This window comes from Entelurus aequoreus, linkage group LG05 (assembly GCF_033978785.1).
Source record: "Entelurus aequoreus isolate RoL-2023_Sb linkage group LG05, RoL_Eaeq_v1.1, whole genome shotgun sequence".
Lineage (NCBI taxonomy): Eukaryota > Metazoa > Chordata > Actinopteri > Syngnathiformes > Syngnathidae > Entelurus > Entelurus aequoreus.
The window spans coordinates 31,667,186-31,811,364 of NC_084735.1; the positions used below are offsets into that span (position 1 = coordinate 31,667,186).

At 40.9% G+C, this 144,179-nt stretch overlaps 5 protein-coding genes and 1 long non-coding RNA gene across 12 annotated transcripts; 4 read left to right on the top strand and 2 right to left on the bottom strand.

Annotated features, from left to right (window-relative positions):
* Window positions 1-395: 395 nt before the first annotated feature.
* atf5a (activating transcription factor 5a) lies at window positions 396-4,478 on the top strand. The gene is made up of 4 exons (XM_062047794.1): window positions 396-812; window positions 1,425-1,676; window positions 1,862-3,014; window positions 3,089-4,478. Exons 2-4 carry the CDS (start codon window positions 1,532-1,534, stop codon window positions 3,273-3,275), a joined length of 1,485 nt encoding a protein of 494 aa, XP_061903778.1. The 5' UTR covers window positions 396-812; window positions 1,425-1,531; the 3' UTR covers window positions 3,276-4,478.
* stk36 (serine/threonine kinase 36 (fused homolog, Drosophila)) lies at window positions 3,365-14,845 on the bottom strand. 2 transcript variants are annotated; one of them, XM_062047786.1, is made up of 20 exons: window positions 14,602-14,845; window positions 14,258-14,398; window positions 13,980-14,057; window positions 11,804-11,934; window positions 11,471-11,720; window positions 11,306-11,399; window positions 11,057-11,238; window positions 10,830-10,978; window positions 10,657-10,759; window positions 10,445-10,576; window positions 10,209-10,376; window positions 10,042-10,133; window positions 9,895-9,958; window positions 9,716-9,826; window positions 9,543-9,614; window positions 8,173-8,284; window positions 7,663-7,789; window positions 7,396-7,576; window positions 6,043-6,954; window positions 3,365-5,075 (listed from the first exon to the last, which is right to left on the bottom strand). In XM_062047786.1, the coding sequence occupies exons 1-20, from the start codon at window positions 14,683-14,685 to the stop codon at window positions 5,007-5,009; spliced, it is 3,252 nt and encodes a 1,083-aa protein (XP_061903770.1). In that variant the 5' UTR covers window positions 14,686-14,845; the 3' UTR covers window positions 3,365-5,006. The 2 variants fall into 2 exon arrangements, with proteins under 2 accessions (XP_061903770.1, XP_061903769.1); XM_062047785.1 differs by having other exon boundaries at window positions 9,543-9,617.
* A 93-nt stretch (window positions 14,846-14,938) lies between these two features.
* LOC133650487 (serine/threonine-protein kinase 36-like) lies at window positions 14,939-88,348 on the bottom strand. Of its 3 annotated transcripts, none has more exons than XM_062047790.1 (20): window positions 88,329-88,348; window positions 26,082-26,205; window positions 25,867-26,007; window positions 25,708-25,785; window positions 25,505-25,635; window positions 24,588-24,837; window positions 24,428-24,521; window positions 24,197-24,363; window positions 23,957-24,123; window positions 21,541-21,658; window positions 21,307-21,438; window positions 21,064-21,243; window positions 20,898-20,989; window positions 20,744-20,807; window positions 20,565-20,675; window positions 20,400-20,474; window positions 18,830-18,947; window positions 18,634-18,760; window positions 18,377-18,557; window positions 14,939-18,225 (listed from the first exon to the last, which is right to left on the bottom strand). In XM_062047790.1, the coding sequence occupies exons 2-20, from the start codon at window positions 26,163-26,165 to the stop codon at window positions 17,290-17,292; spliced, it is 3,246 nt and encodes a 1,081-aa protein (XP_061903774.1). In that variant the 5' UTR covers window positions 26,166-26,205; window positions 88,329-88,348; the 3' UTR covers window positions 14,939-17,289. The 3 variants fall into 3 exon arrangements, with proteins under 3 accessions (XP_061903774.1, XP_061903773.1, XP_061903772.1); XM_062047789.1 differs by lacking the exon at window positions 88,329-88,348 and adding an exon at window positions 26,467-26,587; XM_062047788.1 differs by lacking the exon at window positions 88,329-88,348 and having other exon boundaries at window positions 26,082-26,268.
* On the top strand, window positions 33,221-68,867 carry LOC133650488 (A disintegrin and metalloproteinase with thrombospondin motifs 15-like). The gene is made up of 8 exons (XM_062047791.1): window positions 33,221-34,335; window positions 45,952-46,084; window positions 46,190-46,357; window positions 55,698-55,981; window positions 59,612-59,789; window positions 59,898-60,070; window positions 63,726-63,901; window positions 63,973-68,867. Exons 1-8 carry the CDS (start codon window positions 33,382-33,384, stop codon window positions 64,763-64,765), a joined length of 2,859 nt encoding a protein of 952 aa, XP_061903775.1. The 5' UTR covers window positions 33,221-33,381; the 3' UTR covers window positions 64,766-68,867.
* Window positions 88,349-133,082: 44,734 nt separating the features above from the next.
* LOC133650494 (uncharacterized) lies at window positions 133,083-135,176 on the top strand. The gene is made up of 3 exons (XR_009826235.1): window positions 133,083-133,528; window positions 133,791-133,867; window positions 135,099-135,176. It is a non-coding gene; the product is annotated as an uncharacterized LOC133650494 (long non-coding RNA).
* LOC133650492 (uncharacterized) lies at window positions 135,172-138,004 on the top strand. 4 transcript variants are annotated; one of them, XM_062047798.1, is made up of 10 exons: window positions 135,172-135,340; window positions 135,446-135,472; window positions 135,591-135,781; window positions 135,984-136,101; window positions 136,255-136,346; window positions 136,462-136,539; window positions 136,629-136,703; window positions 136,803-136,943; window positions 137,147-137,217; window positions 137,895-138,004. In XM_062047798.1, exons 3-10 carry the CDS (start codon window positions 135,619-135,621, stop codon window positions 137,901-137,903), a joined length of 747 nt encoding a protein of 248 aa, XP_061903782.1. In that variant the 5' UTR covers window positions 135,172-135,340; window positions 135,446-135,472; window positions 135,591-135,618; the 3' UTR covers window positions 137,904-138,004. The 4 variants fall into 4 exon arrangements, with proteins under 4 accessions (XP_061903782.1, XP_061903781.1, XP_061903784.1 ...); XM_062047797.1 differs by lacking the exon at window positions 135,172-135,340 and having other exon boundaries at window positions 135,450-135,781; XM_062047800.1 differs by lacking the exons at window positions 135,172-135,340; window positions 135,446-135,472 and having other exon boundaries at window positions 135,647-135,781; window positions 136,275-136,346.
* The last annotated feature ends 6,175 nt before the right edge of the window (window positions 138,005-144,179 follow it).

Below are 144,179 nucleotides of genomic sequence, written 5' to 3' on the forward strand. Positions count from 1 at the left end.
GATGGTTTGTTTACGATGGTGCACACGTTGCACCATCAGCAGCAACGCAGCCTTTCTTCTTCCCCTTGCCGACCAGCGACCAATTACAATTCGCGCCCGGCGAGTGTCCGACCAATCAGAGGGCAGCTACTTGGGCGAGGGCAGCCAATAGGCGGCGAGTTCGGCCCACTGATGCAAGAGCGATGCAACAGCTCTCACACTTCGACTAAAGTGTTGTTTCGCCTGTGAATGGAAAAGATGGCTACGTTGAAACAATAATATCACGTTTTTACACAAAGTCAAATGTGATACCCGCGGCTTGTATCCCCGGGGGTGACCATGCACAAGACGTGTTGTTACTTAGCGTAACAATGCGGACTGATGACATTATAATCAAATAGGTCCGAGACACGCGAAAGTAACTTCCGCCTTCTCCAAAAACACCAAGTTTGATTGTATCGACCTGCAATATAAATGTTAATAGTTTTGTTTGTTTTAATACTTTACCCACTACCGTTATTTTGGAGTAAAAATCCACAAGTAGCTGAGTTTATGTGGGACGTCCTTACTGAGGCGGAGGAGGCGGAGGGATTCACAGCCCGGCAGCGGTGACGCGACTGGTTGCTAGGCGAAAGCGACCTGACGCTCCAGCTGCGAGTGTGTTGCTCAGTTTACTACACGACCACCACGCCGACACGACCCACTCTGCCGTCCAAAGCTGACGTGATGGCTTTCTAAATTCCACAACAAGCTGCGCCTTCTACCACAAGTCGTGCTTTGCTTTTGGCAACGCACCCCCAACAAGCTCTCTACCGTTTCTCTGCAAGAATGGAGTAAGTAAACACGCACTTTAACCTGCCTTGTTTTTGTTTGTGTACTCTAACGCCTTGTGCCCCACGAGTGGAATACTCTCTTGACACTTTTTTATGTTGTTTTTGAATCATTTTGGTTGAAATGGATACTCCTAATATTGTTGTGTATATATTTATATAAATATATATTTATATATTTAGTTGTTTATTTATTACTGGATATATTGTACACCACCTGTAGCTTTAATTATACCTGATTTTAGCTGCTTTTGTCACATTTTTTGTAAATTATAATTGAGTTACATGTACAAAGTTTAAGTGGTGCAAGACATGTGATTAATTTAAAATGACTAATAGTCTTTAATCCAATTAAAAGATCACTGTCTCTGTGGTTCACTGGCAGGGTGTTACTTGGCAACCATTAGGCCCTTGACAGCCTCATAGAGAGATCCCAAGTGGTTTTGGGATGTCATGTATCAAGTTCACGTTGGTTAAACAAACCCAAGGGATGGCTCTCTTGTTGCTATCATTGACCTTTTAGTGTGAATTTTAGTACGTCGCCGTATCCGCGATTCTTTTTGTGTCGGCGCCCGTGCATTTTAATACCTGTTTTGGGTTCCGACCCTCCTCCAGGTTTCACTATGCCCGCCCAGCATTGCTCTCTGTGGCCCAGCTGTCAGAACCTCCCTGCGCTCATCATATGCACCGACTTGGACTGAACCGACTCGCGGACAGACAGAATGACGATGGCTCCGCCAGCTACTGCTTGGAAGACTTTACGTGTGTGCCCGGCAGACCCCCTCGCTCTCTCTCACCCACAGGCTAACCCCAGCCAATCGCAGGGGTGCAGGGGGGAGGTGTCAGAGGGGAGTCAGCACTTAATTGGTGAGTCGCAGTAAGTGGAATTTTTTTTATATTTTTCCGCATCTCAGGTGGGCTCGGCACTGCAGCACATTCCTTTTTCCCGGACAGTAAGTAACATCGATAAGACGACTTTAACATGCGCTTTACGTCACTCGGGTATTATTAGTGATGGATATTTGTATGATGACGCTATTCTTCGCCAACAGGTGATGGTCTCACCGACTGGATGACGGAAGAAGTGGACTTCTCCTCATACCTCCCAAACCCTCCCTCCCCTCCTTCCTCCACCAATGCCTCCTTTCCCCCGTCACCCCTTCACAACGATATCCAGGTGCCCTCTGACTTGGAGGTCATGACCTCCCTGCTGCAAGAGGAACTAGCCCAACTGGAAGACTACTTCCTGTCAGAGCCACTGCCAGAGAAGTGTCCAAGGCTGGGAAAATGTGAAAGGGCTCCGCAGCTGGCGGGTCCTCAGCAGTTCAGCCAGACACCGTACACGTCGTACGCCGCGCCCAACCCGTCGGAATCCAGTCCGTTTCTTCTCACCCTGGCAACTGGAGAACTGGACTTGGCGGGCGTGTGTGGCGGGCCCGTCGGGCGATCCAAGATTCCCAGGCACGCCCCGTACAGCTGCGGTCGCCCCAGCACATGCGTTAGGAAAAGAATTCCAGATGGTGTGAGGTTCAGTGAAGGCTACGATAACAGTTTAAGTTCCAAAGTGAGCAACTCAGGTAATTCGGTGTTTAATTACTGCTGTGTGGAAGACGATCAGCTGGTTGAGAAAGGTTACTGTCTGGGCAGCGCAGTGGAGCTCAGGAAATGTGCTGCCTTGCTAGCAAAAGAAGACAAAAACTGCTGCTTCGGTCACAATGGCATCGGGGAGGCAAAGGTTGCCGGTAGCGGATTTGGTTTCGGGGCGTCTGTGGAAGAGCCGCCAAAGAAAGAAGATCTATTGATGTATAGCATGAGAGAAGTGAGCGGCGGCACAAGTAGCAGCGAGGTGCTGACCAGCATCAAGACCGGCTTGGAGGTGACAAAAGCGACAGTTACTTGGAAAGCCCAGAGCAGTGAGGGTTGTTATCTGTCGGGAACACCCCAGTCTGAGGCCTATCATAGCTTCTTCACTGAGCAGGTCAAAGCAGAGAGCCTGCAGATAGGGCAGCATGACTTGCACTGTAACTTCCTGGAGAATCCAAGTCCGGAGTGTCTGTTGATGGCCAGGGACAGTCTGAACTTGGAGTCTTGCAGGTTGATAGAAGACCAATGTGCTGTGAAATACGAATTGGACATCATCCCCGCAGAAGGCGGAGGAGAGCGCAAACAGAAGAAGAGAGATCAGAACAAAACAGCCGCTCACAGGTGAGACAAGTCCTTCGTCACTTAAACTTTGCCGGTCAAGTTCTTCATCCAATCTTTCTTTTTGCGTGACGCAGGTATCGCCAAAGAAAAAGGGCGGAGCTGGATTCTTTGGAAGAGCAGCTGCATTGCCTGGAAGGGAGGAACCGTGAGCTGCGGGACAAGGCAGAGTCCGTGGAGCGTGAAATCCAGTACGTCAAAGACCTCCTGATCGAAGTTTACAAGGCCAGAAGCCAAAGACTCAAGCAGGACACAAAAGCGTAGCCCCAAATCCGCAGCAAGAAGACAGGGAAGTTGTCATGTTGATTGTCCACAATTGATTCCTTTTATTTTTAATTTGGAATAATGCATGCTTTGGTAATGTGACTTTTTTCCCCCTCTATAGTCCAAATCACCACAAAATGAAATGCTTCCATCGCTTTCCCTGCACTTGTCCTGAGGCTCACGACAATCACTTTAACACTGTGTCAATCTAATAATTGTAATTTAGAAATGTTTGATTGATTCTGCAGGTTTAATATTTGATGGGCCTTACGTAAGAATTTATGTCACAGCAAACCTTTTTCCCCCCTTGTTTAAAATTGTTGTATGTAAAATTTGAATGTTGTCAACATACATTTCTTCATTCTTACCATTTTAAACTTCATACATTCCTATTGACCGTTCTTTTAAAATGGACTAATTGATTTTCCAATATGTATCCACTTCTTGAGCTGCTACAAATAAGAAATAAGCATACAAATGTGTAGCCTACAATCAATGTTATGAATAATATTGATTTTGTATTAATTTAAATTATATTGTTTGGAAATTCGAGCTTTGACTGACTTCAGGTTTAATGCAGAACTACTGAATGAGATTTGGAATGTTAAAAGCAGGTGTTTTTTTTCTTTTATCTGCCTTTCTTCTACTTTGATTTAATTTAAGTCTTATTTTAGTTATTTTATTTTAGCCTGCTGTGCTGGCTTTGATGGGAACACATACTCTCCTCAGGATGCTCGATTTGCCCTCTAATCAAGCAGGAAAAAAAAAAGTCCTGCATATTTTGAAAATATTGCACACATATTGTTTTAGTTAAATTAACTACATTTTTACACGTCTTCAAGCTCCTGGAATATAAATTGTATATTTGGGAATGAATCGGCGTTATTACTGCAATATGTCTCATAGCCTCAGGCTGATCTGCACTAATTTGTAGCAACTTTTATAATATGCGAATAGAGTGTGATAACTCTTTGCTTTGTAGAGAATTTAGTGAAACAATGCGCCTCGTTAGATTGTTTGTTAAAGACGCTGCTGCCTAAGAATTTCGGGAATATTTTTTCTATGCATTTATTTTACGAAAATCTTGAAAATAAGCGCTGGCAATATTTATTTAATTAAAAAAATGTAACGGCAGCACATTTCATCATCATTTTAGCGTATTTGTGTGTTAGCGACCCTTTTCTGTTGAAAATAAACGTGTGGCTTTCAAATGGTGTTGTCTGTGATCTTTGTACACTCTTTACGTAACAACATGAGACAATTATTAGAATGCAACAAAGTAAAGACGAATGTTGTGCATTTCAAGAAAAACAGCAAGACCATCGATACAATCTTAAATTGGACTTTTCTGGTTATATGTAACAAGGCCGGGTACGACTAAAATCTGCGTTTTTGCGGACCTAATTAACTTGGCGTTTTGTCAAAATGATGCCAGGTCACATTTTTTACTTATATTATTTATCTAACATAAAATACTTTACTTTTCATGTTTGATTAAAATGCTGTAAAAAAAAAAGAGGAACAGTTGCGAGCCTTTTTGTCAATAGTACAGAATAATGAGATTTTAAAAAATTTGATCACATTTATTCGTATGTTCATGTAAAATCGGAGGACGCTTAATTAGTAATATAATCCTAAACGGAAAATGAGTTATATTATTATTACACATTGACAAAAACCGCATTTGAATAAATATAATTATTTCGAGTCATTCTTATCTGAAAGGAAGAGTCACTTTGCTTTGATGCATGCTGGGAAGCCTGGAGACGTTTTTTTTCTGGCATCCAGGGATCTAAGGACCTGCAAAGAAAATGTACAAAAAAATACTGTACAATTGTTTATCAGATACTTTTAGAACAGGGGTCACCAACCTTTTTGAAACCAAGAGCTACTTCTTGGGTACTGATTAATGCGAAGGGCTACCAGTACTTAAATAAATTGACAGAAATAGCCAATTTGCTCATTTTACCTTTAACTCTGTTATTAATAATTAATGATATTTATCTTTGTGGAAACACTGATCATCTTAATGATTTCTCACAATAAATATATATATAGAAACAGATAAATATCAATATGCAACACTTTATGCACATTTTTCAAATTGAACATTTTCAAATGATCACTTCTAAGACAGTCTTGTGAAATCACAATATCCCATTTTAACTAGCTAGCCACTAACATTTTTGAACAAATCATGATTTACTTTGCACCATGTTTGTACAAATAATAACTCATGTAAAATACAAAAGTCAACTTTCAAATTTTTAAATAAATCATGTCACACATTGAACTGGACACCAAATCTGTTATCTGTTTCTTTGTCAGTTAGTGAAGACCAAGTCTTTAAAATATTTTCTCAGATTTTCAAATTCTATTTGAGTTTTGTCTCTCTTAGATTTAAAAATGTCGAGCAAAGCGAGACCAGCTTGCTAGTAAATAAATACAATTTAAAAAATAGAGGCAGCTCACTGGTAAGTGCTGCTATTTGAGCTATTTTTAGAACAGGCCAGCGGGCTACTCATCTGGTCCTTACGGGCTACCTGGTGCCCGCGGGCACCGCGTTGGTGACCCCTGTTTTAGAAAAATATAACAAATTACACAAACTAATGATTCAATAAATCAGGTTCTTTCAAAGCTTTAAAAAAAAAGAAGGAAAAACATCCTTTTCAAACCTGCTAAGCTAAATGATGTCAAATGTAATACAATATTTTCGTAAGGGGCCACATTTGAAAGACTCCCAACTATTGTCCAGTTAGGCCATTACCTGTCTTATAGCATCCTGCTGGCTGTACAAGCTTAGCGTGGCCGTGGCAGCTTCTCTCACGGCATGGTGGGTGTCAGTGCAATCGGCCCTCAGGAGTAACCTGCACACATTCTCCTCCATCAGAGTGGGTACAGCACCATGAACATGCACCAGGTTTCCGAGTGCTGCACAAGCGTGGACACGAGTGTGGGCATCAGTGTCAGAGGTCAGCGATGCCAGTCTGGCTCCTGTCATTCTTGCTTCTTCTAACCATTTTCTAATCTCTTCATCATCTGATTCATTCTTTGACACAATGGCAACTCCTGCTTCGCTGCTTGAATCCTGGTGTGCATCATTGCCCTTTACGTTTACCCACTTTTTAGTGTTGCCTACATTTCCACTGTGCCTGCTGGTGCTGAACCCAGCTTCCATTGCAATATAACCCAACCATTTACCAACTGCCAAGCAAGCTGCACGCCGCACATGCACGCTAGCATCCTCAAGAAGGTCTACCATGCTTTTAAAAATGTTTGGTTGTAAATTGGGCAGTGTGGGAGACCTGAACGGGAACACATTTCCTAAAACTTTACATGTGCCAGCCCTGATTGGATCGTAAGCGTGTGCCAGTGCCCGGTGCAGCACTAAAGGTTCTAGGTGCAGCTGACCAGGACAAAAACACGTGATGAGGTATAACAGAGACAGGAGCTCTACCGCAGAGTCCCCCAGTTCGTCCAGCAGCAGCAAATCAGAGAGCAGAGAACTGGCGGTTCTGGTCGGAGTCTGCTGGCCCGATGTAGTGACGGCTGGTGTGGAGAAAAAGCCACAGGAAGCTTTACAGAGGCGGGAAACACAACGTTGACGATCGCACAGCAACAGGCGGCGTAGTAGTGAGAGTGGCGCCTCTACTGATGAGGGAGGAAGAGTTTCAATCACCTGACAAAAAATACAAACAAGAACACGACATCATCAACACTAATAAAAGAAGACTACAAAGAAACAGAGACAATATGCATCATGCTGTTTTTTTTTGTGCAAGTGTTGCTCTTTGTTGCATCACTGAATTATGTTTGCTCTCACAGAGTCTTGCCTCTATTACCTTACTTCTAAAGGCAGTGGGAACAAAATAGACCTCATGTCCCCAATTGTCTATAGAGTTCTTGGACATTACAGTCCAAATATGGCAAATGTTCAACATTCTCACATTACAATTGTCTTTGTCTCCTGACACTTAAACTTGTTTTGCTTTAGTCAAAACCACAACCTCTAAGGGTTTGTTTTATTGTTTTTACTAGAACTCTCTTTACGGCAAATAATACGGATTCTTAACTTCATCTTTAATCGTTTCCAGACCGTATTTTGATAGAGCAAACTAACCTGCAGGAGCCTTTTAACAACATCACAGCTGTCGTACACATGCAGTACAATGGAACAGGTGTGTGAATTCAGGTTGAGGGCGAATGGAAGGCACAGGAAGTGGGAGCTCAACTCTATAAAGAGCTCAGGACTTAAGACCCCTTCTGATGTACCTGAACAGCCTTCAGCAAATAAAGCATGACTGTTGGGAAATAAAATAAATTATTTTTAGAAAAAGTGGACTCAAATCTTTTAATGATAGTGAGGAAGCTGGATACTATAACTAACCATTCAGTGCTCAACAGCCAGCCAAGAGTGTACACAAATGTTGATTTGCCCTCACAAAACAATGAAATATATGAATATGGATCCTTGCAGAGAACCAACATTGTGGCAGACATGAGAACATGCAATCCTGAAAGAAGAACATGGAAACTATTAATGTCAGTTTTTCCCATAAATTCATGCAATTGTTTTACTTGGTGATACCTGTTGGCCTCACTCATAAACACATTATAATGGGACTGTGTGTGTGAATGTAGATTGTTGTTTCTATATCATTGTAACTCTGCTTGAATACACCTCATACGCATTTGCAATTTTAAAAAAAGCAACTAGCGACTAATTTTCTGGTCAAAATTACATGCACCTACGTCATGGTTTCTTATGCTAATTATACAATGACATCATCAACTGCTTCTACTCCCTTCCCAACCCCACAAATAGACTGCAGTCATGCGGGATACACTGAACAGTTTCATTTGTTGCGTTTTAGTAACAATGTAATGTATTGTTTACCATTGGTTGAGCAGAAGTCCATGTCTGGCATCGTCTTTGCTAATGAGGTGCCGATCTCTTCCCAAACGTGATGAATCACGAGTGGATCCAAACATGAGGAACCATCGCATTGCTGTAAGGAAGACAAAAGTGACAAAGAATTTAGTTAATCTGAAAATATTTACCAATGTCACCTTATATCTGTTATAAACAATAGGTGTATGTGATATCCTTCAAAATTATATGTAAAAGACTACTTAAGCCTAACAGGGATCTTCTACCTTCATCACTATTAGAACTAATTTGACCAGCAACATTAATAATACTTTAGAAACTCAGCTTACAACTTTAATTTGTTCTGTGACAGAGCTCTTAAGTCAAAACACTTGTATCTCAAATCAACGACTCCCACTGAATTCAAATTTCATAGGTGCTTGGCTCCCCCAAAACAGCACAATTTTAACATGTAACATGCCTTTTAAAAAGAAAAACTAACTTCTAGATAATACATATTATATGAAAAACAATGCAATAGACCGTGCTACAAACAACTACAGTAGTTTTATGAAGAGATGTATTAACAATGTACAAAATCTATTTTGGAGAGTGGACATCTACAGTATCTCCTTCTATCTGCTTCTGTTTATTTCCATGGATAAATGTTCACCATTTGGATGTTATTTTCACGCCGTTGGCTGCTGTTGACTCATTCTGCTTTCGTATGGTGCATGCAGACTAGCAGTAACACGCTCCAAAGTTAGGTAAATACACGCTAACCGCACGTTGTCATGTTTTTGATGATTTCCTTCTTTAATTAAATTAAAATTCTCCACTCCATCTCAGCACTGTCCTTCGCAATTACTTTCTTCATTGACATGGTTGAAAAACAAAGATATATCCATCTCTAGCTAAAAGCTAATGCTAGCGAGTAAGACCAGATGTTTTGGGTGGATCTTACAGGGTTCACTGTGGCGTGGCGAAGTTGATAGAGTGGCTGTGCCAGCAATCGGAGTGTTGCTGGTTACTGGGGTTCAATTCCCCCACCTTCTACCTTCCTAGTCACGTCCGTTGTGTCCTTGGGCAAGACACTTCACCTTTTGCCTCTGATGGCTGCTGGTTAGCGCCTTGCATGGCAGCTCCCGCCATCAGTGTGTGAATGGGTAAATGTGGAAATACTGTCAAAGCGCTTTGAGTACCTTGAAGGTAGAAAAGCGCTATACAAGTACAACCCATTTATCATTTATTTATTTACTACACCAACTAATGGCAGGGATGCTTGTAACTCAAATTTCTGCTTGCAACTTAAAGCATAACAACATAGTTGTCGAGAAGCTACAGGTAGCTCACAAACTACCTGGTAAAGACCCCTGAAATTGTATTTACTGACTGACCTCAGAGAGAGTGTGCAGAAGTAAAGATAGGAGGCCGTCACAGAGTCCCCATCCAGGCGGGAGAGAAAGCTCCTGCTTTCAAAGCAAGGGTCAACGACAGACAAATAGAACAAATAATAAATGAACTCAAATAAATGAGATGTCCAATTATCACATCAAAACCAATTGTGTACCTGATGAGAGCCACAGACAAGTTCTTTCAGCAAGAAGCTGAGCCTGTCCACATCAATATTGACAGCAACCTTGTCTCGAGTAAAGAGAGATAAAACACAGCCAGCCAGAGGCTAAAGGAAAAGAAACAACACAGTCAAATGTGTCCAATAGCAAACTAATTCTATGTATTTGTACTGACAGCTAAAGGATTGAGGTCTGCTTGGTTAAGGATTGTTAAGAAGGGCTTGATGAACTCTTCAGGTCTACGAGCAGAGTCACATGATGGAGGACAAGTCATATGTACATATTTATTATACAATACTTAATATTTAATGAATAATCAAACCTGTTTTCTCCTTTCAACCAGTCATGGTTCTTCTGCCAGTAGATCAGTAGAACAACAATCATTTCCCCAAGTGCTTGCAGACTCCCCGGTTGCTGCTCAGTATAATGGTGCAAATTGATTACAGAATTCAGACGTTCAAAATTAGCAGCATTTGTGTGAAGTCCAACCTGAATGAAATGGGAGTTTCCAACAGAGTTGTGAACTAAGCTAATGATAAGATGTGGCAGTCCTAGTTGGTTAATATTGTCATTTGGGTCAGAGGTCAGAATCAGGTTCCGCAGGACTTTCAGCGGATGGCGAATGCGCCACACGTCCTCAAAGACACCACCACTTAACTGACCAAGCAAATAAGTAAGTAAGTGTGATTATTACACTAAAATGACATTCCAAACTGGACAATTACCTGTTTTTCAAACAGCAAAATACTGGATTTCAGTAGAGCTACAATGTTACTGCAGTTGAACGGATGTTTTTCTAGTCTGCTTAGGTCGGATTCTTCAACAAGCTTCTCCCAGAATTCCTCACTCTCGACTGTCTGAGCAGTTGGCAAAGTTTATGCATGCAACAAATCTTAATTACCAGACGTCCAAATGAGTAATAACAAATTAGGCTTACTGTGAAACTTGACACATTTTTAGTGACGTCACATCTTCTCTCTTGTCGTGGCCCAACTTCTACTGAGGGGAACTCTCGTTCATAGTCTTGGCTGATTAGACCTCTGCTGAGGCAACACACATTGTAGTGAAAACACACACTGGTAAAACATTATCTTGTGCAATAATAAAGACCTATTTGAAGAACCAGATGTATGGTTCTTTTGATATGAAATTTGAGGAGCTTTCAGAGTTGAATAAACTGGGGTGATGGATTTGTCCCTAAGGCCCACTGATGTTACTAAAGAATTGGCTTTCTCACTTTCCACTCCATCCTTCATTTCCTGTAAACGGAGAAAGTTCAGGTTCATGACTCCTGTGATAAATATTTTTAAATTGGTGATTATTACCAACCAACATACTTTAGCACTGCCGACTGATGTCTTTGGGTCACTTTTGCTTCTCTGCTCTTTGACCTTTCGCACTATTTTGCTCTCCCCAGATTTTACTGGTGTCTTTTCTGCTATTTGTTTAAGTTTCAGTGCCAGCATGTCAGGGTCTGGGGTGACTGTCAGAGGACTGGAAACATCTGTATCTGGCAGCACTGCTAACACACCACCTTGTTAGTAAGCATTACACAAATAAGTGCTGAAACAGTCCCATGCCATCACCTTGAACACCATCTGCAACAAAAGGATGATGCAGGAGGTCCGGCCATGACAGTCGCATCTGAGGGTCTTTGGTCAACAAACCTTTTAGGAAACTCTGAAAAATAAATCTATTCTGAATATGCATTGTGATTTGACATAATAAATAACACAATAGCCGCAACGTACCGTGCATGTGCTGCTCATAGTGTCTGGCCACTTGATGGGGTCTTTCACAATGAGCTGCACTAAATGGAAGATGGAGTTAGTGTAGAAAGGAGGCGCCCCCGTGTGGAGCTCATACAGAATGCAGCCAAGTGACCAGAGATCAGCAGTGTGATCGTAAGGCTTCTCTGCCACTAATTCAGGGGACATGTATAAGGGTGTTCCCTTGATAGAGGTCAGCACCATAGTGGACACACTCATTGCCCTCGCAAACCTAGAAAAGAATGGCATCAATTGAATGGAATGCAGACATGTGACAAAAAATGTTTGTGCCACCGTGATAATAAAAGTACCTACCCAAAGTCACACAGTTTCACCACTCCATTTTTATCAAAGAGGATATTTTGTGGTTTCATGTCTCGGTGAAGAATCCGACGAGAGTGCAAATAATACAGAGCTGACACCAGTTGGCAGGCAATCTCACGAACCTTGGATTAAAGAAGTGCTTCTCAATTATCTAAATTAATATATTTTCTATTATACACTATTGACAACCTGATAAGATCTATTTATTTGTCTGTACAAACCACTGTATGAGTTTCAGGCACCATTCACCTGCATCCAATCACCTGATTATCAAAATAGATTAATAACATGAGCGGAGGTCAAATCTACAACAACTTTAACTAAGTTTACTCACTCAATTTGTATAATTTAAACAAGATTGCTTAAGCTGCCTGATATATATTCCAATAAAAATTCCTACTGTACATTAAATTGAAGTTGAAATGTGCATCCCCCTGTCAGTTTCCAACTAATTGTAAAAAATAAGTAATCAAACATTCTGACATAGTAACAACAACATGACTGCAAATTGTTAGTTGCTTCTCTGGGAATGCTTTTGTGTATGTGCATGCACTCTAGGCGTGCACGTGGGTATGAGACGGGCGTGAGTGACAGCCTGAACACCGGCCTTTTTTCTTGGGCCGATGAACAATTATTATTCAATATAATTAGTAATTGTGAAAAATAGACTTAAAATAATAAAAACATATTGCTTTAAACCACCAATGGTAAAATAAGCTACATAAGTGTTTCTTGTTATATTATTTTAAATGTAAATTTTAACATGTTGCAAACAGTCACTTTTAATGCTGTAACGCAAAATGAGCAAGGAGCATGGATAGGAAACACATCTTTGGGCCTGCCTATTGTATATGTGATATTATAGGTGAAAACCAATCACAAATGGAATTTCTTGCTCAAATTCAGGCTAACAACTATGTCGAAGTAGTTATTAGCTAATAACAATCCAAACGACAGGTGTCAAACTCAAGGCCTATTCTCGCCGCCCACATCATTTTGCCATGTGGCCCTCAATGAAAACGAGTTTAACACGCCTGAAACTACAGCTTTCTCTTTACACTCATTAAGGGTTACAATTGTTTTGTTAAATCCCCGCTGTGTAAAAGGCCAGAAGACAAATATTTAGGAGATGAATATTTACAATTTGACATGACAAACACAACAAGTAATTTCCTCTTACTCTACAGATCAGTATATCTCAAATACTGAATGGCGAGTAAAATGGGAGATTTTCATTTTTTGTCTTTCGTATTTATGTTACATCGATATAAAAACCTTGAGCTGGGTGGCAGCAGTGCTCGATCTAATCCAGGGGTGTGAAACACATTTTAGATCGGGGGCCACATGGAGAAAAATCTACTCCCAAGTTGGCCGGACTGGTAAAATCACGGCACGATAACTTAAAAATAAAAAAAAATTCAAATAGTTTTACCCCGCCTTCCGCCCGATTGTAGCTGAGATAGGCTCCGGCGACCCCAAAAGGGACAAGCGGTAGAAAATGGATTGATGGATGGATATTTAAAAATAGAACAAGCACAAATATACAAATCATAATGTTGTTGTGGGTTTTTTTACACTTGTTGCGGTTAATAATTTATTTGTCGTTATTTATATTTTCTGAATAAATTATGTGATAATGTTCCTCAGTCAACTTATTGGTGTTAATTTTCAACCTATTAAGATAAACATTTTTATTAATATCAAATTACAGGATGTTATTTATGTAGTTTGATCATTTTCCTCGACTGATGTACTAACATCATGTGGTTTATTTTGTACATATGTAGCATCATCTTCAAAGATACAAAGAATTACTATTGCGACATCCAGTGGACACATTTAGAACAGCTGTTTCATTGATTCAAAAATTTCAGGTACATTTTTATACTTAGCAAACTCATCCCGCAGGCCGGATAAATCCCGTTCTCGGGCCTGATCCGGCCCTCGGGCAGTACGTTTGACACCCCTGATCTAATCTGTTCTACCCAGTAGAAGTAGTAAGTAAATGTGTACAGAGCTAATGGAGGAGAATAAATGGATCAGAGGCATATATAAAGAATGTAACTCACACAGTCAATGTACAGATAAATATTAAATATGATCAAATTAGCCTCTATACCCTTGCCATGCCCTCGGTGGGCCCATGAGCCCCACTTTTTGAGGTTACCTGACTTTCTGGTAAGCTGCCATCATCCTCAATGATCTGGAACAACTGACCCTCAGCATACTCGGTCACAACCACCACCTATTACAACAGGTTACCATGAATTGATTAACGTGGACCCCGACTTAAACAAGTTGAAAAACGTATTCGGGTGTTACCATTTAGTGGTCAATTGTACGGAATATGTACTGTACTGTGCAATCTACTAATAAAAGTTTCAATCAATCAATGAAAGGTAAGGCTCGTGTATGCGTAGTCTATTTTAATCACGAAAACCATACCTCTGTTTCGGTTTCAAAGCTGTCGAAAAGTTTCACAATGTTTGGATGTTGAAGGTTTGTCATGATCTCGATTTCTTTTTTTAGACTTTGCAGCTCTTTCTTCGAGCGTCCCATTTTAGGCATGAACTTCAGAGCCACCACCTGAAATTATATATATATATGATTTTATATTATATATATATATATATATATATATATATATATATATATATATATATATATATATATATATATATATATATATATATATATATATATATATATATATATATATATATATATATATATATATATATATATATATATATATATATTCAGTTTATTTTTAATAAAGAGAAACTTACTTGTCCTAAAAACTTCTTCATTCCTTTATGGACTCGACCAAAAGAGCCTTCTCCAACCAATTCTAACACATGATAAGAATCCATGACTCGGCAGGTGACCTCTAATTTAGGAATGAGCCGTGACTGAACAGTTTTCTTTCTCAAATTAGAAAAAATAAATGAAATGCAATCAATTCCACTACTTATTTAGAAATAGTTGTAAATAGTGACGTTAAATCAGCGCGGAAATGTTTTGTGTGTTCTGTCAACTTCAACAGGGTAAGAAAAAATGCGGGGGTACAGGTCTAACTGCCTTATCACAAAAGCACCAAACACACACAAAAAGTGTCAGTAAGTCAAAAAAAATGATAGGAGGTTACAATTGTTTATTAAAATGTCGCAGTTAGATTACATTCAGAGTGAAATATCACGGAGAACATTTAATTATATCGTCGAGACCAACTGGCTTTCCTATGGGCAGCTATATTACGGGGTCCTGAGATTAGCAACAACTGGCGCGTTCCCAGCAACAGGCAAGCAACCCCAAACAAACAAGGTTGCGAGCTGGACCTACCTACTTTCTGGACTTTCTGGATGTAGCAACATTTTATTTAGAAAATGTTAAATGTGTTATCTGCGCAAGTGCATGCATCTATCTGAATATGATATGTTACAGCAAATTAAAGTTTTATCATGTTGTGTTATATAGACAAGGGATGTCCAAAGTGCAGACCGGGGGCCAATTTCTCAGCTCCTTTTTTATTGGCCCTCAGGTGATCGCAAAAATAAATAAATAAAATAAATATAATATCGAGATGTTATTAATCATGTCAAACCATAAAATTATTAATCACACTTTTGTGTTTGGATTAATTAATCATGATACAAGGCTTATTAGTTATATAACTCGCTTGCGTAATTTCAATCACCTTAAACATCCATCCATTTCCTGCACATTTTAATTATAAAACAACCCCAATACTTAGTCATAATGCAATTGTATTGCTACTGTAACAAAATTGTGTGATTGATCCGTGTATATACGTGATTAATTCAACATTTTTTTTGTCATTAATCGCATGCGTTAACCCGTTATTTTTGACAGCCCTAGTTATTACACTGATTTCCTTGTCACCTATAGCACAAAGCTAACATGGACGTTTTGTACAGCTAGCTTGGCATATATTGACATACAAAACCAGTGAAGTTGGCACGTTGTGTAAATCGTAAATAAAAACAGAATACAATTATTTGCAAATCCTTTTCAACTTGTATTCAATTCAATAGACTGCAAAGACAAGATATTTAATGTTCGAACTGAGAACGTTTTTTTGCAAATAATCATTAACTTAGAATTTAATGGCAGCAACACATTGCAAAAACGTTGGCACAGTGGCATTTTTACCACTGTGTTACATGGCCTTTCCTTTTAACAACACTCAGTAAACGTTTGGGAACACACCAATTTTTGAAGCTTTTCAGGTGGAATTCTTTCTCTCATTCTTGCTTGATGTACAGCTTAAGTTGTTCAACAGTCCGGTGTCTCCGTTGTCGTATTTTACGCTTCATAATGCGCCACACATTTTCAATGGGAGATAGGTCTGGAATACAGGCAGGCCAGTCTAGTACCCGCACTCTTTTACTACGAAGCCACGCTGTTGTAACACGTGCAGAATGTGGGTTGGCATTGTCTTGTTGAAATAAGCAGGGGCGTCCATGAAAAAGACGTTCCCTGGATGGCAACATGTTGCTCTAAAACCTGTAGGTACCTTTCAGCATTAAGTTACCCATGCCTTGGGCACTAATACACACCCATACCATCACAGTAGCGACAAACTGTAGTTACTGACAGTGGTTTTTTGAAGTGTTCCTGAGCCCTCGTGGTGATATCTTTTCTTTTGCCACTTGTGCCAGCTTTTTTGAAACATGTTGCAGGCATCAAATTCCAAATGAGCTAATATTTTCAAAAAATAACAGTTTACCAGTTTGAATGTTAAGTATCTTGTCTTTGCAGTGTAGTCAATTGAATATAGGTTGAAAAGGATTTGCAAATCATTGTACTGTTTTTATTTACGATTTACCCAACGTGCCAACTTCACTGGTTTTGGTTTATGTACATTTTGCTTTTAGCAACTTTAATGTACAAATACATAAAGGTGGCCTCCGCATCCTATTTTACCAAATGCGGCCCTTGCTGTGTTTGTACACCCCTGGTGTAGACTAATTGCTTATATTGTTTTAAATATGGACAAACTATAGGCTCCTATAGCTGGAGGTGCCTACTTCATGGATACACCAAAATACATTATATATTAAATGTGTCACTGTGTGCCTCTGTCCATCAATTATGTCAAAAATATAATCTGTTACAATTAAGGTCTATTGTGTTAGTGTTTATTGCTTATATTGTCCACTATAAATTGTAGGCTAATTAAGATATGGCACGGTACAAAATATATTGCCAAGTTTTTGATTTTTATAAAAACAGATGTCACAATGCAGCAAACAATACTTGTGCAGCGAGTGTGCATGATAGAAATGGAAAGCCTGAATATTTTCTTGCTTGCATTGAGGGATCATCAAATACTTTAAAATGTAAGCAATCATCCAGAAAGAAATAATAGTAAGTGATGTATCATAACAGAGAACCTAAGATAAACTGAACCATTTACTTGCAGCTTTTGTGACCAAAGACGACTACCGCTTGGTTTAATTCACTACCTGTGGAATGGCATCCTGCTGACTGCACAAGCTTAAAGTGTTTATGGCAGCTTCTCTCACTGCATTGTGGGTATCTGTGCTTGCAGCTCTGTGAAGTAATCTAGACACATTCTCTTCCATCAGCTCTGGCACAGCGCCATGAACATGCACCAGGTTTCTCAGTGCTGCACAGGCATTGAAACGAGTGTGGACATCAGGGTCGGAGGTCAGTGATGCCAGTTTGGCCCCCGTCATTCTGGCTTCTTTTAGCCATTTTCTCATCTTGCCATCATCTGATCCATTCCTTGTCACCATGGCAACCTCTGTTTCATTGCTTAAATCTTTGTTTGCATCATTGTCCTTGACTTTTAACGGCTTTTTAGTGTTGCCTACATTTCCATTTTGTGTACTGGTGCTGAACCCAGCCTCCATTGCAATATAACCCAACCATTTACCAACTGCCAAGCAAGCTGCACGCCGCACATGCACGCTAACATCTTCAAGAAGGTCTACCATGCTTTTAAAAATGTTCGGTTGCAAATTGGGCAGTGTGGAAGACCGGAATGGGAACACATTTCCTAAAACTTTGCATACGGCAGCCCTGATCGGATCGTAAGCGTGAGCTAGGGCCCGGTGCAGCACGGTGGGTTCTAGGTGAAGCTTGAAGCGATCGGGACGAGGGCAGAAACGCGTGATGAGGTATAAGAGAGACAGGAGCTCTACTGCAGAGCCCCCCAGCTCATCCAGCAGCAGCAAATCAGAGAGCAGAGAACTTGCGGTTCTGGTCGGCATCTGCTGACCAGATGTAGTGACTGCTGGTGTGGAGAAAAAGCCACAGGAAGTTTTACAGAGGCGGGAAACACAACGTTGACGATCGCACAGCAGCAGGCGGCGTAGTAGTGTAAGTGGCACCTCTACTGATGAGAGAGGAAGAGTTTCAATCACCTGACGAACAATACAAGAAAGGAAAACACATCAAAATAAAACTGATCAGGAAACAATGTTGTCCATGAGATAAATTGCAAGAGTTGTATGTTGGATTGCGTTGCTATGCCTGGCAGAGAAATCCAAACTAGAGCATGTGGTGGATCCTAACCTGCAAGAGCCCTTTAACAACTCCACAGCTGTCATATAACTGCAGTATCCTGGAACTGATGAGTGAATTCAGGTCCAAAGCAAATGGAAGGCAAAGAAACTGGCAACCCAGCTCAATAAAACTCTTGTGACTCAAAACCTCCTTGAATTTCACAGGATTGCCTTCAGCAAACAAAGGAAGACTGCAGAAAAAACAAGATAAAATATTACATAATGGTGTTAGAGTAAATGTAACAAACCAACATCATTAAAACCAACCATTCAGAGCTCAGCAGCCAGCCGAGAGTGTATACAAATGTTGATCTGCTCTCAGAAAACAGAATTATATATGAGTATGGATCCTTGCAGAAGAAGAAGAGTGTGGCAGACATGAGAAAGTACAACCCTGAAAGAAGAACACAGTAAATGTTACATTTTCATTTGTAAAGTGCATAAACAACAGTCAATTTTTTACCGTTTGTGGAACAGAAGTCCGTGTCTGGCGTCGTCCAGGCTAATGAGGTGCCAGTCCTTTTCCAGAGATAATAGAATGTACATGGATCCAAACATGAGGACCCCCAGTCGTCTCCATGCTGTAACAATAAATGAAGGACTAGCTGCAAATTAAATTATAAAACCTTTGCAGCCATATATATTATCTTTATATGAGCCCAAGTTAACAGATCTTTTTGAGTGCAAGCTATTATAATGGACACCAGCGAGTGTGGCTGCGCGACAGTATATTTTGGTAACCTCACTGCTGACGCCTTAGGAGCTGCGCTTGACAATGCATTGACAGCTCATTGGCTAGCGCTCCTGGACCTAACTCATTTGGTGAGGATTTGTGGTCGCTGGTTCAAGTCCACGGCTGGACTAAATGGATGACCTTTGTTTATTTTATTTTATTTTTCAACAGCAAATAGAACTTGTACAAATCTGCATCGAATAAGAAAAAACAACCAAAAAAAAAACAAGTTTTGGAAACTAAAAGATGACCACTGTTTTAATGGTGCCGTGACCCAGATGGGGGTGAGGTTTTAGAGCGTAAGACCATTGGCTCCCACTGCTCTTCAGCGATGAGTAACTTTCCCATTTGAATCAATATGGTGCCAATTATTGCTACTTTTGTGTGTTGAAATGTGTTATTAAATGTTACTTGATATTTAATTAATTGATCATTTAACACTGAGCTGTGTGGTCCATTTGTTTTCCTAAACTTCTGTGTCTCATTTACAAGTACTGTATTATATAGTAGACTTTGCATGCAGTTGCCATTTCAAAACGTTAGATGGCAATAGTTTATAGACTACTGTGTGTTGCCTTAGCCAGGAAGTAGTTTTTGCCATTGAGTCGAATGTGCCAGTTTTGTTGAGCTCTACAAAGTGTTTAAAATGCAAGTGTTGTATTTATAATACACCAGCTGATTATAACGCAATGTGCATCTTAGTTTTAGTTTGGATGACCAAATTTGGAGGTGTTGAAATTGTCATGTAAAATCACTAATGCAAATTGTTAGCATGTCTTTGGCAAATCCAATGTGAATTAGCATCAAGCTAGCGCATTTTGAAAAGTGGAGCCTTGCTTGTACGTTTGAGCGCTTTCGTCTTGCTTTGTTGGCATGGAAAATTGTAACATTACCTAGAGGCAGTCCGGCTAAGGGGGCTGGTGTCGAGTTTGCAACCGAATGTGACGTCACACGCAAGCAAAGGTGTCAAAATATGGCACCATTTGATTTCATGGGAATCGACATTGATACCGACGGACTTCTGTGTGTATGTAAATGTACAGAGTTCAGTACCCATCCCCGATCCACTGATACACTATTCAGAGTGCACTAGGTTGTTCTGACAAAGAAATGCATTTAATGATAAACTGGTCATCTAATTAAACTAATGTCAACAGATTTGACTTCTGACCCTGCTTCACTTAACTTGCATATTCCTACAATGAACAAGTCGTTTAGCAGCAAAATATGGTGGAATCCAACATGCTTTGCGCTGTAAATGACTGTCTAAGGCGCTAAACAAACAGTAATAATGACTCACCTTAGAGAGTGTGTGCAGAAGTAGAGATAGGAGGCCATCACAGAGTCCCCATCCAGGTGGGAGAGAAAGCAGGAGCTGTCACGCCAACAGTCGACATCAGACAAATACAACAAATAATAAACTTAAATGAGATGGACGATAATCACATCAAAACCGATTGTGTACCTGATGAGAGCCACAGACAAGTTCTTTCAGCAAGAAGCTGAGCCTGTCCACATCAATGTTGACAACAACCTTGTGTCGAGTAAAGAGAGATAAAACGCAGCCAGCCAGAGGCTAAAGGAGAAGAAACAACACTGTCAAATGTGTCCAATAGCAAACTAATTCTATGTATTTGTACTTACGGCTAAAGGATTGAGGTCTGCTTGATTAAGGATCATTAAGAAGGGCTTGATGAACTCTTCAGGTCTACGAGCAGAGCACAGACACATGATGGAGTACAAGTCATATCTATCTCTATTTATTATACAAGACTGAATATTTAATGAATAGTCCAACCTCTTTTCTCCTTTCAACCAGTCATGGTTCTTCTGCCAGTAGATCAGTAGAACAACAATCATTTCCCCAAGTGCTTGCAGACTCCACGGTTGCTGCTCAGTATAATGGTGCAAATTGATTACAGAATTCAGACGTACAAATTAGCAGCATGTGTTTGAGTTCCAACCTGAATGAAACGGGAGTTTCCCACAGAGTCTTGAATTAAATCAAAGAGGAGATGAGGCAGTCCAAGTTCACGGTAAAGGTGGTTCCTCTCGTCGTTAAAGTCAGAGGTCAGAATCATGTTCTGCAAGACCTTCAGCGGATGGCGAATGTACCATACGTTTTTTTGCTCACCTTCACTCGGCTGACGAAACAAGAAGAGATAATGGCATGATTGTTCAAGTAGATGTACCATTAAAAACTGTACCTGCTGCTTAAACGCCATGATGCTGTATTTTAATTCAGCTACAATGCTGCTGTAGTTTAACACTTCTTTGTGTTTTCCGCTCGGATCTGATTCTTGAACAAGTGTCTCCAAGAAAACCTCACTGTCAACCGTCTGAAAGAGTGGAAAAAAATCTGATTAGGCACATTTTTGTGTTCAGATTACTTCCTTACTAATGCGAAGTGCAGGTTCAATGACAAACTTTAACATGCTCACTATGGAGGTCAGTGTATTCTCGCTGACTTCAGTGTCCTTTTTGCTTCTCCTTCGCTGAAGTCGTGGCCCAACCTCCACTGAAGGAAACTCTCGTTCATAATCTTGGCTGATCACTCCTCTGCAGGGTTATTGAACATAATTATCATACAGGCACATATAGGTACAAATACTTCAATTTTAAGACAGAACTACAAAAATGACCACTAATATGACCATGGCCAATCTAATGCAACTTCCGGATTGGTTATTGGATGTTTTTATTTATAAATTTTTGCAAGATTATAAAAGGACAATAACCTTTTATAATCTTGCAATATTAGAGTTGTATTGTTGTTCTTTATTGGATCCTACCATATGTAGGATCCAATAAAGAACAACAATACAACTCTAATATTTTGCACAGTCTCTGTCGCCAAGGACATGTGATTATAATATAATATAAATATGAATGAATGATGGGTTCCCACTTCTCTGTGAGCGCTTTGAGTATCTAACAATAGAAAAGCGCGATATAAATCGAATCCATTATTATTATTATTATTATCTTCTGAGGATTTTATTGCAACAACAAGAATTATTTACGATGGGTGTCACAATACATGTTTCTTTTTTTTACTTCCGATACGATACCAATTATTGGAGCCTTAAGTATTGGCCGATATCGATATTGATCCAATACAATATCCGCATGACTCACAGATACTTTTATTTTGTAGTGTGGAATGTTAGAAGAGGTTTGATCAAGTGAATCTAGTCAAACGGAGAACAATGATAGGTATGAAACATACTGACTTATTTATCAACTGTCTAGAACGGGTCTTTAAGTTGAAGTTGAATAGTACATTTTTTTTGGCTACATCCAAAGGCTACAATTAATTAAATTAAGCCCATGACCGTAAATTGAATGATGCGGACGCGTTTGTTACTGGATACTTTCTAATCCGCTTCTGCCTTGGAGACTGTGTATGAGTAAGTAATATACAACTATAATTATTCAATACTTGTTTATATTGACACATGCTGTATTTTGGACTGCAATATTTTTCAATTAAGGACACTTATTATGTATGTCGAGCTTGTGTGCTATTGTGTGCTTAGCTGCTCGTGTAGCTGCTAGTGTTGCTACTTTTGTAAATGACTTGACTAAAATACAAAAAAGACTAGCCTTATGTGTTCTTATTAGGACATTTAACTGGCTGCCCAGATATACACATGAAAACACGCTGCATATGTATAATCTGATACTTGCTTTTTTGCCTATATTTTTGCAGATATTTGATATCAATCAAATCGAATTGGGACACCCTTATTAACTGTATAGAAACTAGCTCTCTGACAACATTTTGTCAGTGTTCAGTGTTCACTTGCAATTCCTTTTTGAGCAACAATCTCATTTAGCAGTGTTCTTGCACTGAGGAAAACATATTAATCCCTAGGATATGAGAATCATTGGCCTAACATAACTTTGGCGTACTTATCCTAAACATGGTTGTTCATTGTCATATAAAATGGCAAAATTGGCTGAAATCCCTACATTTATGAACATTTTCAAGCAAAATTCTGTTGAGCTGTCGAAGAAATTATTGAATGCATCTATAGAAAAAACTACAAGCTGCATTCTATCATTATCACTAACAAGTTAATAAACTTTTTCAACTGGTTTAAAGACATTCTAGAGCCTTCAACAATACCTATTTAAAGTTGTTTGGGTTATTCCACCGAAGCTGTGGCATTTTGTTGTTGTACACTTTTTCAATTGCAAAATTTTCTCAATTGCAAAAATTTTTTATGATATAATGATAATGAACATATTGAACGAGTCAAAATGTGTACTGATCCATCTTAGGCAAAAACAAAAAAAATACAAGGTTCGTATAGCGACAGGACAGAAAATAACAGTGTGAGTTTTTGGCACAGACTCAGCAAATAAATTCAAACCTTTGTTAGCGGCCACCTTTCTGTGGCGGCTACTTGCCGATAGCCGCCACAAAATAAAAATAATGTATTTAGCAAGTCTGATTTTAGGATTTTAAAGACTACATTTCTTAAGGATTTAAAATGATTTTACAGTATTTCATTGTAAAAATCAAATTTTGGGAAGCCGTAGACAAAAAACAAAATACATTTTTTCAATGTTCAGGTTAGTTTGACTGAATTTTTTAAATTGTATATATTAAAAAAGGCAATCAGATCCATGTGCAGGACAGTTTGCAAAATAAAAATATGTATTTTACACTAAATTTGAACATGCATTTATGCATTGTACTTCCTGTGTGCACATAAATAAAATACATGTGTGCTTCCATTTTTTGCTTTTAAAAGTCATTGAAAATGTTTCACTCTGGATAAACAAATCATTAAGGGCCCAAACTTACTATGAGGTTCATGACCATGGTGTATATTATTGTAGACGTACCTCTCTTGCTGACTTGATGTAACTACTGTGTGGTTCATTGGCTCACAGCTTAGAGGAGCTGATGTCAAAGGTGAATATGCAGAGAAAAAATCTATAGGAAAGGACGTATCTTTAATAAGCACTACTTCCTCTCCACGGATACGTTCAGATAACCTTTCATTCTTTTCCTGTAAGAGTAGACAGACTAAATTGATTATGCTTCTATTTTTCTAATTGATGACAAATCAACGTTGGACTTACTTTCTTCATTTTGCTTTTGTTTCGTTGCTCTCTGATTTTTCGAAATATTCTGCGCTCTCCTGAATCTGTTGGTGTCTTTTCTGCCATTTGTTTCAGTTTCAGTGCCAGCATCTCGGGGTCGAGCGTGACTGTCAGAGGACTGGAAATGTCGCTCGTGTCTGGCATCACTGCTAACACACCACCTTGTTAGTAAGCATCACGCAAAAGTGCTGAAACATTCCATGCAATCACCTTGAACACCATCAGCAACAAAAGGATGATGCAGGAGGTCCGGCCATGACAGTCGCTTCTGAGGGTCCTTGGTCAACAAACCTTTCAGGAAACTCTAGCAAAGGATTGCAATAACTCAAAAATACACTGTGAGTTGACATTATGGCCGCATCATCCGTACCATGCATGAGCAGCTCATCTTGTCTGGCCACATGATTGGGCGTCTCACAATAAGCTGCCCCAAGTGGAAGATGGAATCGGCACAAAATGGAGGCGTCCCTGTGTGGATTTCATAGAGAATGCAGCCTAGTGCCCAGAGATCTGCAGTGTGGTCGTAAGGCATCTCCGCCACTAATTCAGGGGACATGTATAGTGGTGTTCCCTTGATAGAAGTCAGAACCATGGTGGAAACACTCATTGCCCTTGCAAACCTAGAAAAGAACATTATGTTGGGTTGTATTAGTGGTGCTCCTTTTTTCTGGTACTTCCTCTTAGTGTTTTTCATACCTACATTGTTCTGACTAATTTCACTTGATCAAACCTTTTCTATTATTCCACACCACAAAACAATACAAATACGTACGATGATTCCTACTGGTATAGAATCGGGTTACTATTGGTAATGGCCCACGTTCATGCATCCAATATTGGTATCGTATCGAAAGTGAAAATGTTATCGGAACACCCCCACGTAGTAAAGTAAACCCTCGTTTATTGCTGTTAATTGGTTCTGGGCCTGGCTCTGGTAAATGAATTTTCCGCAATTCACTATAAATTGAATATTAGAGAGCATAAAAATCCCACAATACTCAAAATAGGCTGCAGTGTAATAAGACTAATATGACAGACTGAAATGGGGCCACAATCAAAATCTTGTTTAGGGCCTTCTAAAGCCTAGATCCTAATTCTGAAAGTCCCCCTTGCATGCTTCTCACAGTCCCCTGTCCTCATTTAAGAAATAAAAGGTACTGCATGATCTACTTATTTTGTCTGGGTTACATGTTTCGCCCTTTTATGCAAAACAAAAATGTCCAATGCAGAAGAAACTGGTTTATTAGGAGGCTTTCCATGTGCCATAGTGATAATAAAAGTACCTACCCAAAGTCACACAGTTTGACCACTCCATTTTTATCAAAGAGGATATTTTGTGGTTTCATGTCTCGATGAAGAATACGACGAGAGTGCAAATAATACAGAGCTGACACCAGCTGGCAGGCAATCTCACGAACCTTGGATTAAAAAATCAGATGATGAAAATGGGAAATCATGCATGGTATGAAGTGTGCATGCAAATACTGTACCTGACTTTCTGGTAAACTGCCATCATCCTCAATGATCTGAAACAACTGACCCTCAGCATACTCGGTCACAACCACCACCTATGAAGTAGAGAAGTGTGTAGAGTGTGTGTATAGTGTCGGAAACACGTGTTTGGGGAATGTAGAAGGAAGATAAGGTACCTCTGTTTCTGTTTCAAAGCTGTCAAAAAGTTTCACAATGTTTGGATGTTGAAGGTTTGTCATGATGTCAATTTCCTTCTTTAGACTTTGCAGCTCTTTATTTGAGCGCCCCATCTTCGGCATGAACTTCAGAGCCACCACCTGATGGACGAACGCACATAGGTAAGAGGACATTATAACAGTTTGTCACATTTCAAAAAAAGTTACGAACCTACCTGGCCTGTAAACTTCTTCATTCCTTTATGAACTCGACCAAATGATCCTTGCCCCACGGGAGCCAACACATGGTAGGAATCCATGTTAATGTTTCAGGAGGTATGTGTTGTGTAGGAAGACATACTGTATAAAGGACAAGTAGAGCAACTATTTACTCAAAGGTTTTGCCATCACAAAGGTGACTTTTATCTTTGGCCTCTATCCCTATTCGCCAAACTGGCTAAAAGAAGTTATCATCAATGCAACATATATCTTTGATATTCATTATTTTCCAATTGTTTACTTTTCAACCTTGTTACGCAGTAGAGAAGGGAGACATGCAGTGATTACAGTAAGTGTTCATATTTCATAACCAGGGTGAGTTATTTCAAATATTTGCCTTACTCTTGTAGAATAAATAATAAACCGTTCTCAGTATGCTGCAGAGCAGTTCTATAGCATTAAAAAGTACAACTACTACAGTAAACATAGTGATACAGTTTAAGTAATATGAGCTAATTCACTTTCATGAAGCATTTTGCAACCACAGTCAAGTGCCCCTGGCTGCAGCCCGCAGATCGTTAGGGGTTACTCTGTGGTCGGACCTCAGTCAATTAATATTCTGTCCACTAGAGGTCATAAATGAGCCATGCTTTGAAATGATTAAAGATTCAAAAATTTTTTTAAAGTTTAGTTTAGTCTTTATTTGAAGGGACAATGAACAGAAACATTAAACTCAAAGACAGATATGTTCTGCACCAGATTATAGCTAAATAGCTAAATTCTATCTGCAGTCCCTGGCTACCTAAATTAAAGAGGTACAAAAATCCCGCAATACAATTATAACAATACAATTATACTATAGCATGTAATCAAATTAAGAAAAGTCATAAATAGCCCTTTCATTGACACATACTTGTACATTACAACCACACCTCATTTTCAAGTTTAAATGAAAAGTCTGACACTGCAAGGCTTTCATGTTGATGACATTACACACATTTTCTCACTAACCATGACATTACACATCAGATATTTGTACAATTTAATATAAGAGCTGTTTTATTACATATATTCTATCTTTACTAAGATATTATTGTTTAGCGTCACACTTGTTCACTTTTATTATAAGAGCTTATTACATATATTCTATCCTTACTAAGATATTGATATTCAGAATCTGGGCGTATTTCACAATATTTTGATAGTTCTGTGCCATACCAAGATATGATAAACAAGGAATTAGCAAATGTATCTTTAACGCAGGAATGCTGCATAAAAAAACAATAACAGTCCCAGGATTAAAAAATGCATAATGCTGTGGCAGCATTTTCAAAGCCTCAGTAGGCAATTTTTTTCAATGCTTATTATTTTATGAATGTATTATCAGTGTTATTATTAGCTTTCTTTGTAACCCTAACCCCAAAAAGCATAGGATTTTAATGAATCAAAATACAAATAAAACAAAATGTTTTGTGCATAGTCTGGAACACAAAAAATTATGTTTTACTCGTTATTACCACACAAAACCGAACTTTCAAGCAGACTAGATGTCAGTAAGAGCACATTTTCTAAACTTAGCAAAATGACTATGTTCGAAAAACAAACACCACCAAAGGCTGCCATTATTTTTCACTGTTTCCTTTGAAGTCCACAAGTTGCATACTTCTATACTTCATTGATGTTTTAACTAGGGCTGTCAAAGTTATTAACAAGCTAACAATGAGTTAACTATAAGTTCCTTTAACGGCGATCAGTTTTTTTTAAAACGCAATTATTGCGCATGCGTCCTGACTCCTTTTTGCTCCTTGTAGCGTGGGGGAAATGTAAAGGCGTCCAGTTACTGTTGAGCCATAAGCGGGAAAATAGCGAGCAGAAATGCATAAAGAAAGGAAGACATTATAAAAATATCCAATCCAAAGCCATGGTAAATTGTTCTCCCAACAAGACAAGACCATTTTATTTTCAATCGCCGTGAGACAACGTCATTAGAGCAAACACCTACTTGCGCACTTTGCTGCTTGTAGAGAGTGAAATGAATCATATTTATATAGTGCTTTTCTCTAATGACTCAAAGCGCTTTACATAGTGAAACCCAATCTAAGTTACATTTAAACCAGTGTGGGTGGCACTGGGAGCAGGTGGGTAAAGTGTCTTGCCCATGGACACAACGGCAGTGACTAGGATGGCAGAAGCAGGGATCGAACCTGGAACCCTCAAGTCGCTGGATCCGCCACTCTACCAACATAGCTATACTGCCCTGAGAGGGAGGAGCTTCATACCAGTTGCGTGCATTAACAGCATAACATGCAGATTGATTGATAATCTAACTGCTTTAGTTAATGCATGTAAATGTCAGCGTGCTTCATACTAAATTTTACTGCAAACGTATCCCTAACCGCTTCCTGCTCCATCACTGACACAAATATAACACTAAAGTTCCCCACATGGACCTTCTGGCTCCTGTGGCGCAGAATGTTTTAGTGCTTTTCTTGAAAGGAAATATGTCAAACATTAATTTCATATTAATGACACTTTCAAGGTTGGATTAATCATGATTATTTACACGTTATAACTTGCTTAAATTTTTTTAATTAACTTTAAAAAGACCCCAATATTTGGATACAAATACCATTTTTTTTGTCAGATTGTCATTCAGGGAAGATTTTTTAAATGTTTTACTTAAATTCACATCTGTTATTTGCTCAAAACTGGGTAAGTTTAATTCAGAGTTCAATCAGGGTTTATTCTGAAGTGAAATGTGCCAGGAAGCACACCAGTTGGAGTGCATTGACCTAATTACTGACCGTATAACAACCTTTCAGGTAACTATACGTGGTTAAGGTAAAGGAGCATTTGCAGTCAAATAAATTACATGATTAATTTGTGTATACCTATATACAAGATAAATCCAATATTTTTTGTGATTAATCACATGAGTTAACTCATTGTTTTTGACAGCTCTATAATTTAAATTGTTATGTTGTACACAAAAATAATTATTGAACAATTTATCTCCCATGAATTTGTTTTGGTATAGAAAACATGCATCATATACCCCAGCCGAGTCATACCAAAGACTATAAAAAGGGGACCCATTACCTCCCTGCTTGGCACTCAGCATCAAGGGTTGAAATTGGGGGTTAAATCACCAAAAAAGATTCCCGGACGTGGCCACCGCTGCTGCTCACTGCTCCCCTCACCTCCCACGGGGTGAACAAGGGGATGGGTCAAATGCAGAGGTTAATTTCACCACACCTAGTGTGTGTGACAATCATTGGTACTTTAAAAAAAATATTAAACTCAAGTTTCAATACAAATTTTTCACGTGAAAAAAAAAAAGTATTTTTCGTAATGTGGCCTCTAAATAAAATTCTGCTTCGGGCTCCAATTTATCGGCCAGGGCCACCTTAACCTTAGAGGGGATCGTGGGGCTGAAGGAGCCCCCTTCGACCCGAAAACACCGATAAAAAAAAGATTTTACTCAGTCACAGCCACAATGAAAAATATAAATTTTAAGAAGAATTTTGTTCTTGCATACATCTCGCATGTTCGTGCACGAGTGTAACATAGGCCCGTCAACTTCAAGAATAGTGCTGCCAATCTTGGAGATTGCCCGTGCAGTAGGAAAAAACAAAGCAGCCGAGAGAGAGAGAGAGAGTACACGAAGCTGAGCTGTCTGTGATTGACAGCAACAAACGCCAACCTTTGCATCCCGCCGTCAAAATTGGGGTCCCCTGATTGGGTGGGGTCCGTGGGCTTCAGCCCAGGTAAGCCCGTGTACTAAGGCCCCGTTTACACTAAGCCGGGTCATCCAAAAGAAAAACAGGAACCGGATCTTCATCTTCCCGCAGTTGTTTGGGACACGAGGGGATGGTTCCATCTTTCAGCTGCACGCTCATGGCGGAGTTAGCGAAGATGCGGGCATCATGCGCGCTGCCTGGCCATTTCACAGTCACATCCATAAAGCAATATTTGTAGTCACACACTGTTTGTATCACATCCACGGGAGGAAGGGGCGAAGTTTATCGGTAAATAGAATCACAGCTGAACCGGACACTTGAAAGTTCTCTTGCCGTCTGAGATGTGTTGTATCCCAAATAGCTGCAATCGTCCGTTTCCTTCTCCTAAGGTATTCATGTGTGATTACCACAAGCGTCTGTGCATGTAGAAGAAGGAGAAACACGGGCATATCGGGATGACTCGTCTTCATATTTCCAGTGGTTGGCTCCGAGTTACGAAACCGCTTTATTATGAAGCTGGCTGTGGCGCTGTCTTTCTGACGTCACTTCCTGTGTGGGCGCGGTCTTTCTGGCGTCACTTCCTCTCTGAACTCAGTTTGTAAACGCTCAATGAGTCCATAAAAAGCTAAGTGCCGGAGATTCAAGAACTAGACGACGCACTGAGCCGTGTAAAAATTTGTCCGAGGAGGGGGACCTTAAACGCCGGTTTAGTGTGGCTGAAACGGGGCTTAGGCTAAATAATTATTCGTTTAAAGGCCTACTGAAACCCACTACTACCGACCACGCAGTCTGATAGTTTATATATCAATGATGAAATCTTAACATTGCAACACATGCCAATACGGCCGGGTTAGATTAGTGAAGTGCAATTTTAAATTTCCCGCGAAATATTCTGCTGAAAACGTCTCGGTATGATGACGTTTGCGCGTGACGTCACGGATTGTGCGGACATATTGGGACACCATTGTGGCCAGCTATTAAGTCGTCTGTTTTCATCGCAAAATTCCACAGTATTCTGGACATCTGTGTTGGTGAATCTTTTGCAATTTGTTTAATGAACAATGAAGACAGCAAAGAAGAAAGCTGTCGGTGGGATCTGTGTATTAGCGGCTGGCTGCAGCAACACAACCAGGAGGACTTTGAGTTGGATAGCAGACACGCTACTGTGAGTACGCAGCTTTGGCTTCCAAACATTTGATCGCTTGCCCGTACGTGTGTGCCGCTATGTGCATGTCACGTACGTAACTTTGGGGAAATATATGTGCTGTATGAACTTTACGGAGGTAAACGGTACTTTGGCCTGTGGGATTGAGTGTGTTGTGCGGGTGTTTGAGTTGTATTGGTGGGTTATATGGACGGGAGGGGGGAGGTGTTTGTTATGCGGATTAATTTGTGGCATATCAAATATAAGCCTGGTTGTGTTGTGGCTAAAAGAGTATATATATGTCTTGTGTTTATTTACTGTTTTAGTCATTCCCAGCTGAATATCAGGTCCCACCCGCCTCTCACAGCATCTTCCCTATCGGAATCGCTTCCACTGCCCTCTAATCCTTCACTCTCACTTTCCTCATCCACAAATCTTTCATCCTCGCTCAAATTAATGGGGAAATCGTTGCTTTCTCGGTCCGAATCGCTCTCGCTGCTTGTGGCCATGATTGTAAACAATGTGCAGATGTGAGGCGCTCCACAACTTGTGACGTCACGCTACTTCCGGTACAGGCAAGGCTTTTTTATCAGCGACCAAAAGTTGCAAACTTTATCGTCGATGTTCTCTACTAAATCCTTTCAGCAAAAATTTGGCAATATCGCGAAATGATCAAGTATGACACATAGAATGGACCTGCTATCCCCGTTTAAATAAGAACATTTCATTTCAGTAGGCCTTTAAGGGGTTAACCGACTTAGTGTAGACATGGCCTAGATCAGGGGTCGGCAACCCGCGGCTCCGGAGCCGCATGCGGCTCTTTGACCACTCTGATGCGGCTCAGCTGCATACTTGCCGAGCCCCCCGATTTTCCCAGGAGATTTATGGATCTCAGTGCCTCTCCTAGATAACTCCCAGGGAAAATATAATCCTATTTTCAGAATAATTACTAAATTAAGGGAATGCTCTAATTGCACTGTAGTAATTGTTCTCTATAGCATTTACAAACAGCGTGCCAGCCCAGCCACATGTTGTATGTAGCTTTTATTTGACACATAAGAGACAGCAAAGCATACTTAGTCATCAGCCACACAGCTTACACTGACGGTAGCCGTATCAAACAACTTTAACACTGTTACGTTACAAATATGCGCCACACTGTGAACCCACACCAAAAAAGAATGAAAAACACATTTCTGGAGAACATCCCACCGTAACACAACATAAACACAACACAACCAACACCCAGAATCCCATGCAGCCCTAACTCTTCCGGTCTAGATTATACACCCCTGCTACCACCAAATCCCCCCACACATCAACCCCCCGCCCCCTCCGTGCGTTGGTTGAGCGGAAGAGTTAGGGCTGCATGGGATTCTGGGTATTGGTTGTGTTGTGTTTATGTTGTGTTACAGTGCAGATGTTCTCCAGAAATGTGTTTGTCATTCTTTTTTGGTGTGGGTTCAAAGTGTGGCGCATATTTGTAACGTAACAGTGTTAAAGTTGTTTTATAAGGCTACCGTCAGTGTAAGATGTGTAGCTGCTGACCTAGTACGCTTTGCTGTCACTTATGTGAGCAAGCTGAATCTGCATTCTACATGTGGTCGAGCAAGTACACTGTTTGGGCAGGCTGTAGAGGGCGCCAAAAGCAGTGCCATCACGCCAATGAGAGGGTTGGCAAGTAGCAATTCTACTACAACGCCATCAAGCGCCATTCATTCAAAACTCGCGGGCCGCACTAACATCAAATTTCCACATTAAAGTGCGTGCCGGTGTGTGTGTCTGAGACCCCTGGTTAACATAGCACAAAGCTTTTAAGCTTTGTATGCAGTGTTTTTCATTTTAAATTTTTTTTTTTTTTTGTGGCTCCCATTATTTTCTTTAATTTGTGAAACTTGCCAAAATGGCTCTTTGAGTGGTAAAGGTTGCCGACCCTTGGCCTAGATGGCCCAGGGGACGGCCCACCAATGGCCCCCAGGGTGCACTTTGGACACCACTGTTGAAACCAATTTTTTTCTTCACTACTGCAAACTACTCCACAAACATCATCAAACTGTGCAAGCGAGTGCATCTCATAACGAGTGTGAGACAACTCCTGTGCCAAAGTGCGTGTACAGTTGAAATCATGCAGGTGGAAGCACTGGACTCTCCAGTGAGTCATCCCTGCTCACTGCAACATGTTGCATCCAATGAGTGTCTTCTCCAGCGGACTGCCCCCCTCCCTCCAAATACTGGGATAGAGTTTCCATAGTTCCACACAAGACCTCAAGGCATTAAGTGGCGCAAAGCACACACAGACAGACAGGTGCAGCCCGGGGATGGGTCAGGACCAGGAGGAGTTTGCACTCTTATAGACGTTGGAATATGCTCTCCGTGGGATTTTAGTCTGCTTTGAGCCGTCGGGTGCATTCTTCCTCGAATGCAAACATAGTCATGTTTATCAGAACAACGTGCCTGCTCCACTTTGTGGTGTCCCTGTCCAAACTGGTTCGCTGCATGGAAAGTGAACTTTGCTTCCCGGTCAGAGTGAACATCCAGCAGCAGCAACAGCAGCGTGATGGTGGGTGGGAGCCTGACTACTACGTGGATGCTCTCAATGGGAAATGTGTGCTAAGAATTGAAGCTTTCCACCTGGAGTTAGTGCTGGATTTACAGCAGGACTCCAACTTTATTGGCCCTAATTATGTGTCCGACCAGGACGCGCCGTGGCTCTCCGGTACCGGTGGGACCACAGACCTCAGCCGGTGTTTTTACTCCGGTCACGTGAAGGGTGACCGCAACTCTTACGCAGCTGTGAGCTTGTGCAAAGGTGTGCAAGGTGCATTCGCCTACCAAGGCTGGGAGTATTTCATCAGCCCTGCGCGTAACGACACCACCAGTGCGAGCAGCGCGCACGTCGTCCGGCGCAGAAACGGCAGCAACTCGAAGCCCAATTCCACGACAAAGTGCGCAGTGGACAATGACATCAGCCTCAATTTCGCGCGGCTATTAGGGAAATACAAGAGCGTCAAAGACGAGCGCAATGTGACCGAAACCATGCTGAGAAGGATGGGGAGAAGCAAGCGCTTCGCGTCGGTGCCGAGGTACGTGGAGACCTTGGTGGTGGCGGACCAGACCATGGTCGAGTTCCACGGCGACAACCTGAAACATTACATCTTGACGCTCATGTCGGTGGCGGCGCGCCTGTACAAGCACCCGAGCATCCTCAACTCCATCAACATCGTCGTCGTGAAGATTGTGATAATATTCGAGGTGTACAAGGGACCCAAAGTGTCCGCGAACGCAGCCATGTCGCTCCGGAACTTTTGTACTTGGCAGAAAAAGATGAACAAGCACAACGATAAGCACGCAGAGTACTGGGACACGGCCATACTTTTCACTAGACAGGTAAACACCTCTTTTTCTTGCAGCTTTTATTGTGAAATCTTTATATATACACCCTCTTTTGTGGCCTCTGCATTTCATTCTTAAATATCACTTATTTATTATTGTAATACTCATCGGCTCATACTCATTAATTAACACTAACTATTGACATAATTTTATTGGCTTAATAATCACCTCTCATCATTCACTTAAATATTATTATAAATGTCAATTTTTCATTAACTTCACAGTGTAGGATTATCATCGGGGGATAATAATAATCAAATACATAACTATCGTAATTATCATTTTATTATTGTTAATACATCCTGGAGATTAAGCCTCCACTTTGTGTAAAATCTTGTGACGCCTGTGTTTCAAACTTTAATCAAGGGTCCTTGAATGCATCACAGATGTAAAAGTGAAACTCAAACACAACTTTGTAGGGTGCTGCCACCAATAGGTTCTCAAACTTTGTTCATCAAGTAACCCCTTAGAAAACACTTGGCTCTCCAAGTATACCACTATAATGACCAACATTAAAATGTAGTAGCGTAGTAGGCCTGAATATTCATTAAAGACAAGGGAGCAGTTTAATTTAACAAGTATATTTATATTTTGGCCACTGTAACGTTACACACAGTTTGAACAGTAACACTGTGTTTCGATATTTAAGTGATTTTATGGTGTACCACTAGATGGAGCCTGCATACCACAGTTTGAGAATTACTGGGCTTTGTGTGGCCCTACACAAGATTTGAATGCACCAGACTTACGTGCTATGAGATTAAAAGTAAAAACGGAAAAATAACTTTTTTCCGATGCTGACACAAATTGATTTATTATATATTTTTTACTTTTCCTCTAACATTTCATTCTGGTTCCAAAAAGTTGGCGCTGTGTGTGATTACTTAAATCTGAGGTTTGATGTTGTTATGACATCTGCATTGAGTGTTAGATACTTGGTTTGTCGCTACCAGGAGGAATTAACTATTTTGGCATTTTTTGCAATAGGGTGTAAATAAGGTAACACATTCTTACCGGTAATTTGATTCAAACAACCTTATTATTGAACTTTGACAGGAAAATAGTTTTTTATCCAACTTTTAAGGCATTTTTTGTGGCCCTCAAGCCAGCCCTCACAACTCATGGACAATGCATTTCAAGTTGTGTCTTGGCCTATTAATTTAGCAGTATGATTAATAATGTGTAAAATAAATGCACTGCATCATGGTAGTAAGTGCCTCTAATATTTTGACACAGCTCTTTTATTACTATTAGCTTGTGCTGGTGTGCCTAATGTTGTGGCTGTTTATGTGTTATAATAATTGAACACAAATCCAATTGTTGGGGTATTCATGCACAAACATACACATTTCTGTCCTTCCTCACTGAAAAGACAAACAGGAACATGTGTCACGTTTTACAACAGATATGTCACAACCCGACCACTACTATAAACAAAGCAAGATGTGTCATTAGTGTGACGCCCAATCAAGTGGCCTCATTCAGCAACTAACCATAAGAGGCCTAATATTGCCACATACGATAAAGAACATTTCTTTATTGCTTTGTATACATTTGGGACCAAAATTGTCACTTTCCACTGCCATAACACAATGTATACTACTGATCTGCTTTTGGTCCAGGGTCTATAGAGGAGTTGGGAGTCCTGACCTCAACACCATCCAACACCCTTAGGATGAACTTAGACATCAATTGCACAAACCCACTCCAAAATCTTATGCAAAGTCTTCCCAGAAGAGGAGAAGCTGTTATTGCTGCATATTTTTTGCATCCATTTCTACTCTTTGTGGGTATAATGGTCATATGTCCCATTACTTTTGCCCATTCAGTGCATCTTTCCAAAGTCAACAGCAACATTGCTATTTTCTTTAACATGTTTAATAAGATAAAATGACACATGATTATATTATACACTTATACAATATACGTTGTGCAATATTCTGTTACCAAAAATAACGAACATTGGGGCCCTAAAAGATGCGCTAGTCGGAAGTGTTCTGTTTCTCACAGCAGTTCTCGTTCCTCCTCCTCCAGCTGTGTTTTTTCCCCCCAAACTAGCCTGCTCCTCATTAAACAGGGGCCTGAGGCGAAAGGAAGGACATATGATGTAGATTGTGCATGTTTAAGAAGTCACACCCTTGCAGGTTTATGCCGCCGCCTGCTCAATCCAAGTCGGAAACCTCTACGGTGTCACATCTCCACAGCTGTAGTCAGCCTACGTAATGTGACCGCGGCTCGCCTCACTTAAAGGCCTGTTTTTACTCTCCTTCCATTATTGACCGTAGACTCATTTACAAATGTTACCCAGACTTGTCATCACATGCTTGTTGTGTCACTTGGTTGCAATCATCTGTAGAATGTAGACATACACTATACTGTCAAAAGTATTTGGCCACCCATCCAAATGATCAGAATCAGGTGTCCTAATAACTTGGCCCGGTCACAGGTGTATAAAATCAAGCACTTAGGCATGGAGACTGTTTCTACAAACATTTGTGAAAGAATGGGCCACTCTCAGGAGCTCAGTGATTTCCAGCGTGGAACTGTCATAGGATGCCACCTGTGCAACAAATCCAGTCGGGAAATTTCCTCACTCCTAAATATTCCAAAGTCAACTGTTGGCTTTATTATAAGAACATGGAAGAATTTGGGAACAACAGCAACTCAGCCACCAAGTGGTAGGCCAGGTAAACTGACAGAGGGGGATAAGCGGATGCTGAAGCGCATAGCGCAAAGAGGTCGCCGACCTCCTGCACAGTCAGTTGCTACAGAGCTCCAAACTTCATGTGACCTTCCAATTAGCCCACTTACATTACGCAGAGAGCTTCATGGAATGGGTTTCCATGGCCGAGCAGCTGTGTCTAAGCCATACATCTCCAAGCCCATTGCAAAGCATCGGATGCAGTGGTGTAAAGCATGTCGCCACTGGACTCTAAAGCAGTCGAGACGCGTTCTCTGGAGTGATGAATCACAGTTTTCCATCTGGCAATCTGACGGACGAGTCTGGGTTTGGAGGTTGCCAGGAGAACGGTAAATTTCGGACTGCATTGTGCTGAGTGTGAAATTTGGTGGAGGAGGAATTATGGTGTGGGCTTGGAGTTGGGCTTGGCCCCTTGGTTCCAGTGAAAGGAACTTTGAATGCTCTGGGATACCAAAACATTTTGGACAATTCCATGCTCCCAACCTTGTGGAAACAGTTTGGAGCGGGCCCCTTCCTCTTCCAACATGACTGTGCACCAGTGCACAAAGCAAGGTCCATAAAGACATAGATGACAGAGTCTGGTGTGGATGAACTTGACTGGCCTGCACAGAGTCCTGACCTGAACCCGATAGAACACCTTTGGGATGAATTAGAACAGAGACTGAGAGCCAGGCCTTCTCGACCAACATCAGTGTGTGACCTCACCAATGCGCTTTTGGAAGAACGGGCGAAAATTCCTATAAACACACTCCGCAACCTCTTGGACAGCCTTCCCAGAAGGGTTGAAGCTGTAATAGCTGCAAAAGGTGGACCGACATCATATTGAACCCTGTGGGTTAGGAATGGGATGGCACTTCAAGTTCATATGTGAGTTAAGGCCGGTGGCCAAATACTTTTGGCAATATATTGTATATCCATAGGTTCTCTCATAGCAATCTATTAAATTGAACTTTTTTGGGAATTTTGCCCATCATCCACAATCCTTATGTGAGACAAGAACACATAGGTATTTCCCTTTTCTTTGCAATTTACATAGTAAAAAACTGTTAGTAAGAGGCGTCTAACAATGCATGTAATTGGGATTATTCTATTCCGCCTAATAAGCGCAGTGCTCTAAAAAACATTCCACAAATTGCCAACAACGCTCCATTTACCTGCATATTAACTAAGCTATGTTGACATTGTTATTGTAAGACCTAACACAGAGGAACTACTTTTTTGGCCTTGTGACACATCGCACTTCCGACCACTAGCGAGTAGCCAGCTACTAGCAAGCTTGAGCTACTAATAATGTTGGTTCAAATAAAAGTAAATCAAACTTTATTTATATAGCACTTTTCATACATATAAAATGTATGAAAAGTCAAATAAAAAAGGAGCTTGAGATTCTTCTGCTGTATTGCCTTTGAGTTGGGAAAAGTTAATGCATCTCATCTGTTTAGTACAGGGGTGTCAAACTCATTTTAGATCGGGGGCCAAATGGAGAAAAATCTACTCCCAAGTGGGCCGGACTGGTAAAATCGCGGCACGATAACTTAAAAATAAAGACAACTTCAGATTATTTTCTTTGTTTAAAAATAGAACAAGCACGTTCTGAAAATGTACAAATCATAATGTTGTTGTGTTTTTACACTTACATGTTGCGGTTAATAGTATTCTATCTTTATTTGTCGTTATTTATACTTTCTGAATAAATGATGTGATAATGTTCATCAGTCAAGTCATTGGTGTTAATTTTCAATCTATCAAGATAAACAAATACCAAAATCAAAATACAGGATGTTATTTATGTAGTTTGCTCATTTTCCTCGACTAGTGCGCTAACATCGTGCAGTTTTTTTTTTTTTTTTTTACATATGTAGCATAATCTACAAAGATACAAAGAATTGCTATTGCGACATCTAGTGGACACATTTAGAACAGCCGTTTATTTCATTCAAAAATTTTGGCTCATTTTTATACTTAGCAAACTCATCCCGCGGGCCGGATAAAACCTGTTCGCGGGCCTGATCCGGCCCCCGGGCCGTACGTTTGACACACCTGGTTTAGTAGAAGGTTGTTTAAAAAGTTGTTTAAAAGCCCACATGCTACCAACTTGATACTATATGGCTCTCAACAAATGGAATGTAGCATAAGATCATCGCAACATCAATAGGAAGAACTTGTTATTTGAGAAGTGAGGATTATTCTGATTTCACCAGCTCAAAGAGCGCACAAGTCCTGAAAGATACAACCGTCCCAGTGATAGCAGACATTGTAAGTCACTCTTTTATGCTCTTATTTGAGACGTTCAGCAACAGTGCTACATGATAAGGCTCCAAGACTTTCACAAAGTCTGCCATTAGTTTCACAGAGCGCATAGCAATGGTAGCGCCCAGGAAAGACGTTATGGTAATGCTCTAAAAGAGCAAAATACTTTATATATTACATGTTATCATGAATGTGCCTGTTACTACATTACATACATATTTACAGCATGTATATAAACAGTGTTGGAGGCTTTTTAGAGTGCTTTTTAGGCAAATCCCCATTACCTCCATTGTTAGCCGCTTCCTACAAGCAGTTTTTCCACTATTTAGAATCCACAGAAAAGGGAAAGACGTGTGTTTTTGTCTCACATAAAGTTTGTGGATGGGCAAAATTCCCCAGAAACATCAGTACCAGTTCCCTTTCAAATATCAGTACGAGTTCACTCACAATCACATTTCAGCAACGACCTTATCATGTCTTCTCAAGGGACAATAAAATAGAATTTATTGGATATAACTTAGAGTAGACCGTAGACAGCTTGGGAAGCAGTACATATTTACTGCCCTCTGAAAATAAGTCAGCACACGGTTATTGTTGTCTAAAGAACCCCAAAAGGTAGTCCACTTTACAGTAAACGTGCCTTAAATGTGAATTTTTAGTGCAAGCACCATTGTTATCTAGCACTGCTGCACAGGTTGCTACTTCCACTCCTCCATGATGATATCACTGGTGGATGATAGACATTTTGCGCTGCTCCACATTCCTTCTCCTTGAGGATCATACCTGTCAACGCTTCCCTTTTCCGTAAGAAACACCCCATTTTAGGCCCTTCTTTTCCGGCTACTTGCCATTCCCGTAATTCATTAAAACAATATCTACTTGACTTTAGTAATCACCAGCAGAGGTTCCAGTTTATTGTAGCTTTCGGCAGCACTCTGGTACACTGGCGCAGACACATCCTGTAGGCCTTCAAAATAAAAGCACACACAGTTGGCTGCACCCCACATGTCCATTTTTTCCCCTATTATTTTCCAATACCAACGTTGACAGATATATTAAAGATGCCCCGCAGGAGCTCAATTAGGTTCAGACCTGGAGTAGAAATACCTGACCATCACTTTGACTTTAAAGTTAAAAGTTAAAGTACCAATAATTTTGAAATGTGTCCTCTGCATTTGGCCCATCCCCTTGTTCAGCCCCTGGGAGGTGAGGGGAGCAGTGGGCAGCAGCGGTGCCGCGCCCGGGAATCATTTATGGTGATTTTTATAGTCTTTAGTATGACTCGGCCGGGGTTTGAACTCACAACCTACCGATCTCAGGGTAGACACTCTAACCACTAGGCCACTGAGTAGGTGGCCTAGTTTGATCTTTGTTGTCATCTTGGAGGTATGTCTGAGCTTATGTCGGAAAACTGCAATGCGGTCCAGAGTCATGCTCTGCTTCACATTGTCACAGTTCATGTTGGAATTTGTGTTTTAGCCATACTTGACTGTAGGCAAAAAACAATTATATCACTTGTATTACCAGCTATTTTGACAATAATGGCTGCGTTGACTCATTTTCAATGAATAGTAAATCTATATCGCTGTACAAGCTCCATTTACATAGTATTGCCCCTTAAAAAGATATACCCTAATAAAAATGGTTGGCTGAAGTGTGAAGTGTGTATTTACTTTTGTGACTACTACATGTCCCCGACATACATTTTAGACTGCTGTTTTATTGCTACACTGTTGTACATCAAGACAGTTCTGACAAGATGTCAGGACCTCACTTATGCATGTGGCCAAAGACCAAGAGCTTGTCAATGTTTCAAATGCAAGAAAAAACCAACAAGTTTCTTCACCCTCATAACTTGCAAATTGTATTCAAATTGATGCCTCACACCAACACACTGAGACAACGGACAGATGTGGGAAGTAGGTCATCCTGTAGAACAAACTCATTGACACAGCAGGTTATTTCCCTTCTTCATGTTTGCTTATGTTTTCATTTCTCAATAATGACCTGAAATATCTCATGAGCACATCTGGAGTTCACTTGCAAAGGCCGAACAATTGCGGTTTTGTTCTTTGCTTTGGAATAATTTGTCACAACATCACTAGACTACATGCTGTTGCTTATGCAGCCAGGGACGCCGAACTAGAGGGGTCAGCGGGGATGTTGTAAGGGGCTCCAAACACGGAGGTCCCTGGGCTTTTATACTGTAAAGTTAGAAAAAATGTTATTCAGTCATTTAAATATATATATATATATATATATATATATATATATATATATATATATATATATATATATATATATATATATATATATATATATATATATATATATATATATATATGTATATATTGAATATATGTACGTTTATAGAAAAAAAGACATCATAAACGTTAATGTGAAATAAATATAGCTGTGTAAGTTCAATAACAAGGTTGCTTGAATAAAATTAAAAACGTCAAAGATTAACTTCACCCACTATCAAAAAGACAAAATGGTTCGTTCCACTTGGATAGCAGCAAACCTAAATTAGAACACTTTACTCAACATGGACGTCATAACATCATCAAAGCATTCACCCACAGCACTAGCATTTTAGAACAAGGATGAGGTGATAGAAGAAATATAAAACTACAATAAATCTTACCTGTGGCAGCATGTGCAAAGGTTATGTATAAGTTTTAGTTTTGCATCTCACTGCACATATCTGTGGTGCGTTCAAGGACCCGCAAATAAAGTTACAGAGGCGTCACTCGGTTTTAAAGGCAGGGGGAAACTTCCAGGAAATGCACTAATAACAATTTAATCAAAATGACGTATTATCATTATTTACATTATCCTATGTGTATCAGATAATCTGTATTTACACTTTAAATTTGACAGATTTATAATCAGGTATAAGTGAATGATGACAGAATATATGATTATTTAGATTCATATTCTTGTTGCGTTCGCTCTTTGTAGTGGAGGTCATGACCCCAAAATGCAGGAGTCTGCAGGCAACGTGCAGGTAGAAGTCTATTTAATGTCCAAATGTTCAAAAACACAAATAGCACTGGGAACATTTTGCATGAAAAAAGTAAAAACATTTAAATAGAGTGCAGCAACAGAGTGCACAGAATAGCGCAGAGAGCTTACAACAAAATAAAATACATAACTGGGTACATAACTCTAACAAACGCAAACAATGATCCCACACCGACATACACGTGAGACTGGCTTCACTTGTGCCTAGGTGATCAGCGGCAGGTGAAACACATAATCACTAATCACCCCCAAATGGAAAAGACGGCGCTAATTAGCAGAAGTGACTCTACTGCAGGGACGACACAAACAAAATAGGATGTGTAAAAAAAATGAGAGCACAAGACAGGAAGTGAACCAAAAACACAGGAAAAACACCCAAAAACTAAACAAATAATGACCTGGCGTAACATGTCGTAACAATTTTGGCTACTTTATATTGAAACTGTTTCAACTTTTTGTAAAAAAAACCCAAAATAAAACAAAACAGAACTTTTTGAAAAACGATAACTTAAGCTGGTTTATCTAATATCTAGAGATGTTCTTAATATGTTAATACCATCCTTAAAAAGCCAAAAACCTAACTTAAGTTTTTTGTATGTTTTAAAATGCTGGTTTAAACAAAACCATGCAATGACACTTTTTTTTAGTGCATGTCAACATACCAAGTGTGTGTGTATGGGGCAGCGACGTTGGGTTTAGGGTGGGATGGGGTGCCCATTAGGAGTCATATGTATGGGGGCCCAGAATATGGTGCTATGTCCCTGCATGCAGGATTGCTGAGGATTTTAAGGATTGTGTTTTCTATGCAATAACTGTTTAGGAGCTTTGCAGTGTTTGCATAGACGGAGCAGGCAGCGGGGCGGTTCTGTGCGGTCATCTTTGTCAAGTTGTCCTGTGATTATGAGACTCAGTCAAGGGCTCCAAATGGATCGTTGCTAAGATTAGGATTTGAAATTTTGTGGTGACGGAAAAGGCTATTTGGAAACTGCTCTGGAATGGAAATGGTAAGATTGGGGACAAGTCATATTACCTCACATGGGTCAAAATGTAAGTATTACTTAACACCATTGTGGTTCGGAAACTTCCGCCAGCTTCTTCAAGATTCCATTTTTACTATTAAGCTCTTCTGGTTGTTTCCTTTAAGTAATTCCTGTCTGGTGTGAAACAAAACAAGAAGTGAAAATAAGCCTCAGAGGACCAGAAACAAATATTTTGGTACACAGACAAGCTTTAAACAAACCTCCAGATTAGAAAGGCAACTATGGGAGAACAAACAGAACAGTCTGTTGTAAACATCCATCACAGTTGAAAGACTTACTGTTTGTCCTGCACTCATCTGTTGAAAGGCACTTGGAATTAATCGTAGTCGCTTATTCACAGCCTATCATATCAATCTGTAGATAGCATGCAAATGTGAGAATTATTGGTATAATGTATCAGCTCTTCTCTCACACAACAATATTATTTAGACATAAGAAGAGCTAAACAAATTACGCGGCGGTGGCAGCAGGTAGCTAATTGTTTTGTGGATGTCGGGAACATGGTTTGTCGTGATCACAATATGCAGACGACAGCGGGAGGCAGCGTGCAGGTAAAAAGGTATCTAATGCTTAAACCAAAAATACACATAGGGCGAGTGCCACTAAGAAAAGGCATTGAAGCTTAGGGATGGCTATGCAAAACGAAAATATAACTGCAAAGTAAACAAAAACAGAATGCTGGACGACAGCAAAGACTTACAGCGTGTGGAGCAGCTGACGGCGTCCACAAAATACATCTGTACACGACAAGACAATCAACAACAAAATAGGAGTGCAAGACAAGAACTAAAACACTACACACATATGTCACGGCGTGATGTGACAGGTCGTGACAGTACACCTACTTTGAGACGAGCTATAGTGATGCATGGTTGGTTATGGTTTGAATTTATATCCAACATTTGCGAGAACAACTTTTTACTGTCAATATCGGCTGCTGAGTTTCATTTTTTAATGTTTTCTGCCAGTGGTGTGCCTCTGGATTTTTTTCAATGAAAAAAATGTGCCTTAGCTCAAAAAAGGTTGAAAAACACTGTTCTAGATCACTAATCAGCGCCTCCGTGGCGACACATAAACTGTGTTTTTTTTTCTAGTATCATCACAAGAAACAGCTAAACATGCTACACTACACATTATAGGAAGATACATAAAAGCATAGCTAACCGTTAAGCTATAACTCTTGTACCTGTATGTAAACAAGGGTGTGCGGATCGATACAAATATTGACAATACCGTTATCGATAATACAGTGATCAGATTGATATTTATGTTTACAAACTCCAGGGAACAAGATCTAATGGTAGTTTTTGCTTTTGTTTTTGTTGTTATTTTGCACTATTGACTATTTATTTTACTCAAAATATTGTACATAATAAAAGTGAATAATTTGTTTTTGTCTGAGGATTATTGTGATAGAAAATTGAATCATTCAATTATATTGTAAATTTAAAGTATCAGCACTGGTAAGGCCAATACTGCCCCTCTAACTACAGAACCTGGTATTGGATCGATATTATAATTTGTAGTATCGCCCAAAACTAAAGTATAATATTCAAGCAACTGAAAAATGAAAAAAATAATTACTTGTTTAATTTTGACAAAAGTGTAGATAGAATAATGTTACATCAGAAAATAACCAGCTATTAACAGTAAATTAACAAGCATATTAATAGTTTAGAGAAAATGATACAACCAGAATGGATGCAAAATGTCACATCAAATGTCAGCAGCTTAAATTTGAACCTATTTGAACTTAGCTGTTTTGAAATGCTTCTATTATCATGAATATGCCAAAAAATATACCGTGATATACAGTACAGGCCAAAATTTTGGACACAACTTCTCATTCAATGCCTTTTCTTTATTTTCATGACTATTTACATTGTAGATTGTCACTGAAGGCATTAAAACTATGAATGAACACATGTGGAGTTATGTACTTAACAACATTTTTTTCATGTTTTATATTCTAGTTTCTTCAAAATTGTCACCCTTTGCTCTGATTACTGCTTTGCACACTCTTGGCATTCTCTCGATGAGCTTCAAGAGGTAGTCACCTGAAATGGTTTTCACTTCACAGGTGTCCTAGTTTTGATGCCTTCAGTGACAATCTACAATGTAAATAGTCATGAAAATAAAGAAAACACATTGAAATGAGAAGGTGTGTCCAAACCTTTGGCCTGTACTGTATATCCTTATCGCAGGAGGCTGCAATGTACAGTATTGCACAATAGAGATTTTAGGCCATCTTAAGGCCATTTAGCCTTTTAAAAAAATGAAGTTTAACTTTCTAATTGTGACAAATACAGACATTTAGTTGATAAATCTGTTCTCCTAAAGCACTTTTGGGAACATATGCTTGTCGTGCGCTTTCATTTGTTGGATATAATTTGGAGCCGCTGACATACAGCAGCTTTAAGCAAATGTTCTTCCCACAAACATTGACCAAATTCTTATCGTCTATTTTCACCCTCCAACAGGTGTTCCACGACTTTTCGAGATCCTGTATTCACTGAGACTCTTTAAAAACAAATGTAACTATTATTTATTTACAATAGTTTGCTGACTTTTTCACTTACTTTGGTTTTTCAGGACCTTTGCGGTGCCTCCACATGTGACACCCTCGGTATGGCGGATGTTGGCACCATGTGCGATCCCAAGAGGAGTTGCTCTGTGATCGAAGACGACGGCCTCCCTTCGGCCTTCACCACAGCTCACGAGCTCGGTGAGCCGTCGATCATTCAGCGCATATTAGCCCAGCGCAAACCCTGATTTCCACTCCGCGAAATAAATCAAGCATTTGTGAAAGACATCTGTCATCTGTCCGCAGGACATGTCTTCAACATGCCGCACGACAACGTGAAGGCCTGCGAGGACGTGTTTGGGAAACTGCAGGATAATCACATGATGTCTCCTACGCTCATTCAGATCAATCGCACCAGCCCGTGGTCGCCCTGCAGTGCTGCCATCATTACTGAGTTTTTGGACAGTGGACATGGTGAGTCTTCATGAGCCCTTTAGACCAGTGGTCTCCAACCGCCGGTCAGGGGACCGGTACCGGTCCTGTTACAATATGATTGTTACGTTGATACTCCAGCATATTAATATATGTTGCAGGGGGGAACGTTTAGAGTGAGACACACTGTACAGGAAGTAAGCGGGCTAGTGTGAGTGAGTCACCTGGAATTGTACCTGCACAGAAGTTGCCAATAAAGTACAAGTGAGCAACTATACTGCTCTAACCGTCCACTCTTTATGGTTGGGAATATAACGGACTAGAGTGAAACATGGTGGCAGCGGTAGTTAAACTTTGAGACCGCCACGAACGTGAAGAGGCGTCGCTAACGGCTAACAGCTAGCGGGACCGGAGCTGACAGAAACTGCGGCATCGAGTGACGTGAGTGAAACGGAAATGGAGCAACTGAAACCTCCGCCGATACTTCGTTTGGACTCTGCTAACTTGGCGAAGTCGTGGAAATGTTGGAAAGAGGAGTTTACTCTTTACATGGAACTGACGATGCCGGAAGCAGAGGAGGTTATGAAGGTGAAACTTTTCTACTACCTAATCGGCGAAAGTGGAAGGGAGCTGCTGAACACGCTAGAGGGCAGCAGTGGATCGGCGAGGAGGACTGTGAGCTCGATGATGTTGCTGTTTGATGGACATTGTTACCCTAAACTGAACGAGACAGTAGAAAGGTACAGATTTTTTGTGCGCAATCAAGGATTGGAAGAAAATATTGACATGTATGTCACAGATTTGAAAGTTTTGGAAAATACGTGCAATTTTGGAGGTATAAAGGACTCCCTAATAAGAGACAGAATTGTTTGTGGCTCACACAGCTCTGCAATGAGAGAGAGGCTGTTGAGGGAGGAAAACTTAACCCTGGAAAAGTGCCTGCAAATATGCAGAGCGGCAGAGCTGTCAAAGGAAAACAGCAGAACTCTGCAAGGACAGACGGTGGAAGAAGTACATGCAGTACAGAAAGTGCCGCAACATAAAGATATGATCAGTTGCAATTTTTGTGGTAAAACACATGCAAGGAACAAGAAGTTGTATCCAGCTTTTGGTAAGACATGCAAGAAATGTGGCAAAGACAACCATTTTGCTGCCAAATGTAGGTCACACGCTGAACAAAATAGAAGACAGAGAGCCGTGCATGCTGTAACAGAGGAGACTGATGCATATGAGGATGTCGCCACAATAACAGAAACATGTAAAAACCAGGAAACGGTGAACCATTTGCAGGAGAACAAAGCTCAAAGTCAGCAACTTTTCGCAGGTATGTTGCTGAACCAAAAAATGGTTGACTTCCAAATAGACTGTGGTGCCACCTGTAATGTTATACCTATTCTACTGCTGAGCCCAAACACACAGTTGGAGCCAACAGAAAAGGTGTTGTTGATGTACAACAAGAGCAAACTGTGGCCACTGGGCAAGTGTAAGGTAAAAATCAGAAATCCTCGCAATAATAAATTGTACAGATTGGAGTTTCAAGTGGTGGACCAGAAGGATAAGCTTCCTTTGATTGGCAGGAAGGCCTGTGAAGCCATGAAGCTGATTAAAGTACAATATGATAACATTATGGCGATGGACAGTATTGTTAAAGGACATTGTGCTGTCGAGGACAACGTCGAGGGAGGCATGACACTGGAAAACATCAAAGTGGAATATGAGGATGTTTTCAGTGGTGTGGGATGCCTGGAGGGGGAGTACCACATAGAACTGGACAGAAGTGTACCCCCAGTGAAACTGCCTAAACGCAGAGTGCCAGTAGCTCTGCTGACACCACTGAAAAAGGAACTAGCAGAACTACAAAATAAAGAAATTATTGCACCAGTAAAATGTAGCACTGACTGGATAAGCAGCATGGTGACGGTGACGAAACCAAATGGAAGACCTAGGATTTGCATTGATCCGAAACCGCTGAACAAGGCGCTGAAAAGAAGCCATTTTCCACTTCCTACCATTGACGACATACTTCCGGAGCTTTCGAAAGCAAAGTTGTTCACAGTGTGCGATGTCAAGCATGGCTTTTGGCACGTGAAGCTGAGCGAAGAATCCAGCTACATCACAACCTTTGCTACCCCATTTGGCCGGTTCCGTTGGCTCAGAATGCCGATGGGAATCAGTCCGGCTCCTGAAGTTTTTCAAAGAAAACTCATACAGGCGCTTGAGGGTCTGCATGGTATATATGTTATTGCTGATGATGTGCTTATTACGGGAGAAGGTGAGACAAAGGAAGAAGCAGAAAGATCATGATGCAAACTTGAGGTGTTTCCTGGCTAGATGCAGGGAGAAAAACATTAGACTAAATGTTGACAAGTTTAAACTGAGGCAACAGTCTGTGCCCTACATTGGTCATCTGCTGACTGCAGATGGTCTTCAGATTGACCTTGATAAAGTGCGAGCAATTAGCGAAATGCCCCGTCCAACTGATGTTAAAGGGGTACAGAGGCTTGTAGGTATGGTAAACTACTTGTCCAAATTTTTTGATCATCTATCTGATGACTGTGAGGTTTTGAGACAACTTACACACAGAGACAATATGTGGGAATGGACAGATGTGCAAGAGTCAGCGTTCCAGAGACTTAAAGACAAAATATCTAAGGCACCGGTGTTAAAGTATTATGACCAGGATATGGAACTGACACTACAGTGTGATGCGTCAGACACTGGCCTAGGGGCTGCTTTAACTCAGGAAGGCAATCCTGTGGCGTTTGGTAGTAGAGCTCTCACTCCTACCGAAAGAGGATACGCGCAGATAGAGAAGGAATGTTTGGCTATTGTTTTTGGTATGGAAAAATTCCATCAGTATACCTATGGCAGGAAAGTGACAGTGCAGAGTGATCACAAGCCACTAGAGAATATTCTCAAAAAGCCACTCCTTAGTGCACCTAAAAGATTGCAGCGGATGCTACTTAGGCTGCAAAAGTATGACATAAATGTTGTGTATTTGCCTGGGCGAGAAATGCTGTTAGCGGATACTTTGAGCAGGGCATATTTGCCAGACGGCACAAAAGTAGATGTTGAGACTGAGGTCGAGACAGTGAACATGGTGGAATACTTGCCTATATCGCTTGAGAGATTAGCTGCCATTAGAGATGCCACTAGGGAGGATGCTAAACTGCAGAAAGTGGCAGGCTTTATTATATCAGGTTGGCCAAGGACTAAACAGGAGCTGCAACATGACATTCAGCACTATTTTTCATTTCAGGATGAACTTAGTGTACAGGATGGTATTGTATTTAGGAGTGAAAGGGCAGTTATACCTGATAAACTGAGAACTGATCTTACACACCGCATTCATTCATCACATTTAGGAGTTGAGGGATGTCTCAGGAGAGCACGTGAATGTGTATATTGGCAAGGTATGAATGACCAGGTAAAGACTTTTGTTTCAAAGTGTGACATTTGTAGATCAGTAGACCCCAAGCAGCCAAGAGAGAGACTTAAACCACATGATATGGTGTTTAGACCATGGGCCAAAGTTGGAACGGATTTGTTCAAATGGAAAAACAGGGATTATTTGATTACAGTAGATTATTACTCCAATTTCTGGGAGGTAGATTACCTGCCGGACACAAAAAGCAGCACTGTAATTCATAAACTGAAGGCTCACTTTGCAAGACATGGCATACCGGATGTGGTTGTGTCAGACAATGGGCCACAATATTCGTCCAAAGAGTTCCAGAGATTCAGCCTAAGGTGGGAGTTTGTGCACAGAACTTCATCCCCGGGATACCCACAGAGCAATGGGATGGCCGAGTCTGCTGTAAAGACAGCCAAGCGACTTATGCTAAAAGCTGAAGCTCCCGGGCAAGATCCGTACTTGGCTATGCTGGATCATCGAAACACACCCAGTCAAGGCCTGGAGACAAGCCCTGCACAGAGACTGTTTAGTAGGAGGACTCGGACCCTACTGCCAACAAAAGATACCCTCTTGACACCAAGGGTCATGGACTGTGAGCAGGGACTGAAAGGCAACAGACTGAGGCAGGAAAGATATTACAACCGCTCAGTCAAGGACTTGGATGGTCTCAAGAGTGGAGACAGTGTGAGAGTTCAGCCCTTTGAGCCGTGTAAAGTCTGGAAAGTCGCAAAGGTGGTGAAGGAGGTGCACCCCAGGTCTTACGAGGTGAAGTTGGAGTCAGGTGCTGTTCTGCGGAGGAACCGTCGACACCTCAGGCACAGCCATGAAACACCTGCCCCGCCTCTACAATCAGGAACATTCAATGACACGACTACGATGGATATTCAACAACGTAGAGATGACCAGTCGGTTGCTGTGACCTGAGCAGGTCGTACAGTTTTTCGTCCACATTTTCTGAAAGACTATACACAATGACTTTTGAAGCTGAAAAAAAAGTTGTAACAAGTTGCTGGGTTACATGTTATTTTAGTTGTTTGAAAAAAAAAAAAAGGGAAGATGCAAATATCTTGCTATTTGTGAAATAGCAAGCTTAGATGTGAAATTTCTCTGTTAAGACAAAAAGAAAACCATACTGTAAAGGTAAAGAATGACAGGTGATACTGTTATCTTTTTTGTTTTCATCCTGGGTTGGTTTGTAAGTAAGATGCTACTTTCATGTTCTACTGTAACTGTTTTATAGAATGTCTACAATCTAAGTTTTATTGTATTTTGCAATACAATGTTTTTCTATATAATTAGGCAGGATAGGGTTAAGGTAAAGTAATCTCTATTGAAAAAAGAAAAAAAGAGAAAGGATGTTACAATATGATTGTTGCGTTGATACTCCAGCATATTAATATATGTTGCAGGGGGGAACGTTTAGAGTGAGACACACTGTACAGGAAGTAAGCGGGCTAGTGTGAGTGAGTCACTTGGAATTGTACCTGCACGGAAGTTGCCAATATTAAGTACAAGTGAGCAACTATACTGCTCTAACCGTCCACTCTTTATGGTTGGGAATATAACGGACTAGAGTGAAACAGGTCCGTGACGCATTTGCTACCGGTCCGCACAGAAACACTAATTAATTTATGAACTAACACATTTTCTCCAACTTAACTTTCGCCTGTCCCACTAAACTCTAATAAGCTTGTTAATAGTTGTATATTACAACTCCTTTGTTATAGTACATGGGACAATGCACATTAATAGACATATAAAATGTTAATGTGCCAGATTGGAGCCAAAGGCTAATTTGTTGGCTGTTTTTATCTGCCACACGTAAAAAGCCGGGACGTGAAAATAATACATACATTAAACCGGTCCCTGGTGGAAAAAAGGTTGGGGAACCCTGCTTTAGACAGTATTTTGTGAAAGCTTAAGCTGCGTCAAAAGTCCCACATTATACTATTTTCAACTATTTTGAATACAATTCAGAGGTCTCTAGGCGCTGAAAGGTGCTTTTTGTAAGCCCTACTGACAAGTCTGTTTTGTGTGTCTGTAGCTTTAATGCTAATAAGCTGGGTTTGTCCACACCTGTCTTCTTGTGCCTTTTATCCACTTTTTATATAGAAAACAAATAAGAGTAGTACCTCCACTTACAAGCATAATTGGTTCTGTGACAGAGCTCTTAATACAAAATATTTGTATCTCAAGTCAAAGAAAAATAAACTGTTAGATACGAAATAATGTATTCGGAATATAAAAGGGGTGTCAAACTCATTTCCATTGAAGGCCACATCGCAGGTATGGCTGCCCAAATGTGGCCGTTTGTAACAGTGAATGATACATTAATATTAGGGCTGTCAAAGTTAACGTGATAACGGTTTAACTATAAGCTCCTTTTTTTCCCTGACTCTTTCGTAACCCACTGACATTATGAAAATATCCGATCCAAAGCCATGGCAAGTCGTTCTTCCGACAAGAAAAGACCATTTTATATTCGAACTCCATGAGACATCATCATCATCAGAGGGAAGGAACTTTACTTCCGTGTTTGGATTACTGTTAAGGTGCATTGATTGTTACTGTGACCGCTTTAGTAAGATGGCAGAAAGGCTCAACAGAAATGAGAGACTGTAAGCCGGAAGACGAAAGGGGACTTTTTTATTGCCAAAAATTCAGGTCCGTGGTAAGAACATGTCAAGACACCTTCTCAAACCAATCACACTTTTCCAGCTTCAAAATAAAATTGATATGCTTTACGTATTGTTCAACTTAAATTAACAACATAAAAGTGTCTTAATTGTATTAAATTACTGTCATGCTCTGTCAAAGATGTTCTTTGTAAGGTAATCTGATATTTGCACCTAAATAAATGCTAGTACACGAGTTGAGGAATATGCAGGGGACTTTTTTCTGGCTGGGCTGTGTAAATAGTTTTATAACATGTTCTGGTTGATACTCCTCAGTTACAGAATACAGGCTGAATATTACAATGTATTGATAAATAGAGAAGGTTAATGCATTGCCATGCAGCTATATGAAGACCATTACCTTGTACAACATGTAATGTACAGAAAATCAGAAGCAATTATTAAGGTAGAAACATTGCATATTACATTACAAAACATCTTTGACAATAAAAACATGATTGTTACAATCCATATTTTGTCTTTTTAATGCGTCTAACTGGTATCTAAACATGGTGGAGCTCCTACTCTGATTGCAATTGCTCCAACAGTAGGAATACAAATGATGTATTACCACAAAATACAAAATTTGGCAAAACACCAACGCACTGCAGGTACTTTTTTTAAGTCTCTTGTTCATATCCTTTTTGTGTTGAGCGGTTTAAAAACGCATATTGTTTAAAACACATTTCATTAAGCAAACTAATAGTCCAGTCATGGTATTAAAAACTTGAAATGTATCTGTCTAGGGCAGTGGTCCCCAACCACCGGGCCATTGGTACCGGGCTGCACAAGAAATTTAAAAAAAATAAATAAATAAATATATATATATTATTATTTTTTTTAAAAAATTTAATCAACATAAAAAAACCAAGATATGCTTACAATTAGTGCACCAACCCAAGAAACCTCCCTCCCCCATTTACACTCATTCACACTCATTCGGACAAAAGGGTTGTTTCTTTTTGTTATTAATATTTCTGGTTCTTACATTACATATCAATATAAATCAATACAGTCAGCAGGGATACAGTCCGTAAGCACACATGATTGTAAAATACCCCCCCCATACTGCTTCACAAGTCGGCTATAACGTCTGTCATGATTTTGATGTTTTGTTTTCTTGAATTCAATGAATATCACCCATTTTTTCTTCTGAGCACTGTGCTCACACTCACTTTTTTCGATACCATGGTTGGAAAAACAAAGTATGCTCATCTTTAGCTATAAGCTAATGCTAGTGAGTAAGACCGGATGTTTTGGTCAAATCTTCCAGGGTGGCAGCTAATCACTGTGCCAACTAATGGCGGGAATGCTTGTGCACGCAAATGTTTGCTTAACAATTGGTCGAGATACAGCTCTTATCTCAAAATACTCTTAAGTTGGAGGACTCTTAATTTGAGGTACCACTGTATTAGAAAATAAGAGCCTTTACATGGATCCTTGTGCATAAAGCCATCATTATCCTTACACTGCCGTATGCAAGGGAAACCTGGACAGCCCAGAAATGTCATCTGGAAGCCCTGAGCAGGAGAACCAATGCTGTCTCCTCTGTAAGATCAGTTGGCAAAATAAACAAATAAATGTGAGCGTCTTAGAGCCTAATCATCGCCAACCAATATAGACATTGCAAGCTATATAAAGACAATCTGAAGTGTAATCTTCAGGTATTGACGTAGACGACTCGGAAAACTTGACCATTGATCGCATCTTCTGGAGGCATTTGGTTGCAATCATTATGAAGAAAGCCTACTATGCAGAACCAGAACTACTAAATGCCTAGCATGTCAAAGCACCTGCAAATCGAGGGTTGTCACCTTCCAGCTGGCAGAGCTCCAAACTTCATTTAGGATGTTTAATGAAGCCTATTTTTTACTTTTTTTTTTTTTTACAAAACTATCCTTTGTGAAGTGGTCTCATGTCTATGAGGAAGGAGGTCTTACTTCAGATATTTGAAATGTGGAGCAAACAAGTGAGGGAGGTAATAGATTTTTCTCACGTTTGGTGCTCATAAACAGGCCCTAGGGACACATATTATTTTAAAAAACGTCCATTTTGTACAATGGATTGTAAGGCAGCAAATATTTGGTTGTTGATCACTTACAAAACAAGTTGGTTGCATGTGACTATTGTATTATATTAAAGGAATGAAGTGCCTTGGTGCTTCTTCTTTCCCCCGCTTGATTTCTAGCCTGAATACAATCATTTTACTTGCATCAATGCATGGCTGAGGATTTGCACTTATCCATTCTTTCTTCAGAAAGCAAAAAAACACAGATTGTTCACTTACAAGCCAGACCACAGAGCTCAGCCTTTGAGTGATGCGAAACTTTAATTTTAAAAACTGCTCCACATGTGTCCCAAATTAGTGGCTTTGTTAGGAGGAGAGTTACCACGGTGGTTTGGACAGCAGAGTTTTGAACCAACTAGTTTCCCACACAGGTTGACTCTAAATAACAATCTTTGATCATGTTCTGACACCAAGAGAGCATTTTTTGTTTTTACCCCCATTTTTGAAAGACCTTTTTTTCCCACATTTTTAACAGCCAGTTTCAAAATGTCGTAACATGGTTTCTCCTCGCCATCGCTCATAAATCTTCACTTCAACACGGCGGTGGGGAAGAATGAAGACATGCCGCCGCACGTTTGAGGCGCTCTCGCGGCGCCTACAATCATTTGTTAATTTCCCCACACTTTGCAGATGTTGCCAGGCAATGTTTTAAGCAAGTTAATCAGCAGGATTATTTTTTTATTCACTCCAAATTGTGGTGAAACAAGGGGAAGCATATAAACATTCAATTCCTGAGGCCTTTTTTGCTTGTAATAAATTCCCCTCAAACCAAATCGCATCATAAAATGCTAGGAGCCTAGGGAACCATGTTTTTCTCCCATCCAGTTTGTTACATTCCTTATAAGGCTGTGAAGTTGTGCATCAGACAGTAGAGTGCAAAAAAAACAAAAAAAAAACCTGCTCCTGGACCCCCCCTTATCTACTGACGTTGACCTTTCATTTACCGAGCACCTGCTCGTCAAAGTCTTCCTATTATTAGCTAGTTCCTGGAAAGGTGCCTGCATGTCATTTATTGTAAATGAAGCTTAGCTTTTTTTTTTTTTTTTTATCAGCTCAGTAGAAGCAAGCTATTAAAAGTCAATCAGAGTTTTTCGGAAGCTGTGATTGATCTAATTCCAACACAAGAGCAGAAATGTGTGCATTTTCAGGAACATTTTGCTATGTGTCATTTAATAATGTCGTCTACAATACCTGGTGAAATGGGACCGACATGCTCTTTTACAGGAGAGTGTTTGCTGGATCAGCCACAGAAACCATTGGGCCTCCCAAACGCCCTCCCTGGAGCATCTTACCTGCTGGAGCGGCAGTGTCAGCTGGCCTTTGGTGAAGATTCCAGACCCTGTCCTTTCATGCAGCCGCCATGCGTCCGTCTGTGGTGCACAGGGAAGTCCAATGGCCAGTTGGTGTGTATGACTCGACACTTCCCCTGGGCGGACGGCACTCACTGCGGAGATGGAAAAGTCTGCGACAGAGGGATCTGCTCCGACAAAGAGGACTATAATGTGAAGGTGAGAATGAGCTGGTGTTTGGAGGGAAGCAAATCTGCTACCTTTGCAAAGTGCCTGTGAGCAGGACACTGAACCCCTTGAACTGCTGAAGGATGTTACACATGTGTGATGACCCTCTGCCTGCATGCGTCAATTATTTAAACACAAACTGTACAGCAGACCTTCAGAAGTTAACTCCAGAGGTTAAACGAGCCTTCTGGGTCACGTTCAATGCCATTGCAGGGTGGAAATGGCCTGCAGGCCTCGAGTTTGACTACGTTTACACTGCAGGCCAAAGTGGACCAAATCTGTTTTGTTTTTTTAAATGTTTTCAGCTGACTGTTTTACACTGCAAGTAAAATGTGATCTTATTCAGACACAAATATAAACACGCAAAAGTCCCAATGTGGCCTTACTTGCATGTGCAGTTTGATAAAGGGAAAAGAAAAGACCATAAGTTGATCTGTCGAAATTAGCTACCAGTCACTAGCGCTACAAGTAAGTGATTATTTTGTCATACAGTATATTTTATTTGATATCTAAATCGGCGTCTCGAAACTTAAGGTACACTACTGTATATTGCCAAAAGTATTAGGCCACCCATCCAAATGATCAGAATAAGGTGTCCTAATCACTTGGCCCGGCCACAGGTGTATAAAATCAAGCACTTAGGCATGGAGACTGTTTCTACAAACATTTGTGAAAGAATGGGCCGCTCTCAGTAGCTCAGTGATTTCCAGCGTGGAATTGTCATAGGATGCCACCTGTGCAACAAATCCAGTCGTGAAATTTCCTCGCTCCTAAATATTCCAAAGTCAACTGTCGGCTTTATTAAAGGTCAAGAAACATCCATCCATCCATCCATTTTCTACCGCTTATCCCTTTCGGGGTCGCGGGGGGTGCTGGAGTCTATCTCGGATACAATCGGGCGGAAGGCGGGGTACACCCTGGACAAGTCGCCACCTCATCGCAGGGCCAACACAGATAGACAGACACTCACATTCACACACTAGGGCCAATTTAGTGTTGCCAATCAATCAAGAAACATGTATTTTTAATTTATCTAAAATGTCGACTTAAGTACCACCAAAACAACGTGACGAGTGGATTTTGGAAACAAACAAAAACAAAACAGTCAAAACTACTGGATGATATATTTTGAACTGAGTAGCTATTGTTGAACCAGACTTTTAAAACACGCCTGGTGAAAAAGGGAATGTTAAAGGCCTACTGAAACCCACTACTACCGACCACGCAGTCTGATAGTTTATATATCAATGATGAAATCTTAACATTATAACACATGCCAATACGGCCGGGTTAACTTATAAAGTGACATTTTAAATTTGCCGCTAAACTTCCGGTTCGAAACGCCTCTGAGGATGCCGTATGCGCGTGACGTAACCCGGGGAACACGGATATGCCTTCCACATTGAAGCCAATACGAAAAAGCTCTGTTTTCATTTCATAATTCCACAGTATTCTGGACATCTGTGTTCGTGAATCTGTTGCAATCAGTTCATTGCATTATGGAGAAAGAAGCTGAGCAAGCAAAGAAGAAAGTTGTCGGTGCGAAATGGACGTATTTTTCGAACGTAGTCAGCCACAACAGTACACAGCCGGCGCTTCTTTGTTTACATTCCCGAAAGATGCAGTCAAGATGGAAGAACTCGGATAACAGAGACTCTAACCAGGAGGACTTTTGACTTCGATACACAGACGCCTGTAGAGAACTGGGACAACACAGACTCTTACCAGGATTACTTTGATTTGGATGACAAAGACGCAGACGGGCTTCTGTGAGTATGCAGCTTTGGCTTCTAAACATTTGATCGCTTGACCGTATGTGCGCAACTTTTTTTTGCGTATGTACGTAACTTTTTTAAAATATATAAGCTTTATGAACCTTGGGTTAGGTGAACGGTCTTTTGGGCTGAGTGATTGTGTGTGTTGATCAGGTGTTTGAATTGTATTGGCGTGTTCTATGGAGCTAGGAGCTAGCATAGGAGCTAGGAGCTAGCATAACAAACACGCAGGTGTTTTTATGCAGGATTAATTTGTGGCATATTAAATATAAGCCTGGTTGTGTTGTGGCTAATAGAGTAAATATATGTCTTGTGTTTATTTACTGTTTTAGTCATCCCCAGCTGAATACCAGGTACCGTGAGTATGCAGCCTTGGCTGCTAAAAATTTGATAGCTTGACCGTACGTGCGCGTCACGTACGTAACTTTTTCAAAATATATGAGCTTTATGAACCTTGGGTTAGGTGAACGGTCTTTTGGGCTCAGTGATTGTGTGTGTTGATCAGGTGTTTGAATTGTATTGGCGTGTTCTATGGAGCTAGGAGCTAGCATAGGAGCTAGGAGCTAGCATAACAAACACGCAGGTGTTTTTATGCAGGATTAATTTGTGGCATATTAAATATAAGCCTGGTTGTGTTGTGGCTAATAGAGTAAATATATGTCTTGTGTTTATTTACTGTTTTAGTCATCCCCAGCTGAATACCAGGTACCGTGAGTATGCAGCCTTGGCTGCTAAAAATTTGATAGCTTGACCGTACGTGCGCGTCACGTACGTAACTTTTTAAAAATATATGAGCTTTATGAACCTTGGGTTAGGTGAACGGTCTTTTGGGCTGAGTGATTGTGTGTGTTGATCAGGTGTTTGAATTGTATTGGCGTGTTCTATGGAGCTAGGAGCTAGCATAGGAGCTAGCATAACAAACACGCAGGTGTTTTTATGCAGGATTAATATGTGGCATATTAAATATAAGCCTGGTTGTGTTGTGGCTAATAGAGTATATATATATATATATGTCTTGTGTTTATTTACTGTTGTAGTCATTCCCAGCTGAATATCAGGTACCGTGAGTATGCAGCCTTGGCTGCTAAACATTTGATAGCTTGACCGTATGTGCGCGTCACGTACGTAACTTTTTTAAAAATATATAAGCTTTATGAACCTTGGGTTAGGGGAACGGTCTTTTGGGCTGAGTGATTGTGTGTGTTGATCAGGTGTTTGAATTGTATTGGCGTGTTCTATGGAGCTAGGAGCTAGCATAGGAGCTAGGAGCTAGCATAACAAACACGCAGGTGTTTTTATGCAGGATTAATTTGTGGCATATTAAATATAAGCCTCGTTGTGTTGTGGCTAATAGAGTATATATATGTCTTGTGTTTATTTACTGTTGTAGTCATTCCCAGCTGAATATCAGGTCACCCCCGGCTCTCACAGCATCTTCCCTATCTGAATCGCATCCACTCCCCACTAGTCCTTCACTTGCACTTTACTCATCCACAAATCTTTCATCCTCGCTCAAATTAATGGGGAAATTGTCGCTTTCTCGGTCCGAATCTCTCTCACTTCATGCGGCCATCATTGTAAACAATAGGGAACTTTGCGTATATGTTCAACTGACTACGTCACGCTACTTCCGGTAGGGGCAAGCCTTTTTTTTATCAGATACCAAAAGTTGCAATCTTTATCGTCGTTGTTCTATACTAAATCCTTTCAGCAAAAATATGGCAATATCGCGAAATGATCAAGTATGACACATAGAATAGATCTGCTATCCCCGTTTAAATAAAAAAAATTCATTTCAGTAGGCCTTTAACCTCACCAATATGCTGCTGATTGATGTACTTTTCAGGTGGACGGTCGCTGGGGTAAATGGGGTTCTTTTGGTTCGTGTTCTCGCACATGCGGAGGTGGAGTCCAACTGGCCAAAAGGGAGTGCAACAACCCGGTTCCATCAAACGGGGGCAAATACTGCCAAGGGGTTCGGATCAAATACCGCTCCTGCAACCTGAACCGCTGCCCTGACATAGGTTAGTATTGCACAATAACAGACACAATCACATCCAGTGGCCTCTCTTTAAATAATTCCAGTTTTTCTGACCTTGCACGCTCCACTTCCCTCCCTCCTTTCTGTGCAGGTAAGACGTATCGGGATGAGCAGTGTGAAATGAGCGGCCGCAGCTTCAGCAGTAACCACATCGCCCCCTCAGTGGTGTGGGTACCAAAGTACTCCGGAGTGAGTACCGATGACAGATGCAAACTCATCTGCAGGGCTAACGGAACTGGCTACTTCTACGTTCTTGCACCTAAGGTAAAAAGTAACATGACGAATACACTAGACTTCAAGAACAAAATGTCATCATAGGCTGTGGTCAATTCTTGTTGTTAAACTTTTGTTCCACGAAGTAGTTCTTTCAGCGCTTTTCAGCCAATCACACTGACAAGAGTAGAGCACACATGACAAGCTTGACGAGCTGCCAGCGTTTCTAGCTGATGCCAGTTGGGAGAAGAGTAGAAACCATAAGACTTTGCAAACCAAAACATGCCACACACATCACTCCAGAACAGTAGTCACTCAACATACCACATCCTCCAATATCTTCACTTACAAGCCAAACTTAGAAGTGTTTACACTCGTATCCTTTCACTCACATTAGTAAATTGCTTCCTTTTTTGGTTCATTGTATGCTTTAATAACAAATAACCAGACTTGGTTGTTATTCCTAGCGCTCACACTGAGCATTCAGGCTTCCAGCCATTTGCTTGCGCCATCACTTACAGCAAATTTGGCAGATTTTGTGAATATTTTCTGTATTTTTTCGAGTCGTTCAGTTTATTTCTGTTGTGCAAAGTAGCGGCTGTCATTTATGACTTGTGGGAGGAGCAATTGCATTAATTAAACTAGACAAAGCCATTTCAGTAGAAAGTGCACGTCACTGCTAAAATGCCGGAGTACAACTGAAACGCTAACAGTTAGCACACTAACCAGATACTGTCAAGTAAGAACGTATATGACTCTTAGGAGTATACCTGTCAAATGAGTAAATTAGCTTACGTTAGCATGCTAATAGTTAGCATGTGTAAAATGAAAAAAAAAAATTGACTCTGATAAAAAGCAAACAAGCTAATGTTAGCCTTCTACCAAGATAAAGTAAAGTAACAACATATATGATTTTGGTGTGTACCTGTCAAATGAGTTCAAAGGCTAGCATACTTACATTAACATGTTAGCACGATTGCTTTTTTCCCCTGCTCATTTGACAGGTATTTTAGTAAGCATGTTAATTATTAGAATGCATAAAATGACAGAATATATGACTCTTAGGTGTATACTTGTCATGCTAACGTCGTTGTACGTTGACGTTATTGTGTCTTAAATTCATGTTAGCATTTAAAGTAGGAGCGATTATCGTTGATTGCTAGCTGGAGGCTAGCAATAAACGGCACTAACGATCAGCGCCGCTAGTTTGCGTCTCCAGGAAATGAGCAGTAATACCAGTCTGAGTTTAATCAAAGTTTGGTTATCGGATATTTAAAAAAAAAAAAACGGTAATACTAACTGTCAATAGTTTTACCGCACTAATAGTTACATCTATATGCCACTTACATGCTACTGATTAGCAGTGGCGATTTTACTTGGCAATTTCGATACTTCCAAATTTGGTAATCAAAAATAGAACTAAGATACACATTACAAACAGCTCTTATGTAGTAATAAGTATAATACTTAGAGTATAAACACTTTGTAGTGCTCACAAAAGACAAAACTGGCAAATTCAACTTAATGCTAATAGACTACTTCCTGACTACGGCAATGCACCTAGGACAAACTGAAATGAATGCATACTTTTAAATAACACTCAAACGTGTTAGAAAATAAAATATATATAATATCTAATATCTAATAATATATATAACTTGACTGCACAGTTATCATTATTAACTCAGTGTTATATGTTGAATGAAAAAACATTTGTTGCAACATGACACAAAAATACTGAAAATTGGTGCTTCAAATTACGGCTGCATGATTAATTGACATCGAATCAACATCGAGGTTTGAGTTAGTGTGTTTGCATAACCGCAAGAGGCTGATTTTTTTTTTTTTAATCGCGCCGCCATCACCGACATTTGAGCGGCAATCATAATTGTTTAGGCTGGCGTTTATTTGTCTCTCACTACAAACAGGGAGAATGAGGTCTCACTCTGTGCACTCCTCTGAGGACCTGAGTGTGTTTATTTAACATTAGAATTACCTGAACGCAGTGAGCCCTCTTTTATGTCATCCACAATCTTTGCCAAATGTCCTGTTGAGGTAATATTTCAGGGGGAAATATGGGCGCATAAGCACGGACGAACAACCGAGAATGCCCTGATCACATGATAGCAACAACAACAACAAAAAGACAACGTCAAGACCTAGTTTTTCCAACTGAGGAAAAAACACACTTTAAGATGTTAAATATTTATTTAAGTAAATTTTTTGCTTACAGAAATGAAAGTCTACTTAATTTTTTGTGTTTGTTTATTTATATAGGATAACAAACTTATTTACCTTCAAATTACAATGCAATGGTAAGCATTTCTACAGTAATGAGAAATAAAACGTTATACCCTTTTAAATAGTTATTTGCATTGTTTTTTATATATTATGATTACATTACATTGTAAACGCTGTATAGTTGTTATCGGTTATTTCTTCAGTTAAAGAGCATGATGTAGACAAAAGCTCTGAGTCTGCCTGCATAAAGCCATATGTTTTTTTTTTGAGTAAATGATTGCATATTGTTTTAATGTGTGTCACCTTGAGACAATAATATGTTGATCGACAGTTTAAAAGTAACATGTCTTCCTTCACTCGTTAATTTTGAAGTTTTATGCATTTATACATGAAAAAAATCGCAGTTTGGAGAGAAAATCGCAATTAGGATTTTTCCTCAAAATTTTGCATCCCTACTTGAAATGTAAAAGTCACTCATCTTTAGCCTGCATAGTCAGTCAATTCTTTTTACTTCAAAAATGTAAACCACATCGGCATATCCCAAAATGTGGAATTTATGTCTTTAAAAGATGTTAATTGGTCAGCTCTCTCTTTAACCAACCACAAAATCCAGGGGGTACCCTGCCTTCCGCCCGAATGCAGCTGAGATAGGCTCCAGCGCCCCCCGCAACCCCAAAAGGGACAAGCGGTAGAAAATGGATGGATGGAAAATGTAAAGCTTGGCAACATTATTTACATTTATTTTCATCATTCCGGACTCCATGCATGTTTAATGCATTAGAACACGGGTATTAATTTTAGCTATGTGGCCAAAGGTGACTTCATTAGTGAGCAATGTGAATTCATGCTGGCCTCAGAGTGAAAAGAGTAATGCATAAGACGAGGAGGAGGAGGAGAGGGGGTTTATCTCGCTGAGATAACAAGGGTGTGGAGTGAGTCTGAGCAGTCGTGAGCGAGAGTTCACACTACATCATATTGAGCTGAGAGGACATGAACACTCGGGGGACATGTAGCTCTGAATCATAGAACAGCTGCATGCTTTAAACCAAATATCATTTTACACCACATCCTGCTCTATGGTGCAGTGGAAATGTGGCAACCAACGCCTCAGCTTTTAGAACTAATTGCAATATAATAATAACATGTAAAAATATAACAACACACCCGAAAATACATTATCTAAATGAAGTGAAGTGAAGTGAATTATATTTATATAGCGCTTTTCTCTAGTGACTCAAAGCGCTTTACATAGTGAAAACCCAATATCTAAGTTACATTTAAACCAGTGTGGGTGGCACTGAGAGCAGGTGGGTAAAGTGTCTTGCCCAAGGACACAACGGCAGTGACTAGGATGGCGGAAGCGGGAATCGAACCTGCAACCCTCAGGTTGATGGCACGGCCACTCTACCAACCGAGCTATACCGCCCCAAATGAAGTCTTAAGTGTGTGTGTGTGTACACCGCAGGTTGTGGATGGAACCCCGTGCTCTCCAGAATCCCTGGGAGTGTGCGTTCAAGGAAAATGCATCAAGGCTGGTTGCGATGGAAAAATTGGCTCAAACAAGAAGTTTAACAAGTGTGGAATCTGCGGCGGTGATAACAAAAACTGCAAGAAGGTGTCGGGGCTCTTCACAAAGCCCTTGTGAGTATACCATCAGAGACGCCAATCATTGTTTTATCACCTCATTGACTGTAATGTGTTCTGGCACGCAGACACGGCTACAACTTTGTGGTCATATTGCCAGTGGGCGCGGCCAACATAGACATCCGTCAGCGAGGATACCAAGGAATGCTGGGTGACGACAACTACTTGGCGGTGAAGAACAGCCAGAGTCAGTATTTGCTCAATGGCAACTACGTGGTGTCGGCAGGCGAAAGGGACATCATTGTGAAGGGCAGTCTGCTGCGCTACAGTGGCACCACTGGCATCTCCGAGAACCTCCAGGCTGTAAATCCCTTGGGCGAGGCCCTCACTGTGGAGGTGCTGTGTGCAGGGAACTTGACGCCGCCTCGCATACGCTACTCTTTCTACCTGGCCCGTCAGAACAAAGACGACAAGACTCTGAAGAAGGACGCTGGTGTGAAATCCCACAACAGCGTTCTGGCTGATGACAGTGACAAGGAGAAGGGCGTGAACACCTTGAAGAAACCTTACAGCAAAGAGGAGCCTCCTCTTGAGAAATGGACATCCACAAACTGGGATGAATGCTCAGTGAGCTGCGGCGAGGGTTTTCAGAGGCGAATGGTGCAGTGTTTAAGATCGGACGGCTCGCCGGGATTGAAATGCGATCCGTCCCAAAGACCGTCAGCCATCAGAGCTTGTGGAGACCCATGTCCAGAGTGGCATATTGGCCAGTGGGCGCCTTGCTCCAGAACCTGCGGGAAAGGCTTTAAGAGACGACCGCTGAGCTGCAGAGCCCAAACAGGACACACACTTCCTAGGGACCACTGCACTGGCTTACGTAAACCACAGGAGCTGGACTTCTGTAAACTAAGGTCTTGCTAGGAACTCCAAAAAAACCCTATATTAGGACTGAATAGACATTTCCCACATACATCCCGACACACCTAGCAAGGGAAGGAGGGTGAGCGGTGTAGAATGAACGCTGTCATATATTTTCCCCAACATTTAGACTATGTTATCTGAATTCACTCCCAACAGAAGACCAACACTGAACAAAGTCAATATAGAGCTGACATATGTTAGCAAGCTATTTATCTTGCTTATCAGTTTAGAAACCATTTAATGTCATAATGTTTTTAAACGTTGGGATTTTGTGCGGCCCGGCGTGACAGATGCAAAAACATTAATTTTTTTGACCAACTTGTCAAACACAATGTGACTGAGCCCCTAATTAATTTTTTTTGCAAATATGAGACCTATATCGGATTTTTTAAATGTCAGTGTTTCCAAATTTTCCATATCCGACCAAGGCCTCTTTCGTATGTGGATATAAATCGGATATATATGCGATGCATCCTTAATGTGAAATGCTCCCACGCTCGGGTCTCACTCATTTGACCAGAATGTCTTCAAAAAGCAATAACCGTCGTAATTCTTTGCCAAAATAGATGCTTACAAAATAAACAGTGGTGGAAATAGGTGAAAATAATATGTTTTAGGAACTCACGTGAAAGTTCCACCACTCCTGTCTCCGACTGCTCGCCCACACGCTCTTCAAGCAGACATCGAAGCAAATTATCTGTGAGAGCCTAAGTACTTGTCTTGTCATTCTTAATTTTCTACGTACAACAATTTTTTCAGAAAATGTAGACATTGATTGCACAAAATCAATGAAATTGCCACAAATGCGCCAGTGCTGAGATCGACAAGAGTTGGAGACATTTTTACTTCAGTAAACACTGCAGTACGTGCAACGTCATGACGTCATGTTTGTCTTGACATTAATGATAATGATAAATGGGTTATACTTGTATAGCGCTTTTCTACCTTCAAGGTACTCAAAGTGCTTTGACAGTATTTCCACATTCACCCATTCACACACACATTCACACACTGATGGCGGGAGCTGCCATGCAAGGCGGTAACCAGCAGCCATCAGGAGCAAGGGTGAAGTGTCTTGCCCAAGGATACACAACGGACGTGACTAGGATGGTAGAAGGTGGGGATTGAACCCCAGTAACCAGCAACACTCCGATTGCTGGCACGGCCACTCTATCAACTTCGCCACGCCGCCCCATTAAAAATCATATTTTTTTTGTAATGTAAACGGCCACTAAAAATATCGGATTCGACAAAAAAATTAATTGGAATTGGACATCCAACCCTGCAGTGGGAACGCAATCTAATTCCACCTTGTTATTCAATCCTGGAATAGATTTGTAACAAAACATATCATGGTTTTCTTTTTATGAGTTAGGTATTGTGTCATATTGGCTCACTTCGGGCCCTATTCTCCCATTTAGTTAAGTGAAAAAAGATGTGCAACTAGCAAGATTTTGCCTGCGTGACATTCTCCCCCTCGACTTAAGGGAAATTGCCCTTTTTTTGGGAATTTTGCCAATCATTCACAATCCATATGCACATATGATTTTATTTTTTATCCATTGTAACTTGTAAATAAACGTAAATGAAAGTCAGCTAACAATGGAGCCTACGGGAGTCGCTATCTTACACCTACAAAGTGCTGTAAAAAAAACCTTAAAATATGTTATATATTTAATGTAGTAACAGGCACATTCATATTAACATGTAATATTTATGTATTTTTTAAATCATTTTAAGCATACGGCAGGGCATTACAGCATTTGCTTTTTCACTTAATAACAACATCCATCCATCCATCCATTTTCTACTGCTTGTCCCTTTCGGGGTCACGGGGGTGCTGTAGCCTATCTCAGCTGCATTCGGGCGGAAGGCGGGGTACACCCTGGACAAGTCACCACCTCATCGCAGGGCCAACACAGACAGACAACATTCACAATAGGGCCAATTGTTAGTGTTATAAATGAAAAATGATAAATGGGTTATACTTGTATAGCGCTTTTCTACCTTCAAGGTACTCAAAGCGCTTTGACAGTATTTCCACATTCACCCATTCACACACACATTCACACACTGATGAAGGGAGCTGCCATGCAAGGCGCTACCAGCACTCATCAGGAGCAAGGGTGAAGTGTCTTGCCCAAGGACACAACGGACGTGACTAGGATGGTAGAAGGTGGGGATTGAACCCCAGTAACCAGCAACCCTCCGATTGCTGGCACAGCCACTCTACCAACTTCGCCACGCCGTCCTCCCCCGTGTGTTGCCAATCAACCTATCCCCAGTGGATGTCTTTGGAGGTGGGAGGAAGTTGGTGTACCAGGAGGGAACCCACACAGTCACAGGGAGAACATGCAAACTCCACACAACTACTACTAATTATACCTCACAAGAGCCAACAAACATAATACAACAATCTTTTAATTTACAATGTCTGCCCTCACATGGATGCCGACTGTTGGGATGTTCAAATCTTGTCGTTTAGATGAAGAATTAATCATAATCCTTGCGAATTGTTGAGAAAAAAAAGCCAGGACCGCATGTCTTTTTGTGTCTTTGTCATTTCCGGGTATAAGTGGATATAACTTCTCGGTTTATGACCACAACCTTTTTCAATCCAGGTGAGAGGCATGATTTGGTTAATAGTCAGGTCAAGAGATGTAAATGGGGTATTGTTGGTGCCTTTTGGATGCATTTTTAGAGCGATTTAGAGGCAAAGTGGATGAATCCCATTAGCACCATTGCTTGCCACCCAGAGCGAGCCGATTATTTAAAAAAATTGAATGCAAAAAAACCACATGTTCTTGTCTTTCATAAGGATTGGGAATTGTAGACAAAATTCCCCAAAAAGTGCAGTTCCCCTTTAAGTCTGTCACAGCACGCCTTCCTCCATGATGCACACTTTGGGTGGAGCAACGCTTAAATGTTGGCAATCCCACATTTTGTACTAAACAGAACTCTTAACATTACAAATACTCTTCGATTGCTTATAATAAAATATCAAAAATACTATCAGATTGGTTATAATAAAAGGTGAAAAAAAGTTTAATCTACGGATTATTATTCACATCCAGCCAGGATGAAGACACTGTTGTAGCTTGCATACACACATTACTTTAAATAAACTCTTAAATGCCCTTACTTAAAGGCCCTTACTGCATACACTACACCTTTTATCCCCATAATAAGAAAGCTACATACTATATGCATCTTTTATTTTCATCTACATTTTTGCTTGATCGGAATTCCAAAAGCATTGTGTACGTGGACACTAGATACATTGATCTGATCATGTTTTGCTTGTATACATGCGCCGAGCGTTTAATCAGAATAAACATCTGGGTTGTCGGAAATAGTAGAAGACTACTTTCGCCAATGTTGCAAACAAAAGTCCTGTTCTTTGGGCCTCCCAAGTAAAATGTCTCCTGTCTGGCGTGTCTGTTTAAGTAATTTTTCAAATTCATTATTTACATGAACTCGCTTTTACAACTATGTGTTTTCAACCTTTCAACCACAAGGCGTTCAACAATCCTGAGTTCCTTTTAACATTTCCAACATGAAGAAACAAACATTGACATTGATGCTGTTTGGAACAACGGTCGGCAAAAACCACACCTCTCGTTTCGAATTAAATTTCTTTCCGAATTGTCCATATCGGAATAAATATTCTGATGAACGTTTTCTAAATCTGATTGGACCTTTATTCTGATTTTTTGTGTCCATGTAAATACAGCTATTTTCTGCCCACCCTACTATTCGACATTAGTCACCACAAAAAAGACTAAGCTGCTCTTTCTGCACACTCGATGAAATCCTGTAAATCATGATATTATTCTTATGCTGTTCCTTTACGGGCCCACGTTGTCCAGTACAACATCCCGCCACATGATGGATCCTTTTATAGTCAGATTTTTATTTCTATTTTGTAATTTCATCAGCTTTTGCACTTTGTACAGCAAAAGAAAGTGTTGACTTATAAGGGCTGTACTGTATACTATGTATACATTTATTCAGCTCTGTGCAAAAAAATCATGTATATATGTTTTTAATCTTTTTTTAAAACACAACTGAATTGTTTTTGAATATATTTATTCCAAATAAAGCCTTGAATAAAAATGTGGAGTTGATGATCTTTTTTTAAAACTTGTACACCAGTAGAGTAAATAAATGATTGGTTTAATGTGCATCTTTTATAAACACACATCTGCAGTTATACATTTTGGAGCAAAGCGTAGATAATATATGACAAAAGGCTGACCTACATAAACGTGGATAGAAGAGGAGCTGGAGGACAGCCAATGGAAATATTTGTTTGTTCCCCCAACGGCCTCTTGCTTGAGTTCATAGTCAGATCTTGTTGCAGCTTTGATGGCATTAATTGTACGAGACAGCTTATCTTGACTCGGAGCTTTCCCAATACAGTTTAGGATTTGGATAGCAGTCTCATACATCAGGAAGCTGAAGTTTTATTGGAAGCTGTCGCAACTCTCTGTCCAGTTTACACTTCGCACTCACTGAACACTTCATAGGGTACACATGCACATTGTAATGACTTGCAATACAAGAAGATTGCACAAGGGACTATATAAAACAAAAGTTAAAGTTAAAAAGTCCCAACAATAGTCACACACACACTAGGTATGGTGAAATTATCCTCTGCATTTGACCCATCCCCATGTTCACCCCCTGGGAGGTGAGGGGAGCAGTGAGCAGTAGCGGTGGTCGCGCTCAGGAATCATTTTGGTGATATAACCCCCAATTCCAACCCTTGATGCTGAGTGCCAAGCAGGGAGGCAATGGCTCCCACTTTTTGTTGTCTTTGGTATGACTCGGCCGGGGTTTGAACTCACAACCTTCCAGTCTCAGGGCGGACACTCTAACCACTAGGCCACTAAGCAGGTCGAATAACATAACTCGGCTTTTGTACTTTTCATAGAATTTGCTTTTCGATGTAAATCTTTACCCGGTTTGCGTATACAATCTCGGTTATCACATGGCCAAACAATGTGCTAAGCAAACTAGTCCGTTTGCTCGTGTATCATCCTGCCGACTCGAGAGCCCTAACAAAAAATCCCACATGTCAGTGACTCAGTGTTGTTGTGTTACGAATACAGTGGTACCTCAACTTTAGACTGCCCCAACGTAAGAGTGCTCTGGGATAAGTATTTTTTTTCCGGCTAATTGTTACGCTTTAAAGGGGTCATATTATGATGCAGGCGGAAATAGAAATGAAGGACGTCAAGTAACAAGTCTGGTACAATATACTGTTATAATTCATACGTTTAATCTCCTACAAAAGTCATTATCTCGCTTATGTTAAATCCTGGACAAAACAAGTGTATATTGACAATAAAATGGTTTTCTATTATATATCATGTGAATAATTTTACTGCACTGCTGTTTTGACCACTTGTAAACAATAGAGGCACAGTATCTATACTATACAGTAAGCTAAGCTACGAGCTACATCGCAAACGTAGTAACAGATTATATTACTAACTTGTCCATTGCCAAATATAGTAGACACTGATCCAATTAAAAGTAGTTTTTCGGAAAACCATTCGTTCTTTTGGCGAAGGGCGTTGATGCTATTGTCTTACAGTAGAAGGCTATGCTAGCTACACAATAAATTTAGTTACCTTTGGTAACATCTCATTCGTACATTTCTAACGTACTGTTATTATTTATTATTTAATTGTCTCCTCCATTGCTATAAACAGTAGCCCGCTATTAAAAGTAGTTTTTTGGAGGTTTGTGAAGGTCTGTGGTTGAACCAGAACTCTTCTTTGCACATACTCGAATCGACTTCTTCATAATTGAAGGCACATTGCCACAAATCATGAACGTTAAAAGTAGGGCACTTTTTGCTTCGGATTAAGCTGAAAGATTTCGAAGTGACTTGACTTGTGCAGGTTAAAGCAAACCAAGAACAGAGTATTTTCTTGATTGGCTTTCATTGTGGACATGTTGCGGTTCAGTGAATCCATCCAACCATTTTCTACCGCTTGTCCCTTTCAAGGTCGCGGGGGTGCTGCAGCCAATCTCAGCTGCATTCGGGCGGTAGGCGGGATACACCCTGGACAAGTCGCCACCTCATCCCAGAGCCAACACAGATAGACAACATTCACACTCACATTCACACACTAGGGACAGTTTAGTGTTGCCAATCAACCTATCCCCAGGTGCATTTCTTTGGAGGTGGGAGTAAGTCAGAGTACTCGGAGGGAACCCACACAGTCATGGGGAGAACATGCAAACTCCACACAGAAAGATCCCGAGGCCAGGATCTTCGTTTTAACCCCTGTTCCACCGTACTGCCAGTGGTACAACCGGTCCTACACAGTGTTGGGTTAGATACTGAAAAGCAGTAACTAGTTACAGTTACTAGTTACTTTATTTCAAAAATAACTCAGTTACTAACTCAGTTACTTACACCAAAAAGTAATGCGTTACTGTGAAAAGTAACTATTTAAATGATAAATGATAAATGGGTTATACTTGTATAGGGCTTTTCTACCTTCAAGGTACTCAAAGCGCTTTGACAGTATTTCCACATTTACCCATTCACACACACATTCACACACTGATGACGGGAGCTGCCATGCAAGGCGCTAACCAGCAGCCATCAGAGGCAAAGTGGGAAGTGTCTTGCCCAAGGACACAACGGACGTGACTAGGAAGGTAGAAGGTGGGAATTGAACCCCAGTAACCAGCAACCCTCCGATTGCTGGCACAGCCACTCTACCAACTTCGCCACGCCGTCCCTATTTAGTGACTTCTTTTTATTTTTTTTATTTTTTTATTTTTAAGGCTCCCATTAATGCCCTTTTAGCCTTCATTTCAGTACTGTTATTGCACTGGAGAATAATACAATCTGTTGATCAACTTGACATGCGTTTGCATCACTGAACTCTGCAAAGCAATGTGGTCTATGTACAACACACAAAGACAAAGCTATGTTTCAAAGGGCCAATTTATTTCGGGCCAAAACAAATTGACTGAACTATTTAAAATAGCTACAACATAACATACATAAGTAACAAACCGCATAATAACAACATGTCACAACATAGCTGTAAACCTGGCTTCACCCAAGGAAGACACACATGACATGATATATGTTACCATGAATTGATTAACGTGGACCCCGACTTAAACAAGTTGAAAAACTTATTCGGGTGTTACCATTTAGTGGTCAATTGTACGGAATATGTACTGTACTGTGCAATCTACTAATAAAAGTTTAAATCAATCAATCAATGTCATGTCACTATATACAGCACACATACTGCTATAAACAAAGCTTAACTAGGCGTTTTTCTCTCTCAAGGTATTGTGAAATAAAATCATGTCTTCAGGAAATCAACACTGTACTGAAGCCCATAACACTCTACGCATTTCCCCAGTTTTAGTTTATAGAGAAGGAAAGATTGGCCTGGCCCACTAGGATCCCTCTTTATGTTTGTGAACTTTATAGTCTATACATTTAGAGTGATTTGATAATCAAACACTCTAGAAGTCTAGAATGAAAGCGTATATAAGAGAATTGACAGAGTGTGTGTACCTTCAGTGCTGAATGATGAGCAGAGGCAGAGTTTGGAGTGTTTTCTTTAGCTTGCTTTCCATGTTTATGTACTCACTGTCCACTGTGTCCAGATGCCTGAAAGCAGGTGACTCCACTGTAGAAATAGCCTGCATGTCTTCTAGCACATACGCTACAATGGCTCTATCAATGTTGTCCTGGCTAGCAGTCCCTCCGTTAAAATCCAGCCGCTGTTGCTTAGATGGAGGTGGAGATGAAGGTGAAGTGTGTCTCTTTTTAATAGCTTTGTCGAAGCATGTTGCTTTTGTAGGTGTTTCAGCAGATTTGAATTGCTCGTTTTGGGCAGTAGATGGGATCTTTGATCCAAGACACAACTTCCATTTAACTAAAATGTTCTTTTCTTTGTGCTCGACAAAAGAAAAGTAGTGAGAATATCTCCATGTTAAGAAACTTACTTTGTAACGCGTTAGTCCCAGCACTGGTCCTACATAAATTAAAATTGGCTGACCTGTGCAAAGATGTATGGGTAAATGTCTACCATATATGGATAATCCACTGACAAGTCAGAGCAAATTCAAAACTGACAGTTTCAAGGAAGTATGAAGGAAGGCAAGATTGTTTTGCAATGCCTCCACGGTTTGATTTCAAAAGGACTTATGCTTATCCCAAATACACATAAGAAGACACAAATAGGTAAGTAAAGTTAGTTTTGTATAATAGGGCGCCTTTAAGTTGCAAGAAAAGATCAGAGTTTCAAGCATCCCTGCCATGGGTTGGCATAGCAAATGTCACAGTGAACCCTGTGTGATGGGCCCAAAATGTCTGGTCATACTATAGCATCAGCTTATAGTTGGAGATCAACATAACTTTGTTTTTCCAAGTATGGGAAGGAACAAAGTGAGTGTGAGGTACTGTGCTAAGATGAAAAAGTGAATGATATTAAGTGGTCATATCATGCAAAACCAATTTTTCTTACATGTCAATGGATGTTCTCATTCATCCAGGTCATTGTATTCTGGGCATTCAATCGAACTGTGGACTGTTTGGTTTGTCTCAGATGACGTTTCGCCTGTCATCCAAGTAGGCTTCATCAGTTCATAGCGGCTGGTGCCAAAACCCCTATAAGTTATAGTCCAACACAAGGAATGTATGCCTTGGCAAGGATGTTTCCGTCCGAGGAAAATACACTTCAACAACTGTTGTTGGCGTTGACTGTAGGATTGCTTGTTTGCATCTCAACAGTTGTTTTTCTCAGTACGATAGAACGAAACCATCCTTGCCCATGGACACCCTCCTGGCGAAACGTCTTCTAGGACAAACCAAACAGTCCAGTTGCAATTGATTGAATGCCCTGAAAAAACAACTTTTATTTGCCTGTTGGCACCTGTTTTTGTGTGTTTGACATCACAAGAGCTCCCCAAATTTGAATTTAAACCATGGAAGTGGAGATAATGAAACACTTTAGCCTCTTGAGACGATTGTGACATATTTTTCTGTGGTTACGTCAACGGATATACTGTACAAGTCTTCAATAAAGGTAAATGTGACATTAAATGTTCATTCATTCATTTTTTTGACATTTATATGTATTTCACATTGTTTTCTGAATCTAAAACGTACATTTTTCTCCATAAAATTGACATTATTTCTTATGGGAAAAAATTGCTCACCTCAACCTGACCTCACTGAGGTCCCATAGAAAATAGGTAATAGACTGATAAATACCACATTTGAATATATTCTCTTAGTATTTGCTCACCCGTGTTGTAAGTTAAAGAATAATAATTAGCCAATGCCGATTTTGGAACATTCCTAAGCAGACGTAACCTTGTAAACAAAGCAAAATGATCTAAAACAGATGATGGGACGAACACCTCTTAGAGGTTCTAATTAGAAGGAGTGAGCCAAACGATGACATGTCTGTGTGTTGTCTGTCTGTGTGCCTGATCAGCAGCAGATGTGTGTTTGCTGCGATTGCTGATACGGACAGGCTGCTCACCACAGACTACATTCAAGATCTCAATGAGCCGCTTTGTAGCCGATTCATGTGATAGTGACTGGGTTCATGGAAAAGTCCGACGAGGAGCCACATTAGTGCGCATCACTGCTGAGCTCTGCTGACCACAGCAGGAACAGGATGATTCTGCAAACAATGGAAGTGACACATTCACAGCTGACCTCCATGCACTGCAAACTATTCTAATCATTCCGTCGAATGAGGTTAAAAATAAACTGTGTGCCGCTTTATTGAAACAAGGCAAAAATACAAAGTAGAGCAACATTAAGCCACGTGTACTGCATTTGCAAATGCATCATTTATATAACTTGTAAACAAACATTGCATTGACCAATAAATCCAACCAAAGCAGCAAGGAAACAGACCGCAGCACCAAAGTGGAAACTGTGGACTATAATACACAACAGTTTTCTGTAAGCATTTTGCAATTTCTAGTCAATCACTCTGTATAATTCAGTGTGAATGGGTCAAAAAAGGCCTTGCAATGCATGCACAATATCAGCTTCCATCACTGCAAACCGTCTAAGACTACTTAGCATTCATGAAAACAGCATTACCACACGTTTGCATTTGAGCTAGATAATTGATTGGATCATATCCCAATCATTTCTAAAAAAAGTCAACAACAATCCACTATCATAGTGTCCTAATAAAAAAACAGAATCATAGAGGCATGTGAAACCATTAAATGTGTCAGCAGATATTATGATCTGCTTAATCAACCACAGTTGGCATATTACAGTATTTAATCATAATGCTCACATTAAAGAACATCATAGAAAAGAAAAAAAAAGCTCATGGTTTGGCTGGTGCAGCATCTGGTGAGACTTTGTTTAACCCTTCCATGGCTTTCCAAAAAGCAGCCTGGGAAAAGTCCAGAGGTAACTGTCAGTTCTCATGAGAATTTAGTACGATTTCCTACACAAAGTTTGCACAGGTAATCGTAGAAAACGAGCCCAGAGGTTATGTTTTGATAGTCATTTATATATGTGTCCTGGAAAAATCCAAATCAATAAAATCTGGATAAAACTCCAGACTGAAGAATGCATTTTGTATTATCACAGTTACAGTCCACTTGAAATAAAATATATGTGCAGTGTTATCACTTGTCACTGCACAATCTGCCCCCTCAATATTTTCTTATTTAAAAAAAAAAAATGCTCTAATTATAGCCGCAGCGTATATTTACATAAACTACAAAGAGGATGGAATGTTAATTTTAGGATGTTATTTTTAAACTGTCATTATACATATAAAACCTTTATTTTAACTTTGATTATTTGGAGTGCATGAGAGAGTAGAGACGAACATTTTGCTATCTTTGACTACACGTTAGGGCTGCACAATCTTGGAACAAACATGACTTTGTGATCTAGTTCAGTGATTGTCAAACTGCGGTACACGTACCACTAATGGTACGCGGGCTCCATCTATGGTACGCCAAATAATCACCCAATAAAATATTGAAACTGTTCAAACTGTGGCCAAAATATTAAATATACTTGTTAAATAAAACCTCTGTCTTGTTTTTAATGAATACTTAAGCCTACCATGCTACCGTGTTTTAATGTTGGTCATTATGGTGGTACTGGGATAGCCAAGTGTTTTCTGAGGTGGTACTTGGTGAAAAAAGTTTGATAACCACTGATCTAGTTTAATTAACCCTGCAATATGTATTTTAAAATGCAGGGATTTTTACTAGATGACTTAAAGCTGGGGTACTTGAATCTTGTGTCCATCCATCCATCCATTTTCTACCGCTTGTCCCGTTCGGGGGTTGCTGAAGCCTATCTCAGCTGCATTCGGGCAGAAGGCGGGGTACACCCTGGACAAGTCGCCACTTCATCACAGGGCCCACACAGATAGACATTCACACTCACATTCACACAGTAAGGCCAATTTAGTGTTGCCAATCAGCCTATCCCCAGATGCATGTCTTGTGTCACCAGGAAAAATGTCAACTGTAACGCATGCCCTCCACTCGCGTCAGCTTATGAGGAGGCTCCTTCGTGGGCTCTGCTCACCCCTCCTTTCTGTAAATCCTGTGGTTGGATGTGGAGGAGTTGACCGCCAGGAAGACAAACGGTTTTGTCTTTTGGGGTTTTATTTACTAAAATCCTTATTTATAAGGCACAGACAGCTAGCAGACGTACAATTTTTTTCAGAAATGATTACTGTTAAGGTATACTGTATGATGCTAATTAGATTTTTCTATTTAGTTAAAAAATATAACTTAGATACCCCAGCTTTAAATAGCACTTTAAGTTATGCTACACTGCTGTCATCTTTGTTCATTAATATAGTGAGATATGAGTTGTACATTAACAATGTATTAATTGTATTAATTGTTTTTTAATTGCCCGTGAGTTTTAAAAGGCACGCACCTGCGGAGTTAATTTGCCTCTCAAATCGCAGGACCTTGAAATTGGACTATTGTGCACAACAAGTACATTGTGATTACGATGCTGAAACTATATATTGTGCATCTCTACTAAACGCCTATTAACAATGTATCACAACACAGCAGCAACAAAACCCATGTTGTATTATCATTGAGAAGCAAACTGCTCATCCAGCATCAATAAGTTCATTGTATCACACATGAGTTTCTCACCAACAGCTGAGTAGTGTAAATTACATTTAAAAACTATTCTTTACGGTTGACCTTAAATCTCGTAGAGCAGAAGTCTTCAACATTTTAAAATATCCTTCCGATCCAGACGGGTGGTTTATGCAGATAGTCATTAAGATTGGAGCAAATGTAAACACTTTTTTCGAAATTTGGGTCGAAATTATCCTTACAGCGCATGTCTTTGGCGTCAGCTGTACTTTGGTGGTGGAGGGGGACTACATTTGTTGCAATTGTCTTGCTGATTTCTCCCCGATTCAACATGTACAGAATTAGTGTTAAATGGTGTAGAGTTTGTTGCTCTAAAACTGAAACTATCAAAATCAAAAGTATGGTCTAGATCAGTGGTCCCCAACCACTGGCCTGGGGACTGGTACCGGTCCATGACGCATTTGCTACCGGGCTGCAGAGAAACATTAAATAATTGATAAACGACTGCATTTTCTCCGACGTTACTTTCGCCTGTCCCATTAGACACACCAATAAGCTTGTTTATAGATGTACAATAAAACTCCTCAAAGGAAGTTGCCATTTGTTATATTTGTTATAACTTCGTGAAATGATATAATGCACATCAACGAACATAAACTATTAATGTGACATATTGTAGCCAAAGGCTGAGTTCCATCTGCATCCCATTGCAAAGAAACAAGCCCAGGCCTCCCACTAATTCAGTGTTATGGTGAGTTGTATTTTCCAGGCACTTAGTTTTGCAGTATTTATCTGGCACAAGTGGAAAGCCAGTCCCTGAACATAATGCCTACATTAAACCGGTCTGTGGTGCAAAAATGGGAGGAGACCACTGGTCTAGAGGGCACCAAACAGCTCCATTTGAAAAAGAGAGGTAAAACAAAAGTAGCAAACAGAATGAAAAATGTTTAAACGATTAACATGACAACGTCAGACAAGCAGAAATGCAGAGACATGTTTGTTTACAGCGTAAGTTAGTGCCTCTACTTTTTCTTAATTAGCCCCTTAAATCCTCGGGCAGCTATAAAAATTATAAAATGATGTTTCTGAACAGATGATACTGTATGTGTAATATTTTTTAATTTTGACAGTCCAAAATGATAACACACACACATTGGTTGGTTGAAGTCTATTTTGAACATGTATGCAGTTTGAACATGATACATCACATATTTCACACCTTTTTTTTCATTTCTCCTAAGGTGTCCAAAAAGGAATGGGAAAAAGCAAAGCTTGTTCAATACTACCCAGGAGCATCACTTGGTTTGAAGAACAGAGGGGGTTTATTCCCCAGGAGGATACTGTGATGCGAGTGCGCAAAGCGCGCAATCAAAACATTTTTGAACTTGCAAGATCTTTTCGCTCACAACTTTTTGTGCCACTGTGTTAGAATTACACAACACTGAATGCATTTAAATGGTTGAAAGTGGATGTGTAGGAAATCTTTCATCTTTAGTAAGCATGAGATGGCCCAAACACATAAGGACGGTATTGTTGCATAAAGCTAGCAGGCAACTTCCAAACAGGGAAACTTTGCACAGATGGTAGTGTAAACAAACTTGCACAACACTACAGAGTTGACCTGAAAACAGAGGAGGTTCTGGTGGAAAGAAATTTTCTCGCCTGGAAAAAAGGGGCTGGATGTCCACCCAAAGATATGTTGTCTGTGCACAACCTCAAAAAGCACAAAGAAAAAAAAATATTGATAAACATCTTGAACCTTATTTAAAAAAATCTTATTCATCTCATAGGTGTAACATAAATTACTTAACTATTTATTTATGAGAACTTTAATTATTGTTTATTTATGTATTTAATAATTATTTCCTCACTCATTGTATATTATTAATGTATTTATTTATTCACTGGTGTGTTACAAATGGAGAACAAACAAATTAAATAAAACTGCTATGATACGAAAAAGTTTTTACATGCAATAATTTAAGTCTGCATGTTAATTTTATACCAAACTGAAGAGGGAAGTTTGCCAAACATGTAAAATTACAGTAAAACCTGCCATAAAGCGCAATTTTCAATGTTAATCACCATTATGCTGTCATGTAGATCTGCGTGCACACACACACACACACACACACACACACACACACACACACACACACACACACACACACACACACACACACACACACACACACACACACACACACACACACACACACACACACACACACACACACACACAAACACAGACATGCATACACAAACACAGACCCGCACACACAAATACATAAAGGACTTTTTTTCCGCCACACAGCAGAGCGTTGATTGTCATTCGTACAAAAATTTAAAAAAGTAGGATTTACAATATTGATGATCAGAGACACTTACGTTTGCATTGATTAAAGTAAGCCATACATATAGCTAACAGACTGAACAAGACACATAACGATAACTGTTATTAAAATCCCCCCCCCACACATCAGACTCTGATGACTCTGCAATATGAAGTATAAACGATAAAGCATTGAACATTAAGACTATGTGAAAGTTCGACTCCTTACAATTTTTTCCAATTGCTTACACACTAAATTTTTAATTTTCACACAGTTAAAGTCTACATACAGTAAGCAAAACCACTGTGCAGATTAGCCTAATATTAGGCATAGAATCTGCTTCACAGTTTTTGCAAAATATTACACACAATGCTTTACACACACCTTCCCATCTTGCACATGTGATGTGGATGAGACACTATGGCCTGATCAAGCTAGACAGGCAGGTGATGATTAGAAACAGTAACTGAGGCTTTTGAGTATGTTCTTTCATAGAGTTGCTGTTGCCTAAGTCTGCACATGCTGTAATATTTATTTATCTCCAGATTTTTTTTCAAACATTTTATTCGTCTCAGATTTGAATTTGTACTGCATGTCATTGTTGACTACTGTGATATGTTACTTTACCTGACTGTGGTAAAAATAAATATTTTCAGTTTTCAGCATCATTGTTAAGCAGTTTTTGAAAATATTACAGGATATTTTTACTTTCTCTTTAGGTCCTTACGTATAGGCCCACTTCAAAGCAAACAATGACGATTGCTATGGATTTGCCAATACATTTTGTCAAGCTACAGTAATCATTCATCACATATGCTAAAAAGGTCGTGCAAAATGCCCCAAACATGTGATTTCTTATAGTAAAATAGGGTTTTTTACAAATGTGTTTTGTATTTATCACTGTTCTGGGTAACTCACTCCAATAGTGTCTTATCATTTGAAATCTGTGTGAGTAAGATGAAAATAAAACTGCAGTTTAACAAATGTTTGCTTCATTTTGATGAATGGGCATATGTTTTGAGCGAAGTGTGTCATTTTGCAAATAATACAGGAATTAAGAACATTTAATGTGATGTTTGGAAAAGTGTGTATATCTTTTGAAAAAAGACACACAGTTAGTAAAATTGTGTGTAAGCAAATGGAAAAAACTGTAACATGCAATGCAAAACTCATGGTCATCGATTACCATTACTAACATTGTCAGCAAGGTGGCATGATTACAACAATATAAATTGGGACATTGCCACACAGGCCGTAGTCTAGACACCCCTGGAATAGAGGCGTTGCCTTTATAAAATAATGTGTTTTCACCTCTAAACTGCCTTACTGCACTAACGTGTCACATTTCTGAGGTAAAATATATCAAAGAAGTTGGCCTTTTGGAAGATGATCATTTTGCCAGAAAAATAGTCCAAATCAAATATAGTCTAAATAGTCCGTAAATTTGATTATGACTGCCAACTAAATGTTAATGAAAATAAGTTTCAGTGGAGCACATCTGAGAAGGAAGACGTGCAAAACGTGTCGGTTGAAGTAATGAGGAGCAAACACTTTAACGTTGTCGTAACTTTCTGGCTGCCAACGTCTCCTCATTTCCACAGCGAATGCTTTTTGAGGACGAGTACATCTTTTCTCTATAAATGTGACAAGTTCCTGGCCTAGGAAAATAATCTGCTCAATTTCAAAACACCACCTTGTGCCTTTGAAAGTTGGCCCAGAAGACGAATAAAGTTCTGCTGTTTGAGATTACTGGAGAACGACTCTGGATTTTGGCCACATTGGTGTAGTCCTGCCAATCCCCCCAGACTGAATTATTGGCCAAGCACCTTAAAAGGGAGCAGCGCGGAAGATGAAATCATTTGGTAATGCTGTTGACTAAGGACATGCAATTCTGCATATAACTTGATTAATCTGCGGACAAAGACAACAATGCATTACAAACAGGACTTTAATATGTCAACGTGAGCAGGGCTCCTGATTAAAACTCATGATTTATGAGCAAGAGTTAAAGAGGGCAGGATCCTGCTAATCAAAACCTGCCGTAGGCTAAACACTTGAAAACATGCTTGGAAAACACATCAAATCTGGTCTTGTTCAAGGCTCGCTGTAAGGTCAGCGCACGCCGCACACTGCACTGCACTGTTTGACACCACGCTAATTTAAATGGATACATCTCGGTCATATGAGGAAGAATGTGCGTTTTACGCTGCAAGGTATTATCTGAGTTTGCTGAGCATCCAACACAAACACGACAATGTTTTATTAGCTCATCCTGCCAAGAGAAATGGGAGAATGGTGCACAGCAAAGGCGCAGAGGATGCACAGAAAACAAGCATAACAAAAAACAGCAGAGCCCAATGCTTCCTGTTGGCGTCCGAGTGTCAGCATGGGGGGAAATGGAATTCAAAAAAATTCATTAACGTTGCATGTGGATAAATTGCAAACGTCCGTGAATGTCTCTCATGTTTTGCCAAAGTGTACAGCCTGTGTCTTCCTGCCTATAATTTCATTGTTATTTTTAGTGTAGATGGAGAGTCAGTATTGTCACAAAGCATCAGACAACCACAGTTGACTGTTTCCTTCCAATAAAGATGAAACGATTCCAGTTTAAAACAGACCACTTGACGATAAAGAGTCGTGTCTTGTTGCCAATGTGCAATGACGTCTAGAGAAGAGCAAAAGTTAATTAATCATCCTCAGGTGGATTCCTGCTTTCGGGTGCTCTGAGGCTATATCTATCTTGGAGTGTTTAGTCCAGACTCCATCTCAGATCATCACTATGCAGTTCTGAAACTCCACCACTGACATGAGTAATGATTGAGATTAGCCGGATGAATAATGTCTTTTTCAATGGATTTAGGGGTATATTAGTAATACAGAGGTGCCTCAACTTAAGAGTGTTTTGAAATAAGAGCTGTCTCTAAGTTAATTGTTTTGCTTTTAAGTTGCAAACAAAAACTTCAGTTGCAACCAACCCCGCCATTAGTTGGCGTAGCAAATGTCACAGTGAACGCCATGAGAGCCAACCAAAACATCTGGTCTTACTCGCTAGCATTAGGCTATTGCGAGAGATCTCCATACCTTTGTTTTTCAATTATGGGCAGGAAGAAAGTGAGTGTGAAGGACAGTTCTGAGTAGAAGTAGATGGTATTCATTGAATTATACAAATAAATAATCAAAAACATGTAGCCAGCTTGGCAAAGCAATTTGAGCTTTGTCTGCACCATACTGATGCTGAATGAGTCTGCCAGACAAAAATTACTTTCTTAATTTATCCAGGAAAATATAGAAAAGCTGTTGATAGTTTGTTTGACAGAAAACCAGCTGGAAGGAGATACCATAAAACTCTCCAAAGTAAATGTTGTACATTATTATACATGATTTCATATAAATACAGTAGTTGTTAGTAGTACATGCTATTGTATTGTTTTCATACAATGTTTCTTATCTAAAAGTTTTCTTTTAGATACCGTATTTTTCGGACTATAAGGTGCACTTAAAATACTTTCATTTTCTCAAAAATCGACAGTGCGCCTTATAAACCGGTGCGCCTAATGTACACAATAATTTTGGTTGTGCTTACTGACCTCAAAGCTATTTTATTTGGTACATGGTGTAATGATAAGTGTGACCAGTAGATGGCAGTCACACACAAGCGATAAGTGTAGACTGCAATATGATGCCAGTTAACAACACCAAAACTTTAAATGTTCCATTGAGTATATAGAGCATTACACACGACACTCAAAAATCTGTCAACTTAGTGCGCCTTATAATCCGGTCCGCCCTATGGTCCGGAATATACAGTACACGTCCGTCACATACCAAATTAAGCTTGTTAGTCGAGGTACTACTTTATTAGTGTCACACAAATTCTTTGCAAATGTGAATATTCCCCTGGGATCTTTGGTTACAGGTAAGTACAAATAGCATTTACATATTCAGTATCTTTATAACATTTCAAAAAATACATTCATTACCATGAATTGATTAACGTGGACCCCAACTTAAACAAGTTGGACCCCAACTTAAACAAGTTGAAACACTTATTCGGGTGTTACCATTTAGTGGTCAATTGTACGGAATATGTACTGTACTGTGCAATCTACTAATAAAAGTTTAAATTAAATTCAATTGAATTAAATTAAATTCAATTCACTCTAGTGTAAATAACCTACATGTTTGCAGTGATGGGCAGTAAAAAGCTACATGTAGCTAAGCTACATAGCTTAACTACATTTTCCAGTAGCTTGGTGGTAGCTTAGCTATTTTTTGAATGATCACATGACGACGAGGGAGTCAGAGACAGAGGGACGCTTCAAGCTGACCACTCCAAAAAAACCACATACTTGAAAATGGCAGAGGAATTCTCCCCCGCAGAATAGTTTTTTCCTTTAGTGATGAAGACGGTGTGCAGGAAACCCACAATAATGCGTGTCCATGGCCATATTTGGACAAATATATACGTTGAAAGAAAACAATGCCCAAAACCTTAATTTTTAGTTGTTTACTCTGTGTACTAAAATCATAACTGCTCTCTTCATCTAAGACGTTCAACACAAATTTAGGAACACACATTAAGGTGAGTTAAACTAATATGTGATATATACTCATTACATGCAAAGTGTGAGACACCTCAAGCCCCAAAGACCCAACATTGTATGAGACTTTCAATTCAAAGTTTTCATAAACTGTAAGCCATAATCATCAAAATTATATCCAAAGAAGGCTTGAAATATTTGGAGTTGCATGTTATGAGCCTATGCCATATGTTAGTTTTACCTTGTTAATCTAAATCCTGGAATAAACAAACTGCACGATATTGTAACTTTTTTAGTTTAACCTTTAATATGGAAAATTCAATGCAGTGACACAGTGTAGAAAACAGAAACTTATCTCAAATACATTTTAAGCCTATTTAAATACAACCAAATACATTTTGCTCCATTTTTGGGCACATTAGTGTCTGGCCATCAACACATGTATTTGTGAACAATTGTTTAATACAACAATTAAAAACAATGATCCAATATCAACCAAATAAAACAATAATTTCCTTTGATTATGTGCAACTATTTGAGCAAAATCAAACAAATTAAGTAAACAAAAGCAAAAACCATGATTGATTCTCATTCAAATCATTTGGGTTTTGCCGCCAAAACCCTTTCAACAACATAATAAACACACAAATATTTGTGTAAATAAACACAAAAAAGAACTATAAAAATACATCATCATCATGTAAGTATTGTATCGATTAGACACCGATAATAGGAACCTGCTCTACTAAGATCCAAATAACAAGTTGTAAAAAGTGTGTGCAAAATAAAAACAATGTCAGAATCAGAATCAGAATCAGAATCGTTTTATTGCCATTGTTTGAGAACGGGTTCACAAACTAGGAATTTTTCTTGGTGCAAACGTGCGACATAAAACACATATAACACATATTTGGTATAAAAAGAGCTGTGACTGAGCTATCAGATAGACTTAGAAGGGATTCAAGGAATTCAAGGAGCTGCTGTTAGGAGTTATTGTTCATTTGCCTGATGGCCGAGGGGAAAAAACTGTTCAGGTGGCGGGAGGTGTGGGTCTGGATGGAGCGTAGTCTCCTGCCTGAGGGGAGAGGGGAGAATAGTGTGTGTCCAGGGTGAGAAGAGTCAGCTGTGATCCGACCCACACGCCTCCTGGTACTGGAGGAGAACAAGTCCTGGAGGGATGGGAGCTTGCAGCCAATCACCTTCTCAGCAGCACGTACGATGCGCTGCAGTCTATTTTTATCCTGGACTGTGGCGCCGGGGAACCACACTGTGATGGAGGAGGTCAGGATGGACTCTATGATGGCTGAGTAAAACTGCACCAGCATCTCTGTCGGCACCTTAAGTTTCCTCAGCTGCCGCAGGAAGTACATCCTCTGCTGGGCCTTCTTGATGAGGGAGCTGATGGTCAGCTCCCACTTGAGGTCCTGGGTGATGGTGGTGCCCAAGAAACGGAAGGAGTCCACAATGGGGACGGGGGTGGGAGAGTCAATCAGGGTGAGGGGGGATGGTGGGGCTGTGACTTTCCTGAAGTCCATGATCATCTCCACTGTTTTCTGGGCGTTCAGCTCCAGGTTGTTGAGGCTGCACCAGGACGTCAGCCGGTCCACCTCTCTCCTGTAGGCGGACTCATCGCCATTCGAGATGAGCCCGATGAGGGTGGTGTCATCCGCAAACTTGAGCAGTTTTACGGATTGGTGACTGGAGGTGCAGCAGTTTGTATACAGGGAGAAGAGCCAGGGGTAGAGTACACAGCCCTGAGGAGTACCAGTGTTTGTGGTTCGACTGTCCGAGACAATCTGCCCCAGCCGTACGTGCTGTCTTCGGTCTGTCAGGAAGTCATTAAGCCAACTGCAGAGGGAGTCGGGCACGCTGAGCTGGTAGAGCTTGTCTCGTAGCAGTCCAGGGAGGATGGTGTTGAAGGCAGAGCTGAAGTCCACAAACAGGATCCTAGCGTAGGTTCCTGGGGAGTCCAGATGCTCCAGGATGAAGTGGAGGGCCAGGTTCACTGCATCATCCACAGACCTGTTGGCTCTGTAGGCGAACTGCAGTGGGTCCAGGAGGGGGGCGGTGATGTCCTTGAGGTGGGGCAGGACCAAGCGCTCAAAGGACTTCATGACCACAGACGTCAGCGCGACCGGCCTGTAGTCATTTAGTCCTGTGATCCGTGCTTTCTTGGGGACAGGGACAATGGTAGAGGTCTTAAAGCAGGACGGCACGCGGCATAGCTCCAGAGAGGTGTTAAAAATGTCAGTGAAGACAGGAGCCAGCTGGTCCGCACAGTGTCTGAGAGTGGAGGGGGAGACACCATCCGGCCCGGGGGCCTTCCGCGTATTCAGCTTCAAGAACTGCCGGCGTACATCCTCTTCTTTGATGGAGAGGGTCTTTACAGTCTTATGATGTTTTTGGAGTCCTGTGATGTCATTGGAGTCCTTTGAGTCCTTTAACTCCTTTAATGATGTGCTGGCATTGGTGGGGAGGGTGATGGTGGGGGGAGCATGGCTTTGATGAGCTGAAGGCCGTTCATGACGACAGTAATGTGTGTTGAGGCCCTGAGCGAGAGTCCGGTCATTCAGGGCCTGGGGGGTTTTGGGCTTATAGTTCGTAAGGGCCCTTAGACCTCTCCAAACTGCCGCAGAATCATTGGAGCGGAACTGTTCCTGTAGACGGTTAGAGTACACAGATTTATCTTTCTCCACTTCCCTGGTGAAGTGGTACTTCGCTTCTCTGTATGTACTTCGGTCCCCGCTTCTCCACGCAGCCTCCTTCTTCTTGCGCAGCTGTCGGAGCTTGGGTGTGAACCAGGGCTTGTCGTTGTTATAACAAACCCTGGTGCACGTTGGAATGATGCGCGCCTCATTGAACTGTATGTATGAGGTCACAGTGTCCGTATACTCGTCCAGATTGTTCGTGGCCGCTCCAATTGCCTCCCAGTCTGTCGTTTCCCAACAAGCACGCAACTCGTCCACAGACTCGGCGGTGAAACAATTAATGTTCCTCATAACAGGTTTAGCCAGTTTCAGTCTCTGTCTGTATGAAGGGATTAAGTGCACCATCACGTGATCTGATAGTCCAAGAGCAGCGCGCGGGACTGCATGAAAAGCCTTGCTCAGTGTAGTGTAGCAGTGATCCAGCGTGTTCTCCTCTCTGGTCGGACATTTAATAAGCTGTCTATACTTTGGTAATTCCTGGCTCAAATTTCCCTTGTTAAAGTCACCAAGCACGATAACAAGAGAGTCAGGAAAAGACCGTTCCACATGTAAGATCTGTCCTGCGAGCGCGCGCTGAGCGTCACGCACGTCCGCGCCGGGCGGGATGTAAACAGCCACGAGAATGAATGAAACAATCTCACGCGGTGAGTAAAAGGGCTTACAGTGGATGAAGAAATATTCCAGAGAAGAAGAACAGTGTCTAAAAATGTGCAATTGATAACAACTGCAAAAGTGGTGCACACAACCCTATTTAAATGAGGTTTTTACACGTACTATATGGTTGTCACCATGGAGACACTCCACACTCATGACATCGTATGCTCCAACAGTCCAACCTGTGCTGTTTTATTCTGTTGTGGAATATGGAATATGCAGACAAATATAGTGTGAATCACCTTTTTTGGGTGATATAGAAGTGCAATCAGGACACCAAAACCCATTTTTAGCACAACGAAGGTGCACTCTGGTAGGCGCCGGTGTTGTCTTTTCACATATTAGATACTATATGAACAAAACACAAGCTTTAAAAAAACAACAACAAACAAAACAATTACATTTGTTTTAATCAGCCCCTTATGTCATCCAGCAGCTATAAAATTCTAAACTTGTATTGCTGAATAATCTTTGCAGCATGATATCCTCTTTTCTCACAGCCATTTGTGTGAACTCTGCTCGTTTACGCAAACACTTCTACCGTGCTAATACAGGCGCAAAACAGCAGCGGCAGAACAGTGTCACTGCGAGCACTAAATGATTATTGCATCTCCTCCTCCAAGTGTTGTGGGCGTTTTGATAATCAGCATATAATGTATTGTGCGTATACATGAAGACAAACATGCTAAATTAACTCAGCTTGCTAATTTGCTCATTTAAGAGACAATTCTCTGCGTACGAGCTCAGTAGATCAGCTTTGCGTGTGCTATCAAGTTTGCACTTGTTTTAATACACTCCAACATTTAGTCGATCAGGCCCTATATACAGTATATTGATAATATTGATATTCGGGTCGAACCCCCCGCCTCTACTGAAGCACACCAATAACAACCATATGTGTTTAGCAGTGGCGGGCTGTGTGTTTCCCACCTAGGCCTTCAGTGAGGTCCGACTTCAAAGATTACCTCTCAAAATACCATAATTGATGTCACCACATGACCATTGTTGGAGAAATGCTATATAGAAACACATTTACGCACTACTGGTCATTGAAACACATCAACAGTGTACAAAACGGGTTATTTTCTGGCGCATTTAAAAATCAATTAAAACACATCAGCAATTAAAACATATCTTACGTGGTACTGTCAAAATTAAAATTGAAAAAAACATATCAAAAGTGGAAAAATTAAATATTAGAACTTACAATTAGTAGGACCTATTCGACGCCGTTCCTCATTTCATCGCCAGAACAGCTGAGCTAGCTTCCGGGGTTGGCCGCTATCGTCTCACAAGATGTAGTTTCTCTTTAAATATCCTTCTGAAAATGGCCTTGCAAATATACAGTATATCTGCCACCTAATCAACATTTTGATCTTCTCTGCTATCCCGGTCTGGCTACGGTGCAACACTTCCTGCTTCCTGCTAAATTCAAACTTGTGATTGGATACTTACTTTGGAATGACAAGTGAGTATCCAATCACAGTCTCGTTAACATCAGGCTACTTAGATAGGCTACAGTCAACAACTTGTGATCTGATTGGCTATCGCAACTGTCTCTCAACTCTGTGTTCTCAAATTCATCCTCTAGCGGTCCCGGTGAGTATCCAATCACAGGACGCATAAATGTCACGTTCAACGTGAGGCCATCTAGAAGGCCTTACTAATCTGATTGGCTATCGCAACTGTCTATCACTGTATGTTCCCGTTCACTTACAGTGCACGGACGCCTGCATTGTTGATTCTGAAGGCTTCGGGCAGATTTGGTACAGCATGGCAACATAAGCTAGCTGAATTCTGATTGGATACAAACTAAAACTAAAAGCAACAGCATTGGAACGAGCATAATATGACATGAAGAGAATATGAATACTTTTAGATATTTAGGGAAAGTACATGAAAAAAATATTTGATCTTTAATTATGATCATGATTTCTGGTTATGTTAGACCAGCAGAGAAGGCCTTGCTGGCCCTGACGACACACCACTGGTGTTTAGGGGATAGACCAGAAACCCAATAAAAGCTCCTTTACAAGGAATGAAAAAGATAAACATAGTTTATGCAAGGTAGACCTTTGTGGTGTGTTTAGAGAAGAGTTAACATTTTTAAAGTCAAGCGATGAGAGTTCCCCTTCATCTTAGCATTCTAAAAGAGGGGATCAGTTTCATACAAGAATGTAAATAAAATAACCGGACATGCTTATAGTGAAGTCTTTACCAAGACTAACAATGAATTATCATACATGAGAGGTTCTGAATGGAGACTGATTTATAATGGAAGATGTCCTCATGATCTGGCAGCTCTGCTGCCGCCTGTCTACTTTGTGTCGGGCTACGGGGCGGAGCCACGTTCGCGCACACCTGATACCCATTTCCTACCTGACTACTTAGCTCTCTAGTCCAGTGGTCCCCAACCACCGGGCCGCGGCCCGGTACCGGTCCTTGGATCGATTGGTACCGGGCCGCACAAGAAATGTCTTCTACCGCTTATCCGAGGTCGGGTCGCGGGGGCAGCAGCCTTAGCAGGGAAGTCCTCTCCCCAGCCACTTCGTCCAGCTCTTCCCGGGGGATCCCGAGGCGTTCCCAGGCCAGCCGGGAGACATAGTCTTCCCAACGTGTCCTGGGTCTTCCCCCGTGGCCTCCTACCGGTCAGACGTGCCCTAAACACCTCCTTAGGGAGGCCTTCGGGTGGCATCCTGATCAGATGCCCGAACCACCTCATCTGGCTCCTCTCGATGTGGAGGAGCAGCGACTATACTTTGAGCTCACCCCGGATGGCAGAGCTTCTCACCCTATCTCTAAGGGAGAGCCCCGCCACCTGGCGGAGGAAACTCATTTCGGCCGCTTGTACCCGTGATCTTGTCCTTTCGGTCATAACCCAAAACTCATAACCATAGGTGAGGATGGGAACGTAGATCGACCGATAAATTGAGAGCTTTGCCTTCCGGCTCAGCTCCTTCTTCACCACAACGGATCGATACTTTTTCTTATTATTTTTATTTATTTCGTCTCTGCGTTGGGTCCTAACTCAACTAAGGTCAATTGTGACAGATGTCACATTATTTTCAAGGCTCTTTACTATATACAAGTTGTTATGTTCTTACTTTTACATTTCACTGAAATTAATTTTTTTTATTGTTTTAGCATTTAATCGAAGGAATACAATTATGTTCTTCGAAATTATTGTACCATGAACTGACTAGGGCTCGGGGTCTTTCTGTGTGGAGTTTGCATGTTCTCCCTTTGACTGCGTGGGTTCCATCCGGGTACTCCGACTTCCTCCCACCTCCAAAGACATGCACCTGGGGATAGGTTGATTGGACACTAAATTGGCCCTAGTGTGTGAATGTGAGTGTGAATGTTGTCTGTCTATCTGTGTTGGTCCTGCGATGAGGTGGCTACTTGTCCAGGGTGTACCCCGCCTTCCGCCCGAATACAGCTGCAATAGGCTACAGCCACCCCCGCGACTCGAGAGGGACAAGCGGTAAAACATGGATGGATAGATGGATGGATGAACTGACAAGGTACAAGTGGAACCTCAACACTTAAATCTCTTAAAGGTAAAACTTGAAGGAAGAAAGCCACACTAAATGACCTCTCTGGTAGGTTACTGCATGCCGTGTTACAGTCACTGTCTATTGTTACATTTGTGAATGAAGACTTGTACAGCCAATATATATGTATGTACAAAAAAAAATTGGGTGGGGCTTATAAGTGCGCTTTATAGTCCAGGCCTTTCCTACTTTGTCACCAGTGAGAGAAAATAATGGCAAAATTGATCAGCACGTCTTGTCAATTCCTGGTGCTGTAAAGGGACAACATCTTTGTCTTTTGTAGCAGACAGCGGGGGGTTCAATCTTGCATGATGACGACCACTAAAAAAGACACAAAACAGTTATTTTATTCTGTTAAATTATTGAACATGGTTTTACCATTTGGTTTAATTTTTTCCAATACATGTATCTAATTCAAGTCAGGTTTGATACAGTATAAACCACAGATGTTAAACTCAAGGCTCGGGGGCCACATATGGCATCATTTTATGTGGCCTGCGACCGTTTGGAAATAGTAAGACATTTCATCTTTCTTGCTAAATGTATTTCAATTTTGACAGAATATGTAATATTGTGCCATTACATGATGCAGCAAGCTATTTAACTTTGTCAGGGTCATTGTAACCCTTTGTGGGGAGGCGGGGCCGGCGGACCGGCAGCGAGGCGGGTCCCGCTGGGACCGCCTCCGAGATGGCGGCGAGGAGGCGTGGCCGGCAGTCCAACAGGGAGGCAGGGCACACCGGAGCCCGCTCCAAGATGGCGGCGAGGAGGCGGGGACGGCGAGCAAGCGGCGAGGGGGTGCACCTGGTTACCAGGTGCGGGCATCGCGCACCTGGTCGCAATCAGCGAATCTCCTCGCAAGGTGTAAAAGGACGGCAGCCGAGAACGACGGGGCAGAAGGAGTTGGAGGACAAGCAACAAAATGTGACAGACTCAAGCCGTGGTGCGGGTTCGCAGGACCATCAAGGAAGGACATGTTGCGCAGGTTTGACTTTCATTTATTTTTCAAATAAAGCTGCGTCTTCCTGCTTCGCGTCGCATTTGAGCTCCGCTTCGCTCCAGCTCTTCAGCTGCGTGCGTCGTCGTCTGCCTCTGGCTCTCTTGCGCTCTCGCTCCGCATCCGCTTCTCATTGTGTCTGTCTTCTCTCTCTCTCTCTTGCGCTCAGCATCCGCTTCGCGCTCAGCTGCGTGTCTTGCTGCTTGTCCTCCAACTCCTTCTGCCCCGTCGTTCTCGGCTGCCGTCCTTTTACACCTTGCGAGGAGATTCGCTGAATGTGACCAGATGTGCGATTCCCGCACCTGGTAACAATTGCGGCGTCGATCTCGGCGAGCACCGCCTCGCCGCTTGCTCGCCGTCCCCGCCTCCTCGCCGCCATCTTGGCGTGGGCTCCGGTGTGCCCTGCCTCCCTGTTGGACTGCCAGCCACGCCTCCTCGCCGCTATCTCGGAGGCGGTCTCCGCGGGACCCGCCTCGCTGCCGGTCCGCCGGCCCCGCTTCCCCACACCTTTATTGAAATAAATTATACAATAGGTCAACTTTAATATCTGCTTGTCACCTTGACTTTGATGCAATCAGTTTGCATCAGTTTGTTGGGCCGACGTGGCTCAGTTGGTAGAGCGGCCGTGCCAGCAACTTAAGGGTTTCAGTTTCGATTTCAGCTTCCGCCATCCTAGTAACTGCTGTTGTCTCCTTGGGCAAGACACCTTACCCTTGGTCCCAGTGCCACCCACACAGGTTTAAATGTAGGTTGTGGGTTTCACTATATAAAGCTCTATTTGTGTTGAGAGAAAAAGCATTATATAAATATAATTCACTTCACTAAACAATGATAATATTTAAATGAAGGGGAAGTTGTTTAATATCATTAGGCAGTTATACTCTACATTTATATGGTTGTATGATGCATGTTTCGCAGTTACAAGCTGCCCTTTGAGGGCGGTCATAAAATCAGTTTGACACCCCCTGGATATGATATGAGCAATTAAAAATGGCTAAAAATTAATGAAAAATTACCACACCGGTAGGCTTGAAGACAATTGGGTTGGCTGGCCCTGCCAACAACGTGTCGCCTATTTATTTTTCAGACAGTTATGTACTGTTAACACCTTGAAAGTTTTCAACTTCCTGATTTTACATGTTAGGAATGATAAAATGTCCCTTAAAACAGGGGTTCTTAACCTTTCTGACTTCGAGGCACAACTTTTCCACTATAGAGGCACCCAGGGCCCACTGAAATATTAACACTGAATTAGTCAATCAATCAATCAATGTTTATTTATATAGCCCTAAATCACAGTAATCTTATTCTGGATTTCAATCCTATTCCATAATTATATCTAACCTGCTTACATTTTACACCTTTGTCAAATGATATGAAAGTGTGTTAATCACAAAGCTTATTATCAAGACGTAGGTCTGGCTGATTACAAATAAAAAATACTAATCAAACATACTGCAAAAGAAGGGACTCAAAGAACCAGATGACAAATAAATTACACAAATTACAAGATAAACTGTAAATAAAATTTAAGTGCAAATGAAAACACAACTTCACCCCTTTAGTCATAATTTTTGAAACTGATCTATGACTTTAGCTCCAGAACTTTTCTGTTTGTTTGGTATTTTTATGACTGCCACAAGTGGGGGAGAAGAGTATTACAACTGAGTACTGCTGCGGCCCCTACCGACCACTGCTAAGAAACAGATATCTTTTGCGTCCCAACAATGGGCCCGGCCCTATGGTTTAGAAACACTGCCATTTTTTTTTTTTTAAACATGCCTGTACAGTTTAAAAACAAATATTTAATGAAGATATTTTTACTGTGGCCGACAGAGACAAACGCACAGCAATGTCCAAATAGCCCAAACACAGAAATAATCTAAAACCAAAAAACACTATAACAGTTGCAACAGGGAAATACTGCTAAAATCCTGCAATCACAATATACTGCAGGTATGTCAAAATTAATGTTCTCATTCCTGCAGGTCATTTTAATCTCAAGGCATTTAATGAATCGCAACCGAACTGTTTGGTTTGTCCTGGAAGACGTTTTGTCTCTCTTTCGAGTAGGCTTCATTAGTTTGTGCTCACAAACTTAGATTGGTCAGATTTAGTCTAGCAGCTGGTGCCAAAACCCTAAATGTTTATATTCCAAAACCAGGAGGGTGTGCCTGGGCAAGGATGGTTTTGCTCTATCGTAATGAGAAGAACAACTGTTTTGATGCAAATGAATAATCCTACTGTCAAAGCCAACGGAGGTCGTTGAAGTGTAATTTCCCCTCGTTAGCATTGAGGTATTGTGTGGCAGAACGATCGCTGTGGATCGACTACTACCAGTCCAAAATAGTCGGAATCTCGTGCTTAAGTATTCCATTAATTTGTAAACAAAGGGCACAAATGGCATACTGGTCACCTTCTGTTATTTGTTGGAGGCTAAATTGCAGAGTCTTTAAGGAATGGTTGAAAGGACAGTGTTGAATGTGGGAGACAGGTGGTGTCGCAGACCACCTCCTCTGGTCAGGGATGATTTTTCAATCTTGACATAGATGGCTTCCCTCACTGCTCTTTCGTACCATCCGTCCTCCCTTGTCCAGAATCTGTACATTTTTGTTCTCAAAGGAGTGCTGTTTTTCCCTGAGGTGCAGGTAAACAGCAGAGTCTTGGCCTGAAGAGTTTGCCCGTCTATGCTGTGCCATGCGTCGGCTTAGTGGTTGTTTTGTTTCCCCTATATATGAATCAGTGCATTCATCATTACACTAGATAGCACACACCACATTGTTTTTGTGGGTGTGGGGTGTACGGTCTTTAGGATGCACTCGTCTCTCGGGTGTTGCCTGGTTTGAAGTATACTGGGATGTTGTGTTGGTTTCTCAGATACACCTGTTACATATAGAATGACAATATTTTTGCGTTTGTCACCTTTTTCCTCCTCATCCACTCGGTTCTTGTTATTTCTGGACCTGGATGCACTTTTCACAAACAACCAGCTGGGGTAAACCCAAGTTTTGAGTGCTTCCTTCAAATGCCTCTGCTCTTTTTTTCTTTGGCCTGTGGGCTGGTAGGAACATTATCAGCTTTGTGTTGTAGGGTTCTGATAACGCCCAGTTTGTGTTCCAGTGGGTGATGTGAGTCAAACAGTAGGTATTGATCGGTACGTGTGGGGTTTCGGTAAACCCCGACATGGAGGCCCCTGTTTTCTCCAATGTGGACATCACAGTCCAAAAAAGGCAACTTACGATCTTTGACATCTGTCAAGTTCCACTTATTGACTCCGTAAAGGACACCAGGACAACTCGGATTTCCAATTGATCAACTTTATTTATCCAACTTTTTGGCTTTGTTGGTTTCTTTTCTGTTGATCTTCATTCAATCAGGTTGTTAACCTTCGAACACAAGTGTTAACAATGGAAAAACAATATATGTACAGGTATTTACAAAAAGGTTCAAATTCAACTGACTCAAACAGGTATTATTTTTAAAGTTAAATTTGCAAACTTTTAAATACCATTGTTTAAACTTTTAAATTATCTAACATTACTTTTCAAAAGGACTCTAGACACTTAGATTAAATGCATGTGAATGCACTGTCAAATTAACCAGTTTCAGTAAAATGAAACAAGTAAATCAGAAAAGTAGTTTTAGTCACTTTAAAGAAGTCAAAATTAATTGATCATTTAATTTAATCAATCAATCGTTTAATTACTTAATCGTTCACTCAATTAATCATTTAACTAATCATGCAATTAAGTAATCAATCATGTAAATTCATTACCATGATGGAACTGAGTAAATCCACCAAACGGAGTAAAGGTAAGTAAAAGGTAAGTATAATTAGCTTAATTAATAAGGTAGCTTAATTAGTAAGGTAAGTATAAAGGTAAGTATAATTAGCTTAACTTTAAGCAAAAGTTTTAACATTTTTATCCTTCAACTTTGCTTTTATCTTTATTACTTTTAACTTTGAACCATAATCTTTGACTTTTTATCCCTTTAAATTGAGCTTATTTAACAATTCAATTAACTCAAGCTTTTTAATTATCAAACAGTAAGAAAATACCCAGATGCAATCAATGCTCAAGGTTGGAGTAAATTTGCTGTGGTTCAAACTAAAAACAATTTAAGACAGGTAAGTAAACCAACATGTCAAGGTGAGTTTTAACAAATAAGCATTTCAGCATATTGCAAAGTGGGTATATTCACCGACCATTGGTGTGTTGGAAGTCTTTTAAAGATGGATCTTGTAGATTTTTGCGTCTTGCCGCTCTGCTTGCTTGCATGAAATGAGACAGCACCACCATTCCTTAACAGCTGCCTTGAATCAGCCAATTGGTGGCCATCTTGACCTTGGTGTTCTGGGAAATGTAGTTCTTTCTGGTACTTCACCAAGGAGTAAGATTAAGGAGGAGACAGCTCCTTACTTCCAGGGCAGGGACACTTCATTCACACTGAGTTTCAACTCCACAACATCCTCATGTGTGAACTTGATGTTTTTGTCCACTGAGTTAATGTGCTGGGTGAAGGCTTACACTTCTTGGTTTCTGATTTTCACCCATGTGTCATCCACATATCTGTACCAATGACTTGGTGCTGTTCCCTTAAAAGAGCTCAGAGCTCTCTGTTCCATGTTCTCTATGTAAAGGTTTGCTACTATTGGGGATACAGGTGATCCCATGGCACAACCATGTTTTTGTTGGTAAAACGTTCCCATGAATTGAAAGTATGTAGTGTTAAGGCAAAGTTTAGCAATAGGCAAATCTGTTCTGGGTTTAGTGTAGATCTATCCTGTAAAGTGCAATCACCTAGTATACTGCAGGATTAAAAACAAAAACAAAAAAAATAATTTCTGCAAATTTCTCTGTATCAGAGAAACACTACAAGAAAACGGAAGTTTGCCTGGCAAAAGGAAATTCTGTGTCTCAACTGAACACACTGAGGTTGCACCGAAAAGGGAAAACATCTCAAATCCCTTCAGTAAATCTTCCCAAGATGCTCACAACATCAATGCATTGTTTGACCACTTTAGGACCCCAAAACCACACGCCTTTGTTCATTTGGCAGCCTCTCTTAGATGTTGAGGAGGCTGCACTGTGCGGTCGTTGCACGTTACAAGTTCGGAGATTCCTGCTGCCTCCAGGCCTGTCGTGACAAACGCTTCTGCTGCCAAATGCAAAGCGAGCACCAAAGAATGAGCGTGTAACTGATCTGTCTGCTTTACAGATGGCCTCACTCCAAGCCCAGCGGACCTGAGGGGCTCATTTGGCTCTCACAATGTAACATGAATGCACACATGCATCAAGAAAATGAGCCGTGTTGCATTAACTATGTGAAAAAGTCCATCATCAGAATGTGAGTAAGTCAACACCGCAATAATTTTTTTTTTTTTTTTTTTGCATGTTTTGGCTAAGAATGCAAAATTAGAGGATGTATACATAAAACAAGCAGACCAGCATAATACCAAACAGAAGTGTGCAGGCGATGTTGAATCATCAGTCGTCTATTCGGCTGATGTCAAAGTCCCACAGGAAAAATGGGATGCCAGATGTTGTGAGTTGGCAAGAGAGCTACAATGTCTTCTAGATATTCGATGTATCATCCATCCTCTCATCCTTTCTTGCATTTTCTCTTGTTTTTCTGCTTTAAGGTGTTGTTTTTGGCCCTCGAAAAGAGACATCTGCTCATTAGCTCCAATGAGGCATTACCATTAAAGTTTCTGGTATTTGGTCATAAAGCAACGTCTGGCACTGATAATGAAAACTGATGATTGGACCAAAGTCCAAGGAAACATGTTTTATTATTATGGAAAAAACAGGATTTTTTAAACATTTATTTTGCATTTCTTCTATTTTGAAAACATATTTTTTCACTGGTTCTTCTGTTGCAAGTATTTCCATTGCCCCGAGGCAACGCTGTTTACTGATGAAAAAATGCTGCTTCTCAAACATACCAAAAAGAATCCTCACCCACAAATCACCTCTCCTGACTTACAGGGAAAGTCTTTTCATTTATGCACGGAACATCCGTCAAAGGATGTTTGCTGCAGAAATTCTAATTACAACCACTGGCAAAAATAAATTACGGAATCACCAGTATTGGATGATGCTCATTCAGTTGTTTGGTTTTGCAGAAAGAAATCAGACAACAAACATGGCACAAAACTACAGTAATTTCAAATAACAACTTTCTGTCTTTAAGAAACACTAAAATAAATCACGAAAATAAATGGTGGTAGTTAGTAACAGTTTCATATTTAGATCAGTAGGAGTAAAAAAAATATGGAATCACTCAGTTCTGACAAAAAAAATGATGGTATCATGAAAAAAATGACAACACACCACTGGTAGTACTTTGCTGCACCACCTGTGTGATTCATAACAGCTTGCAGTCTCTGAAGCATGTATATTAGCAGAGACAAACAGGGCAACACAGGTTATTTTTACCATTCCAATTTATGTTGACATCGCAAACAATAGTAATTTCTTTGTTTGAATCACATGAGTACAGAAAAGTTTTAACTGATCGTAGAAATCTACTTTGGCAGATGGCTGTCGATACAGACGTATCAGAGAGAATGACATGAGAGAGATTTCAACACCAACATGGTCAAAATTACAAGTGGTTGACCAGACAATGTCTTTCGACTTAAGAGTGTTCGTTACATAAAGAAACACCCGCCCTCTTTTTCCTCTCATCCTATTTTGTTGATTGCTGGAATAAGCAGTGTCCAAAATGTCAATGTACTGTAAACATTTGCATTTATTGAAGATGTAATGACAGCTATGTCCCTAATGCCATTACTTGACATTCAGGTCCATATCATCAATGACAGTGAACATTTGCATGTTTTCTTCAGGCAGTCGTCTTCATAAATCTCATCAGGACGTCACCAAGAAGTTTTCTGTCTTGAGGCTTTGATATTTTGCTTGATCTACCAGTATGCTTTGCTCTTACAATCTTCCCCAAGTTTTTGTACTTGGTCCAGATTTTAAACACAACTGACTGTAAAAAAAATCTACATATTTTGCAACATTGCGTGATGTTTTACCTTCTTGAAGAAGTTTGATAATCTCCTCCTTCGTTTCAATTGACATATCTCGTGTTGGAGCCACGATTCATATCAATCCACCTGGTGCAACAGCTCTCCAAGGTGTGAGCACTTGTTTTTCACTGCAGACTAATGAGAGGATTCAATCAAATACAGGTGTTGGCTTTGGAAAAGAAAATTTACTGGGTAAATCCATAATGAATTGAGTGAGTCTATAATTATTTCACTCTGCTTGATATAAAAATGAAACCGTTACAGACTACCACAGTTTATTTTCTTGATTTCTTTAGTGTTTTGTAAAGCCAGAAAGTAAAATGGGTATAGTTTTGTGTCATGTCTCTTATCTGTTTTTTCTACATAATTAAACAACTGTATGCACATCCGAACAAGACTAATAATTCTATCATTTTTTGCCAGGGGTTTGTACGTGCAGCATCTCTTTGTTGTTATTTTCCTTTTTGGTGGGGATAAAATTGCTTAAGGCAGTTGGCACAGAGTTGCTATGAATATTGACCTCCACTCAGGGATGCATAACTGTATGATGGACTTTGATTGGTTCCAGAGTCACAAATGTGACACTTTTTTTTCTTCTTTTAACCATAGTAGATGACATCTTTGTTTTGGTTTCTGCCTCAATGCAGACAGAGCTATTAACAATTCTCATGCTGGATGTGCAAGGATACACATGCAGGAGTGACAGAAACAAGAGCAGCACACGGTTTCGTTGAAGCGGTCGTGCACTGCATTGCTAGACTAGTGGAGGAGGCCAAACCATCTCGAATGAGAATCACTTTGGAGCCAAAAGTCTGCTTTACATCCTACCGTCATTATGTCAGCTTTTTTACTTTCTATTTGGTGACCCTTGTTGGTAAAAGCACACAAGAATGTCGGCGGGCGGCTGTTACAAATCAATGTCTGTACACATTAATCAAGAACGTTTCACTCAAAAAAACCTGACAACCTCTAAACACTTTAAGGTTCAAAAGTGAATGTTTGCTGAGAATGTTTTGATCTTTATTTGTTTGGAGGTCAAAAACCTCCAAATTCCAAAGTTACATAAATGCGTCAAGTAGCACAAACCTGGAAGTTATTATGCAATACTCCAAAATGTTGTTTGAACTTACTTTCACACTTCTGTGCAGTACTGGCAACATTCAAAGTAACATTTTACTGCTAGTGGTGTCAAAGATAATATGTTAACTCGTGTGTTTAATCACAAAAAATATTGCATTAATCATGTATATACGCAGACTAATCACACAATTTATTTTGACTTTGCATGCTCTCCTTTAACTGAGCATGGTTACCTGAAAGGCTACGTGGGTTGTGTATAGAGCCAGTGATCAGGTCAATGCATACATCAATAGAAAGCAGTGGCGGACCGTGCGTTTCCCACCTAGGCCTTCAATGATCTCCGACTTCAATGATTACCTCTCAAAATACCATAATTGATGTCACCACATGATCATTGCTGGAGAAATACTATACAGGAACACATTTACACCCTACTGTTCATTGAAACACATCAACAGTGTACAAAACTGATTATTTTCTGGCGCATTTAAAAATCAATTATAACGCATCAGCAATTAAAACATATACCGTAATTTTCTCTGCTTGGCTTATGGAACTTCCGGTCAATAAAGTTTGATTCAAAGTACACACTTCTCAAAGATATATTAACTGCCCTGACCACATGATGGCGACAAATACACATGTAACAATGTTAATTAAATGACAAGCATGACACACTTTAACAACAAGAGTTTACAACTTTTAGTTGTAACAACATCTACTGTCAACAACTTGTGATCTGATTGGCTATCGCAACTGTCTCTCAACTCTATGTGTTCTCAAATTCATCCACTAACGATCACGGTGAGTATCCAATCACAGGACGCGTAAATGTCACTTTCAACGTGAGGCCATCTAGAAGGCCTTACTCACAATAACTCGTGATCTGATTGGCTATCGCAACTGTCTATCACTGTATGTTCCCGTTCTCTTACAGTGCACACAGGGACGTGCACATGATTATAGAGGGGCAGGGGCTCAAAGTCAGAAAAGGGCAGGATTTTTTTTTTTGGTCCTTTACACAATATGGAAATTAATGTAAAATTAAATTTGCTAATAGGAAGCTAACTACTTAGCTGTGTGTCCTTTGTAGGTAAAAGTGATTGCCATTTCTTTTGTGTCAACAAATTATTGTCATAATGAGTTAATTTACAATATCATAGGCTTGGAAGACATGAAAAGCAACTAAACACTGGTTTATTATTAGGCTATTTTTTGTTAAAGATAAGCACTTTAATATTGAACATTGAACAGTGCAACATGAACTTTGAAAAAAAATACAAAAATAAATACCCAAATGGAAAAAACTTCAATGTGAAAATCTGTCCTTCTTCCCTTAACTTGATGAAAACACCATCACCAAGTTGTAACTTATGGTCTATCTCACTTAATGCTCAGACTAAACAACTGAAACGCAATACAGGGCCAAAAATATGGACCAGGGGCCAGTAGAGGGCTGTATCCTTTCTTTTTTTGGCTTTGGGCTGCAGGCATAATCAACATGAATCAAGTTTCAATACAGATGGCAATATTCCTAACAGATAACCTACATCTTATATCCCCAGAATGCTGAAATTATTATTATTATTAATAATAATAATAATAATAACAATTATTATTATTATTATCATTATCATTGTTCTTCTTATTATTATTGTTATTATTATCATTATTATTATTATTATTTTGTTAACCCACACAGTAATAGCAAAGTCACAATAACCTTGTATCTAAAACTCTACTGTGAGAGAAATGTGATCCGCCGTAAACGTGCATTTTATTTTGAAAATTAACCCGGTGTTTTATTTTGTACATTACTCCCTGTCCCGCACGATCCGCTCTGCTCTGTGCGGACTTGATGTGCCGTGCTCAATTGATGCGCCGTGCTCCGACGTCCGGCAAAAACAGAAGCTGACACATTGACTAATAGAATAATACAGCGTTTCTCTGAAATATTACCCATATTAGATGCTGAATAAGTGGACGGCGACTAGACCATAACTCACAGGTTCAAGTTGCTCCACTGTCACGTCTGAGTAACCCTGGCTGCAGCCCGCAGATCGAGGAGGGGCTAAACCAGGGGTCGGCAACCCAAAATGTTGAAAGAGCCATATTGGACCAAAAATACAAAAACAAATCTGTCTGGAGCCGCAAAAAATTAAAAGCCATATTACATACAGATAGTGTGTCATGAGATATAAATTGAATTAAGATGACTTAAAGGAAACTAAATGACCTCAAATATACCTACAAATGAGGCATAATGCTGCAATGCGTACATATAGCTAGCCTAAATAGCATGTTAGCATCGATTAGCTTGCAGTCATGCACTGACCAAATATGTCTGACTAGCACTCCACACAAGTCAATAACATCAACAAAACTCACCTTTGTGCATTCACGCACAACGTTAAAAGTGTGGTGGACAGAATGAGACAGAAAAAGAAGTGGCATAAAACACGTCTTAGAAAGTCGGAGAAAGTTATACTTGTAAACAAACTACGGTGAGTTCAAGGACCGCCAAAATTAGTAGGACAAAACGGCGCTCGCCAAATACTCGAATCAGTGAAGCATGTTTAATATAAACAGTGTGCTTTATAACAATTAGGGAGGTTTGCGTCATGTTTGTCCTCCTACGGAAACCATATTAAAACAAACAAAAAAATGTTTCCTCATCTTTTTCCATTTTTCATACATTTTTAAAAAAGCTCCTGAGAGCCACTAGGGCGGCGCTAAAGAGCCGCATGCGGCTCTAGAGCCGCGGGTTGCCGACCCCTGGGCTAAACGTTTAAAGGAAGCGGCAGGCTCAAACAACCCGGTATTACAAGAAAACGTGGAGTTTTTGTACCGCTGTTTTTTTTGTTTGTTTTTTTTTACATCCCTGACAGGAATTTATTAATGTTGTTTAAAGAAAAGAAAAAAAAACACACACACACAGGCAGAGGGCACTTTTTAAGACGAGGCAAAAAAGGGCAGGGGCTCAGGCACCCATAGGGCCCTATGTGTGCACGTGCCTGAGTGCACGGACGCCTGCATTGTTGATTTTGAAGGCGTCTGGCAGATTTGGTACAGCATGGCAACATAAGCTAGCTGAATTCTGATTGGATACAAACTAAAACTAAAAACAACAGCACTGGAACGTGCATAATATGACATGAAAAGAATAGGAATACTTTTAGATATTTAGGGAAAGTAAATAAAAAAAATAATTGTATCTTTATTTATGATCATGATTTCTGGTTATGTTAGGCCAGCAGTGAAGGCCTTGCTGGCCCTGACGACACACCACTGATGGAAAGATGAGTGAGGGGATTCCCACTGGTGCTTGCTGGTAACATTCACTCCAAAATAAATACTGACAGGACTTTACATAGAACTGTTACCAAGTTCTGAACAAAACACACAATCAGGTAAAACAGGTTCCTGGATGACAAGCTGACAATACAATTTCATTTGTGTCCAAATATTGGGGCTGTGTTTAATTATGATTAATCCAAATTCAAAAGAGAAATGGGTAGTCATTTTAATAATCATTTTATTTCCTCTGGTTTTCTCTACAATTCTGACAACTCTAGTGAAGTTCCGCTAACTTCGGAAAGAACCGTTGAAAATACCCAGGTTTTTAACTTTACGCCCTTTACCACAACAGAGATCATGAGGGCTCTAAAACAACTTAAACCTAGAAAGCCAGCTGGCTCAGATAAGTTGGAGCCGCTCTTTTTAAAGTTGGCAGCTGAAATGATAGCTGAACAACTGACTCACATTTTGAACCTTACTCTATTTTCAAATGAAATCCTTTTCGATTGGAAATCTGCCCTTGTAACCCCCCTATTAAAAGGAGGTGATCCTAGTAATCTAAATAATTACAGACCGATCTCTAAACTCTCTGTTCTGGCAAAAGTGCTTGAATCCCTTATCAGTGAACAGATAAAAGACTTTTTGGACACCAATTTTATTCTGTCACCATTTCAGTCAGGTTTTCGCAAAAATCACAGTACTGTTACTGCTGCTATGAAGTTTATAAAAAAGAGTGATTAATCTGATTTGACAAATTAATCATTAGACAGCACAAGGTTTTAACAGTCATATAAGTGTAAAAATACTATGAGTCAAACACTGTACAGAGGTGCCTCCATTTTTGTTATTATATCAAAGGGCCCGTTGAAAACTAATCGTATGAAAAAATTCCTGAAACTTTGCGCGTAACATATTAGTCCCATTGCATGCGTGTCATTCCACAGAATAGAGTGCCAAAACAAGGAATCAAACCCGTAGGGTACTCAAACTCAAAACGAGCCTCCATGGGGCCAAAGTAAGTTGCGAACCCCAGCACTTTGATAAAGAAGGTGAGAAACTATTTTGAATTTAAGGCATAACTCGTAGTAAAGTAGTTAGAGGCATCCATGAGGCTCTGCCTTCCCCACAAATTACTGTCTTGACCAAGCAATGAAGGTAAAAGTGATATTTAAAATTCATTCATCCAATTGATGTCATTTATATGTATTTTGCGTTGTTTACTGGATGTAAAACTATGATTAATCTCTATTAAATGTGTTTTGTGTTCATATTTGTGGGTGCCTAGAATGGATTTATTAGACTTACATTTTGTAATTTAGTTTTAGTTTTCGTGTGATTTGGTCTTTGTCAGACCTTTTGAAAGAAAGGATTAACTAAATCCAAGGTAAGCATTGGAATTATTAGACTGAACAGCCATAGCCTTGGCAAGCAAATGGTTATCATCACACTTTTGCCATCACTTGTCCTCTCCTGTGGCGGCATCACCAAATGCTAAAGTACGTTTGTATAAACAAAACCCACTTGAATAAATGAATGGATTGAATGAAGAGCCTCGATCTCAGGAGACAGTGGACTTGTCTACTAGAGCCTCTCGGCCATGATGTAGTAGGTTTGATCTTCAAGTTTCGTTTGATGTGCAGTATGATGCAGATTTTTGGTTAAAGTTGAAGTTGTAAAGCTTGTGTGGTGCTGAACCTTGGAAGTCCCAATGTACATAATGAATTGCAATTCTTAGGAGAGTGCAATCTATTTTGGCTCAATGGGCTATTCCATTGAATTTGCCTGTGGAACCCCAAAGCTGATAAAATGCATTTAAACTACTCAACACGAGTATTGGCTCAGGCCATGAAATATAGCCAGATGGCATTTATGCTACTATATCATGCTGACACTAAGCACATAACAGTGATTCAAGAATTTACTTTGAAAATAATCAAAAAATAAAAATACGGAACAGGTTTTGTACAGAGATTTTAACACTCACACAGTCAAATGAAAATAAAACATTTACTTTTTGCCTTACCATGGCCTGCAGAGGATCTGAATGATGCAAATTTCCAAGACCAATGTGCGTTGTGGAATTTTTTTTTTTTCCTTGAGTGTGTTGAGTAAGTGAGTAACTTGACTTGGTAAAAACCTATGAACATGACCTAAGTGTGAATTTTAACTATCAAAGAGAAAAGACAATAAGCTTAAAGCATTTGGTGGTTGGGATAAAGAATAACAAAAACAAAAAAAACAAAAAAACCATAGGGGTGTAACTATTTGTTTTGACGACGATATGGTTCGATTCAGAATTTGTGGTTGCCGATACAATTCAGGGACGATAGTTTTTTAAAACAATACGATCCAAAATGACTCATTGAGTTGAAATCGATTCAGTAACTTTTTAACAAAAACATTCAACTAGTGTGACTGTGAAATAAATAGTGGATACTGCAGGTGAAGTTTGTTCTATTCCTGTTATTTCTTGTAAGGGAATTGTGTATACATGAATTATGGATACAGGAAACAGGCAAGTAAACAACAATTAATGGCCAATGCATTCAAGTCTTATTTGAATAAAGTGCAACCAACACTAAGTTGAATTAACAACAGCAGGGGTGTCAAACTAATTTTAGCTAAGGGGGCCTCAGGGAGGAAAGTCTATTCCCACGTGGGCTGGAATGGTAAAATCATGGCATAATAACCTAAAATTTCTACTATTAAAACCGAATAAGCATGTTGGACATCCCTGAACAAGAGGAAACCTTTTCTGCTCTCATTTTCAACATTCAAGAAATGTTCAATAACATTTCAATAACATTTTATAAGTAGATCGACCTGCGACTTTGGCTGTTGTTTTTCAACATAAAATAACAAAATAGTAATATCAAAAAATAAAGTGCACCCAACATTTCTCTTTAGGTTGAATTAGCAGTAGTTTACCCGAGAAATTAAGTGCAACCAAATCTTTTCAGATTATGAGCAGTGGTTTGACCATACTTGCCAACCCTCACGGATTTTCGGGGAGACTCCCGAATTTCAGTGCCTCTCCCGAAAATCTCCCGGGACAACCATTCTCCCGAAATTCTCCCGATTTCCAGCCGGACCTGAGTGAGGACAGCCTGTCGTTACGTCCACTTTTCCTCCATATAAACAGCGTGCCGGCCCAGTCATGTTGTAACATCTACAGCTTTTGGAGCTCAGTGTGCAACTGCACACACAGCAAGAAGGAGACTATTATATATGGGGCGGTATGGCGTAGTGGGTAGAGCAGCCTTGCCAGAAACCTGAGGGTTGCAGGTTCGCTCCCCGCCTCTTGACATCCAAATCGCTGCCGTTGTGTCCTTGGGCAGGACACTTCACCCTTGCCCCCGGTGCCGCTCACACTGGTGAATGAATGAATGATGAATGAATGATAGGTGGTGGTCGGAGGGGCCGTAGGCGCAAACTGGCAGCCTCGCTTCCGTCAGTCTACCCCAGGGCAGCTGTGGCTACAAATGTAGCTTACCACCACCAGGTGTGAATGAATGATGGGTTCCCACTTCTCTGTGAGCGCTTTGAGTATCTAATAATAGAAAAGCGCGATATAAAATCTAATCCATTATTATTATTATACAGGTATATGTCTCCGTTATCCATAGGTTTATCTACAACCCATAAAGTAGGCAGGCACGGAGCTATTTCTCAGCGTGTGTTTATTCCAGCCGGCACGTTAATACACTGACACACAACATCCGGATTCCCATCATGCATTGCTTCAAAACTACGGCATGTAGTAATGTTAAAAAAACATAACAGAGACGAAGCAGAAGAACGAAGAAGAGACAGTCATGGCGACGACGAGTAAGAAGAAGAAGTACGCTTGCAAGTTCCAAAATGATTGGAAACAAGAATTTCAGTTCTTCCAGGACAGCTCGAAGGGGAAGGGGTATGCTAGGGAGAGATGGAAGATTCCAGACTCCGCCCCCCCCGACCCCCCCCCCCCCCCTTTCGAGGTTTGAAAAGGAAGTGAAGTGTGACCAAATTTTTCAGTCATAAATACCATTTTTGTTCTTTAAAAAAAAAAATTTAACTTGCTCCGCTGTCTTTAACTTTAACTTTTATTAATTACTTTCCCCAGTAAATAATTATATTTATTAAGAAGTAATTCTGTTCAAAATTCAAATTATTTTTTGGTAAAGTAACAAGTAACTGTAATTACCATATTTTTCGGAGTATAAGTCGCTCCGGAGTATAAGTCGCACCGGCCGAAAATGCATAATAAAGAAGGAAAAAAACATATATAAGTCGCACTGGAGTATAAGTCGCATTTTTTGGGGAAATTTATTTGATAAAACCCAACACCAAGAATAGACATTTGAAAGGCAATTTAAAATAAATAAAGAATAGTGAACAATAAGTGAATAAGTTTACGTTATATGACGCATAAATAACCAACTGAGAACGTGCCTGGTATGTTAACGTAACATATTATAGTAAGAGTCATTCAAATAACTATAACATATAGAACATGCTAGACGTTTACCAAACAATCTGTCACTCCTAATCGCTAAATCGCATGAAATCTTATACATTGAGTCTTTACGTGAATGAGCGAAATAATATTATTTGATATTTTACGGTAATGTGTTAATAATTTCACACGTAAGTCACTCCAGAGTATAAGTCGCACCCCCGGCCAAACTATGAAAAAAACTGCGACTTATAGTCCGAAAAATACGGTAATTACTTTTTAAAAATTATTTTCAGAACTCTGTGAAATCAAAGCGAGGACAGGCAACAAATGGCATTTCATTCCAGTGTTTAAGGTAGCCTGAATTCATTGTTTCCATTGTTATTTAGTAAATATGCAATCAGATAAAAGTGCAGGACACTTTGCTAAATAATAATCAATGTAAAGTTACGTTTATTGTGCATTCATAAATGTTATTTCCTGGCGACACAAATGGCACCTGTTAAGTGAAAAGTCTCAGATATAATAGTTCCAAATGTGTGACATGAGACTCAGACTGTAAGCTGACTTTCCTTGTACGTAAGCTTCTATTTGGCACAAATATTACACTTGTGTTCTGTCTTTCCTCAGCAAAAAGAAACAGGTCTGTCTATGTTAGTCTGTCTCTGAAGCAAGGAGTAACAACATGCTTCAAGATGAACTGTGCAGTCTCACAGGACAAGGTGCTCTACAAAAGCGGCAAATTAGGAAATTATTACAAAAATAAATCACTCCTATCGTCTTATCAGCACTGTCAGAAACAAGAAAATATTTTTATCCACAGGGAATTAGGATCTGAAGCCAAATACAGATTGCAAAACTGTTAATAGGAATGTTTATAGCCAATAATATATTGTGTAAGCTGTTGAACCTTACCCATCACATGAACATTCCTTATGGTTTGGAGCGCTGCCTGAGCTGGTTTTGTCTTTCTGCAGTTGTGGTTAATGAATGCCTCAGGGGGAGGGGGTAAAAAACAAACAACTATGGAGGTCTCTCAATATGTGCTGCTTTCTTTCAAAGTATTAAGTATGATTGATGCTCGTGTTGTAACTATTGGGGGAGTGGGAATGGTCCCTGAAGTCAGGGTCATGACATAGTGAGCCGAATAACCTTTTTTTGTGTTGGGTGGGTGGGAGACTTTGAATTCCGATAACATTCCAGCTACAAGGTCTGGCTTGCTGCAACCCACCAGCATGCTCTTGTTTCCAATGGTTTCAGGACAATATCAAAAAAAGTGTTCATTATGTACAAGAAACAAGAAAGTTGGCAGCATCAGAGATGGTACACGAATAAAACATGGATACAGCATTCATTTATTAATAATTTTTTTCAAATTAAATTCATATAATTTCTGTAGGATTCTTAACTTTAAAACAACAGTATTTATAATGTGGTAAACTATGTGTTTTCTGGTTACTGTTTTTTTTGGCTGTTGGGTAAAAATTTTTTTTTTACCTACATAAAGTAGGGGCGTAACTAGGGATGGTACTTCATTTAATCCCACCGGTCCTAATAGTAACGACTCATGTTAAATCCAATGGTGCAAAGGTTGCGTGTGACGTCACGCCCGGTTGCCGACTCTTTGTACTTTAAACATCTGGTGATCACTCCAGCAGCACTGAGATCTACGAAATGTTGCAATTTTCAATGCCAACAAAGCAATTGACTAGAAAAACGCTCTAAGTTAAGTAAGGCTCACTTTTCCAAAAATGCGCAAACTTGATGCTAAAATACATTGGCTTTGCTATTTACATGATACTGACACCTTCGAATTTGTTACTGAAAACTACATCTAAGATGCACCTTACAATCAAACAGATGGTGTGTAATAAATGCAATACTTAGAGTATTACAACTTTTTAAGGCACAACAAAAGACTAGATTCAGCAAAGTGACTGGCCAACACACCATAAACTAACGATTTTCTACTTTTATTTGACGTCTTTGATTTGCAACTGTAATTGCAACTAAATGTTATGCTTGCAAGTAAGACTCAGAAATGTTATAATAAAATAAGATATAACAGCTGGACAGCAGTTATCATAATGAGCTACTTTGTAAATGTTGCAATAAAAACTAAGACTTTATTATCAAAAACATTTAGTATTTGTTAACACACAAAAAGGACCGAAAAATGGTACCGGTTAGTACCGGTATCGATTGCCAGGTACCGGGAATTGGCACCGTATCGGTTTGAATCCCTCCTAAGTGTAACAATACATGTATTTGAATTGGTATTGAAACCATCGGTTTGTACATGTTCCCAGTGTGTACACAATAAAAGGACTGAGGGGACGTGTGCCTAGTATCAGGCGTCACCATTAGGGGTGTCTCTCGAACCGATATTGATATCGGATACCAGCAAAAAAAGTAATTGGCTTGCATGTAAAATATCTGATACACGCAGACCTGCAGCTAGACAGCCAGTGCACACCAAATCTGATTTTTTTTTTCCCTCAAGTGACACAGATCAGATTTTTTTGCCAGTCTAAGCACTCCAAAGTGCTTCAAATCTGATCTTTTGGCATTTGATTCAGGCCACATCAGGAGGTAGTCGTGAATCCGATTGGAATCTGATCTTTTCAAATGTGACTGCAGTCTAAACGCAATGTGACCAGAATGTGATTTTTCATCAGCTTTGGGCGAGCTACGTCACTGGTGTGTGCGGTTAAAGACACAGTCGCCAGCGGAAATGGACATTTCAGCATAAAATCCGGTTTTGTTTTTTTATTTAAGACTACCGTATTTTTGTGGCATCTCTTGTCAATAGTGCACAAATAAGAAGCTATAATAAATATATGAATATATGTTTTGATTCTGAAGAAATAGCAATTGTTGAAGGACTGGAATTGACGCTGTGGCGCATTTGCTTACATGTGATTTGAAAAATAAAGCTCCCGTAGATCCACGCTGATGTCCGTGTCTCCTCTACTTATTACAACCCTCCCAAATATATTACACTATATACATCCATTCATATATTTTATTACTTTCACGTAAAAAACCCACTCATTTTTTAGGTTTTGCGACTTATATTTTTATTTGTAGTAGTAGCGACTTTCTCCCGGTCAACTTCCTTTGTTTTCACTTGATTGAAGTGTGCATGCAAGTGACATTGAGGCCACATTGTGGCTAAATAGGGCCCTGTGCGCGTTTACACTGGTGTCTGATAAAAATCACATTTTACTTGCAGTGTAAACAAAAAAAATCAGATGTCATAAAAATCCGATTTGGGCCACTTTGGCCTGCAGTGAAAACGTAGTCAAAATTTCCTCCAAAAAGCACATGAGATTGGTCTTCTCTTGTATTTTAGTCAAGTCATTTAAAAAAAGTAGACATTGTAGGGTATAGGCTACTAGGAGCTAGAAGCTACACAACAGCTAAGCTCACAATAGCACACAAGCTCGACATATGTAATATGTGTCCTTAATTAAACAATGAGAATATCAAATAATTATATTTGCATATTACGCACACATACAAAGTCTCCAAGACAAAAGTGTATTTGAAAGTATCCAGTAAGAAACGTGTCCGCATTATTCAACTCACTGCGTCATGACTTTAATTCAATAAATTATTGGGGCCACTAGGCATCGCCAAAAGACTAAATACTATTCCACGTTGAAAGCATACATTTGTCATAAGGTTAGTGTATTTTGTATACCTACATTTCCAAATGATGTGCTATGATACCATGTCGATTTAATAGTAGTATCAGCAAGTACTCAAGGCTCCAATATCAATATCGTATCAGATGTAAAAAAGTTGTATCGGGACACCCTTAGCCTACATGGTAAACAAATGCAGTGCAGCCCACTTCCAAGGAATCAAGGCAAGCCGTAGTGCTCAGTAAAACCTGGAGAATCTCTAACGTCGATAAAGTTTCCTGTTTGCAAACACTTCACCTAAATGGACAAAGACAAGTGGATAATATGAAAGCAGTGTGCCACGATTGTTAAGTTGAGAACGGGAACATCGTAACAAACTGGAACTATTAATGTTGCACCACACATACTTGCCAACCTTGAGACCTCCAATATCGGGAGGTGGGGGGGTGTTGGGGGCGTGGTTGGGGGCTTGGTTATTTACCGCTAGAATTCACCAACTCGAGTATTTCATACATATATATATATATATATATATATATATATATATATATATATATATATGTATATATATATATGTATGAAATACTTGACTTTCAGTGAATTCTAGCTATATATATATATTTATTGTATTTACATAAAAGAAATACTTGAATTATCTATCCATTAGATGGCAGTATTGTCCTGTTTAACTTCTCCGTTCATGACTGAGAAATCATTTCGGCCACCGTGTTCAATGGATAAGTCTGTTCTACATATTTACAGGCAACATACACCTTCCCCTTCGAACTGTCCTGGATGAACTGAAATTCTTGTTTCCATTCGTTTTGGAACTTGCAAGCGTATTTATATTGTGGGAAAGCGGACGTGAGAATAGGCTGTCCCCACTCAGTCTCAGGTCCGCATTGAGCTGGAGGGGGCGTGGCCTCCAGCTCCGGCTGAATACCGGGAGTTTGTTGGGAGAAAATCTCTGCCGGGAGGTTGTCGGGAGTGGCGCTGAATAACGGGATTCTCCCGCTAAAAACGGGAGGGTTGGCAAGTATGGCACCACACCATCATGTGGTTACATTTGCACATTTCAACATATCTGAAAATGAGTAGGAAGAAGCAAAGAAAAACAACTTTTGAATAATGATAAACGATACAGTAAAATGTACCACTAAGAACTACAGTAGTTTTATTAAGTAAGTAGTTATAATGTACAATATTTATCTTGGAGAGAGGACTTCTACTTTTTTTGTTGCTCGTTTGCATCACATACAACACTGTCCTTTCAACCATTTCTAAAAGACTCTGCAATTTAGCCTTTAACAAATAACAGGAGTTAAGAACATTTGTGCCATTTCTTTACAATTGAATGGGATGCTACCTCGGCGTTTCCGACTATTTTGTGCTGATAGTGGTTGATCCACAGCGATCGTTCTGCTACACAATACCTCAACGCTAACAAGGGGAAATCCCACTTCGACTGTCGTTGGCTTTGACATTGTAAATAATGTAAATAATTCAATGTATATACTCTGATGATTAACTTGTGTGATGACTGTATTATGCTGATAGTATATATTTATACCATGAATTGATTAACGTGGACCCCGACTTAAACAAGTCAAAAACTTATTCGGGTGTTACCATTTAGTGGTCAATTGTACGGAATATGTATTGTACTGTGAAATCTACTAATAAAAGTCTTAATTAAAAAAAAAGACAGTAGGATTGCTCGTTTGCATCTCAACATTTGTTTTTTTCTCACTACAATAGGGTGGAACCATCTTTGCCCAGGCACACCCTCTTGGTGTTGGACTATAAATATTTGGAGTTTTGGCACCAGCCGCTAAACAAGAACTGACCAATCTAAGTCTAAGACTAGAGCTGACCAATCTAAGTCTATGCGCATTAACTGATAACGCCTACTTGGATGAGAGGCGAAACGTCTTCTAAGACAAACCAAACGGTCAAGCTGTGATCAATTGAATGCCTTGAGAATACACAAAAACAGTTACCAGTAGGGAAAAAAAAAAAGTTTTTGATAATAGGTCCTCTTTAAATAACAATGCTATGGCAATACATGACAAATTTTGCGTAGGTCTTGAGTTGAAAACATTCAGTTCTATTCAGTGTAAATAACTGCAATACCGTACAGTGATAAGCTTAGCTTTAAAGCATGATGTTGCAGATTTGATAGTAGATATTGGTTATTATTTTGTTGAAAGAAAAATCGGTCTGTCTTGTTTCAGCCACCTCCATATTGGAGTCTATGTGTTTGTTTTTAGGGCTTTTAAAGGGAATGGTTTCAGGCAAAGGGTTCACATTCCATTGTGATACTATCAACAAGTGTCATTGCACAGCATCAGTGATATTTTCAATTTATTTTCTTATGTCAGTGTGAGGCTTTCATTTAATTGTTTCATGCAGCCCATGGTGCACTGTTATTTTCTTTTTTTTTCAAGCACGCGTGGTTGACTGAATGTATGACTGTTACCAGCAAGTCACAATATAAAGCAGATGGATTCTTTAAAGAGGGGGAAAGATCACAAAGGACATTTCAAAACATCTTTGCTGAGCCATGAGAATATTGTCACTGTACTTTTGACATGGACAGATTTTATACAACCCCTGGAAAAAAATATGGAATCACCAGACTTGGAGGATGTTCATTCGGTTGTTTAAATTTGTAGGAAAAAAAATAGATAACAGACTTGATACAAAACCATAGTCATTTCAAATAGCAACTTTCTCGCTTTAAGAAACATTAAAACAAATCTAGAAAATAAACTGTGTCAGTCAGTAACATTTTCATGTTTAGGTCAAGCAGAATGAAAATATGGAATCACTTAATTCTTAGGTAAAAAAGCATGGAATCAACCTGTACATTTTAATTTCTAAAACTAACACCTGCATCAGATTAAATGTGTTCATTATTCTAAAGTTAAAAAGGAGTGCTCACACCTTGGAGAGCTGTTGCACCAGGTGGATTGGCATAAATCATGGCTCTTCCAACCCGAGAGATGTTAATTGAAACAAAGGAGAGGATAATCAAACTTCTTCAAGAAGGTAAATCTGTCATTGTCTGGTAAGCGTTTCTGAGGATGCAGAGAACGACAGACGGAATGCAGGTAAATGTAGATCTAATGTCAACAGGAAACTGCAGAGAAGGCAAGTACAATGATCCAGCACTAAAGGAGGCACCCAGGTGAAACCATACTTGCCAACCCTCCCGAATTTTCCGGGAGACTCCCGAATTTCAGTGCTTCTGCCTTTAGCGTCGTCTCTCACCTGAAAAGGAGACTATTATATATGTCTCCCTTATCCATAGGTTTATCTATAACCCATAAAGTAGGCAGGCACGGAGCTATTTCTCAGCGTGTGTTTATTCCAGCCGGCAAGTTAATACACTGACACACAACATCCGGATTCCCATCATGCATTGCTTCAAAACTACGGCAAGTTGTAATATCCAAAATTTCCAGCCGGACAAACAATATTGGGGGCGTGCCTTAAAGGCACTGTCTTTAGCGTCCTCTCACCTGAAAAGGAGACTATTATATATGTCTCCGTTATCCATAAGTTTATCTATAACACATAACACGGTGGGCGAATGGATATAGTCACTCATGAACGGTCAGAGAAGCACAAGGCGGTGGCATTGCCGCGGCAACGCAGTATTATGGGCCACCTTGCAAGCAACATTCCGTTCTCATTTGCGGATGTTTTCAACAAATCCGAGAATTAGGTGTGCTGACAGGACATGGAACAGAAAGTGAAAGGTGCTTCAAATCAGAGACCAAAGAGGAAATACTGACAAGACAAGAGCACCAGGACAGGAAGTGATTCTAAACACACACAAAAAAATAGTCATGAAGGATCATGACAAAATCAACATGCAATGTTGCAATATATGTTGATTGTTCACGGTCTGTGTCTAAAATCTGGACCAACTACAAACAACATGGGAAGGTTGTAAAAGGCAAGCATATTTGTAGACCAAGGAAAGCATCAAAGCGTCAAGACAGAAAAACTTAAAGCAATAAGTCTTGAAACCAGAAAATGCACAGTAAAACAAATGAAAAACACATGTGCGGAAACTGGAGTCAACATCTAGGACCGTACTGTAAGAAAGTGCCCAAAGGAAATGGGATTTAAATACAGAAAAGCTAAGCAGCAGCCGTTGTTAACATATAAACACACAAAAAAAGGTTACAGTTGGCTAATGAAAAGCAATCGTGTGCTATGAATGACTGGATGAAAGTCATGTTCAGTGATGAATTGCAAATTATGTTGGAACTCTTATTTAGTGCCGTTCCGGTGAGATTTATTTTATAAAGACAACTGCCTGAAGAAAACATGCAAATCTTCACAGTCAATTGGGCCTTTTTGGTTCCTGGAACCTCTGGATCTATAGGTTCCTGTGGAAGTGTGTGGTTTGTGTTTCCACCGCATTGCACGGTTCAGGGTAGTTTATACAAATCAGGCTGATGACGTATGGAGGAGTAGTTTACTATATTTCTATACTGATACAATGTAAATAAACAGAAAATATTAGGTCACAGTTCTTTTACCAAAAAGTAAGTACATGAAATCGAATCAATCATATACAAAATGATATGATTTATAAAATAAAGTGTACCAAATTGTTCATAAAAAGTTAGGCTTTTTCCGCATTGTCCTACAGCCAGAAAGGGCTTTGCTTTTTCTACAAGGGTTTTTGATCAATTCGAAGATCTTTGACTACTGATTAGTGATCACAGCCACAGAAGAGTTACCTGGCATCTTTGAACTGATTTTGATCCGGTGCGAGGCATTGATTCGCTGAAAAAAGGAGATTTGGAAGAGCCGTTAGCCTCAAGCTAGCGGTCCCCACCGCAATAACCAGAAGCTACATTAAGAGTTTGAAGCTGGTTTAAAGTGCTTCCAACGACACAGAGTGATTTAAGTTGACAAGCTGACACCTCAAGTTGATCTCTGAATGGCGCAAGTTAATAAATTGTTGAATTAAACAACTCGCTAAAGAAACAACTGCCGTGAGCGAGCTGATAAAGAGGCACTGACGTCAGCTCGTTGCTGCGATGTCAAAATCTAAAAGAAAAACTAAAATACCGAAACCTTCAGTGTCATTTGAATGAAATGATTCTCCGGACACAGGACACGAAGGGAAGCAAGACTTGATGCTAAAAAAAATAGTCGATGACATAGAAAACACAAGATTAGATCCCAAAGCAGATATGGAAAAAGTAACAAGATAACTTAAAGAAGATCTGAGAAAAGCAATAAGAGAATACAAAGAAGATCTGAGAAGTCTGCTGAAAAATGCATCCCACTGAATGGAAGAAACAACGACATCACTCGGCCATCCTTGTGAAAATCTAAAATGGCACTGCTGAAACAGGGAAAGAAGCTGAAGGGTACAAATGTGTACATGAATGAGCGCCTTAAAAAACATAAAGCTGAAATCGCCAAGAAAGCACGCGACTTGAGAAAGCAGGGAAAAATTCAGGGAACTTGGAACGCCAACAGTAAAATCTACATCAAGCTGAATGGAGGTCCAGAAGCAAGAGTACTTTTTTGTCTATGACATCAAGGACCTGGACAAATATTAAAGTTGACACTGCTCCGACAACGAAGATGATAATGGAGTCCGGCGGAAAACAAACATCTAACTGCAACACCAACACTACTATGTTCCAAGGGACCACTAAACAAGAAGACATAGATTCAGGAGGGCATCCACCTATAAATAGTTTGTCTGCATTAGCACTTATAACGATATCACTAATACTGGGTGAATATTCAAGTCACGAAATGTAAATGGAATATTATTGGCGCTTTTTGAATCATCTATTGGATTTTATGGGCGAAATAGAGGATCTGTCATTGGCTCTGCTGTAAGCGGACTTTTATTTACGTTTTTATTTATCTAATATTCAGAATGCATTAAAAAAAATCCATCCGTCGTTATGTCTTTCATAATGATTGTGAATAATAGCCAAAATTCCAAAACAAATGCAGTTCCCCTTTAAAGCCAGAAAGTTGCCATTTAAAATTAACATATTTTGTATCATGTCTGTTATCTGCCTTTTTTCTACACATTTAAACAACTGAATGAACATCCTCCAAGATTGCTAATTCCATCATTTTTCTAGGGGTTGTGTGGTTGTAATAAAGAATGTGAAATATCTTTGGTTGAATAAAACCAAAACATGTTTTAATCAGTTACTTCAGGCCATATAAAATAATTGTGGTATTTGCTTTTATACAAAAAACATTTTTGGTGATCACTTGAAAATCTTTACAAAGACACTTCCCCAAGGAGGTTACATTTATATTTGCCTGCTGGATTAGACATAAAACTACAACACTTAATTTGGAGCTGTCACGCCAAATTTCTTCCCCCTAAAAAAACCTCCCCCCCCCCCATTTACTTCTGGGGCTGCGTCCAATAAAATCACAAAGTTGCCGGGGGTCCTTAACCGGCACGCAACTGTCCTGTTTCGCGCCTGTACAAAAAAAAAACAATAATCGATTTCTTCAGATTCCAGCAGCTGTCAAAGACGAAGTATCCTTCCAGCGACGGGCAGTCAAAGCCGAAGTGCTATCGATCGCTGTCAATGACGTAAGAGGAAACATGACCACGGAAGTAAATGGGGGGGGGGGGGGGGGGGGGGGGGGGGTTTATAGGGGGAAAAAATTTGGCGTGACAGAGCCTATCCCACCTGACTTTAGGCAACTGGACTGCAAGTATCGTATAGATTTCTCACTTAATAATCACTCAGTTACTTTTGTGATTGTCCCAGCCTACAGTGTCAGATTTTTCAGCAGCTTTTTCCAAAAGATGGGCAAAGATTAAAGGGTAATTAGAATAATACACAAGTACTAATGTGTTAACATTTTCAGACATTATGTTTTTAAAAACAATGGAAATTCTGTTTCGAGTAAAGAACAACAGCCTTCCAGCTTGTATTCTTAGGTTATTTAAATTAAGAGATGAAAAGTATAATTTACAGGGGATATGTTATGGGTCACACTCCTGCTGCTTCTCTCCCTGCTGTGCGTCCTGACAAGCGCACCACGGGTCAAGCCCACAGACGCACTCTCTCCGCTGCTGGCGCACCTCCTCGCACCTGCGACCAATCCGTAATCTACACACCTGCCCGTGATGAGCGATCTGCCTTCAAGAGCCAACTCAACCTGAGATCCGACGCCAGAACGTAGCTTCTTGTACCCAGTACAGTAAGCCCACACGTCTATCGCTCACCCACTCGTGCATTCTCTCTCCCAGTGCTTCCTCCCCGTCGTGCTCATCGTCTCTTGTGTTGTGTCTTCTCCAGCTCCCCGTCATCCTTCCTCGTCGTCAAGCTGTGTGTCTTGTCACCTTGGACCTTCCCGTGGATTCCCCCTTGCCTTCCTGGATTTCGACCTCACGCCTGCCCACTGACTATGACGCCGCACTCCTGTCCTCGACTATCCGGCTGTCCTCCAACACTCGAGCCTGCCTTGCCCTTGTTTGGACTTCCACCTGGATCTCAACACGCACCCTCAACACCCTCTGACAACCACGCTCAGATAAGTCTCACATTTAGTCACACTACATCTCTTTGGTTTAATTACACATCTCACTTACACATCAAGCTGTCAATAAACACGCTGACAGCTAAACGACGTCATTGTTTCTCTGTCGTCCATTTCCCTAAGTATAACGTCACAGTACGTTCTGGCCATGTCAGAACCAGACGGCAAAGACATGACGCGTACCCCGCTCACCTCCAGAGCCTCCCCTGTACCCAATATCACAGGTGTGCACACGGCACTCCAGCGGCACCAAGAGCGCTTTTGTGTACTACAAAACAAGCTAGATGCTGCTTTTGCTGACATTTTAGCTCGACTAGAATTGATTTCCCCAGGCTCTTCCGCTCCGCCGGCGCCCGAGCAAGCCGCCTCTGCCGCTGCAGCCCCCATACTGCCCCCTACTTCCTGCAAGCCGAAGATCGCTAGTCCCAGAGCCTTCGAAGAGGATTTTGAACTTTGCCGTGGCTTCTTGGTCCAGTGTGACATGGTTTTTCGTCACCAGCCCTCTCGTTACACTTCTGACGGGGCCAAGATAGCCTTTAGTTTTTTCATTACTGTCAAAGCGCTTTGAGTACCTTGAAGGTAGAAAAGCGCTAAACAAGTATAACCCATTTATCATTTATTTATTATTATTGACAGGAAGGGCCCTCCAGTGGGCCACGGCAGCAGTTGACCACAACATTGGCCTCAGCACAAATTTTGCCGCGTTTCGCTCTGAATTCCAGGCAGTTTTTGATCACCCCGCGGATGCAGGAGACGCCGCCTCACGTCTTCACTCCCTCCAGCAAGGTTCTCGGTCTGTTGCAGACTACACCCTCGAGTTCCGCACCCTGGCCGCTGACAGCGGGTGGGATAATAAGGCCTTGATGAGCGTCTACTTTCGGGGCCTCTCCGACGAAATCAAGGACGGATTATTGCGAGACCGCCCGGCCACCTACCATGACCTCATCCAGTTGGCCCTGCTCATGGACCAGAGGCTAAAGGAACGGGCAGCGGAACGAAGACTCGCAGCCCGCGAGAGGACCAGACGGCCGGCGTGGGAGAATCGGACCGCTTCCTACTCCCCTACTGCTCCCAGATATCGGGCTGAAGGCCCAGTGGACCAGTCTGAATTTTTTCCCGCACCTTCCAGTGGGGTGGAACCCATGCTGTTGGGCAGGACACGACTTGCCACTGAGGAACGGGAGAGGAGGTTCCGGCAGCGCCTCTGCCTCTACTGTGGTTGTGCGGGTCACATGATCCAGACCTGCCCCACACGACCAAAAGATCTGGCTCACTAGTAAGGGGAGTACTAGTGAGCCATACCACCTTTCCCCAGGGTCGCAGTGACCCTGGCAGTCTCTTCCCTGCTACTTTATCTTGGGAGTCAAAGAGTCTGAGGGAGGGAGCATATTTGGACTCGGGTGCAGATGAGAGCTTCCTGGACCATGATTTTGCCTGTCAAGCCGGGATTGAACTTCTCAGGCCTTGGATGGACATCCCTTGGGACCTATCACCCACCGTACAGCACTGGTCACACTAACCCTGTCAGGCAACCACACGGAACAAATCAGCTTTTTGATCCTCAACGCCCCCGTAGCTCCCCTTGTCCTCGGCCGCTCATGGCTTCGCCAGCACGACCCCCATATTTCCTCGATTTCAGGGAGAATCTTGGCCTGGAGCACGGCATGCCATGCTAACTGCCTCAAGGCAGCAGCCCCCGTCTCGGAGAACCCCAAGCCCGAGTCTTCCCCATCCGACCTGTCTGGGGTTCCCGTTGTCTACCATGACCTTGCAGCCGTATTTAGTAAGGCCCGGGCGCTATCCCTACCCCCGCACAGACCGTACGACTGTGCCATCGATCTCGTACCCGACGCAGTACTCCCTTCTAGCCGCCTGTACAACCTGTCCATACCCGAGAAGAAGGCCAGGTCTGACTATATCACGGACTCACTCGCATCAGGGATCATCACTCCCTCCAATTCACTGGTAGCCTCTGGATTTTTCTTTGTCGGCAAGAAGGATGGCTCCCTACGCCCTAGCATCGATTACCGAAGACTCAACACCATCACAGTCAGGAACAGGTATCCTCTTCCACTCATGAGCTCCTCCTTCGAACCTCTTGCTCCTGCAACAGTCTTCACCAAACTTGACCTCCGCAATGCTTACCATCTCGTCCGGATTAGGAAGGGGGACGAGTGGAAGACAGCCTTCAACACACACCTAGGCCATTTCGAGTATCGGGTCATGCCTTTCGGTCTGACCAACGCCCCAGCCATCTTCCAAGCTCTGGTCAATGACGTTTTAAGAGACATGCTCGAGAAATTTGTGGTTGTTTACCTGGACGATATTTTGATATTCTCTCACAACAGGCAGGAACATCAGCAGCATGTCCGCCTGGTTCAACAGCGCCTCCTCGAGAACCGCTTGTTCATCAAGGCAGAGAAATGTAAACTTCCTTGGCCACAGTATCGAAAGGGGTAACATCCGAGCCGACCCCAAGAAGATCAAGGCAGTGGTGGAGTGGCCCCAACCAACCACTCGTACTGAACTAAGGAGATTCCTTGGATTTGCTGGATTTTACCGTCGATTCATACTCAACTTCAGTAAGGTAGCTGCACCTCTCCACGCACTTACATCTACACTTACTGCTTTTGTTTGGAACAAGGAGGCAGACGTGGCGTTCCAGAGCCTCAAGAGGAGCTTCAGTTCCGCCCCCGTTCTCGTACACCCTTACCCGGACGTGCCGTTCACGGTTGAAGTGGACGCTTCTGACTCTGGGATTGGGGCAGTCTTGTCCCAACGTTCCAGTGGGAATAATGTGTTGCACCCGTGTGCATTTTTTTCTAGACACCTCTCTCCAGCCGAGAGGAACTACGATGCAGGGAACCGAGAACTGTTGGCAGTCCACGATGCACTGGTTGAATGGAGACACTGGCTGGAGGGGGCCAAGCATCCGTTCCTGGTCCTGACCGACCATCGCAACCTCATCCACATCCGATCCGCGAAAAGACTGAATGACAGGCAAGCTCGCTGGGCACCATTTTTCTGTCGATTTAACAACACCCTAACCTACAGACCTGGTTTACGTAACGGCAAGGCGGACGCTCTTTCCCAGATATTCTCAGAGGAACCCATCATTAAATCCACTCCTGAGACCATCCTTCCCCCTAACCGCATCATCGGGATGGTAACTTGGGAAATCGAGGGCTTGGTCAAGACGGCCATACGTTCCGACCCTGGTCCCGGAAACGGACCCCCTAATAGACTGTTCATTCCTGAACTTTTAAGGGCCAAGGTACTTGACTGGGCTCACTCAAGTGTGTTTACCCTGTCATCCTGGAGTCTATAGGTCTCTAGGTTTTATTCAACGCCATTTTTGGTGGCCTTCCATGGAGGTGGATACCCGTGAGTTTGTCGCCGCCTGCAGCGTCTGCGCCCGGAACAAGGCAGACCACAGGCCTCCTGCCGGCCTCTTACACCCCCTTCCCATCCCCAGTCGACCTTGATCCCACATTGCTGTTGATTTCATCACGGGGCTCCCCCCCTCTAGAGGTAACACCACAATCCTCACCATCATTGACAGGTTTTCCAAAGCAGCACACTTTATTCCATTGCCTAAACTCCCATCCTCTGCTGAGACGACGGACCTGCTGGTACAGCATGTGATCAGAATCCACGGGATTCCCTCCGACATTGTCTTTGATCATGGCCCCCAATTCATTTCTCGGGTCTGGCAGGCCTTCTGCAAGGGGGTTGGGGCCACGGTTAGTCTGACTTCCGGCTACCCCCCCAAAGCAATAGTCAAGCAGAGAGGGCAAACCAGGGGGTGGAGACCATGCTGCGCTGTATGGCTGCGCAACAGCCCAACTCCTGGAGCAAATTTATTCCATGGGTGGAATTCTCTTTTAACTCCATGACCTGCGCAGCTACTGGTATGTCCCCGTTTGAGTGCTGGCTGGGTTTTCAACCTCCCTTGTTTCCCTCCCAGGAGATCGAGGTGGCAGTTCCTTCCACCCGGGCCCACCTGAGACGATGTCGCAGAGTGTGGAGGTCCGCCCGCGCTGCCTTACTGAAGGCGTCTGAAAGGATGTGTCGCAACGCCAACCGGCGGCGCATTCCGGCTCCCGACTACCAGCCCGGACAGCAGGTGCTGCTTCGGGCCAAGGACCTCCACCTCCCGATCCCCTCCCAGAAACTTGCACCACGTTTTGTTGGACCTTATACGGTAAAATCCAAGATCAACCCTGCTGCAGTACATTTGGATCTTCCACATTCCATGAGATCCCACCCTGTCTTTCATGTCTCCCAAATCAAACCAGTAGTGAGCAGTTCCCTGCCCCCAGGCAGTTTTAGGAGTTAAATGGTGGAACTAGCTCAGTGATGAGTTGTTGTTCTTTGTTAAGGTTTAAGAAAGCCTTGAAAGGGGAAATAATGGAAAATTATAAAATATAGCAACGATTACTTTCATTCCATTGATTTTTTGAAAGTTGATGTTCCAGGCAATCTAATTTTCATTGAATGTATGGGATAGGCAAATATAAGCCTTCGCTTCAGCCTGTTCCTTTTTCGGTAATATAATTTTTATTTTTGTGTGCGTATGTGTATGATTGTAAATATGTATAATCTGTGCTGTAAAATTGATCACACAAAATGGTTGATTGTATGACCGAAATAAACTCATTTAAAAAAGAAATCGAGGTTAGTTTTTTGATTACATTACAACAGCGTTTGATTTTACCAACGTATTACTATGAATCCAGTTATTTTGACAAATAGTTTAGGGTAAATCATTTAAACGATGGCCGGTAATCATTTATCGTCAGCATTTGAGACGCAGACAAACAAGCATGCCTAGTTTCAGTTAAATGTCTACCATTCCAACATTTTAAAGTTTCTCACCTTGTTCATCGTGGATCATATATCTGGATCAGCTTTGGTCATATGGACACTTGTTGCTTCTTTCGTAGGCCGCCGGGCATGATTTGTTGTTGAAAAATGCATGTGGCGCCCACCACAATGTTGCACACAGTGCAAAACAATTTACCAGCACTTTCATGCCAAACATCAGTAAACTGACAAGCATGAACTTTAGCTGTAACATTGCTTGACAAATGTGATGAGCTGCAATGCTGCCAACAATTCTGAGCCTCATGAAAAAAAAAACCACGTTGCATCCCCGGGGCAGTTACTGTCACCACAGTGCTATTACAGGGGCCCTTGGAATTGTCCTAACTTTTATATGGCCCCCGGGCGATAAGCGTAATGTTCTCACTAAAGTTTGCCAAATGAATGTGTCTTACAGGATACTGCAGCATTATTGTGTAAACTAGTTCCACAAGATCTGGTTGTGGTGTGATTCACAATAAATGAAGTAGTCTTGTCCACAGTTTTATCATCAAAACAAACAATAACTCTGCAGCGCAGGTCTTTATCACCTGAGTTGTGAACATGTTGATGCAAAAAATGATGCACGTCGAGGTTCAAGTAAAATTAGCAAAAATTCCTGTAGTGTTGAATTATTCATTGCTCTGAGTCTTGGCAATTAGGTGGTAATCCAAATTTGGAAAATTTGAAAACATTTGAAAAAAAGCGAGCACAATCCATTTAACGTGCAAATACAAACATTTAGCGCTTACAATGTGATTTATTAATCCTGAAATTGCTTGCGGCCCCTGTTTTTGTGCCTATGTGTCGCACATTTGGAAGGCACGTGGAAACTGGCAAAGTTACGCACAAATGGCTGTGAGAAGGAGGCAATGGCTGTGCAATGAAAGACGATGGAGAGACAACCTTTTGACCGTGTGCATATCAACATATTTGGATTCTCAGAAATAAAAATGTATGACATATCATCTATTCAGCAATGACATTTTATAGCTGCTGGATGACTTAAGGGGCTGAATGCGGCCAGGAAACAACAAATTGAATTAAATTGTTGTTTGGCGTTTATTAATATGACTTTTATTATTTCATATACGTTTGTAGATGATAGATTATTAATGCATCTCCAGAACCCCAATGGAAAAATGTCCTGCGACAATCATCACAGTTATTGCCGGCGTCTCCCAGAGCGCACCTTCGGCATGCTAGAAATAGGTTCTGTTGTCTAAATCGTGTTTCTATGCACATATACATGCACATGTACATGCATACACTCATGCATACAATCACGCTTCATCATACAAGTGTACACAATCATACTCGTACAAAGCTGCTGGATGACTTAAGCGGCTGAATGCGGCCAGGAAACAACAAATTGAATGAAATTGTTGTTTGCCATTTTTTAAGATGGCGTTAATTTTTTCATATACGTTTGTAGATGATAGATTATTAATGCATCTCCAGAACCCCAATGAAAAAATGTCCTGCAACAATCATCACAGTTATTGCCGGCGTCTCCCAGAGCGCACCTTCGGCATGCTAGAAATAGGTTCTGTTGTCTAAATCGTGTTTCTATGCACATATACATACATACACTCATGCATACAATCACGCTTCATCATACAAGTGTACACAATCATACTCGTACAAATGCACTACCACATCACAAAACACAGCACACTGCTAAAGCTTAACCTAGTTTACCATAACAATGTAAAAGGTTAATATAGTCCGCTCCTCTAATAATAATAATAATAATAATAATAGATTTTATTTGTAAAAAGCACTTTACATTGAGTATACAACCTCAAATTGCTACAGTGTATTAAAATAAAAAGATAATAAAAAAAATAAAAAATAAAAACTAGAACAGCCAAATTGCTAAAACTAGTATGCATATATCTAAAAAAAAGGCTTTTTTAAAAAGAAGGGTTTTTAAGCCTTTTTTAAAAGCATCCACAGTCTGTGGTGCCCTCAGGTGGTCAGGGAGAGCGTTCCACAGACTGGGAGCGGCGGAGCAGAAAGCCCGGTCTCCAATTGTTCGTAGCTTTGTCCTCAAAGGTTGGAGGAGGTTAGCCTTTCCGGAGCGGAGGTGTCGTGTGGAGAATTTGGGGGTGAGTAGTTCTTTGAGGTAGAGGGGGGCATTTCCATGGAGGCACTGGTGGGTTAGTAGGGAGACTTTTAATTCAATCCTGAGTGGAACAGGAAGCCAGTGAAGGGATTTGAGAGTTGGTCTGATATGGTCATATTTCCGCACTCTCATCAGGATCCTAGCAGCACTATTCTGTATGTATTGCAGCTTCTGGATGTTTTTGCTGGGGGTCCCGACAAGAAGTGCGTTGCAGTAGTCTAGCCTGGAGGAGACAAAGGCGTGGACGAGCCTCTCGGCATCAGAGAGAGTGAGTGAGGGGCGGAGTTTAGCAATGTTCCGTCTGCTTTTTTATGTAATTTAAGTGTTCACTACATTTATGTATTATTGCATCTGAATCGATTGTATGTTAGAAAAAGAGTTAATAATCATTAATTATCAACATTCTTCTTTCTATTGGTATTGTTGTTGTTCCATTTATAGTGCAATAATGTTCATTGTCATTACTGTGTTTTTACCATTTACTTCACTAATCGTTTTTTATACATTTTGGTATCATATTTGTATATATCTTGTTATTATTTTAATTTTTTATTATTTTCTGATGTAGTTCTCTTGTTTTGGTTTGTTGTTTTTGTCATATCCCCCTCTTGTCCCCCCAATGTCCCCCTCTGTCTTCTTGTTATGTCTTTTTATCAACCTCCTGCTCCAGTTTGGCTGCACAAAACACTAAATATATCCAATAAATAAAGTCAAATGCAAATAGGGCAACAAGAGAAATGTCTCACACTTATCTTTTGTAAACTACATTAGCAATATGATTTCCCTGAGTGTCTGGACAGGACATATTAAAAAATAAAAAATAAGATCACATTTTTACATAGCCCAGAAAAGGTGCTGCAGAGTATAGTTGTGTGCTGCATGTTCCACAATATAACAAAACACTACAGGGTGGAGCATGATGGGCAGGAAATGACTGTCTTCATAGTGACAGCTGGTACATTCAAAAGCCTCCTTCATATAGGGCGGTCTGCACCATTTTTGCTTTGTGCACACAGTCTTAGTGTTGAGTATTAAACTCTGCGACTGTTTTTTTCGGATATTGACCACGTTGGGGTTCCGGTCAGAGAACACACAGTCATCATTTGGACTCCTCCAACTTTAATGGTGCATATTGGTGTAGGTTCATTTAGTTAGTTAGTTAGTATCTGTAAACCACAAGCAAACACCCATCAACATTTATGTCATTTAACTATACAACAATATATATATATGCCTATATATATGCTCAAAGTAAAATACTACAGACATAATATATTGCATTTCCACAATGGCATATGAGCTAGCCACATTAGCAGCAGCAATGCTATCCTTAACAGGGAGATGTTAGCTCGTAGCATTCTGACAACACAGCATCAATAATATTATTAAAACACCCCTAAATGTTACACAAACACAGTGATGTCTATTAATAAACTAAATTAGTCTTATATAATAATCAACATACTCACATCGTCAAAGACTAGAGCACCGATTAAACGTAGCAGAGAAAACCAGTCAGCACACATTAACACACGTCAAAAGGGAAGCGGAAGTGACCCCTACAGGAAGGAAGCGGAAGTGACACTGTCATGAAATGCTTCAAAATAAAGTATCTGAAAACGTAGATAAACATGTAGAATTCTTAACAGCCGCCCCCACATTTGTACAACAAATGTGTAACTACAGGAATTCTTCAAGTGTCCTTACTGTCATCCTCTAAACTTGGAAGTGGGATCAAGCGAGCTACCGGTCTGGTGTAGACTTTACTCTTGACCATTACCTCAGCAGCCCTGACCTGTCCATCTTGACTCGGGATGGTCTTAACCACTCTGCCGATGGGCCACTGTGCTCTTGGAAGTGAAGGGTCCACCATCAGAACTACAATGTTGATGGTTAAATTTTCGGAAGACCTCTGCCATTTTGACCTGGTCTGCAAAGTGGGTAGGTAGCTGCGTATGAAGTGGATCCAAAACTGATCCACAAGTGTTTGACAATGGCACCATCTCCGCCGCCCCATGACAGCTGGGACGTAAACTACTTGAGGCAGTGCAGAATCCCGCCGCCCCATGAGAAGGATGTTTGGGGTGATTGGGTCCAGATCAGAAACATCAGATGATACGTACCCTAGTGGTTTTGAGTTCAGTATCCCCTCCACTTCTACTAGAGTTGTGTGCAAGACATCTTCTGTGACTGACTGCCCTCCTACTGCGACTTGGAGACTGGCCTTGATGGATCTAATTTCCCGTTCCCATGCCCCACCAAAATGAGGGGCATTTGGAGGGTTAAATTTGAAGTCAATCTGATATTCTGTCAATTGCTCTCGTAGCTGAGGTTCCATCTCTGCAAACACTGTCCTGAGTTCTCTTTCGGCTCCTCGGAAGTTGGTCCCACAATCTGACAGTACCTCTCTTGGTCTTCCCCTTCTGGCAATGAACCGACGTAGAGCGAGAAGGAATGCATCGGCATCCATGGAGTTGAGAAGCTCGATGTGAACTGCTCGAGTTGTAAGACACTTAAAAATGACACCCCATCGTTTCTCTGATCTTCTGCCCACTTTGACCAGATAAGGTCCAAAACAATCCACACCTGTTGAATGGAAGGGTGGACAGAGAAGTCTGAGGCGTTGTGGTGGCAGATCTGCCATCCTTGGGACTGTCGGTTGAGCTCGCCAGCGTTGACAAGATGGGCAATTGTGCTGATGGTGCCTGACTGCTTGTCGTCCTCGCAGAATCCAGTAATGTCTTCGAAGTTCTGCATACACTCGCTCTGTACCTGGGTGCAGAAGACTTTCGTCCATGTCCTTGATGAGGAGTTTAGTTATCTGATGTTTTGGGTTCAGCACAATAGGATGGATCTCTTCTAAGTCCGAGTTCTGGAGTCGTCGCAGCCTACCCCCAACTCGAATTAACCCTGTAGTTGAGTCCCACTCAGGAGAGAGGCACGCCAGACGACTCTTAGCTGACACTGCGTTCTGTGTTTTAAGAGACATGATGTCTGCGGGAAAGGTTTGAACTTGACATCTTCTCAGCAACAGAAACTCAGCTTCTTGGGAGCTGATTGTCTGACTGTGTGTCGACCTCCTGGTCCTTCCTGTCCCGCCTGCTGAGTGACTTTTATTAATTCTTTCCTGGTATTGAATAGAGAAGCATCCGGAATATTATTGTCGCTTTGCACTACTGCAAGACCACAGAAGGTGATGCTCTTTAGTTCGGATGAAGTCAGGGTTGAATCTTTCTTCGGTCTTTTTGGCCTTTTCTCTGTGCTTCTCAAGTGAGCCATAACGGTGGATATGGAACTGTTGAGTTTAGGCATATCTTTTTTCCTTAGGAGGGGTGTTGCATAGCGCTGGACACCCTCTATGTCGACTCGCTGAGTTCTTGTCTCCAATAGGGTGATTGCTTCCTGATCTTCACGAGAGCGAACAACCATCTTTTCGTTCCTGAAAGGCAAAACATCAAGTTGCCATAACTTTTCCACATTACGAAACAAGATGTCATTGGGAGTGGCAAGTGAGGTAAAGAGACACAATTGTGTTGAGCTCTGTCCTTGTGTTCTTTCCTCCGCCCCTTGTAAAGTCCATCCAAGTGCTGTGTGGATGGCTACGGGTCCTCCATTATTTCCCTGGCGGACTGGCTTCGTGGCAGTGATCAGGTGCACATTGTCTGACCCAATTAACACTAGGGGGCGTGCATCGGAGAATGGTTGCAACGAAATCCCACGTAGATGTGTGTACGTCCTCTGAAGTCTCTGAACTGAGTAGGTCTGCTCCATCAGATCCAGACCTTGTGCAGTAAACGCACCTTGCACTTGGTAACGTTTCCCTGGGTTCTTTATAGGGGAAATCTCAAAGTCAACTGTTAAACCCTTGAGGAGGGTAAGGTCTGTGCGCACGGTACGCAGGGCAAGGATTTCATGTTGGCCATGCAAGTGTAGATGTTGTGCTGCGTCAGGTAAAATCATAGTTCGTTGATCCCCATCATCTAAGACAGCAAATGTCTCCATTGATTTTGAATTATGGTGCAGCAGTACAGGAACAACTTTCAGGAGCACTCTACTTGAGGTGATGCTGGGAGTCAAATAGACACGACTCTCTGTGGGAGTCATCTGGGTGTCTTCAGTATACCGTTGAGCTACATTGTGGAGAACTTGGAGGTGGATACCATTGCAGTCGCTGCAGGGCTTCTTGAGAGTACATGCGTCGGGTGCATGAGCACGTGCACATCTCCAGCATCGTCCTTCTTCTACTATCCATTTATCCAGGTGCGCCGCAGAATGTTTTCTGATCTGTTGACAGCGACCAATATAGTGTTCCTTGCTATTGCAGAAGAGACAATGCATTTTGTTAGCTTTGTTGGTGTCAGCAAGAGAGTGCTTAGTGGAGGCACCCTGTCGTGTTGGCGCTGCTCCAAAATATACAGCTGTAGCTTGACCTTTAACCCTGAAGGGATGTTTTTCTGTTGCGCTCCCCGAGGGCTTCTCCTGTTGATAGCGTTGCACCAATCTGCTGGAAAGGCGCTGCTGTTGTGCTTTACCTTGAAGCCATCCATTTAGGTCCTGCAGGTTGTAGGGGTTCAGACTTGTGCCATTTAATTTGCCTTGTAACTGTAAATGCTCGATGAACCCATCTCTGTGGTACTTTGGCAGCTTACTAAGTAGGCGATCGACATGTGAGCAGCAGTTCAGTTCCATGCCTTGTGGTCCCTCTAAGGAGAGCAGCATGCTTACTAGGAGATGGACTCGCAGAGCAAAGCTCTGAAAGTTGCGGGCATCAGTCGGCTTGACATCTGGGGAGGTCAGAATGGCAGCTATTTCGCTTTGAGCAAGCTGATGTGGCTGACCATACTGGAACTGCAAAGCTTGCATGGTGGCTGTATATGGGTATGGATGGTGGCGGCACGACTGACCTATCATTTGTGCTTCGGGAAGCTTGAGATGTTCAAGTAGCACATGATATTTATAATTCTCACTTAATTCTGGATGGGGTTCGAGTAGGTTACAAAGAGCAAGCTTGAGGTTAGCAAACTCTCTTTCACTATCTGCAGTAAAATCTGGAATTTTAGGTTGTGGCACCCCGTAAGTTGAGCGTTGTGACACACCATATGTTGAGCGTTGTGACAAGTTAGTGGGTAATGGGGGAACATTGTGACTTGACAGCATCTGTGGCTGATAGACTGTGGGCATGCTACCCTCTAGTGGTGACGTGTATAATGGGTACTGAGGTGTTGTTACTGCTGTGAGTCCGGGGAGGTGATTAGTTACGTTTGCACCTGAGTGAGCGTCAGGTATTGCAGGTGGAAAGGGATGACTGAGCACATTCAGGGGATTGTAAGAGGCAACTGCAGGTGTACAGGTTGCTGTAGTGCGTTGATGATCGGCTGGTTGGATGCATTCTCCAGATTTGCCACAGTGCTGAGGGGGGCCCTTTGGTCGTAGTAATAATGTGTCCTGGCTGGGGAGTTGTTCCTGATGTACAGCAGGCAACACCATTCTATATGAAGCAACAGAGGAGCGGGAGCTTGGGCATTGTGGTGAGAATGCTTGTGTTAATGTAAGTGGGGAAGCAGCTCTCTCACGTGCAGCTGCGGGAATGATGTCCACTTTATTAGTTTCATTCCCTGACACTGAATGTGTGCTTGCTGTTATGCATCCCCCAAGTGGAGGCTTTACAAAGTGCAGCTGCTTTGTTACTGGTTCAGGTGAGGGAGTATGTGAAATGGAAATTGCAGCACAACTGTCGCTCACTGAAGGAGGTTGTGCTGGTGAAGGCTCCGTGTCCATATGAAGGTCATTTCCGTCCATTTCTTCTTCCATGAGGAAGGACGATATGTGTTCCATCAGCTGTTGCCGTCGCCGTTGTCTGCTCTCATATTGGCGGAGTTTAGCAGTAAGTCGAGTAATTTCGTCCGTCTCCTCCTTTTCCTTTACTGATACTGATTCCATTAGTTTCCTGAGTGAAGAAACATTCAGCATGTCGACTGACGTGGCATGATGTGAGGTTACTCGGTCATCTATTTGAAGCAATGCATCTGCTTGGCTACTGTTCACTGCGGCTGCTGCTCCTCTCTGCTCCTCCATCTCGGCAGGGGGGGAGGAAAGGGCAGGTCGGTGCACATTATAGGCAAGGATGTAGTCTTCAAGATGTTTTGGGGTGCGGCGTTCCCTCACCGATCGGTCTCGTACATCAGGATGGAATGGAGACGCAGATTCATCCTCTGATGACATTTCCATTGTAGCCAATTACCGTAATTTCCGGACTATAAGCCGCTACTTTTTCCCCTGGTTCTGGTCCCTGCGGCTTATACAAGGGTGCGGCTTATTTACGGCCTGTTCTTCTCCGACACCGACGAAGAGGATTTCGGTGGTTTTAGTACGCAGGAGGAAGACGATGACACAATGATTAAAGACTGACTTTTCATATACCGGTAGGCTGGTTATTTTGATAACGTACAGGCGAGCACTTTGTATTACTTTGCAGCGTTGTATTATTTGTACTCTGCACAAATGCTGTTCGCCATGTCAAAGATGTGAAAGTTTGATTGAATGATTGAAAGATTTATAGTTAATAAATGGGACGCTTTGCGTTCCCAAACAGTCATCTCTGTCCCGACAATCCCCTCCGTGGTAGCAGGAACCCCTATATACTACGCTAATTACACATCAAAACCCTGCGGCTTATAGTCGGGTGCGGCTTATATATGGAGCAATCTGTATTTTCCCCTAAATTTAGCTGGTGCGGCTTATAGTCAGGTGCGGCTTATAGTCCGGAAATTACGGTATATCCGGCTCGAAGGACCTTTGTTGAGTATTAAACTCTGCGACTGGTTTTTTCGGATATTGACCACATTGGGGTTCCGGTCAGAGAACACACAGTCATCATTTGGACTCCTCCAACTTTAATGGTGCATATTGGTGTAGGTTCATTTAGTTAGTTAGTTAGTATCTGCAAACCACAAGCAAACACCCAACAACATTTATGTCATTTAACTATACAACAATATATATATATATATATATATATGCCTATATATATGCTCAAAGTAAAATACTAGAGACATAATATATTGCATTTCCACAATGGCATCCCACACAGCAGAAGACTGCTATACGGATCCGCCTTCAAGTCGCCCAACCCGCGTTACTGTCACATTCGTTTTGGCTCCGCCTAGAGGATACAGCTCCGCCTCTGAAAATTGTACGGTCAGACAGCTGATCCTGAGCGGACTCGTGTCTGATTCGCATACGCGGACGCGACAAACCAAACCGGCGCGCGCCGCCTTGAGTTATAGGCTCCGTCTACGCGCGCTGAGCCGACCAATGTCTGCACCCGCAGACGTGGACGCGCCTACTAGCGTGTACGCGCATGAGCCAACATCTCTGGACTGTCTTTGCTGGAACACGAACGTAAGTATATATTTATTGATTTATTGCTACATTCGCAGTAAAGATCAGCCTTTGTGTTTCCATCATCATTTATGTATGATTGTAATGACGTTTGATATTAGGACTAGCAGTAAAACTTTATATTCTGTAAAAAAAGGCTATTTTATTTCCAGCGCCGCCTCCCAGAATGCTTTGCATGGGGACGTGCGTCTGACGTCACGTATACAGAAAATTCAAAATGGCTGCACGCGGTAGGTGAGGCCCTAGCGAAGAAAAGTGGAAAAGAGTGTTATTCGTCAAAAAACCCACACAACGACGGTCATTTTTTCGCCGTGCTATTGTAAAATTGTCTTTTATCTGTGTTTTGTGTTCCGGGGGACCCCGACTCCAGAATGTGAAAGTTTCCCGCGTGAAGCCGGTGAGTAAAAAGTTCAATACAGTTAACTTAGGCCATCTTTTGTTAGACGCTGTGAATGTGTGTATGTGTGTAGGTTACATGCTACGATATTCCACATATTTCCAACTGCTTGAAACGAAAGCGTATTACTTTATTGCCAGTGTTGTTTAGGCCCAGGTCGCTAACGTTACTGCGTTAGTCAACAACGTAACGTTAACGGAGTGGAAACAGCCGTTCTTTGCCATTAATATGAGTGTGTATTATTTCTTTCTTTGTTCTTTAGTGGAGCTCGAGATCCTGTTTACTGTGGACTAGCTGTGTGTGACGCCATGTTGTTTTTGTTTACATTAAAAAAAAAAGGTATGTCTATGTGTTTTTTGGCATAGTTAATTGTAGAAAAAAATATAGAATGAGGTGATGTGAGTGGGAAAAATTGCTGCACATATTAAGGATCCTTTGTCTGGATCTATATTTTTGTTATTTGCTGATGTATATATTTTATATGCTGTTTTTTATTTAATTAATTTATTAGAGACTATTTTATGCTTTATTTACCTTTTTTATTATTATTATTTTATTTACTATTATTATTATTATTTCCACATGTAAGCATAAATAATTGATCATATTAGTACATTGTTAGATTGCTTTGCTTAATGCATTCCATAATTTAATTCCACATACTGATATACTGAAGGTCTTAAGTGTTGTACGTGCGTACAAATGTTTTAAATTACATTTCTCTCTAAGATTATTTTTCTCCTCTTTTTTTGAGAAGAATTGTTGTATATTCTTGGGTAGCAGGTTATAGTTTGCTTTGTTTATAATTTTAGCTGTTTGCAAATTCACTATGTCGTGGAATTTCAGTACCTTTGATTCAATAAATAAAGGATTTGTGTGTTCTCTATATCCAACATTATATATTATTCTAACTGATCTTTTTTGTAACACCGTTAATGAATGAAGTGTACTTTTGTAATTATTTCCCCATATTTCTACACAATAACTCAGATATGTAACACTAGTGAACAGTAGAGAATATGAAGTGTTTTTTTGTCTAGAACATGTTTTGCTTTATTCATTATTGACGTGTTTCTTGCTACTTTATGTTGTATATTTTTTACTTGAGATTTCCAGGTCAATTTATCATCAATCATTATACCTAGGAATTTGGTTTAATTTACTCTTTCAATTTCTATTCCGTTTATTTGTATTTGTGTTTGACTTTCTTTTCTACTGTTACCAAATAGCATTATTTTAGTTTTACTGAGATTCAAAGATAGTCTGTTTTTGTCAAACCATCTTTTTAATTTGTTAATTTCTTCTGTTATTATTTGTATTATCTTCTGTGTGTTCTCTCCTGAACAAAACGCTGTTGTATCATCCGCAAATAATACTAACTTTAAATCTTTTGTAACTTTACAAATGTCATTTATCTAGACATTGAATAATTTAGGTCCTATATTGATCCCTGAGGTACACCACAGGATATATTTAGCGTTGTAGACGAAACCACCAGATTAATATTAAAGATATGGTTAACATTCTTAGTGCTAAAGATATTCCCCTCTCCTTGTATCCCTTCTCCCAGCTCCACCGTCTCGCCGAGTGCCAGCAAGAGTCATGAGTACTTGTCAACTCGACTCCTCAACTGGAGATAACTTTCTAGGTAAAGACTGATCTCCAAAATAATATCTCAGCATCCAGTAACCATGGTTAACAGATCACAACCATTTAATACCAATGTATCTCCCTTAGCACCTCACCATGGGGAAGGACATATTCATATGCCTTCACCAGCACCTGCATTAAACATGCAGAGAGTTACACAAGGTAGGGACTGATCTCTGTATACACTACACCTATAATTTCAAACCCTACTTTACGATTGAGCTGAAGTTCGGACTATTATGACCTGTACTTTTACCTTTCTTATAGTTCTTACCACCTTGGGGCACCATTCAGGTAAAATCTCAGCTCATCTTACTTGCTTATTTGTATACACTAACACCTGTGCATGCTTTTGTCCACGTTGTTCCTTTGACGATGAATAAATACCCCTTTTCTTTCTTTCTACATTAAGGGTGCCTTTTCATCTGATTAAATTTATAATGAACAGCGACATTGCGGTTGTCCCAAGTGGATGGTATGATGATAGGATGGTTTTCTGGCCCAGCTATAAAAACACCGACAGAATTGAAAGGGCAGCTTTAAATGAGGAGCAGCATGAGCCAAACTGGCCAAGATTTGACGTTTCTGTTGTCCGAACTTGTGGTATGCAAATTCATAATCTTCTTGTTTAAAAATAACGTCATAGTTGCTTCTCTTTATGCTTGGAATAACCTATTGTGTCTATGTTCTGACCAGGTCTCTTGTAAGAGAGAGACCTGATTTATCATCATCAATAATAATAATATTCTGTTCAGCTCTACAGCTAATTTGAAACTCATGTTCATTTTAACATATTCAATTTTAGACAACTACAAAGACGCATTAAAAATAATGCAACAATATGGAAAGGGCTGCAACACCTCAGACCTGCAATCTGAGGCAGAGAACGAGGAGCTGCCAGAAAAAAGGAACAGGAAGCCAGTGTAAGTGTGTTCCGTCTTGTTTTTGTCATGTTTATACAGTAATAGGAAGGTTATTTCCGGTAGCATTCAAAAATAGACCAGAGATGCTTGTACTATATGTATATTTGGCAATTTTGGTATTGCAATAATCCTAATGATATGGTTACCCAACAGCCATCGTCTCGGGGACTCAGATGATAGCGAAGAAGACCCGGGAAATAGTGACCTCACATCTCTGGGGTTGGCAAGCCAATTGCACAGGCAGAGTAAGGAATAATCTCTTAACATCGAAAACAACAAAACCACCACATTAATATTAAAGATATGGTTAACATTCTTAGTGCTAAAGATATTCCCCTCTCCTTGTATCCCTTCTCCCAGCTCCACCGTCTCGCCGAGTGCCAGCAAGAGTCATGAGTACTTGTCAACTCGACTCCTCAACTGGAGATAACTTTCTAGGTAAAGACTGATCTCCAAAATAATATCTCAGCATCCAGTAACCATGGTTAACAGATCTCAACCATTTAATACCAATTTATCTCCCTTAGCACCTCACCATGGGGAAGGACGCATTCATATGCCTTCACCAGCACCTGCATTAAACATGCAGAGAGTTACACAAGGTAGGGACTGATCTATGAAATATTAGTGTATAGATAGGCCCCTTGGGTATTACCAGTCATGGTTAACTGATGGCTCTCTCACAATGCCCACCTCACTAGGAACGGCAGTCCCTCCTCGACTCCCTCCACCCCCCTCACCAGCAGCCCTCAACATGTGGCAGACCGAGGAGCCTGGATCCAGCCTGGCCTACAGGCCAACATGGCGAGGGGGAAGAATGGCCGACAACATTTCCTGCTCTGGTGAGCAATAACTGACAAATACCGGATGGTCATTCTGTGTCACAAATTTTGGAAAAAATTCAAATTCACAAGCAATCACATATTTTCTTCAAACTTTGTCAATAACTTTTGTCATTAACTAAGGTCAATAGCTAATGTCAGGATTATGAGTAATGAGGATAAACACTGAAACATGTTAATTTTATACTGCTGTTTGTCAACAGCGCCTGAGGTAATCCACATCCTTAGCCTGCTGGAAACTATTAAGCACAACCAAGACCAGCTGATTGCGAAGGTAAACTTCTTAAGCCTTGAATAGGTCAATAATTCATAATGACATTGATTTTGATTCATTATTATTTTTTAAAGAAAGAAACAGCCTACATGGCAGCTTTGTGTGATTACAGTAAACATTGCTACATTTTCTTGTTACATTTCACCTATTTGCTCTTTAAATACCACTTTTAATGTTTTTTATTTATTTCGATCATATTTTTTAAAAATGTGCCCTGGGGCCGTTAAAAAATGACCTGCAGGCCGCAAATGGCCTGCAGGCAAGTGCGGCCTATTAGTGTAGGCCGCACTTTGGACACCCCTGGCCTACACGAATACAAACATAGAATGATAGTACAAATATAATAAGAAAACAATGTCAACCTCCCAAAGTTGGGTTATGGATATTTATTTATGCCCCCCACCCCCAACCCCGCGCCGCCGTCATCCAACAGAGCCAAACAAGTACTCTGATCAAGGAACCAAATAACGATATTGTTTAAACATTTTGGATGTCTTGCACACCTATACCCTGATCACAAATTCATAGTTTACGCACCTTATTTTAACCACCTCCAGTAACTTTAAGTCATGTTTTTTTTTTCAAATGTAATCTCCTTAATACCTATCACAGCATACTTGGCTTTGGATGCTTCCTACCATAGACATAAACTGTCTTGTAATCTTGTTTGATTACAGGTGCTGTGAGTAAAAATGTGTTGACAAGGTCAGCCACGGACGCTGAGGTCACCAAACACGCCATCAGGTGGTTCAACTTGGCGGGGGATCGGGCAACGAGGAGACGAGTCCCGCTTACACCTCCTCAGGAGGAATAGAGATGTATATGTATAAATAAACAACCTTTTATTGGACTTCTTGTCATTCACCAGTCATTCATTTTCTGATATGTTAGCTGTGCATGGAGCAGCGTTTCCTTGAAGTTTTAGCCTAATAGATTAAATATGTATATTTACTTTTTAAATATATATTATATATATTTACTTTATAGAGTGAATTGACCATTTTCTGTTTCTGCCTATTGACAATATTGTTAGTTTAAAAATACAAGGCAATGCATATGTAAGCCTATATTGCTGTAGTAGGGCTTAGTGAATTTTTTAGTTTCCTATTTTATCCCACAGCAAGAACAGAAGGGATTTTGAAAATAAGATAAAGGGGTCCAAAACGGCCAGATGAGCCAGGGTTTTTATGAGTCCGTTGCTGGTCCGCGGCGGGAGGTTAGGCTTTGATCTTGGGTGCGGAGCGGATGCAGCGCGCCGTCACGGCGCACCCGCCGCGGAAATAAGGCTTTGATCATGGGTGCGGAGCGCATTCAGTGCGCCGCCACGGCGGATACGTTCCTAAGTGCAAATGGACGCCGATGCTGGTCCGTTTCGCGGTTCCGTTCCGGAAAGCGCGATACCTGCGCGGGGGATCCGCCGCGGAGTGTTTTTGCTGTGTGGGATATGAGCTAGCCACATTAGCAGCAGCAATGCTATCCTTAACAGGGAGATGTTAGCTCGTAGCATTCTGACAACACAGCATCAATAATATTATTAAAACACCCCTAAATGTTACACAAACACAGTGATGTCTATTAATAAACTAAATTAGTCTTATATAATAATCAACATACTCACATCGTCAAAGACTAGAGCACCGATTAAACGTAGCAGAGAAAACAAGTCAGCACACATTAACACACGTCAAAAGGGAAGCGGAAGTGACCCCTACAGGAAGGAAGCGGAAGTGACACTGTCATGAAATGCTTCAAAATAAAGTATCTGAAAATGTAGATAAACATGTAGAATTCTTAACACTTAGTAAACACGTCCTCTAACAATACATGCAATTGTATAGTTTGCACACGCTATTCAGGACATGTTTTTTGGGATAATTGATCAGGCCTTGTGTGTGCTATTCTAGTTGTTGGTGGAAGTTAAAGATGACCTCATCATTTCTTACAGTCACTCTGAAGTCTGCAAAAAAAAAAGCTAGCGTTGTATGCGTAGGAGTTCTATTGTAGAAACTAGGCTGTTGGCTTATCAAGTGCACACATGTCTAGGAGAGGATATTTATCTTTTTCACCTCCTTCACTCGACGCCCATTGACCCACGGGCTATGGGTGGCTGGCTGCCAGAGGCGTCAGTCAGGGTTCATCCCAAACGGATGTGGATGTCTTCATTATGGCTGTCTTAGCGGCTCAGGGTCCTTTCAGCACGCAGACGTCTTATAATGGCCTTTGTGCAGGTATGGTTTGGGCCCAAGCCAGTGTGCCAGATAAGGAGATGACATAAGTGTGTGAGTTCATGTCAACACAGGACAGAGTGCTTCATTCTAAATCTTCACTATGGTCCATATACCTTTCATTAAACTGTCTTGTATTTTTTTGCTCCGTACATTTTTATGTCCTTACACTAGGCTGTGTAATATTATACAAGGGATCTTGGAGCTTGGGCCCAAAAAAGCATTGATTTGGTGGGATTTTCACATACGACTTAAAATAACCAGGCTGTGTTGGGGTATAGGTTTAGAAATATTTGTCGAGGGACCACTTCAGTATTCCCTCTCTTCTCAGCACGTGAGACAGCGCTGAGCTTGTAACATTCCTTGCTGAGTCCCAGGGCGCCGTAACCTCGGTATGTTAGTTGCAAAACACTGACGCTGTTGCACTCATGCACAGACATCTTGCTTGGTTACAACATGGCAGACAGGCCATTTGCATTTTGCAGTCATTTAAAAATGTAAAGGTGCAATCACTGCAATGTAACCAACTGAAGGAGAAATGAATGCTGCTCAATTGAACACATTACCCACTGTTTTGATCCCTAAGCATGACAATTATACATTAGAGGCAAGGGGGTGTACCACACCATATGCCAGTATTGTACAGGTTTTCTTTCTGATACATTCTTATATTTAATACAGAGCAGCAAATTCATTGCTCAATCATTTTTTATGTCTAAATTCATGTATAGATGGACCTCTCTCCACTTCAGCCACTATAATTTGACATATAGACAGCCTAAAGAACTGGGCCTTGCTAAATTGTGGCCCAAAGCAGAATTTTATTTTGAGTCCTCTCTACCCTATCACAATGATTTAAAAAATTTTTTTTAACGTAAATTGATTTTTATACTTTTTTTAATCAAAAATGAATTTCATTTGAGCACCCCCGCCACCCCGTAAGGGACAAGCGTTAGCAAATGGATGGATGGATGTTTTGTACTAAAACCAATCCATGGAAAGTCAATACTTCAATATTTTAGATGTTAAGTGCAAAATAACAAAGTTTACATAATTAAAACATACATTTGCAAAGTTTCCTGACAGATCTCCGACCGGATTTTGAACTCAGTAAGACAATTTAAAACATAAGCGCTAACGCTGCGTGCCACAGGGGGACAATGAAAATGGTCAAGGATATCTGCCATTATTTTCTAATCAGTGATGGAGCAGGTGTCACGGTTGGGTCGCATGTTTATGCGTCGTCGTTCTCCCAAGATGCAGACGGGAAGCTCCGGATGAAGCGTGCAGGTAGAATATGATTTATTTGTCATAAATCATACGACATACAGAAAGACAGGAAACAAACAAAAGAGACACATGCCGATCGCACGGGAAGCTAAGGAATCAGGAATCGAGAAACATAGAAGCAGAAATTAAAGTCCTTAGGAGGCGGCTGACAAAATGAAGTTGGGAAAAAATCTTGCTGAGTGTCTTCCTCTGATGAAGGAAGACGCCGGCAGAGTGACGTCATCGGAGCTAGAGTGAATTTGTACGTCCGCCCATGCAGTGAAATGTTTGGCAAAGTGATCGATTGGATTACCAAACATAGGGGAAGTCGAAGCAGGTTGTGGCGTGCTGCGTTCCGGAGGAGGAGATTGCGGAATTGGCGGGTCTTGGCCGCGAGCCGAAGCCTTCTTGGATGACTTCCGCTTTCGCTGACGCGTCCGGGCTGGCTGTGAGATGACGTCCCCGGGCCAGATAGAGTCGATGGGGACCAGCAGACCGTTGGGACCCCACATTAAGTCTTTGCGCTCCTCGGGGGCATAGCGGAGAGTCTCCGTCTCCATCGCCTTCAATACCAGCCACGTCCCGTAGCCGAGATCCTCCACGCCCTCTTCGAAAAGACTGTATGCTGGTGGTTTTCTGTTACGATATCCTGGCATCGTGATGACGGAGGTCGTCTTTCCAAGATGCAGAGGAACGTCAGGAAGCAGCTTGCAGGTACGAATAATTATTTATTCTTAACTGCAGACAAAGATATGCTGCACGGTGCCCATGGCACGGAAAACAAGAATGGTTTAGCCAAAAGGATGCTAGTCAAAACACGGACTAGGAGCATGAGCGATAACCTAACTTTGTTTGCAGCATATCTGTGTCTGCAGTTAAGAATAAATCATTCTTTGTACCTGCAAGCTGCTTCCTGACGTTCCTCTGCATCTTGGAAAGACGACCTTCGGCATCACGATGCCACGGTAGTGTAACAGCAGGAAGTGCCCAGTTATTCATTCTTTAAAGGGGAACTGCGCTTTTTTGAATTTTTCCAATCATTCACAATCTTTATGAGAGCTAAGAACACATATGTCCTTTTTTTAGCATTCTAAAGATAAAAAAAAATATCTTGCTAGATTCAAAAACCCCCATCAATGTTGTATATACATGCTATAAGTATGTATATATTGTAGTAAGAGACATGTTCATAACAATATGTAATATGTGCAATATTTACCGTATTTTGGTAATTTTAAACATGATCAGAACTTCTTTCCTCACCGCATTCATATCAGTGCTCATTGGAACATACTTCCACTTTCCTCAACAAACGTGTGTTTGCTACCAATAATACTAATCATTGCAGACTTGGTAATAGATGACGAAGACGAATACTTTTGTACAAAGTCCCGGTCCACGATCCTTTTATTCATACTTAGAATTGCTTAAGTTGACGTCAACATAATCTAATAATTTTCTCTATATACAGTACATTTTGTGGATGTCATTTCTAAAAAGAAACATTTTTCCGCCTATGTCAACAGGGTGTTGTAGTATTGTTATTGCTAAGCAGCGGGCTTCAATACAACTTCAAAAATACTTTAAATGCAAACATTAAAACATGAAAAAAGTGACTTCCTCTTCAGTGCAAAATAATCTTAAAAAACATGGCAGCTTTAACCTGGATTCTAAATTTAGATTTTAGATCTAGATTTTCCCATATACGCAAGATTTATAGTCAGGGTTGCACATAAGTGGCACACGAGTATGCATGCACGGCAAAACTTCAGAATGCGTAATGTAATTTGAATTACCACACACATACTGTATGCGTACGGTACTTGACTATCCCGGTACCAACAGGACTACCTCATTTCATCTACACTTTTTGCTTATCATCAGCTAAATGCCCAGAAAACAACAGAAACTAACAGCTTCTTTGGTTTTCACCGCCGGCAAAGAAACGTCAACTGGAGCATGAGCGGTCGCAGAAGAAGATACTTTTTTCTTTAAAAAAAAGTGGCTCTAAGATGTGTCGTGGCATTGGGGTTAATGGTGACCGTGCTGAAATATGGTGCAAGACGGTGCGTTTTATAAAAGATCAAATCATTTCAACCAGCCTTTATGTGACAAACTTGCGAAAAGCAAATGTGGCAAACTAAGTGGAGAACAGCAACAAGCTCAGTATAATATTTTTGTCATCGTCTTCCATAAAGCCAAACACGCACGTCCTTGTCAGGCTTGTCACTGACAGTTTGGTTATGTTAGGCTTTTCCTCTGTGTTTGTGTTTTATTTCCTGTCAGCACTCTTATTTTGGTTCCAGTTCCTGCATGTCTCCCTGAGCACTCGTTTCCCTCACCTGTCCCTGATTGGCAGCCTGGCACACCTGATGGCAATTGCCAATCAGGCTACTATTTATACCTGCCTCGCCCTTCAGTCAGTGCTGGAGGATTGTATGCTGTAGATTGTTTGCTGATTGCTATCTCTAGTTTTCCTTGAGTCCTGTATCCTGTTGCCTGTTCCCTGCTTTCCTGGTTTCCTGTCTCCTGTCTCCTGATTCGTGTTTTCCCTGCATTTTTTACATTAAAATCATGTTTTCCTGCATCAAGCCTGCCATCTCTGCATCTTGGGGTTCGTCACCAACACTTCCTGACAGTCCTATTTTTTTTCCTATTTTGAGGCTATTCCTCTACTGAAGCAGCAAGGAAAATATGATGGCAGTGCATATCATTTAATGTGAAGGGGGCACACGGATCGTGCAAAGCATCGCTGACACCGTCAGTGGTCTGCTGAATTTTGGGGACTGCTGACAGTGTGGGGGCGACAATGAAGAAGACAGCGAGGAAGATGGCACATTTTAAGGCCAAAACTACAGAAGGAAAGAGTGAGTACCAAACACTATCTGCTTGTACTCACTTGAGTAACTCACAAAAAAGTAATTGTAGTAAAGACTTACAACGTAATTACTACAGCAGCTCTGGTGGATAATAGTATGAAATATTATAACAATACGACACAAATGAGTCCTTTATTAGCGTCTACAAAGCAACACTGTACACCTTACAGCAAGACCCACTCCACTCTTAGGCCCTGTCTACATTAAGCCGGATAACCCCTTAAACGAATAATTATTTAGCCTAAGCCCCGTGTCAGCCACACTAAACCATCGTTTAAGGTCCCCCTCCTTGGATAATTTTTTACACGGGTAAGTGCGCCGTGTATTTCTTGAATCTCCGGCTCTTAGCTTTGTATGGACTCATTGATCGTTTACAAACTGAAGTCGGAGAGGAAGTGAAGTCAGAAAGACCGCGCTACACACAGGAAGTGAAGTCAGAAATAACGCGCCCCACACAGGAAGTGACGTCAGAATGAACGCGCCATAACAACCGGAGCTAACCACTGGAAAGATGGATGCGAGTCATCCAGACATGCCCGTGTTTCCCATTCTTCTACATGTACTTGTGGAAATCACACATGAATACCTT

Coding starts and splice junctions, on each gene's coding strand:
- atf5a (XM_062047794.1), top strand. CDS start 1,532: ATGACGATGGCTCCGCCAGCTACTGCTTGGAAGACTTTACGTGTGTGC. Junction 1,677..1,861: donor GGGGAGTCAGCACTTAATTG/GTGAGTCGCAGT, acceptor CTTCGCCAACAG/GTGATGGTCTCACCGACTGG. Junction 3,015..3,088: donor AACAAAACAGCCGCTCACAG/GTGAGACAAGTC, acceptor TGCGTGACGCAG/GTATCGCCAAAGAAAAAGGG.
- stk36 (XM_062047785.1), bottom strand. CDS start 14,685: ATGGATTCTTATCATGTGTTAGAATTGGTTGGAGAAGGCTCTTTTGGT. Junction 10,760..10,829: donor ACATCTGGTTCTTCAAATAG/GTCTTTATTATT, acceptor TTGCCTCAGCAG/AGGTCTAATCAGCCAAGACT. Junction 7,577..7,662: donor TGGCTGTTGAGCACTGAATG/GTTAGTTATAGT, acceptor ATTTCCCAACAG/TCATGCTTTATTTGCTGAAG.
- LOC133650487 (XM_062047790.1), bottom strand. CDS start 26,165: ATGGATTCCTACCATGTGTTGGCTCCCGTGGGGCAAGGATCATTTGGT. Junction 24,124..24,196: donor ACAAAAGCAAAATGAAGAAA/GTAAGTCCAACG, acceptor CTACTCTTACAG/GAAAAGAATGAAAGGTTATC. Junction 21,244..21,306: donor TCATGGCGTTTAAGCAGCAG/GTACAGTTTTTA, acceptor TTGTTTCGTCAG/CCGAGTGAAGGTGAGCAAAA.
- LOC133650488 (XM_062047791.1), top strand. CDS start 33,382: ATGTTTATCAGAACAACGTGCCTGCTCCACTTTGTGGTGTCCCTGTCC. Junction 46,358..55,697: donor GTTTTTGGACAGTGGACATG/GTGAGTCTTCAT, acceptor GCTCTTTTACAG/GAGAGTGTTTGCTGGATCAG. Junction 55,982..59,611: donor AAGAGGACTATAATGTGAAG/GTGAGAATGAGC, acceptor TGTACTTTTCAG/GTGGACGGTCGCTGGGGTAA.
- LOC133650492 (XM_062047798.1), top strand. CDS start 135,619: ATGAACAGCGACATTGCGGTTGTCCCAAGTGGATGGTATGATGATAGG. Junction 136,347..136,461: donor AAGCCAATTGCACAGGCAGA/GTAAGGAATAAT, acceptor CCCTTCTCCCAG/CTCCACCGTCTCGCCGAGTG. Junction 136,944..137,146: donor CGACAACATTTCCTGCTCTG/GTGAGCAATAAC, acceptor GTTTGTCAACAG/CGCCTGAGGTAATCCACATC.